At 52.9% G+C, this 141,190-nt stretch overlaps 3 protein-coding genes and 2 non-coding genes across 10 annotated transcripts; 1 reads left to right on the top strand and 4 right to left on the bottom strand.

Moving 5' to 3' along the window:
- The first annotated feature begins 1,401 nt into the window (after nt 1-1,401).
- TRNAM-CAU (transfer RNA methionine (anticodon CAU)) lies at nt 1,402-1,473 on the top strand. Its single transcript has one exon. It is a non-coding gene; the product is annotated as a tRNA-Met (tRNA).
- A 4,969-nt stretch (nt 1,474-6,442) lies between these two features.
- NOP53 (NOP53 ribosome biogenesis factor) lies at nt 6,443-14,827 on the bottom strand. 2 transcript variants are annotated; one of them, XM_027978544.3, is made up of 13 exons: nt 14,590-14,827; nt 14,096-14,160; nt 12,385-12,493; nt 11,594-11,793; nt 11,158-11,228; nt 10,022-10,117; nt 8,774-8,878; nt 8,497-8,697; nt 7,980-8,155; nt 7,687-7,753; nt 6,917-6,993; nt 6,768-6,824; nt 6,443-6,503 (listed from the first exon to the last, which is right to left on the bottom strand). In XM_027978544.3, exons 1-13 carry the CDS (start codon nt 14,811-14,813, stop codon nt 6,497-6,499), a joined length of 1,455 nt encoding a protein of 484 aa, XP_027834345.1. In that variant the 5' UTR covers nt 14,814-14,827; the 3' UTR covers nt 6,443-6,496. The 2 variants fall into 2 exon arrangements, with proteins under 2 accessions (XP_027834345.1, XP_027834346.1); XM_027978545.3 differs by lacking the exon at nt 6,443-6,503 and having other exon boundaries at nt 6,764-6,824.
- Nucleotides 7,539-7,649, bottom strand: LOC114118123 (small nucleolar RNA SNORD23). Its single transcript, XR_003591670.1, has one exon. It is a non-coding gene; the product is annotated as a small nucleolar RNA SNORD23 (small nucleolar RNA).
- Nucleotides 14,828-16,483: 1,656 nt separating the features above from the next.
- EHD2 (EH domain containing 2) lies at nt 16,484-35,171 on the bottom strand. Its single transcript, XM_027978543.2, has 6 exons — nt 35,060-35,171; nt 32,389-32,847; nt 31,771-31,868; nt 26,907-27,319; nt 21,190-21,354; nt 16,484-18,304 (listed from the first exon to the last, which is right to left on the bottom strand). The coding sequence occupies exons 2-6, from the start codon at nt 32,790-32,792 to the stop codon at nt 17,753-17,755; spliced, it is 1,632 nt and encodes a 543-aa protein (XP_027834344.1). The 5' UTR covers nt 32,793-32,847; nt 35,060-35,171; the 3' UTR covers nt 16,484-17,752.
- Nucleotides 35,172-40,479: 5,308 nt separating this feature from the next.
- BICRA (BRD4 interacting chromatin remodeling complex associated protein) lies at nt 40,480-115,227 on the bottom strand. Of its 5 annotated transcripts, none has more exons than XM_060398150.1 (16): nt 115,128-115,227; nt 63,945-64,045; nt 62,000-62,045; nt 61,860-61,902; nt 61,690-61,765; nt 59,727-59,792; nt 55,894-57,858; nt 55,198-55,374; nt 46,662-47,303; nt 46,312-46,492; nt 45,902-46,011; nt 44,768-44,829; nt 43,533-43,681; nt 43,328-43,422; nt 43,008-43,110; nt 40,480-42,517 (listed from the first exon to the last, which is right to left on the bottom strand). In XM_060398150.1, exons 4-16 carry the CDS (start codon nt 61,883-61,885, stop codon nt 41,397-41,399), a joined length of 4,773 nt encoding a protein of 1,590 aa, XP_060254133.1. In that variant the 5' UTR covers nt 61,886-61,902; nt 62,000-62,045; nt 63,945-64,045; nt 115,128-115,227; the 3' UTR covers nt 40,480-41,396. The 5 variants fall into 5 exon arrangements, with proteins under 5 accessions (XP_060254133.1, XP_042088175.1, XP_060254134.1 ...); XM_042232241.1 differs by lacking the exon at nt 115,128-115,227 and adding an exon at nt 114,265-114,299; XM_060398151.1 differs by lacking the exon at nt 115,128-115,227 and adding an exon at nt 88,079-104,314.
- Between the last annotated feature and the right edge of the window lie 25,963 nt (nt 115,228-141,190).

Here is a 141,190-nt window from a genome sequence, read left to right as displayed (position 1 = left end):
TGGAAATATTTTCCCGGTCTGTGGCTTGCCTATTCACTTTTGCAGCAGTGTCTTTTGAAGAGCAAAAGATTTTCATTTTGATGAAGTCCCAGGTACGTTTTTCTTTCATTATACTTCATGATTTGTGGTTATATAAGGTGTTTATCGGAGAAGGCAATGGCATCCCACTTCAGTACTCTTGCCTGGAAAATCCCATGGACGGAGGAGTCTGGTAGGCTACAGTCCATGGGGTCGCTAAGAGTCAGGCACGAGTGAGCGAGTTCACTTTCACTTTTCACTTTCATGCATTGGAGAAGGAAATGGCACCCCACTCCAGTGTTCTTGCCTGGAGAATCCCAGGGACAGGGGAGCCCGGTGGGCTTCCGTCTATGGGGTCGCATAGAGTCGGACACGACTGAAGCGACTTAGCAGCAGCAAGGTCTTTATATCAAACCCATGTGTGTGCGCTCAGTCCTGTTTGACTCTCTTTGGAGTGGATTGCCATTGTCCTCCTCCAGGGGATCTTCCCCGACTGAGGGATCAAACCGGCGTCTTCTGAGTCTCCTGCTTTGGCAGGCGGATTCTTAACCCATGAGCCTATATTTTCTTAAAGATTAATGGTTTTAGCTCTGCTTTGGGGACTTAGGCTTTCTTTTTCTTATCTGGTTTCTTATCTCGTTATCACTGCTAGTTGGAGAGATAACAGATTCAGCCTGACAGCAAGGGTGGGAGGTGGGGGCAGCTGGATCGCCAGAAACAATTACTAGCATTAGAAAGGACTGCAGGCAAGATCCGCCCTCCCCTTGGATCAGGGAAACGGACTGATTTTCCTCCCCTAACCCAAAACTTTCCTGAAGCTAAGAACTACTCTCTCTGCCTAGACTTACAAAGCAGTATGGTTTATGCTTCCGGTGTCTGCTTCCTTTCTGGAAGTCTGGAATTTAGGTACATGCTGGGTAGACTGTGCCTACATGAACAGCCTCCCCCAAATTTTCGGGTGGGTCCTGAGTCTCTAACGCGCTTCTGTGCGCGGAAACTTTGGATACAAGTGGCCGCATTTTCGTTGCTAGGGAAACGTGCCGGGGCAGCCCTGCTGGGAGGAGCCAGAGGCAGGAAACTCGTCAGTGGATGCCCCGGGATTCTCCCCTTTGATCCGCTGCGTGTCCTACTACATCTCTACGGTATCGACTGTACTGTATCAACTCTATATTGACCCCTGTAGGACCTCCTAGCAAGTCGCTGAGCACGGGAGTGGTTTGGAGACCCTGACTCAACTGATAAGCCTGGGTCAGACCCAGATGGAGAGGGGGCGGTGCCTGAAAAAGTCTAAAATGCAAACTACACCATGCTGTTCGCTGTTCCATTGTGTGTGGGCTGCCAGGAATTGCTTTATTAAATTTAAATTCTACTGCACGAAATGTTAGCAGAGTGGCGCAGCGGGAGCGTGCTGGGCCCATAACCCAGAGGTCGATGGATCGAAACCATTCTCTGCTAGCTGCAATGTTTTTGGGCTTCCCCGGTAGCTCAGCTAGCTGGTAAAGAATCTGCCTGCAGTGCAGGAAACCCCACTTGGATTCCTGGGTCGGGAAGATCCTCTGGACGAGGGATAGGCTAACCACTCCAATATTCTTGGGCTTCTCTGGTGCCTCCGTTGGTAAAGGACTCTGCCTGCAATGCGGGAGACCTGGGTTCGAACCCTAGGTTGGGAAGATCCCCTGGAGGAGGGCAGGGCAACCCACTCCAGTGTTCTTGCCTGGAGAATCCCCATGGACAGAGGAGCCTGGCTGGCTGCAGTCCATGGGGTTCGCAAAGCAGTAAGTAGGGAGAGATTGGGCATTTATGGGTATGGGATATAATTAATGCAGATTCCAAATGCATATTTCTAGCCCTTGAATGCTAGATTTTTATATCCAACTGCCTACTCGACACAGCCAATTGAGCGTCTAACGGGCACCAGCAATCTGAGTTCCTGATTCGCCCACACCACCTCTGGGCCCCTCTCTCTCCCGTCTTTCCCCATCTTGAAATGACAACTCCAGACCAGGCAAAAGTCCATTGGCTTTTTTCTTTGTAGGTCAGCCATTGATGGTGGATTCACTCAAAATGTATCCTGGGTGCACCCACCCCTCTGCACCCCGACCTGCCGGCGCTGATGGAGCCACCTTCGGGCGGGGCTCAGGGAGGCCTTGCTTTCCCTGTCTGTTCCCCACACGGCCACCAGAGGGCGCCAGTCCGCACCATCGGCCGCTCACGCCTGGCTTCCTCACCCACAGTCACCGGCGTGGACCATAGTAACTGATGCTCTGACTCCCGCTTACCTTCTGATCTTACACCCTCCTCACGACGCTCCAACTACACTGCGCTCCTTGCTTTTCCCGGAACACGACCGACACACTGCCTCTTCAGAGGTTTTCTTTTGGGGAGGGGGGGGTTGTGGGGTTTTTCCCTTTTTCAAAAAATTGAGGTTAAATTCACATCTCATAATCTTAGGCTGTAGGATTCAGTGACATTTGGTACATTCCAGATATTCTTTGTGAAACAATGATCTTGTCATCATCTGTTACGCCAAAGAATGGCGATGGGACTTATGTTTGAACTGTGGTAAAACACACCCTAATCTAACCTTCACCCTTAGAATTAGGAAGACTTCCCTAGTGGTCGAGTGGCCAAGATTCTGCTCTCCAATGCAGGGGGCCACGGCTCCAACCCGAGTCAGGGAACTAGATCCCACATGCCCCAACTAAGACCCTGTGCAGCCAAAGACAAATACTGTAAAAATAAATAAACTGGTCAAAGTCATACTGTGTTCTTCCCTATTTTAACAGTTCTCTTAGACCTTAAGTATATTCCCCTGATCATTAAAAATTCTTCCCCTTCCCCCAAAATTCTCCCCAAAGACGGTATTCTCTTAAATGGTGATGAAATATCCTATTGTGTAGACATCCCACTTGTAAAGACCCTTTCTATTGCCTACATTTGGACAGTCTAATTTCAACTGTTCCCAGTCTTCCAAACAGCACAATGACTGACATCTCTGCATTCATCAAGGCATCTTTGTCCACAATCTGAATTCCTTTGGAAAAAAAAAATGTGGAAAAGCTGGAAAAAGTCTTAAGAAGGAAAAAGAATCCCCTGGAATCCCCCACCCAAGAGACTCTGCGGTTAGTTCAGTGAACCGCAGCGTGGATGTGGGCAGATCCTGTTTGCTTTATTCCACAAAAGAACAGAACACAAACACATCCCGGTTATTACACACGCTTCCGATGCTGGTAACGGCTGCAGAGGCTGGCCTCCCTCCCCCGAGTGGCCCGCCCACCCCACAGCCATTACCACGCTTCCTTCCATTCAGCACAGCCCTCTGACCAACCTGTCTCTACATTATGTTTTTCCCCCAAATTTCCGGCTGTTTCCTTCGGGCATGTTCCCAAGAGTGCAATCAGTGGGTCAAAAGGTAAGAACACGTATGAGCAGTCTTTGGCACGGATTGCAAGTTTCCATCCTTTTTTTTCCCTAACCATTTTTGTTTCTTCCCTAACATTATAATAGCCAACACTCCTCTAGGGCTTACTCTGTCCCAGGCCCTTTTCTAAGCACTTTTATGTACAGATTCCACCCTTGGAATAACCCACACTTGGAGACAGGGACTCTGGGGCACAGAGAGGTGAAGTAACCTTCACAAGGTCACACAGCTAGTAGGTAAGGAGCTGGGATATAAAATCAGAAACTGGCTCCCAAGTCCACACTCCTAACCACAATTTAAGGCTCATGCCTACAGGTGGGTTTTTTTTTGGCCGCATTGTGTCTTAGTTGCAGCATGCAAACTGTGGCATGTGGGATCTAGTTCCTGGACCCGGAACCGAAACCACGCCCCCTGCGTTGGCAGCGCAGAATCTAACCTAGGGAACCACCGCCAGCAGGTAGTGGTAAAGGATGGAGGGAAGCCCCTAGTAGCTGAAGCTTTAGAAGGCCACCTCATGGTCACTCGGCAGCATCAGTGTACTATCACTGATTCAGTCATCACCCAGCTGGTGGGTTAACTCCACTTGTGGGTTATACCACAATCAGGCAGATACAGGTTCTGTGGTGCTGGAAGCTTTTTCAACTGGGGGGAGGGCTCACTGTAGGAAAAATACCAAGTTACAAGTTCAAAAGGAGGTGTAGGGTCTTGAAGGGACTAGTGCAATTGGCCTCGAACCTAAGCTTCACCGGCATCATGCTAAATCCTAATGTACTTTTCCCCAATAACTATTAGGAAGATTTTCAGACAGTAAAGCCAAGAGTTTTCCTGGGACTGCCACTTAGATTCTACCATCACAGTTCCGAGCTTGTTTGAAGTCGAGTCTAGTTATCTATCCCTCTCTGATCTGTCCCCCGTTCCCCTATTTTATTCATTTCAAAAGAAGCTGCAGAACACGGGGTATCACTGCAGCTTGCAAATCATTTAACTCGAGTTCAGCATTTTCTTTTAATGCAAAAACCGGAAGTGAAAATGTAATTCACGTGCAGAAGACCCACGAATGTCTTCATGACGGACCCCCGGCTTTTGTTATTCCACACAGGTACACACACACACACACACCCCCCCCCCGGGGGCCATTAAACAGCCACTTCCTGAGGACTCAGCATTTGCCCTCCGGTAGCTGGACCACCCCATCCCCCAGGTGTCCTCATGTCTAGCAGATGCTCTGCTGGCCATCTATGGACATTAACCATCTCCTCCCTTCTTCCAGAAGTTTAGCTTCCTTCAGACTACCTCCCCAGGATGGATTACTGGGTCAAAAGGCTGAGGCTTAAGGCTTTACCAGACGTGGCTTTTTCACTTCAACTCACCCTCTTCTGACCCCTCCTGTATACACACGCAGAGTTGCTTTCTTGTCTGTACAACACTCTTCTCTACTTTTAAGATGGCAGAAGGGGAGGAACAGCAGAAACCCTTAAATCATGATGTGGGGGGAAGGGGAGGCTCTGACGTTAGTCTCTCCCTTCAGCCATTTGTTTTATAAATTGCCTGCTCTATTTTTATAAACATCTTGTCCTGGAGCAATCCACCTAAAGGCTATGGTTTAAAAAAAAAAACAAAAACCAGAGGAAGACTCAACACTTCTGGCAAGATACCGTGCATGTATCTTGTAAAAACGAAGAGCCTGGGAGAAACGTCTGTAGCATGTATGGTATCTTCAGATCCGTAATAAACAAGCAGCTACTACAAATAAACAACAGTCCACGAGGAAAATAGTCCAAAGGTTTGAAAGCATGGAAGAAACTGCGAGTGAGCACCTGAAACGATGCTCAACCTCACTGGTAGTCACACAACAAACTTCAAAAATTCACGAGGCCATACAGTAGTTAGTAGCAGCAGTGTTCTTGCCTGGAGAATCTCAGGGATGGCGGAGCCTGGTGGGCTGTCGTCTATGGGGTCGCGCAGAGTCAGACACGACTGAAGCGACTTAGCAGCATATTTAGCAGCAGCAGCAGACAGTAGGAGAGCTATGAGCAAGCAAGGGGGCGCCTTGGCTGCTGGAGGGCAAACATCAGCACAGCCCACGCAGAGAGCAATTTGGCTGAATCCAAACGACCCTTTAGATACTTTCCCGGTAGCCCAGAGATCCCCTTCCAGGTACCTGTCCTACAAACTCATGTGAAATGGCACAGCCATCCCCTTCCAGCTTCACCAGGAGTAACATGGGCCTGGGTGAGTGGAATTCCATGCAGCTGTGGAAAACAATAAAGATGCAGCCTACACAGACGCAGAAAATTCCCCAACATGCGCGACAGGGTGAATTATAGAGCCACACTAATATGACCCTATCCAAAAAGCAGAAAAGTGAAAAGACTTCTATTTCCTGACACCCGTGTATATAATTTAATAGACCCACACAGGGTACGATGGAGCCACTCACAGGAAACTGCAGAGAGCCACCTGTGCAAAGAGGTTTGGAATGGAGGGCAAAGGTCAAGGGTGATATTCACCCTTTCTCTGGTACATTTATGAACCACAGTGACGACTTACAGTGAGACCACAGCACTTTACTACTTATAAAGATTTGGAAAAGTCCTTTATGGTGGGGGGAGTGAGAGGATTAATCCCTACTAATGAGCATCAGTTTCCTCACTTTTAAAAGGGGGACAGATCATTCCTGCCCCCTGAACCAATGGCTGGACAAGGCAGGACGGGCAGGTGGCGGACGTCAGGGGCTGCTCCGGCCCTGTGACGGGTGCTCTCAAGGGCTGCCTCCCCACCGCTGGATAGCCACCCCCGCATCAGAAACCCAAGCGCACACAGCCCACACCGCAGGTCTGTCTCCTCTGCCCGTGCCTCTGCCGGCCCGCCCTGGCTTCCCACCAGGCTTCGGTGGAGAGGAGGTCCCGGCACCCACATCCCTGTGTGCTCAGCAGGGCAGCAGGGGAGCAGCTGCCCCCGGGAGGGAGACGAGGCACGAGTCACGCTCAGCGAGGCCAGAGGTGTTGGTCAGGAGCTGCTTTATTGGGGGGTGGGGGCTCCGGCGTCTCTTGGCAGCTACAACCTGGGGACAGAGGGGAGGCTGAGGGAAGACCAGGGGAGGGGGCCCGACATCCTGTCCAGGTGACGCCCTTCTTCTGGCAGGGGGCCCCCCACATCCCCTGGGGCGCGCTCCCTGGCCCGACCCTGGGGACCGATGGCTCTGGTGGGCTGAGCCTCTCCTGGGCTCGGCCAAGGCAGCATCGCTCCGCCCCCGGCCACCGCGACTGGGTCTGGGAAGGGCCCCGGGACCTGCTGCACACCCCTGGGGAGAAGGGTAGCCACTCACTGGATCTCCCGGAACGCACGCTTCTCCACCAATTTCACCTTGTACTTGCGCTTGAACCTGGAGGAGGGAGGAGACAGCAGTCACCGACCACCAGCCCACCCCCGCGGGAAGGTCCCGGAGGCACGTCCCCGCCGCGGCCCCGCCCTTACTTGGCTCGCTCCCGAGGCTCGATCAGGTTCCTCCTCTGGAAGCTCTTGAACCGGTCACGGAGGATGTTGCCCTCGGGCTGTGAGACACGGAGAGGCCTCAGGGGGCGCCTGGCAGAAACCCTCGGGCCCTGACTTCTCCACGGGGGCCAGTGGGGGGCCAGCCTTGCAGTCCCCCCGTGAGCCAAGGCGCCCAGTCCGGCCTCGTGTACACCAGGGACTCGGCCTGGTCCTGAGCTCGTGGGGTGACAGGTACTGACCCGTGGACCAGCCCTGAGATGGCGGCTGGAGAAGTGGGAACGGGCGGGGCCAGCAGTGGGGCTTGGAGGGTCAGAGGGAGAAGAGTGCACGGTGGCCCACTGCCCGGACCCCCGAGGCAGGCAGGACTACACAGGGCCCATGGCCGTGCGGGGAGCTGGGTTTTCTCCTGGGGGCACCGGGGAACCACAGCAGCTTCTGAGCAAGGGAAGAACAGGCTTTGCTCTGAGCTTTAGGGAGAACCCTCTGGGACCAAAGACATGGAGGGTGGGGCTGGGGGACCAGGGACAGCACAGGAGAAAAGACCTTCTGGGGGTCCCAGGCTCCAGCCATCGCATCACCCGGCCCATCACCCTGGGGGACCCCGTGCCCTCAGCCCCCAGGCATTAGCCCCACTGGCCCCGCCTGGGGGTAGCCGTGGTGTCGCCCACAGTCCCTGGCGGACACGGGGAGCAAGGATGGGTGTCATCACTGGGCACAGGCGCCTCCCGTTCGGCGCCCAGTGGGACAAGTACCTTCAGAGTCCTGAGCGAGTCAGAGAGCTCTGAGCTGAGCTGCACGTCGATGTCGGGGTCCTGATACCTAGAGGACACGGGGCGGGGTGTCCCGGGGGTCAGCCCAGCCCGGCACACAGGACCTGGGGCTGCTCCCGGGAACTGCAGGCCCGGCAGCGAGGGTTTGAGAACCTGGGGTGTTGGGGAGAGAGGGTCTCCCGGGAGGAGCCCAGGCTGAGCAAAGGTAGGAGGGTGCCCGCTGTGGGGTGGGGACCCCTCCCGGCCTCCCAGGGAGCCCCCAGGCGGGGCCTCACTTGAGCCGCCCCAGCCGCCGGGGCTTGTCCGCCTCCGCCAGCCGCTTTGCCTTCCGCTGCTCCCGCCGCCGGGCCAGCTCCGCCAGGCGCCGCGCCACCTGTGCCTTGATCCCGCGCAGCCTGAAGAGCTCCTGGTGCCGGAGGCGGGCGGCCCGCACCGCGGCTTGCTGCGTCCTCTGCGGGGACAGCAGGGTCAGGGGCCCGGCCAGACGCCACCCCGCCCTGGCCACCTGCCGCCAGGTCACAGGCATGTCCCCACGGTGACTGTTTGCTGAGCCCACCTTCCTGACCCTGACTCTGACCCATTTGTCTCTACAGTTCACACACCCTTCCCCAGCCCTCACCCCGAACATCAGCCCCACGGTGGCAGGGGCTTGACCTAGAATGTTCCCCACTGTGTCCTCAGAGAGGAGGTCGGGAACTAGTCCTCCGCTGACCAAGTGGCTTCAGGGATCCCAAACAGCCCCGAAAGACAGGCTGAGCCTGGGAGAAGCAAGCCAGGGCCCACGGCGCTCACCAGCATCCTGGCGGCCTTCTCCCGCCGCCGCTGCTGCTCCGTCTTCTTCTCCAGGGCAGCCGGGCGGCCGGGCGCGGGCGAGGCCTCCCCTCTTACGGCCGGGTCTCCCGCCTCGGGCCCCTCGTCCTGGCCCTCGCCCGGCTCGCCCTCTCCGTCAGACTCCTCTAGCAGCCCCTGGCACATCTCCCGGAAGGCAGACTCCTGGGGAGAGGGGGCGGGTCAGGCGCGGGCAGGGGGCGGGTCAGGGGGCGAGGGTGGGTCTGCGCTCCCTGCTCACCTGGGTAGCGGCCTGCTCCGAGGCCGGCAGGGCCAGCTGCCGCTCCAGCTTCTCGGCCGCCTTCTCCCGCTGCAGCTCCACCTCATGGGCCACCCAGAGCAGGTTCTGGGAGGGGACAGGGACGCGGGTGAGGACCCAGACCCTGGGGGCCCTCTCCTCGAGTCACAGACCTGGCCCTCCCACCTCCGAAATGCGCCCCCACCCTGGCCTCCCTGCAGTAGCCAAGGGGCTTCGAATTCTTAACCTCACCCCTGTTCTGCCCTTTCTCTTCAAAGACGGTCTACTCTGCCCCAGTACACGGAAATTCCTCAGACAGGGCGGAGCGGGGGCTGTCCAAGACCAGGGAAGACGGTGCAGTGGGGGTGACCGCTGACCGGCTTTCTTTACGGGCGACGAGAATGGTATAAAGCTGACTGCGCGATGGCTGCCCAACTCTGGATATGCCTTGCGCCACTGAACCATGCCCTCCAAGTGGGCAAATCGCAGTGGCCTGGGAATCAGATCTCAATCTGATTTTTTAAAAAGAGAAAGACTATCTGACCTCTCCCTGAGTAACAGCCTTAGTGAGCAGCCACGTCCTCTCCGAGTTCAGCATGGGTTTGCCCCCAGAGATACCACTCCCCAGGTGAGGGTCACGGCCCCCGCCCAACTGGCTAGGAATCCATCCCCCAGTAAACGACCCTGGCTGGCATTCACGGAGCACCTGTGTCCACCAGTGATCTGGGTTTCTCTTAGGAAATCTGTGCCCCCAACGGCAGGGGTTCATCCTCTTTCCTCGTGACATCAGTGCCTAACAGACACCTATGAGACGAACAGCGACCCTCGCCACCAGTTTCTCCGGCTGCTAAACTACCTTTGCCAACCCGCAAGGCTCACGTGGTCACGTGGTTTGTTGCTCACAGTTGAAGGCCGCTTGCATTTATGTCTGAAACATGCCACGGTCTCCCCCACCTCTGGGCCTCTGCAGATGCTGCTTCCTCTCTCTGGAACACCCCATCCTCTCTTACCACAGCAAACCGCCCCCAGTCCCAGTGTTGATGCCCCCTCCTTCAGGAAGCCCTCTGATTCCCAAAGCTGGATCTGACGCTCCCTCCGTGCCCCTCCACCCCAGCCCTGCCCACTGTGGGACATCACGGTCCAGGAAGAGATCTGTCTGCCCGACAGGACTGTGATCCCTGGGAGAACATGCTGACGCACTGGCCAAGCACCAACCAAGGAGAGGCCTGGCGGGGCGGGCGGCCGGCGTACCTGGTGGTCCTCAAAGGTTGGGTTGTACGAGGCTCCCGCGGGTGTCACCTCCACAGCAGGTGCCTGGGAGGGCTTGGTGTGCAGATGCTGCGGCCGCTGGAGGAAGACAAGACCAAGGCCGGGTGAGGCCCGGGAGTCCCACGACTCAAGCTCCCGCCGGCACCAGTGCTAGGACCCTGGGCCTGGGAGGCGGCAGAGGCCTCAGCACGGTCCATGGCCTTCAAGCTGGGAGGGGCCTGTGCATCTGAAAGATGCAGAGAGGGACCGGCACCCCGGGTACAGCGTCCCCAGGACACGCAAGGGCTCTGCTCGCCTTTCCTGAGGAGAGTCCCTGTCGTCCAAGTGGGGGACCCTTGCAAAATTGTGTGGCACAGTCACCAGGCCACCACTGCAAGTGGCAGCCGGGTTGGGCAGAGGGCACAGCCGACAAAGGGCCGACAGACCCTCAGAGCAGGCCGCCGGGAGCTTGTGACGGCACGGCTCCCGGCTCAGCTGAAACCCGCCCATGGGTTTCTAACAGCCCCCCGGGGACCCAAGCACTGGCTCAGCTCTGAGCAGCAACCCCCAGCCAGACCCCCGTGTCCCTGCTCAGCTGGCTCCCATCCTAGCGAAAGCCTGGGGGTCACCAGGCTGCCCCTCCCCAGCCCCCACTGCCCGCCAGGCTGGGTGCTTCTGCCTGAGGACTTCTCCTGGGTCACCCCCCATTCCTCTCCACGCCGGGGTGCCTGCCCCTCCACAACCCCACCTCCGCAGAGCGCCCAATACCACCGCCCTCCTGTGCAGAAGCACTTGAGATAAAGCTCACAGCCTGAGCTGGGGTCCCCGCTGCCTTCTCCCCGCCAGCTAGCCCCACAGGCCTGCCCTCACCTGGAGGCTCCGGCCTTCCATCTCCAAAGGCTCACTCACTACCCCAGGGCTCCAACCCATTTGCAGCATCTTATTTCCCTGTGAAGGTTTCCCTTGTCTCCTTAAAAAATGTCCCACCACTCTGCTTCCTCCCTCAGAGGCAGCAGATTCGCGGCCTGGCTCCAGCCTGTGCGTTCGTAGTCCTAGGATGCTTAGGCTCTAACACAGCATCTCTATGGCCCCATCCTCTGACCCCTAGCTCCGAGGACACCCTGCTGATGAACTCTTACCTTCACACCTTTCTTCTTGGTCTGCTCCAGGAAAAACTCATCCTGGCCCTCCAAGGGCTGGTCCAGAGGGTCTGTGGAGGCAGCGAGGGGCGGCTGTGGGACACCATGGCCCCAAGGGGCTCCCTGCTGTCCCTCCTCCCTTCAGAAAGATGGCATCAAAGTACTTATGCAAAGACAGCCAAGGAAGGACTGATTCTCAGACCCCAAAGGGCCTCGAACGCCAGGGAAGAGAGCACATGAATAGAGTCCAGAAAGCAGAAAAGACCCAAGGCCAAGGGACAGGCATCAGTCCGTTCCGGAAAGCGGAGCAGGAACGAGGACAGGGAGCCACTTCAAGACACCTGACTGTGCCAAAGACCCTCAGTGACACCCGCAGGGTGCTCCCCGAGGTCACTGCACAACCCAAAGGCCTGGGCCTGGCAGCAGGGACACTCACTGCCTTTGGCCCAGAGGTCGTAGAAGGGCCGCTGGACGGTGTCCTGGGGCCCAGGCTTGGCTCTGGCCGCTGGGGGGTTGAGGAGCCGGGCCTGCGCTCTGCGCACCTCCCCGGGCAGCTTGCCCTGCTTCGCCAGCCTCTCCCATAGCTGCTCCTTCCGCTTGAGCCTCCTGGCGTTGGGAACCTGGTGGGCAAGGACGCTGGGTGGGGGAGAAGTGGCCGGGAGCGGTGGGTGAGTTGGTCCCAGCCTCTCAGACACTCCCAGCGTCTCCTCCCTCCTTGAGGCACCTCCTTAGGCTCCTGCTACTCCTCACTCAGCAGCTTCAGAGCCTGCCTCCCACACCTGTCTCCCTGCTGAGCTCCACACCCGACACCACCATGGCCTTGGGGGGCCTCGCCTGGGAGGCCTCCAGGGAACTCACCAACCTCGGCCTCCCTCCACCCCCCACCCAGCCCCCTCGCACTACTTCAGGATCAGTCACCAAGCCCTGCCGGACCCTGCTCCCGATTGGGGCGCCCGCCCAGCCCTGCCCTCCAGCCCCAAAGCAGGTCTAGGCTCTTCTCTGCCTGCCCGAGCCTGGCCACAGCCTCACTGCCTCCAATGTGTCCTCCAAAGCCCCTAATCCGACCCCGTCTCCCCACCAGCACCCTTCACCTGTCACTCTCTTTCCCTACAATTCCTTTGGGGCCAAGAAGCGAGTAGGGGCCCCACAGAAGGGCACGAGGCCAGACCTGGGGGGGGGGGGAGTGGGGGAGGAGAGGACGGTCTGGGGGGGTCAGGGGACACTCACTCTTTGGGAGCTGGGACCTTGGAGGTGTTCTCTAGGATGAGGTCGCTCCGGAGGGGCTTCTTGAGAAGCAGTGACCTCTTCTGGCCTTTGGTCCTCTTCTTGTTCAGTTCTGGGGGTGGCAGAGAGCAGAGAGTCCATACTTCAGGCCTCCTCACTACCCAAGAGGGACTTCCTGCCCTTCCCAACCCCCACCCCCACCACTGGAGCCATCAGACCTGCAGGCCCCAGGCTCCCACCTGAGCAAAGAGGCCCCCAAGGGCAGGGCCCAAGCTGTGACCACCCACCGCACCCATTTCCTGGGCCAGCCGGAGGCAGCCCTGCGCTGGGGACCGAGACCCACAGCCCTGCAGACAAGGGGCTTCCTGAGGCAGCAGAGTAGTGGCCACAGAACCTTCAACACTAAAAATAAAAAAGTGATGAGGTGACACGAGGCCCAGGGAGCTGGACTCAGGACGGACCCAAGACCATTGATTCTCAGCACCGGGCCATTTCCCGCCTTTACTTCTAAAGCATAGTAAGAACTCCAGGACAAAACAAGCCGAGACAGAATCTGTATCCTTCCATTGGCTACAAAACTTGACGGAAGTGACTTTGCTCCTATGCAGCTAAAACAAGAATGTTTAATGCCTACCCTAGAGATCAGATATGATTACAACTGACCACTGAACAACACGGGTTGGAACTCATACCCGACTTGCTTCAATACTAAATACTACGAGATTCCACAGGTATAACACCAAGCATAGAGAGCTGATCACAAATTATATGCGGATCTCCGACCACGTGGAAGGTCAGTGCCCTGAACCCCTGTACTGTTCGAGGGTCCGTTGCCTTCCAAGATCCCACAGCAAGAAAGCGTGCAACCGCTGCCGTTGTTTAAAAAAAAAACAAAAAACAAAACAAAACTAAGACAGAATCTATAACTACTTCTTCTATAACTACAGAACAAATCTCACTTCTGTAAAAGCTGATCTCTTTAATAACCCTGTCTTACCCACTCAAAGACTCCACCCACCCACCAAAGAGGATCCTTCATTTTCCTTAGACCAGATCCCCTGACTGATCTCATAAACGTTCATAAAGGGTACGCTCCTGTAACAGCAGCCTGGTGTTTTGCTTATTAAAGCTACTGGCTTTCCGATTAAAACGCATCTCTTGGCTTTTCTATCCTCTCCTTAAAGAAGGCCGCTTATTCTTTATCTTTCTACGTATTGAGAGTAAACCCTATTATTCACTGAAGGAAACCCTAACCTGCTTCTCCTCAGTTTGTTCTGGCAGGTCCCAACCCTGTACTTTGACAAGTTAAAGCAAGCAGGCCAAGACAAGTTTCTTACCAACTCATTCGAGTTGATCCTTTTGTTCTCATTAAAGCACATCTTAGTGACTAAAAAAGGGCTGTTTCCTGACAAATCCTTAGTTTGCTTTTCTGCAAATTAACGGAGACCTCCTAAGCTATGTCGTTATCTACCCATAAAAGGCAGACCCCTACTGGCTTCTTCTCTAGGCACTGAGATCTCTCTGAAACTTCAGAAAGAAAAGGACTTATTTAGGTTAGTCATTAGCTTGCTTTCTGCTCCTTTCAGGTCCTCTTGTTTATAGCAGAGACCCTTTTCTGATGGTGTCTGCCACCCAAGCCACGCCGTGTTTTGGAGGCCGAGGTGGCCCAGGTAAGGACTAATCGCCATACACCGCCACTGAAACCCTTCCTCACCTTTATCCTTGAAGCCAGTGTCCACGAAGAAAAGTTTCTCATCGGGGGCCTCTGATATCAAGCCACTGGGAGATGGAAATGCAGAATGTCAGCCATAGATGGGAGGGGGCTGCAGAAGGAGCGAGTTTAACCTCTCAGGGGCAGGTTTTCTTATGACGGTCATTCAACCACGCACTAACCGCCTGGAGTCCCCTCCAGGCCAGGGTCCCTCCGTCCAATTTGCCGAATTTAATACGTAAAACGCACTAAACTACAGTGGGTCACTGGACGCACTGACATCAGGAAAACTAGCCGCGGTTTACCTGGGAGTCTCGTATCTGGTAACCTGATCAAGTCTCCCAGCCTCTGGCCCAGAGTCCCCGGCCCACCTGCTGGGTTTCCTCGGCTGTGCCCCAACAGGCGCTCCCAGCCCGCCGGAACTAACCCCAGGCAGCACGGCCTCCCACCTCACTACACAGAACGTGGTCCTGCTGCCGAAGGCCGGACCTACGCACCCGCTCGTGCGCTCCTGCAGCCGCACGTCCTCCAAGAACTGATCGACCTCCAGTCCCAGAGGCTCTTGAGCGAGCCGCCGCCAGCCTCGCTTCTTATTTCTTGGGCCTCGCCGCCGCCTCCTCAGCGCTGGATCCACTGACGTGGGCCGCAGCCCCAAGAAGCCGGTATCGGTCTCGCTTTTCGAGCACTGCCCGCCACCACCACCATTACTTCCTGCCGCCATCTTGTTAAAGAAAGAACCAGGCCGCCGGCACCCGGAAATCCGGTTTGGGGCATGCGCGCGCCGAAGTCCTTCCCCTTCTCGTGACGTACTTCCTCTGGCCGCCATCTTGGTAGGGTGGCCGGAGCCGCAAAGAGGCGTGAAGGCCGCCGTCTTGGTAAAGGATAAATGGCTGCTTCCTTTTCTACAGATTCGGGCCGGGCCTGGCTCGTAGGTTCCGAGTTCTAGCCCTAGGCGAAATACTTTTCCCGACAGTCTAGAAGTACTTTTTTAATCTGAATATTTTTAATTTGCTCAATTTTTTTTTAAAGTCTAGTTTTCTTAAAAAAGTAAAGTTAGATGGGACGTCCCTGGCTGTCCAGTGGTTAAGACTGTGCGCTTCCACTGCGGGACGTAGTGGGGAACTTAAGATACCCCACATGCCCTACTGTGCAGCCAAAAAAAAAAAGAACTGTCAGGGCAGATTCGGCACAAGGCACATTCCAATCTCAGAACGTTTGACCTGTCAATGTTCCAATCCTAGAATCTTGGAAATTAAAGAGCTTTCAGAAGTCGAGGTTGGGAGCACAGAAAGTTATGTAAGCATGCCGTACGCCAAATGTTAGCAACATAAAATATTAGAACCCTAGAAGCGCAGGCTTAGAATACTGAGCCTCATAGGTTATTCTGGAGATTAAACAAAGTAATATATACAAAGTCCTTAAGATGGAGCTAAACGTTAGCTATTGTTACTGCCTTGCCCCTTGAGATTACATCTTATAACAAATCTAGTCTGTTTACAAATAAGGAAGGAAGCTCAGAGGCCCTGGGGCCCTGGCAAGCGTCCATAGGGATCCAGAGCCTCATAAACGCACAGAGAGGGAAAACGCCACTCGGGGATTCACAACGCAGAATTCGGCATGGGAATGGTGATGGGGCCCCGGGTTGTGGCCCTGGAGACCCGCTTACCCATCATCTGGGACTGGGCTGGGGCGGGCAGTGTGAGAAGTAGGGGGTGTGGTCACCGACTCTCCAGCCTAGCTCTCGAGCGTCCACCAGGGGGCGCCAGGAGCCGAACCACTGGGCTCGCGTGGGCGGGGAAGGCGCGAGGACAGCGTGTCCCCCGGCGCCGTGGGTGTGGCCTGGGTGTGAGTTCGCGGAACCAGGAGCTGGGTCCGCTGCGTTGCGGAGGCCAGAGGCCCCCGAGTGTGAGCCAGCGCGTGCGCACACTTGGTGTTCCTGATGGGCAGCATCACCGCCTCTCCTCCGGGAGCCCGCTGGTGTTACATGTCAAGCTGTGTGCCCAGGTTGTGTGGGTGGACGTTGGAGGAGAGGGAGGAGGGCAGCGGTGTATACACACACACACACACACACACACACACACACACACCCCTACGCCCCAGGGCTTGGTTCCCAGGCTCCCGCGGCAGGAGGTAGGAGGGAGGGATGTCCCAGAGGGAGGGCCCCAGAGTAACTTTTCTACGGAAAATATGTCGGTCTGGCCCCCAGCCCAGGCCTGAGTCATCAGGCTCCCGATGCATTGAGTCATGGCCTCCGCCTCCGCCCCTGAGAGCTTGGAGGGACCCCCCTCCACTCCCCGCCGTGAAGTCCTGCCCAGGGTCATCCTTCCCCAGCGGGTTTGGGCGGAGAGCAATCCCTGCCCTCATCCCATCCCAAGACAGCCAGACTCGCACTGGGAAAGAAGCCTTGGCTTTATTTGCACTCTGGGAACGTTATTCCGTTCACAGTCCCCTCCGGGGCACGGGGTGAGGGGTGATGGGCGTGGAAATCCCAGCGAGCTCCCTGGAGGGGGCGTCATCCCCATCTATTTCGCTCTTCCCCCCATCTTTTCCGTGGGCTCCTCCACCAGGGTCAAGCACTAATGTGTGGTGGAGGCAGGGAAAGGTGTGTAGTGGGGGGTGAGAGTTCCTTTTAGGGGAGGGGAGGGAGGGCTGTAGCACCAAGAACCCTTCCCCCCACGACGTCCCTGAAAAGGGGACTAAAATGACGTCCTGGGGCTTTCCTATCTGGCAGGGGCTCCACTTAAATATGGACTGTGGGCGGAGAGGCCGTGCCCCCCGCCGTCTAAAATGCAGATCATCACTTGTGGGGAGCCTGGGGTGCGGGAGGGTGGGGCGGGTAGCAGGCCAGGCTTTCAGTCCAGAGCAGGTGAGCCGTGGAGGACAGGCCTCAGAGTGTGCGCCGGTCTAGGAGGAGCAGGCGTGGAGGGGGCTTTTCGTCCACCGAGGATCCTTAGTCAAGAAAGGGGTGTGGCCGGAACTGGGGGGCGGGGCTAAGAGGGACCCCGCGGAGGGAGTAGGAGGTTGCATCTCCCAGCTCTGAGCCCCTGGTGGTCCCTAGGCCTGAGGACCCGATGGGGTGGAGGGGCCTTGCCCTCATGGCAAGAGGAAGTGGGGCGGTGGGGCCCCTGTGTTAGTCATTTCAACCAAGCGGCGGCTCACTTACGGGGATAGGCGAGGGGTCTCGCTCAGAACCAGGGATCAGACTGGTTGGGGCTGGGTGTATGTCTGAGTGTGAGTGACCCTTGGGCGTGCTCTCTCCTGAGAATGTCAGCTCCATGAGAGCCGCAGACAAATGTGTCTGTTTTACTCCCCAGTGTCTAGAAGGAGCCCTGAACATAGAAGGTGCTCAATAAATACGTGAATGAATGAGGCACGCATGGGTGCTTCTGTGTGTTAGTGTCGGAATGATGTGCTAAGTGTAACGTGAGCGTAGAGGTGTGGAGGGTGGGCAGAGCAGCCTTGCCCCTCCCCTGGTCCCCACTGTTTGACGGTGGGGAGTGGGGGCAGAGGGACCCCCATCCTTACAGCTGGGAGAGTGGGCAGGGAGCGCGGTTGTGGGCCGGGGGTGGAGATGTGTGTGCAGCCATCCGGAGCTGGGGAGCCACAGCAGGGCAAGAGGGAGGGAGAACGGGCAGGCGAGGGAGGGGCAGGGGGGCTGGCTCACTCGGCCGAGCCCTTGTGGCGCCGCTTGGAGGGTGGCACCAGGCGGCGGGGCAGGTTGGTGGGCAGCCCGTGGCCCTCGAGCTTGGCCTCGATGAGGTGGCTGGCCAGGGCGAACTCCTCGTCGTCCAGCATGCCGTCGCGGTCGACATCGCTCAGCTTCCAGATGCGACCCAGCACGGAGTTGGGGAGCTTGGTGCCCACCATCCAGGTCTTGACCTTGGTGCCGCTCAGCTTGCCGTCGGCCGGCGCCAGGTTGTAGAAGATCTCGTCGTACTTGGACTTGTCCTTGGTCACCACCCACTCGGCGTCGTCATCCGAGCCCTCCTCGCCGTCCTCCAGGGCCTCGTCGGGCCCCCGCTCCACAAAGGGACCCATGTGGGTGCCCTCGAAAGCGCCCCCCTGCACACCCACATCCGTGCTCTCCAGCTCCTCCTGCCGGAGCAGGGGCATGAGCTTGGCAATGTCGTGGGTCAGCATCTCATCCAGGGCCTCCAGCAGCTTCGGCTTCAACGAGTGGAACTTGGTGAAGTCGTGAGCCATCAGCAGCTCCTGGTTACAGGGAGGTTGGGTGGGGGGGGGACACAGAGAAGTCAGGAGGCACCATCCCCAGGCCCCCCAGGCCCATGCTGGCTCCAGGACACTTGGCCAGCTCTTGATGGAGATGGGCAGAAGTATCTGATTATGGGGGAACACCCCAATTCACCTGGGTACCCACCACTCAGTACAGACTTGGCAGCAAGCTCCCACTGCCCCGTGACTCACTGGACAGAAGGGAGAACAGGGACCTCTGAGTCAGAGCAGCAGCCGTCCGTCAGCCAGGGGAGGAGGATTTCAACATGGTGACGTGAACTTTACCAGAGCGCAGCCCTCAGCCTTGCCCGCCCGCTACAGCACCCCCGACCATCATGCAAGTTAAGAAAATGCAATTCCTGCCACCCTGCTGGCTCTGTTACCCCACCACACAGAAAGGGCTAAGCGGCTTGCTCCCTATTTGGTGGTTAGGTTTGGGATGGACAAGTCATCAGGAGATCCTGGGACGGGCCCCACCACCCCACCCCACCCCCAATCCTGGCCCCAGGCAAGAAGTCATCTGGTGCAAGAGCTGAGCCGCTGCTGGGCGGAGTCTGTGATCACCCTGCTTCTCACATGCGCCATTGCTAAGCCAGCTGCACCAGGACAGTCGCTGCAAAGACTAATCCACGTTCTGGCGCCACGTTAAATTCCCACAGCCAAGGCATCAAGATCGTGAGACCATAAAGAGGCAAGGGTGTGGGGGCTTCGCCGGTGGGCTCAGTGGTAAAGAATCTGTCTGCCAATGCCGGAGTCACGGGTTTGATCCCTGATCTGAGATGATCCCACGTGCCTTGGAGCACCTAAGCCCGAGTGCCACGCTGCTGGGCCTGTGCTCTAGAGACTGAGAACCGCAACTACTGAGCCCAGGTGCCGCAACTGCTGACGCCAACACGCCCCAGAGCCTGTGCTCCGAGACGAGAGAAGCCACCGCAGGGAGAAGCCCGCTCGCCACAACCAGAGAAAAGCCTGAGCGGCAACGAAGGCCCAGCCCAGCCCGAAAAAAAATCATAACAGAAAGGTGACAGGGGTGTGATGGTTGTGAGGGAGGAGGACTCCAAGGCCAGACTGCCCAGGTTCCAACCCAGCTGTCACCTGGGAGCTGTGCACCCTCAGGAAAGTGACTTCACCTCTCTGGTTTCCCTGTCAGTTTTCAGATTTGTAAAACAGGTTGAGAACTAGCACTCCCCTCATTGGGAGGTGGCAAAGTCTAAATGAGTTTATCTGGATCAAGTGCTCAGTAAACGTCAGCGTAATCTTCACAGCTCCTCTTTATCAAGTCCAGTGGCTCTCGGCCAGGGATGCTGGTATCCCCCAGGGGACAGTGGGCAATATCTGGAGATGTTTTTGATTGCCGTAATTTGGGAGTGCTACTAACATCTAGTGAGTAGAGCCCAGGGATGCTGCTAAGCACAGGGGGCTGCAATGCACAAGACAGCCTAAGGAAGCCTGTCCTTAGCCTTAGCCTGTCCTAAGGAAGTCACTGAAAGTGAAAGTGAAGTCGCTCAGTCGTGTCGGACTCTCTGCGACCCCATGGACTGTAGCCTACCAGGCTCTTCCGTCCATGGGATTAGTACTGGCAATAGTACTGGAATGGGTTGCCATTCCTTCTCCAGGGATCTTCCCAACCCAGGGACTGAACCCGGGTCTCCCATATTGTAGACACGCTTTACCATCTGAGCCACCACTAACACCAGTCAATTCAGCATTCAGGGTAGATACAATCAGGATGATGCCCATTTTCAAGGTGAAGAAAGTGAGGCTCAAGAAAGGTGAGTGCCTTGCACAGGTTCACGGAGCTAGTCAGTGGCCAAGAGGAATTTCACTGTACTATAATTCCTCAGTCTTGGAGTAGAAACATCGGAGACCCAAAGGTCACAGGCTTGAGTATCACCCCAACACAGCCTCAAAGCAGAGCCTGGGGAAGGGGCTAGTCCTCACCTCCATGCCTGAGCTCGGACCTCTGTCCCCATGCCCACTGGTTGCTCCTACCCCAGCCCACCTCCAGTGGCTCTTCATGTACCCCAGGCTGCCACCCTCAGACCCAGTGCTTTCCATGTCACTGGTTAAGCCTAGGCCTGAAAATGGGAGGAGCCTTCAGTGATCCCCCAATATCCATCTTCCCTTCCTCCTCAGTATAGAATCCCCAAATGTTACCTAGGCACCTAGAGGAAAAACTACACTTCTAGCTTCCCTTGCAGCACTGTGGCCATGTGACTACGTTCTGGCCAACTGGAAGTCAGCACAAGTGGCGCTTGCAACTATAGAATTACCCTGTTCAATACAGTAGCCACGTATGGTTATTTAAATTAGTTAAAACCTAAAATTTCAGGTTTAATGTGGCAGGTGCCTACTACATTGGACAGCACAGCATAGAACATTTCCATCATCATAGCAGTATTGGACGGCACGCCTCTAAAAAGTGTTCTTAGAGAGCCTGTACCATTAACTCCCCCCTCCCCCACTTCTTGCTGGCTGGAATGCAGACACAATGGCTGGAGTTTCCATAGCCATTTTGTACCATGAGGAGTTCTTGGGCCTGGAGGCTAGGCATGGAGGAGAATAGGCCAGGCATGGACAGAAAAGAACTAGTTCTGTAAAGCACAAAACCAGCCCTGGACCATCTTCCAGGATACTTATGAAGGAGAGAAATAAACTTCTATCCTAATTAGGCCACCATTACTTTGGGATTTCTCTTCACTCCCTTATCCTAACTCACACAACCATACTCTCACGGAACCATTTGTGGGAGGTGCTTTCAGGAACCTGCCATCCATCCCTCTAGTTTTCGAGGCCCCATCCTCAGCCTACAGAAGTTGGCCTTCCCATCACCCCTTGCCCATCCCTCCTGGGCGTCCACCCACCTGCATCTTCTGGCAGTCTGGGAAGTCGCCGGGAGATATGTGATGCTCCAACTGAATCTTGGCGAAGATGACAGGCAGCTTGAGGATCAGCTGCTTCTTCTTGTTCTCCTTCCCAAACACGGAGGGCATCTCCTTCTTCAGGTAGCTGATGATGTAGGCGTGAACCTGTAGGGAGGTGAGTTCTTGCCTGAGCCTGCCTCTGTCACCTGGGAGGCTCCTTAAAACATGGGTTGGCTGGAGTTTCCGAGTCACCAGGTCCGGCGTGGGGCCTGAGAGTGTGAATTTCTAACAGTTACAGGTGAGCTGCTGCTGCTGTGGGTACAGGGGCTCTCCCCTCTCCTCTAGGTCATCTCGGCCCCTCCCGTGGCTTCAACATCCCTCCACGTCCACTGCCAAGTCGACATACCAGCCTCGGCCTCTCCCTGGAGCTCGACTCAGAGCCGATTGCCTTGTCAACATTCCTGGACAGCTCCATCTCGGGGACACCCGCGGTGGAATTCAGGCCCCGCCCGGCCGGGTCACCCTCAGCTGTGCCCATCTCTGGAGGCAAATGGCACCCGCCCCCCACCTCTGCCTGCCCAGTGGAGCCCAGAGATCTGGAAATTACTCCTGATTTGATCCTCCCTTCTCACTGGTCACATCCACTTCATCAGCCGTTCCTTTGAACTCTCTCCCACTTTTCCATTTCTCTCCACCTCACCATCTCTTGCCTGGTGGGGAACACACCTGTCACCCCACTGGACTCCTGGCTCACCCTCTGGCCCCTTCCATCCTTTCCCCATGAAGCAGCAGCTGGAGACTTTTGTTTTTTGTTTTTTTTTTTTAGGAACAAGTGCCAGACCATGAGACACTGCTCCCAAGTTTCAATTTGCTTCTTATCCAAATGCAAAATTCCTCCCACAGCCGCCAAGGCCTTATGGCAGCCATTCTCCAAGTGTGGTCCAGGGAATCCCCAGGGGGTCCCCAAGACTCTTTAAGGGGGTTGCACACTCAAAACTGCTTTCACAAGAATGCTGAGGGGCTATTTGTCTTTTTTACCTTCATTCCCTCCTGAGTGATTTGTGGAATTTTTAAAGGCTAAAAGATACTGCAACTACCTGAATGTAGAAACAGATGTTCGAATCCAGATGTCACCTTTGAAGCCAGACATTAAAGAGATTTGCAAACATGCAAAACAGGGCCACTGTCCTCTCTACATTGTTTTTTGGAGGGTTTTGGAAAACAGTTAATTTTCATAAAACATCTGTTGTGTGTTTCTGTGCTTAGTCGCTCAGTCGTGTCCGACTCTGTGGACTCCTATGGGCTGTAGCCCACCAGGCTCCTCTGTCCATGGGATTCTCCAGGCAAGAATACTGGAGTGGGTTGCCATTTCCTTCTACAGGGGTTCTTCCCAACCCAGAGATCAAACCCAGGTCTCCTGCATTGCAGGCAGATTCTTTATCATCTCAGCCACCAGGGAAGCCCAAAACATCTGTTACTTAGGTTAACAGGCAATAGGTTTTTCTTGCTATTTTAAATGATTTGATAAGACTATCAATATCTGTTAATATATATTGGCATGATCAACAATGTATTGATAACATTTATAATCAATTGTTATCTACTATTAAGTATGTAAGTATTGTTTGGGAATCCCCAGTGATCCAGTGGTTAGGACTCTACACTTTCACTGCCAAGGGCTCAGGTTCAATCCCTGGTCGGGGAAGTAAGATCCTACAAGCCTCATGGTGAGGCTGATATAAGTATTGCTGGTTAATTAATATTATGAGAGAAAGTGCAACGTTTCTTAGTTTTAACTTTTTCCTTTTGGGGCTGCGCCACGAGGCTTGTGGGATCTTAACCAGGGACTGAACTCAGGTCATGGCAGTGAAAGCCTCAAGTGTTAACCTCTGGACCACCAGGGAATTCCCTCAGTTTCCTAATACGGTTAATATAGAAAGATCTAATCTGTGTACATACAAACTCTTTGGGGTCTTCAATAATGTTTAAGAGTGTAATGAGGTCCTGAGATGGAAAGGTTTGAGAAGCACGGCTCGACATGCCTTGCCCCCTGCCCGACATGCCTTGCCCCCTGCCCCTATCTGCTCAAGCTTCCTCAACAGCCTTCCTTTCTTTTTTTTTTTTTTAATTAAATCAGCCTGCAAAACTCTCCTACATCAAGGCCTTTGCACATGCTACCCTCTGCCTGGAATTCCGCCCTGGTCTTCCAACAACTGAGTCCTTCAGCTTCCCTCTTCTTTTTTGGCTGTACCAGGCTACATGTGGATCTTAGTTCTTAGTTCCCCAACCAGGGGTTGAGCTCATGCCCCCTGCACTGGAAGGCAGAGGCTTAACAGCCGGGCCACCAGGGAAATCCCACCCTTCAGCTTCCTTCTGATGTCACCTCCTCACAGAGACCATCCTGTGGGAAGCAGATGCCCCAAGCACCACCATCCAATTTCTCTCTATCTTTACTTTCATTGTTTCATTCACAGCACTTATCGCAATCTGTCATTCTTAGTCTGTGTTCTTTCATCCTAATGTGCGCTCCAGGAGGGCTGGGACCTTTTCTGTCTCCTCTGTCCCCAGCGCTGGCACAGTGTGCAGAGAAAAGACTCAAGAAATATTTGGGAAGTAAACCAGTGAACTTGAGAACCTCTGAGCCACAATCTCATATGTTATCAAAAAGTAAACGAGGAGAGAAAACCAGCATTCATACGTCCTGTTTTTAAATGTGCTGTGCTTAGTTGCTCAGTTGTGTCCGACTCTGTGACCCCATGAACTGTAGCCCGCTGGGCTCCTCTGTCCATGGGATTCTCCAGGCAAGAATACTGGAGTGGGTTGCCATGCCCTCCTCCAGGGGATCTTCCTGACCCAGGGATGGAACCCAGGTCTCCCGCATTGCAGGCAGATTCTTTGGCATCTGAGCCACCAGGGAAGCCCTATTTTTAAACAGGAAGCTCAATAATTAAATGGATATGCTTAAGTAAAAATAGAATGTATCTGGAAAAAGATAGAAGAAACTATTCCTGCGGGTTGTCTGCGGGAAAGAGAACCTGAGGGCTGTCGGAGTCAGGGGTGGGAGGGGGCACCTTTGACAGTACATGAGTGCCTTCCCATGAGATGGTCTTAAATGTTCAGTTAAAAACATTCATTAAAAATTCCTTTTAGTGAGTCATAGGTTTAGAATGCTAAACATTCTGGTGACATCTTGACTGGCTTTGAATCCTCATATCCTTTCACCATCCTGTCTCCTCCTGGGCTCCATATTCAAGCATGTCCTGGTTTCAGGGCCTTTGCACTTGCTGTCCCCTCTGCCTGGGTACAGTTTCCCTCATCTCTCCACTCTGCTCACCCCTTCCCCTCCTTTAGTTCTCTGCTCGAGAATCACCTCCTCCAGGAGACCCTCCTTGATGACCCTAGTCCCTTAAATAGCCACCAGTCTCTCCTCTGCTTCATGTTTCTTCACATTCAGTGTATCGGGGCTGAATTTGTTTAATACTCACTTCCCCATTAAAAAGCAGTTCTACAAGAAAAGAAACTATCTGCTTCTGTTTCCTGTGGCATCCCCAGGGTTTAGAACAGTACAGGAGCCCAGTGTCGGCCCTCAGTCACTGTGGAATGAAAGCTACTGAGCTGCCTCAGAGAGCTCTGTAGGAAGGCTCAGGGCACCCTGGCCTCTTTAGAATTAGAACCTCCCAAGACCCTGCCCATCAAGGGTCTTGACCTGTGCTCAAGCATCACACAGTCTATGGAAATCGCCCCTTCTAACAGCAGCTGTCGCTTCAAGCAAAGGGCAGAGCCAGAGGGCTCACCCACATCCTAAGTCGTTACAGACAGGGAAACTGAGGCATAGAGGGGTAGTTACCAAGAGTGAGGAGAGGCTTTGTACTGTCGGGGGAAAGCATGTGGGGAGGTGAATCGTGTGGGCTGTTGTTTGATGGCTGGGCCAGGTGTGGCAGAATCCCAAGTTGGGGATGAGCGGGTAACACAGGGCAGGGGAAGGGCACCGAGGCTTGGTCACAGTAGACCCCGTATCTTGAGGGGCACTGGGGGGCCATAGAGGAGCTGCAAGAGCAAGGGGGGAGGCGTGGGTGCCAAGGGGGTAGGTCTGAGGGGACCAATTGGGGCAGGGGTGTGGCCAGGCGGGTGGGTGGGGCCTGCGAGAGCGGGCCAATGGGGAGAGGGGGCGGGGCCTAAGGGCCGCTCTTCTGGAGCCCAGAAGACACGAGGAGGGGGGGCGCTAATGGCTTTTCCAGAGAGGAAGCGGGGGAAGGTGCCAGGAAGAGATAAGGTGGGTGGGCGGGCTGAGCCTGGGCGCGGGTCCGGGACTCCGGGGTTTGTCTGGGTTTCCGGAGCCGCCTCCTGCGTGGTGGGGGCACCAGGTGTCCGGCTCCACCCTGCCCCTCGGTCCCACGGACCCTGGGGTTCCAGCTCCTGCTGCTGCGGGAGCAGCTTCCCCGAGGGGCCTGTGGGACCGGGTCCGTGCGGGAAGCGGGTGAACCAGGCAGAGACCGAGGGAGGGAGAGGATGGAGAGAGGAGAAAAAGAGAAAAGAGAATGATGAGGGAAAAAAGAATAAGAGAAAAAAACAGAAAGAGGTAGAAATGAGGAGATCTAGAGAGAGAACTTGCCTGGAGAATCCCAGGGACGGGGGAGCCTGGTAGGCTGCCGTCTATGGGGTCGCACGGAGTCGGACACGACTGAAGCGACTTAGCAGCAGACAGAGACAGAGACAGTCCAGGGCATGGGCAGAGGAGCGAAAGGTGTTTTCTGGAGGCTTCAGGAGCTGACCGCACTGGGCCGCTCCCTCCTAAGGAGGATTCCTGGGGTGGGGGGTGGGGGCTCTGACTCACCCCCTCTGCTGCTCCGTAAATCAACACCTCAGGCTCCTCCACCCCCCATAACCTTCCAGGCCTCCTTGCCTGCTCAGCTTCCTGCCCCACCTCCAGCCTGGCTGGCAGCCTCCCCGCTGTGAGACCATTCGGCCTCCAGAAACGCTCTTAAATCAGTGCTCCCCTCCCCTTCCCCAAGGCTATGTCCTGATGATCCAGGCTCCTCCTTGTTCCTCGGTCCCCCAGCCTCCTCCCTAGTCTGGGAACCCAGTCTTACTGCCCTTGAATCCACCCTCCAGAAGGCAGGGAGGGTCTGACTCTGTCCCTCCCCTACCCTGAGTCCTTCCATGGCTCCCCAGTGCCCTTGGGACAAAGCACAGGTTCCAGACCACAGTCCCGGGTGATCTGACTCTTACCCAGCCCACCCCAGTCCACCCCCACCCCTCAGATGCAGTTACTCCCACCACCTACACTGGCTTCAACACTGGCATTTCCCCTCTTCCTTGAACTGGCCATGTTCTCATCGCCAGTCCATGCACTTGCTGGCCCCATTTTCTAGAATCCTTTCCCCTCCTCATCCTCATAATCCTCCAGTTTGCAGCTCAGATGCCCTTTCCTCCAAGAAGTTCTCCAGGATTTCTCCTGGGCCCCCAAGTTCTCAGCCTTGACCATGCTGGATGGTAACTCTGGGGATGAAATGGTCTTCTCCCCTGGACTGCTGTGGTCAGAGCTCCCTTCCCAGTACCACCTGGCAGAGGGCCAGGCACAACAGTAGAACTTTCTCAGATTAGTGAACTAATTCATCAGATAGCTGATGCCAGATCAGGGACCAGCAGCCAAGTAGAGGAGGCTCAGAGGAAAGGCAAGAGCGGCTGCTGCCTCCCCATCCCCCATCACTGCTCACCCGCACCAGCCGGGCTCTCTTCACCAGATCATTGAGCTTGCGCAGCGCCGCGTGGCGCGGCAGGCCCTGGATGTCGCGGAAAAGGTCTTGTTCCTCCAGCTCGAAGAGGCGCCGGTTGTCAGGTACCAGCAGGGGCTGGGACCAGAAGGAGCCGATATAGACGCGCAGCACCTCAGGCGTGCCCACCACCTTGCCCAGCGCCCACATGAGCGCCCCGTAGACACGCATCAGCTGCTGCGTCTCCACCATGTCGGCCTTGTTGAGCACCACGCGGATCTTGTCTTCATGGCCTCGCAGGGCTTCGATGGCCTCCGAGAACTCGTCAGAGATCTCCAGCTTGTGAGCATCAAAGAGCAGTATGATGAGGTCCACGCGCTCCGCGAACCAGCGCAGCACAGCTGGGAAGTCGTAGCCTGCAGGGGAAGGGTGGTACAGGGGCGTGTGCCTGCGTGCTCACTTCAGTCATGTCCGACTCTGCGACCCAGACTCTGTAGCCCCCTAGGCTCCTCTGTCTATGGGATTCTCCAGGCAAGAATACTAGAGTGGGTTGCCATGCCCTCCTCCTCCAGGGGATCTTCCCCACCCAGGGATCCAACCGTCCCTTGCATCTCCTGCACTGCTGGCGGATTCTTTACCGCTGAGTCACAGGAGCTCCAGTCCCCCAAAGAAGAGGTCAGCCCCCAGCCTTCAGCCACTGGGACACATTCATTGCTTTGGGCTCAAACTGGACTGTACAGATGTTCAGGTTGTTAACCACTGAAAATTTTATCTGTGGGAAATAGGTCCAGGCCCCCAGCCTCCAGAGTTTCCCCATCACTCTGGCCCTCTAGCCATCCGACTACGGAGGACAATCACTCCCCTCACCTTTCCATTCATTCTTTGGGCAAATATTAGCAGCTTGCATCGGTCCCCTTATTAAAACACTGAAATGTTTACTAATAGACTCCTTATGCTTCTATGGACCTCCGAGTCCCCCAGATGCCACCATCAACCCCAACTCCTCCCCAGAAGTGTTTGATCACCCTACCATCCAGCAACTGAAAATTTTACTTGGGCCTTTGTTAGAGTCTTGCCATAGCAGATGTTAAATATTCTAAATTTATTAACAATAAATTACCGAGAGTCTCCTGTGTGCTGGGCCCTGTCCTGGACACTGGGGATCCCACAGAGAACATACAAAGTCCTTGCCTTCATAGGGCACCTATCCTACCAACAGCTGGCTTCTGGGCCCCATTCATTCATTCCTTTCACTGTGCATTTCTTCGCTCACTCATTCATTCAGCAGCAAGCAATGCCTGGGGGAGCAGAGAGGAGCCGTTGAGACCCCCTGACTCGGCAGTCGGGACGGCCTGGGTTTGAATGCCGACTCTGCTTCCATCAGCTAGGTGACCTTAAGGAAGCAAGTAATCTCTCTGAACCTGTTTCCTCTTTGGTAAAGTCATAGAACCTACCTCCTGGGACTGTGTGAAGATGGAAAGAATACACATGAGCTAAGCTGTATGAAGAGCTTAAACAGTGCCTGGCTCTGAACTACACACTTAAAAGGCGTGCGCTTTAGGCATGTAAATTATACAATAAAACTTTAAAAAACAAACAAACAAACAAACAAGGACTTCCCTGGTGGTCCAGTGGTTAAGAATTTACCATGCAAAGCAGGGGACCCAGGTTCGATCCCTAGTGGGGGAACTAAGATCCCACACGTTGTGGAACTAAATGCCCACGCACTGCAGCCACTGAGCTGCACACTCTGGAGCCCACCTGCTGCAGCGAAGACCCGATGCCACCAAACGAACAAAGAAACATTAAACCAAAAAAACCCACGAAGCTAGGCACACGGTGAGCAATCCACAAGAGTTCCTCATGACGCCCGCGAGACACTGCGGTGGAGCCGTCCAGGAGCCGCCCTCAGAACAGCCTGCTCTGTGCTGGGCACACAGGGTGGCTCAGACAGCCCCAGTTCTGTCTTTACTGGGCTTACCATTCAGAGTGGTCAGGCTGGGATGGGAAAACGTGGGGAGCCGCAGGAGCTCGGGGGCGGGGGGCGCCTGACCACCCAGGCTGGGTGGTCAGGGAGGGCTTCCCGGAGGAGGAAACTCTGAGTGGTGATCTGGGGGGTGAGGAGTTAACTGGAGGGACAGAGAGCCATCGCTGATTCACCAGAAGTCACCTCATGCCCTCCCCGATTCAACTCATCGAATCTTCAGAATGACTCCAGCAGACAGGCACTCTTAGGACCCCTATTTTCCAAAAGGGGAAACTGAGGAACAGAGTGGTTAAGGAATCCACTGGTTCATTTGCTCCAGACACAGAAGCACAGAGCCGCAACCCTGGGGGTCTCCACGCTCTGCTGGGGAGCTGGTGCTGGGCCCATCCTGCCTGAAGCAGAAGTAGGTTCCTGTAGCCACAGGGAACTGGACGGGATGGGATGGGGTGGCGGACGCTGTTTTGGGGGGAGGGAGGGCCAGGTCAACAGAGGGACCAAAGCTAGGGCCCCTCCTGTCCCCAATGTTTACACACACATGCACACACACACACACACACACACACGCACGTCCAGATTTGGAAAGTGTGTCTCACGCAGGGAGAGAGGGAGGGAGGTTGAGTCAGCATGGGAATGGGAGACGTGGCAGGCAGACACCCCAGGTGCAGAATGACAGCCTCACAGAGGAAAAGCAGTCATCACGGGACCTTTGCTAGCTCCTCCTGGGGGCCGCACACTGCCCTAAGTGCCTCATACACTTTGACTCCTTTTTTTTTGGCCTCGCCACGTGGCATGCAGGCTACAGGATCTTGACCCCCCGTTGGGGTTGAACCCGCACCCCTGCGATGGAAGCATGGAGTCCTAACCACTGGACCACTGGGGAAATCAGCAAGGTATGGCGTGAGACTATCATGTTCCCATTTTACAGGTGAGAAAACTAAGGCACGGAGAAGTTAAGTGGTTCGGGCAATGTCTCAGTGTAGAAGGAGCAGAGGCCAGATTGGAACCCCGCCAGAAGGCTCCACTCTGCCACAATCACACGCGTGCACATTCAGATATTCTACACAGAGGCCACATGCTTCATCAATGCACACACACGTGCTCATACAAGCTTGTGCAGCCTAGAGCACGCAGACACCTGGACACCAACTGAGTCACACTACAAGGTGCAGACCCTCGCACACACCCTTGCCAGCAATCTGGAACCTACACAGACAACCAGGGTCACACAATGGCAAAGATGTTTGAGAGCCACACAAAGTAACAAACAGCAGGCACACAAGGAGCCTGTGCGCACCAGCACACCCACCACACAAGAGATGCAATCATATAGTTACACAAAAGATACACCCATGCGCACACACACACCCCCTCACTTGTACAGCCCAAGAGCACAATTGTATACAGACATGCGGTTATACCCTATCTAACAAAATCACCTCAGTCCTACAGGGCCACACACAGGTACAACCACGAGCACGGCGCTGACACCTCAGAGTCACACCCACAGTTACACGGATGCAATCCGCCAGGCTCCTCTGTCCACGGGATCCTCCAGGCAAGGATACTGGGGTGGGCTGCCGGTTCCTCCTCCAGGGGACCTTCCCGACCCAGGGTCGAACCCGCATCTCCTGCATTGGCAGGCAGGCTCTGTACCACTGAGCCGCCTGGGAATCCCACACACCTTCCGAGACACACACTAAATGATCCACACAGTCACATAAAAGTTCCCCTGCACAACACACCAACCACACGTTTCACAATACAACTACCTACAGAGACACGGTGAGTCACAGTCACACACAATCACACAAGCGCCCCGCCCCCAGGCTCTTGGAGCTGCCCAAAGTCACACCTAGCCACCCACATGGGCATAGACGCTCATACACACACTCACCCTCAAGACAGACAGACAGACACAACTCTCCTCTTCCTCCACTCCCGAGGCCACAGAAAGAGACCCCCGTTCTCTCCCCCATGGCACCCCCGCCATGGCTTGGAGTCGCCCCCCTCCCTCTCTCCCGAGGGACCCCCCCCAACCCCCTGCCTCCCCCATGGGGCTGGCAGCTCACCTCCCCCCTCCCCGATCTCCTCTGCAGCTGTCTCCTGCCTCTCTCCCAGGGGACGGGTTCCAGCTGGGCAGCGGCCAGGGACACCGGTAACCCTCCGCGCCCTCGCCCGAACGAGGCCCAGCCTCCCTGCCTCCTCGCCATCGCCTCCGGGTCCCCTCTGACCCACACTGCAACCCCCTTTGCCCCAGTTTCTGGCCTCCGAGGCCTCACGGGGCAGGGGTGGAAGGGACAGAAATGCGGGGAGGTGGGGATGGGGGGGGCGGCGCGGAGACAGCCAGGCAGGGTAGGGGTGGGGGCCGGGCTCACCCAGAGGCCCCGCTGGAATTCACCCCCTCCCCCCGCCGCTCTCCCTGCACAGCTGTTTATAAATTCCTGGCCGCCCTTGGCCCCTGCCCAGACTCCCCGTCCCGGGCCCTCCTCAGCCGCATCCGTGGCCCAGAGCTGCAGCCAGGCGCTGACAGCGGCGCAGGGCCTCCCCGCCCGGCTCTGCCTTCTCGCTGGGTCTCCGCCTCTCCGGATCCTCTCTCTGGATCCCGGCCTCGCCCTCTGAATCTCTGTCCACCTTGGAGTCTCCCTCTCTCCTGGTCTCTCACCCTCCATCCTTTGGACCCGCCCAGACATGCAGCCGCAGCGGGTTCACACGTGTTCGTCCACACGCCTCCCCCACCCTTCAGCGCGCGCCAGCTCGGAGGAGTCACAGCCTTCCACCAGCTCCCCTCAGCTTCGCAGCCAGCTCAGGGCCGGCCTCACACAGCCCCAGCAGCGACCCTGGGCCTTCCTCCCTCAGGCCCAGGAGCCCAGCCTCACTCACCACGGCTCACTCTCTGCTTGGCCCCCGACAGGATGCCCGGGGTGTCGATGATGCTAATGCTCTCCAGGACCTGATTGGGGAGCTGGGCGCACATGAACCTGGGGCAGAGGGAAGGTCAGGGGTCAATGCAGGGACAAGTAGGCGAGGGGACACATGAGAAGGGAACCCAGGACTTGCATGGAGGAGAATCAGGTTCGGAGAGGGAAAGAATCTTGGAAGAGAAAAGGAAGATTAGGAGAAAGCATAAGAACTATTAAAAAAAATCAGAGCTGATGTTAACTGAGCACTTACTTTGTGCGGGGTGCTGTTCTAAGCACTTTGTATGTTTTCATTCATTTAGTCCCCACAACAGCCCTATGGAGGAAGGACTGTGGTTATCCCCATTTTCCAGATGAGGATAAGAAACAGAGAGGTTACGTTGCTTGCCCAAAGTCACCCAGCTAGACAGGAGTAGAACTCAGGTGTCACTGGCTTAACTGCTCCCCGAGAGAAGGCAAGAAGAGGAAGGCTCTAGTAGAGAGAAGGGGATTAGGACTGAAAAGGAGAGAGACACAGGAGGGGATGGGACAAAGACGGGGGCCAGGGACAGGAGGACCCTCCGGGCTGCTGGCTGCGCACCTGTTGAGGAAGGTATTCCCGAAGGGGTTGAGTTTACGGAAGGGCTTGTCCGGGTCAACGACGAGGGCATTGCCAGGCACGGTGCCCTCGGTGTCACCGTGCATGACAGCCACGAAGCAGTCGGTGGTGGGCTCAGGCCCCACCCGGGAGCCGGGCACCTCCTGCTCCAGCAGGTACTGAATGAAGCTGGTCTTGCCCGTGCTGTACTGGCCGGCCACCAGCACCATGGGCTTGCCGTCGAAGTCAGCATCCTCCAGGGCCGGAGAATGGAAGGTCCCGAAGCGGTAGTGCTCCTCCAAAGGCAGCAGCTTTTCGCGGTACAGCTCCTTGAGGGCCGAGGTCACCGTGCGGATGGCCTCCGGCTGCTGGCCCCGAGCCCCGCCCCGCTTCAGCCAGCTGAACATGGTGGCTCCACACTGCCCACTGAGCTCTGACGGAGATGCACAGCGCGAGGGCTACCTGTGGGAGGAGAGGATGTTGATGGGGGACTGCCTGGAGGAGGAGGTGGAGAAGAAAGGGAGCCAGAAGGTAGAATCGATGGAGAAGGCTGGTGGGATGGGTTGGGGGGGAGAGCTTCTGAGAGCACTGAGGGTGGATGGCAGGAGCTGACAGCTGAAGGAGGAAGAAGGTGATTATTCCAGCTGGAGGAAGAGAGAGAGAGAGAGACAATGGCATGCTGGAAGAAGCGAGATTGGTGGTGGAAGCCCAAGAGATAAACAAGGGGAAAGAGGCAGAAACTGATCCGAAGAAAAGGATTCCTCCGTCTTTTTCTTTCTCTGTGCCCACCCCTTCCATTATTCGGCAATTTTCACTGTGTCAAGAGGTATGGATCCAAAAATAGACCAGAGATCAGTCCCCACACTCCCAGAGCCTCCAGTGTGGAGAGAACCGGGGCACGGAGCAGTCAGCAAGGCCTGGGCAAAGTTGGGTGGTGGACTTGTAGGCACCAGAGGGGGACAGGGTGAACCAATCACAGGATTAGGAAAGCTCTGGCTGGGCTGACTTTTCTTTTCACGTTTATTATTTATTTGGCTGTACCAGATCTTAGTTGTGTCCTGTAGAATCTTTTCCCACTCATACTCTCCAGGCCAGAATACTGGAGTGGGTAGCTGTTCCCTTCTCCAGGAGATCTTCCCATCCCAGGGATCGAACTCAGGTCTCCTGCATTGTAGGCAGATTCTTTACTAGCTGAGCCACAGGGGAAGCCCCCTGGGCTGACTTCTGAGCTGCTCCCTGAAGAGTGACAAGGGCATTTAGGCAGAGAGGATGGTGGGTTTCATGACCTCGAACTGTAAAATGGATGGACAGATTGGCTGAACATGTGGGCACAAAGATGAGAAATGAGTCTCAATACTGCCTGGGTTCCGCACCCCCCTCCCCCCCCCAGATCATGATGTTATCATTCACAAGAATAATAACATTTGTGATCACTGCATGCCAGAAACTGCTCTAACTCATTTACTCTTCACAACAACCTTGTAAGGTAGGGCTATTATTACCCCCACTTTTCTGATAAGGAAATTGAGATTCAAGAAGATAGTGTAACTTCCCTGAGATCACTTTGCTAGTAAGTGCTCAAGCTGGGACTCCAGATAACCTGACCTCAGAGCCAACACTCCTATCCCAGATCTAAGGAGTTAGGGAGAGAATGAATTGCCAGCCCAGCAGCAACCAGCACCCCCAGCACCTAGACTGTGTTCACTACATCCCCTTACTAGCCTTTCATTCACTGTAGGATCCGTAGTGATGTCCCCCCTCCCCCTTTCATTCTCAATTATCACTCATTTGTGTCTTTGCTTGCTTTCTCCCCCTGCCCCGCCTTGATCAGTCTAAGTGGATGCTTATAATTTTACTGATCTCTGCACAGAACCGACTTTTGGTCAGATTGGGGTCTCTAAATGCCATTTTCCACTAAAAAAGAAACTGAGGCTTCTGGGAGAAATGGCTAATTCCGGGGCTGAGGCAGGGAAAGAACAAGTGAGTCTGGGTCAGATAGTGGGTAAGTGCTCAAACTGGGATGGGGCATGTCACAGGCACAGAGTCCTGGCTCGACAGGACTCCCACTGGCCAAAGATGGGACACTTTGAGCACCCAAACTAACTGCACATCCAATACGTTAAAATCCATAAAATCATTGCCACGCTTAAAAAAAAAAAAAGTGTGCGTGTGTGGGAGGGGGAGAATTCAGGGAGGGTGTGCCAGAAAGGTGAAGGAGAGGCTGGAGCCAGACCTGGGAAGTTGGCAGAGGGAGGGGGCCCTGGGCGGTGTCCTACCCGGGAAGGGACCTGGGGGACATCTTAGCGAGGACGCTTTGGGTGGTTGGACAGGCAGCGGGGTTGGTGAGGCAGGAGAGGAGCTTTGAGGGTGGGAGGAGGAATGGAGCAGAGGTGGATGAATGCGATGGAGGGAGACTCCAAGGAAGGCCGCGGGAAGGGAGGAGGAGAGGGGGGAACACTGCTGCAGAGTGAAGGGGCCGCTGGGGGGTCGGGGCAGTGAGGGAGATAGAGAGGTTTCCGGAGGGGCTGCGGAGAACTGAGAGACCCCCTACACACTGCCTGGGGTGGGAACTGAGGGTCTTTGGCGAGCAGGGGAATGATCCAGAGCCAGGACAGGCTCGAGGGCTCCGCGGGCGGAGGCTGGGAGGCCACAGCCTCAGTTGGGGGTCACTCACCAAGGGGGCGCGCAGACTGCAGGACCGGGCAGGGAGAACTGGGCGGGGGTCCCGCGGGGATTGGAGGCGCCCGCGGAGCGGCCTGTGCTCGCGGTCCCGTCCGGAGCCGTCTGAGCCGGGTGGGGCCCAGAACGGGGAGGAGGGACCGGAGGGGCAGAGAAGGGGGGGCGGGACGAGGCGCCCCCCCATCCCCAAACCGGGCGCCCGGCCTCTGGCGCCCTCTGGTGGGGACAGGCACAGTGCCTTGGCGAAATGGGTGCGTGCGCGGGTTCCCAGTCCTGCCTTCAAACTCCACCCCTGTCTCCCTTCCTGACGTGGGAACAGCAATAATAAAACAGTAACACCACCAACAATATTAATTTTAATTATAAGTAATCATAATAATTTTTTCAACGGAAACGAGTGCATGAAAACTCTGTTCACAGTCCTCCATGGTTCTTCTTTCACTCAAAGCAGAAGCCAAAGCCCTCAGTGGACCGCAAGGCCCTGAAAGATCCGCAGGCTCCCTCTGCCGTCTCCTCCCTCTCTCCCCCTTGATCACTCAGCTCCAGCCGCACTGGCCTCTCCACTGTTCCTCAGACAACCCTCTTTTCAGGGCCCTTTGCACTTGCCCTTCCTCCCACCCGGCCACTTCTATCCTGGCTCCCACCCTTCCCTCCCTCCAGTCTCCACCCAAATGTCACCTCTTCCGAGAAGCCCGCCCTGATCTCCCTGCCCATTCTCGCGGCTTTATTCTTCTCCGCAGCCTTTATCACCATATTTTACATTTTTCTGTTTCAAGGAGGGTCTCCCTCACGAGAACATGAGTCCTGTGAGAGCAACGATTTCAGACCGTCATCAAGAGGAATCTTCGATGTCCTCACACTGTGTTTGGAATTTCCAGTGACTGCTTCCTCATCACTGATTAGACCCACTTCGAGCTAGCTTTCTAATCGTGCACTGGTACACCAGACCCTATTACCATGTCACAGCCTTGTCGATTTCAAAAAATACTGACAACTGCATTTCAGTATAATTGGTTCCCTTGTGATCCTGAGGGTTACATTTTGTGCATTAAAGATAATATTCTAGGAAGGAATCAGTGGAGTGAAAAAGCTCCACGTTGACGTATTCAGCTCCATTAAATACCCTTTGAGCCCTTAATAACCACGGTGGCTATCGCATCTTGCTACCTGCTGACCTCCCAATCAGGGAGTCTCTGACATCTGTCCCCAATGTCATCATATTTCCTTGATGCCTTTGCAGCCTCTGGAGTCCCCACTGCAAAGCACAAGCTCGGATGTTCTTTTCTCTGCCCCCACCCCATCTGTCAAGAAACTGACATATTCTACGACACGAATGAAGATGTTCGGTTGAATGAAACAAGCCACTCACAAAAGAACAAATATTGTGATTCCACTCCCACAAGAGTAGTCTGATTCAGAGACAGAAAGCGGAATGGTGGTCGTGGGGGAGCTGGGTGGAGGGGGAGGGGGGACAGGATCATGGTTTCATGAGCACAGAGCTTCAATTCTGCAAGATGAAATGTTCCTGACTTCCAGGCTGACTGCCAGCTCGTTGGTCCAACAGCTAAGACTCTGAGATCCCATTGCAGGCAGCCCAGGTTGGATCCCTGGTCAGGAAACTATGAAGCCACATGCTGCAATTAAACAAACAGACAAACAAAAAAATCCTTCACGTTGCAACTAAGAGCCAGCCAAGTTAAAAAAGAAATGATGAGATGAGTTCTGAAGATTGATGGTTGCACAATGTAAATATCTTAATGCTGATGTGATTACCAAGGTAAATTTTACGTTAAGGGTATTTTTTCACAATTTTAAAAAAAAATGGAGAAAGCGGCCAGTGAGCTTGTTCACTTGGGACACTGGTCAGTCTTGGATTCCAGTCGTGCTCCGTGTCCAGGTGATTTGGGTCCAGAGGTAGTCGTTTCTGGCTTCTTTTTCCGGATGGCTCAGCTGTAGAAAGGGGCTTCCCAGGTGGCACAGTGGTAAAGAATCCACCTGCCAATACAGGAGATGCAAGGGACTCGGTTTCGATCCCTGGGTCAAGAAGATCCCCTGGAGGAGGAAAAGGCAACCCACTCCAGTGTTCTTGCCTGGGAAATCCCAAGGACAAAGGAGCTTGGCAGGTTACAGTCCATGGGGTCGCAAAGGGCTAGACACGACTGAGCGACTGAACACTCTCCAGATGCCCACTCTGCTGTGCCTAGCATCTAAGAGCGAGTATGCCAAAGGCTAACTGTAGAAGCTGAGGTCAGTTTTGGTCTCATACCCTGGGGCTTGGGGAGGAGGCTGTCTCTGCCTTTGCACAGCAGATTTACCAAGGCCTTGTATACAGGACTTCCCTGGTGGCTCAGACGGTAAAGCGTCTGTCTACAATGAAGGAGACCCGGGTTCGATCCCTGGGTTGGGAAGATCCACTGGAGAAGGAAATGGCAATCCACTCCAGTACTATTGCCTGGAAAATCCCATGGACAGAGGAGCCTGGTAGGCTACAGTCCATGGGGTCGCAAAGAGTCCGACACGACTAAATGACTTCACTTCACTTGTTGCTGTATCCACCCCTCCCCCCAGGCTGGGTGTGCACAGGGGAAGATTGCAAGCTCCTAGCCAGACCGCCTGGCTTGCAGCCCAGTCTGCTACTTACTACATCCCTTGGGGCCTCAGTTTCCTCATCTGCAGGATGGGGTTATTAATTCCCACACGGCAGCTTCTGTGAGCATCAAATTAGATATTCCGGGTGAAGAGCTGGGAGCAATGCCCAAGATAAGTGTTCTGGAAACGTTAGTCATCATGTCCCTCTGTCGGGCTGCGTTCAGCTAGCCTTCCAACGTTCAGTTCAGTTCAGCCGCTCAGTCGTGTCCGACTCTTTGCGACCCCATGAATCGCAGCACGCCAGGCCTCCCTGTCCATCACTATCTCCCGGAGCTCACTCAGACTCACGTCCACCGAGTCCATGATGCCATCCAGTCATCTCATCCTCAGTCGTCCCCTTCTCCTCCTGCCCCCAATCCCTCCCAGCATCAGAGTCTTTTCCAGTGAGTCAACTCTTCGCATGAGGTGGCCAAAGTACTGGAGCTTCAGCTTTAGCATCATTCCTTCCAAAGAAATCCCAGGGTTGATCTCCTTCAGAATGGACTTCCAATGTTAGCTGGTGGAAATGACCGGCAAATTTCTTTCCACAGCTACGTGAGGTCTTCCAGGAGCGTGCGGGGATTCAAGGATGTTGAGCACCGCTGTTCTCCTTTAGATATTTATTACATACGCGGGGGAAATAGGTCTAGAGCTAGGAAGGAGGGGGCGGTCTCTCTCTTGGAGATCCCATGTATCTGCTTCTCCCCTCCCATACACCCCCAGGAGCCTGCCGAGGAACGGGGTGGATCACCCTAGTCCAGCCGCCGTCACACCCACCTGACTGTGGCCGTTGCCTCCTTGCCCTGTAGCTTGCAGACATGGCCGCCAGAGGGCGCCTAGGAAAACGAAGTCAGCTCACAGCCCTCTGCGCAGAACCTGCCGGTGGCTCCTGCCTCATTCTTAGAGTAAAAGCGAAGTTTTCAGCGTGGAGCTATAGGATCCTACAGGCTCGGCCCCCTTTGTTCCCACTGATCTCACCTCTTGTCTGCACCCCGTTCTTCCCCAGGTTCCAGTCATAGACCCATTTGGCGGTTTTACATTCTGTCCACGCTCCTGCCTCAGGGCCTTTGCACGGGCTGTTCTCGCTGCCTTGGGTGCTCTCTTCCTGTGGTCCCCTCCCTTCTTTCATGCAGTTCTCTGTTCAGATGTCACCTCCTCAAAGAAGTCGTCCCTTCCCACTTGATCCTGAGGGCCTTCATGTGCGCTTGGGCAGGTTGTTCACTGCACAAAGCACTGGCTTGACTGAAAGGGGCTGGAATCCGGGTCATGTGCTGCTCTCCAAATCCCCAGAGGAAGGGGGGTGCTGTTTTCTAGTTCACACAAAAGGGTTCTAGGAACGAGCCCAGCTGCTGTGTCCTATTGAGCTGCGTCTCCCCAAGAGATTTGCCAGTATCCTAACCCCGAGTGAATTACCTGTGAATTTGTGAACTTCTTTGGAAACGGGGTCTTTGCAGATGTCATCTAGTTAAGACCAGCACATACTGGAGTAGGGTAGGCTCAAATCCAATATGGCTGGTGTCCTCATAAGAGAAGACACACCCATGCAGAGGGGAAATGGCTCAGAAGGAGAGAAGGGAGGGATGTGGCTACAAGCCAGAGGAGACCCGGGATGACGAGATTGGAAAATGGAAGGAAGGACCCTCCCCTTATCTCTAGGGGAACTGTGGTCCTGACCACACTTTTGATTTGGAACTTTGAGCCTCTGGAACTGAGAGAATAAATTTCTTTAAAGCCACCCACCCAATTGGGTTTTTTTTTTTCATATAAAGTGATTTTGTTTATTGGCTGCACCACATGGCATGTGGGATCTTAGTTCAGCCATCAGGGATGGAACCCATACCCCCTACATTGGCAGCGTGTTTTAACCACTGGACCATGAGGGAATTTCCCGGAGGTACCTTTTTTTCGTATCCACGGGAAGCTAACATATCCTGCTTGATTGCCCCCACATCTCTGACACTCTACACATTTAGTCAATCCTATCAGCAGGTACCCTGCTTGTGAAGTCATCTACTTGTTGGAACTTTTGCCTGTTGCCAAAACCCCGTGCTACTTCCACGGACATGCGCAGAGTGGCGAAAACGTTGAGTCACCCAGCAGGCATGTTTCCGACTGAGTGCTGAATAGGTGAGGACACTCTCCTACTTGAAATGAAGCATCCTTTTGCCAGTGTATTCACATTTTGGTGCTTTTGTAGATTTCACTGTTTTGAATGGCCCCCGGGGTTCTTGAGTTCTTAAGCCCAAGGAGGCTAGGATGTGCCTTACAGAGAAAACACCGTGTTACAGAAGCTTCATTCAGGCACGAGTTAATGCTGCTGACTGTGTGATCAGTGTTAATGAATCAACACTATATATTAAGTGAAGGGTCTTTAAATAGAAAACACACGTGAAGTGATGAGTTGAGGGTTTGACAAAAATGTGATCAGAGGCTGGCCGGAAGCTAGCCGTGTATTTTTCCCAGGAGGGATGGTTACATATTGACGAATTCCGAGCTCCGGGAGACCACAGAACCCCACCAGGAACGATACAAAAACACCTGGCTGATTGAGTTTTTCAGTCTGCCCCCTCCACTAAGAAGTCAGCCCTCCCAGAACAGGCACTTCCATCATACTCAGCTGCACCCTTGTGCCTAGAATAGGACCTGGCCCCCAGCAGGGGCTCACAAATGAATGTGTAGTAAGTCCCCACAATCCCCCTCTCCACCCACCTGTTGCCCCAACCCGCAGACTCCAAACAAGTTCCCGAAAAATCCCAAAGCAATGCGGGCCGGGGGAGGGGGCGTCAGTACAGTTTTAAAAAAAGGATCGCTTTTTAATTTACAAGAGTTCTAAATGTACAGAATTCTCCTTTTAAAAAAATCGTTATACACAATAAATACAGTACAAAAAAATTTATCTTACAGTACTAGTTTTGTCTCCAAGATTTCAAAATCTGGCGCGGGTGGCTGGCGGCAGGAAGAACAGAGGGGAAGACTGGCTGGGGAAGGGGGTGGAAGGAAGATCCCGGTTTTATTTGGGAGGTGCTCGGATTTCAGTCGAGGGACTGGAGGCTTTGAAATCTTTCTCACTCGAGCACATACAGAGGGACATACGACACACACACATACACACACACACACACGCGCGCGCGCGCACGGATGCGACACGGGTGCCCGCAGGCACGCACTGCCAGGTGGGGGTCCCGGGAGGCAGGCTCACGCCGCCCTTTCCCTGCGTTTCCTGTCTCGGCCGGTGGGGGTCATTGGAGAGACGCGGACCCTGCCAGCGATGGGCGCAGGGACAGATTGAAGCCACGCGGGCAAACCGGGTACCTGGATGCGTGTGAGCGGTGGGGAGTGCCAGGGAGCCCTCCTCCCTGGCCAGTGCGCACGTGTCCCCCCGGGCGGAGGGGCGGAGCGTGGCTGGAAATGGGAAGAAATAGGAAATGACACACCAGGATTACCCCCTCCTTTGGCAGGGGGGACCTTGTACATTAGAGCCTCCCCTCCCCGAAATCCACGACCCCCACCCAACCACCCGGCTGAAGCAGGAGGTGGGTGGGACGAGGCCTTTGTGACTCAAATAACTTAGGCAAGAAAAACTCAAGGGGTCCCCGGCTCGTGTCCCCCAGGAGGCTGAGGTCAGACGCCCAGCTGTCCCCCTCCCCGCTCCCTGCTGCGTCCCTGCGGAGCGAGGGGACAGGGAAGGGAAGTCCAGCCCGGTGTTATCTGTTCAACGTCCTGGTACCGAGGCCACCGTTGTGACTGGAGGGCGGGTAAGCCTCCGGCCTGTGCAGGGGCGTCGGGGAGGTGGGCGTGACGGCCGCCGGGGCAGCGTGGGGGTAAGGGGGTGCGGGCGTCCGGCCGGGGGCTTGTTGGAGGTTCAAGATGCTGTCGATGGCGCTCTGCAGGTGTTCCGTGAGCGTGTCGTCCTGTGGACTGTCGCTGGAAAAGCTGGCCTGGTCCACGTCGGGCGACTCGGACTTGCGCCGCTTGGTGGGGGGCAGCGAGGGTGCCTCCCAGCCGGGCTCCCGGCTGCCGCTGCCCTGCCCGGTGCCCGCCGCAGGCTCGGCCGGGCCGGCCTTCAGCATCCGCTGGTACAGCTCGTCCTCCACTGCCGCCAGCTCGCGGATGAGCCCGCTGGTGGCCTCGTCCACTTTGGTGGGCAGCGGGGCCGGGCTGCCGCCCCGGGCTCTGCCCACGGCCGCCGCCACCGCCCCCTCGGTCGCCCCGACACCCGGGGCCTCCACATTCTCGCGGTAGGTCTTGCGGAGGGGTAGGCGGGGGCAGTGCGGGGCCGGTGGTGGCGGCTTGCGGTCAGCGGCGGCCGGCGGCGGCGGCGGGTGGTCCACCGTACCGTTCATCTGGCCGGGGGCGGGGGGTGGCGGTGGGGGCCGGGGCGGGGGCTCGGCCGCCTTGAGGGAGGTGGGGGGCGGCGGCGGCGTTTGGTGCACCGGGTCCAAGGCCGTGTTGTGGACGACCTTGCTGAGCCCGGCTTCCTGTTTGATCTTGAGCTTGAGCCCGATGCGGCTCCGGGCCTCGTAGGTCTTGATGGGCGGCCGGTTTCGGGAGGGCATGGGACCGTCCTCGTCGGCGTCCAGGGAGGAGGCGGCGGAGGATGAGGAGGACGAAGACAGGGACGATGAGGAGGCCCGCGCCCAGGTCACGGAGGGGGAGCCACCCACGCCGCCATGTCGGATCACCAGCTTGGTGGGTAGGTGCAGAGGGGGCTGGGCTGGGGCCCCAGACGCCGAGGACGGGGACGGGCCGTGGCCGGGCAGCCGGTGTCCCTCGGAAGAAGCGGCGACGGGGAGGCCGAGAGTGCGGGAGGAAGACACGTACTCATCTGTAGGAGAAGGGGGCCAAGAAAACCCTGGGGGTTAGCCAAGGCAGGAGGCCCCTGCAGAGCTGAGGAGCCGGTGTCCACTGAGTACTGACCATCTGCCGGACCCGGGGCTAAACCCTTCACTTACGAGGACACTGCGAGGCAAGACCCCTTTTCCAAGTCCCAAGTCCCCATAATATGCCAGCAGCCCTCGGCACCGGACAGAGGATACCACCTAACTTCTGCAACCCACCAACTTCTGCTGGCTTCACCCCAGTCCTGGCTCTGCTCTCCCGCTTTTCTGTGCCGCCGGGGGTGGCAGAACATTCCCTCCCTCCAGGGCCAGGATTGAAGGGGGCGAAATGGACACAGGATGGTGGGACGAGCAGGACGCAGAGGTCCACTCTTAGGGCTTTCAGGCTGGGCTCGGGCGCCGCCTAGTGGCGGAGTGAGGGAAAGCGCCGCAGCCGGCGGAGGCGGCGGGGACCCGGCTCCCGCTGCTCTCATCTACCTGGCTTCTCCTTGGCCAGCTGCTTGTCCAAGGCCAGCGTGGTCTTCTCCTCTTGAATGAACATTCGGTCGATCATTACCATCTCCGCGGAGGGGCTCACCCTCTGGGGGCAGGGAGGGGGAGACGTGATTAGATGAGCCAGTGAAGAAGCGAGGTGGAGGAAGGGACGCGATTGCCAGGGATGGATGGGCACAGATTCCCAACTGTCCTTCTTGTGATCTGATCCATCCTCCCACCCTCCCTCCTTGCGGCGGCGGGGTGGGGGTGGGGATGGGGGAAGGGCAGGGTCCCCCAGGGAGAAAGGTGACAGGCCACCCTACCCGGGACTCCTCCAGCAGCAGGAGGCGGTATTTATTGAGCATGGCCTGGGTGCGTTTCAGCAGCTGCGTGGAGACCGTCTCGAACTCCTCGTCCACTGCGGAGGAAGAGGTCCAGAGACCCAGATGTTGGGGAGGACCCGCAGTCAAGGGCGCCTGCACCTTGCTGGTCTTCACCACCCGCCTCCACACCCAGGGGAGGCCTCACCTTTGTGGTAGTCGTTGGGGGAGGGGAGGGCACCCTGGTAGACATGATAGGGCAGGAGGCGGTGCAGGGCATCCTCGAAGGAGGGGAAGGCCGTCTTGCAGTCAGGGTGCAGGACAGAGCCCTGATGTTTGTGCAAATGCTCCAGGAAGCTGGGGGTCGGGGGAAGGACCACACACACAGATAACTCATGGTGAGGCCAGGAGACAGCAGAACCAGACCCTGAGCCCCCAAGCCACAAGGCAGACAACGGGGAGGGAAGGAACGCTGCAGAAGTATGTGTGAACGTGTGCCTGGCCTGCCTCTCTGTTCTCTGGGGACAACCAACAGCAGGAAGTGCTGTCCTTATGCCCATTTTACAGATGAGGAAACTGAGGCCTGCAAAGATGAAGTCACTGATCCAAAGCAGCTAGAGGCAGCACTGGGAGTTAGATGCCAGACCGAGCAACTCACCTTCCATGCAATACCATCTCCTGCCACTTGGGGTCAGCATGTCCCCGCTCTACCTGGAACCCAGCAGCAGGCTTGGGGAGGTGGGCAGGGAGGTTGGGCCCTTGGGTGGTTGGTTGATAAGATCTGCTTTCTCACTGGGCAGTAGACTATCGCCTACTATGTACGGCTGTCTCTCCTATCAGACATGCTTGCTTGTCTGTACCCAGTGCTGAAGGCCAGCAGCCCTCACACGCAGTGGATGCGGGACCTGGTCTGTCCAGTGTTTCCAGAGTCCAGCACAGGACTGGGCACCCGATGAGGATCTGACCAACACTCTCAGTGGACGGAGGGCAGGAGAGAGGGACAGAACGCGAGCATCCAACGCTTACCCGCCCACCCGCCCAAACAGCCATCCGTCCAGCCACGCACCTGCCTGAGTAGCATCCATCCATCCATCCATTCACCCTGGCCCCCAGGCATCCCTGCGTCCACCTGAACACGCACCCCCCACCCCCAGACAGGAGCCACTGCCTGCCAGCCTGGTCTGAGGCGCTCAGGGTACTGCGGTGACCAAGCCACACCAAATATCCACCCCTGCTCACTTGAAGCCACCAGCCTAGCTGCCCCATGAATGCTGCTAACACAGCCACACGGAATTCTCGTCATTCACCCTATAATCACTACTATTCACACCCCCCTCCCTAGAGGGGGAGGCAGAGAGATCCATGGCACTTCTCGAACCCACAGCGGGGGACGGCACCCACAGCGGGGACGGCGCTGGGAGGGGAGGCACCCACGGAGCTCACCAGGCTTCTTTGCTGGGCTGAAGCACAGGCGGTTTCTTCAGGCTGCCCAGCTTGCTCTCATACTGCAGGGGAAAGAGAAGCCAGTGAGGGGGATTTCATGACAGAGGAGGCTTCCCTTGGCACATGAGCCTCTCTACCCACAGCCTGGGATAAAGATGGGAGGGGCTGATGTCACCCGAGATGGGGTCCCGGTCCTAGCTGCAGGATTCCCCACCCAGCACACTCAACCTGCGGGGAGACTGGGGCTGGATCCGGCGGGGGACATGGCGAGGAGAGGGTGATATGCAGGCTCAAGCCCCAGGCATCCGCGTGGGCCGCCTCCTCTAGCCCCTTCTCAGGCCTGGGTCTCTCAGCTTCCGCCTGGTGCCTCCCTCCCTGCCCATCGAAAGGCCCATAAACCACCCCCTCGTTGTCTAGCACCTGATGGGCACGGCCTCTTTCCTCCGAGCCTGCCTAAATCTCTACCTTGACTTCCCTTGTCCTGCCTATTCTTCCCTTCCAGGCTCTCTCGAATCCTGTCTCTGCCTCAGTCTCCTCCACCCTCCCGGCCTATACCCCTCTGGCCTGGGTGCCACCATCCTAGCTCTCCTCCTGACCACCCCCCCCACCCCAATCGCCACTTTCTCTCTTTTTTCTCTGGCTGCACTGCAAGGCATGTGGGATCTCAGTTCCCCGACCAGGGATTGAACCCGTGACCCTGCACTGGAAGCACGGAGTCTTAACCGCCAAGGCAGTCCCTCTGCCATCTCTGACTCAGTGTCTCACTGGCCACCCTGCCCTGTCCTTCCTTTTAGGGTCTCCCCACCGCCTGTCCTGAGCCAACACAGTCCCTCCTCCCACAGCCTCCATCTCTCATCTGCTCACGCCTCCAGTGACTGCCTGGGATCTCTCTCAGGCCGTCTCTCCCATCCTCATTCTGTCGTTTTGGTGTTTGGGGGTGGATCTCTGTCCAACCGTGTTGGTTTCCCACCTGCCCCGGCCTGGACTGGCCTGGTGGCCTGCCTCCACCTGGCTGTGTCTCTGCCCATTTCTACCTTCCTGACTCCGTGCCAGCCTCCCCTACCCCTCCAGCCCCATCCCAGTTCCCCAACGACCTGGCCTGGGCCCTAGCCCACCATTCTGGGTGCCCCTTACCTGCAGCCCGGAGGACTTCGCTGGCCCGGAAGGGGCGGCCTTCGCCACAGTCAGAGTTGGGAGGTTGCTGGCAAAGGCTTTGCTCTCGGCAGGAAGCAGAGGAGGCAGGCCTGGGGTGGGGGTGTGGGCAGACAGGGATCAGGGGTCACGGGCACAAAGGCCCCCCAGAGACCCTGCACCCCATACTGCTCTGGTTCTTGGGCCTCGGTGGCTGTGGCAGCCCCGGAGTGAGTGCCCCTGGAGGGGACCTGGGCTGTACAGCCTGCCCCCCTCCACTGTCCCTGTCCCTGGAGATCTAGGCGACCCTTGGGCACTGGTGCCCACAGTTCTGGCCCACCCGTCCTCCTCGTCACTCCCACCCACCCGCTTCGGGCCCCCCATGGCTCCGTTGCGGGCTCCCTCTCCCTTACCTGCGGTGGCCATGGGCGCTGGGGCGGGGGGATGGCTGGGGGTGGTAGGGGTCCCGGATGGAGCCTGCCCGCTGACCAGCACGGAAGCAGTGGGGCTGGCGAGGGGTCCCAGGCTGGCAGAGGACTGTGGGGCGGTGGGGGCCCCCACGGCCTTGCTCTGGAGAATGATCCCGGACGGCACCTGAGGAGGGGGACAGGTGGTTTGGGGGGAGACACACGCTAGGAGCAGGGGCAGCCAGGAACCAGGACCGGGGGTGAAGAGAAAGCCAGAAAGCAGCGGGAGGGAATCGGATCGGCGGGGAGGGCGGGGCTGCGACGTGGGCGGTGGGCCGGCCCCTGCCTCCAATTACCTGGTGAAATCTCTCGAGAAGAGCCTTCGGCTGGGGCAGCGCCGGGAATGGGGTGGTCACCATCTGGAAGGTCCGAGGAGGCGGTGGGGGGGGCGCTGCGGGCTCAGGGACCAGGTGGAGGGTCGGGGGGGGCGTGGGGGACTTGTGGGGCCCCTGGCTGGGCGGGTACTGCAGCTGGAAGTCAGGCGGCGTGGGGGCTGACAGCCGGGAAGACGTCTCGGAGGAGGCGGAGGCGGCCCCGACAGTGGAGGTGGAGGCTGGAGGGAGGTGGGGGGCAGGGGCCAGTGGCCCCTCCAGGGGCTGGGATGGGGGTCGCAGCGGAGGCTGGGGCGGGCCTGGGGCGGTGGGGGCCGGGGTGCTTGCAGCGGGGGCGCCGCCCAGCTGGTTCTGGATGACAAAGATGCCAGGCAGGGTAGGGGGGGCCTGGGGAGGAGGGCAAGGGTGCAGGGCGGGCTCTGAGGGGGGGCGGGACAAGCTCTGCGGCTGGGAGGGAGGGCGGGAGTGGGGGCGGGACGGGGGGCGGGAGGGGGGCCGGGCCGGGTGAGGGGACGGCAGGTGGGGGCTGTCCCCCAGGGGGGCCTGGTGAGGTAGTGACGGGGAGGAGGAAGGGCCAGGGCCCTTCAGCGGAGCTGCCGCGGGGATCTGGGCAGGGGAGGGAGGGAGAGGGGAGGGGGCGGGGGTCAGAACCAACCTTGGCTCTCCTGGCCCCAAGACGCTGGGGACCCCTGCCGCTCCCACCCAGAAGCCCCGCCCCCTTGGCCACCCCTTGTCCTGATCCCCGCCGCCACCATCCTTCTCATCACCCCACCTCCGTCCCCAACCTTGCACCTGCCCCCCACCCCCTACCTGTCCACCTACCTCGTTCCCTCAACCTATCCCTTCTCGACCCACCCATCTGCCCCCCCCAACTCCGTACCTCTGCCTTCTGATCTCCCCTCTGCCCCCCAGACCCCCCTCCCCACCCCAGAGGAAGGCGAGCTCTGCAGGCTTTGGGGGCAGCAGCGGAGGAAGCAGCGGCGGCGGGAGCACCACACCAGCTGCCAGCGGCAGGTAGGCAGAGGGGGCCAGGGAGCAGAGCACAGCAGCAAGTGCGGGGGGGTGGGGAGGGCGCTGGGCCGACGGGCCAGCTGACCCAGGAGAACAGACATCAGCAGGGAGACCAGGCTGCTGCGAACTGGGGGTGGGGGTGGGGACCGACGGCTGAGGAGGGCACGCTGGGGATGGGGGAGCCGCTGGGGACGGGGGAGCCAGGGATGGGGATGGAAACCAAGGGTCAAGGTCAGGGTCTGGTCCCCCTGGATGCCAGCACATGAGTTACGAGTCCCCTTCTAAGTGTCCATGCCCTGTACCTGTGGGGTCATGGCTGCATGCCTACCTGGGGGTCGTGGGAACCTACAGGTACGGGTGTGTGTGCGTGCATGCGTGTGTGCGTGCGTGTGTGTATCAGGCTTGCATATGCAATCTAAGCACTAGTCTGTAACACGTACACAGTGACCTCACCTAAAACACACTTCAGTCAGGGCGTCCTTCTCCCCATGAAGGTCACCTAAAGGTGACCTCTCCAAGAACCTCAAACCTCAGCAGCTGCTATTGAACCATGGGCAACAGCTGGGCACCCAATACTGAACTGGCACCTCTCTGCTCTGGGTCACAGAATCTACCCCCCCACCGACAGCACCCACTGACCCAGTGCTTGCAGCTGGGAACGTGTACCCACTCATGGGCTCTCTCCATGGTCCTGAGAACTGTGATCATATCCGACCCACTTCACAGATGAGACATTGAGGCCAGGGAACCAAAATGACCAGTCCAAATGATACAAATGAACTTACAACACAGAAAGAGACCCATAGACTTAAAAACCGAATCTACTGGTTGGGGGGGGGGGGGGGGGCAGGGGGAAGGGGATTGGGAGGAGTTTGGGAAAGTCATGTACACACTGCTATATTCAAAATAGATAATCAACAAGCACCTACTGTAGAGCACAGGGAACTCTGCTCAGTGATATGTGGCAGCCTGGATGAGAGGGGAGTTTGGGGGAGAATAGATGCATGTACATGTATGGCTGCTCACCTGAAACTATCACTGAGTTGTTAATCGGCTATACTCCAATACAAAATAAAAAGTTTAAAGTTTGGAAATAAATAAATAAATATTAAGTGAAACAAACAAAACAGAAGAGCCTTGAGTGGACCTGGTAATCTCGCCTGCAGGAATTCGTGATCAGGAACATTCAGGCTCTTGCTCACAGGGCTGGCCACCGTGGGACTATTTACAACAGAGAAAACCAGAGAAGAAAGCTGGTGGGAGCCGCAGGCGAAGAGCTGACAGTGAGGACCAAGGGAACTGTCCCGCTTGGCACTCTCCCCTCCTAATCACAGACTTCAGAGGGCACGGTGAAGTGGCAACACAGACCAGATGCTGAGTGAGAGGACAGCGATCCACGACATGATTGCTAGACAGCTGGCTGCACCGCATTATGGACGGTGAATTTGATAACAGTATTGTCGCAACGCTAGATGCACTGGATCTGATGACTGCGGTGGTTGAGTGAGAGGATGCTCTTATTCTCAAAGACAGAAATAATCAGATCAAAATATGAAGGGGGTGCAGAAGCATGATGTCTGCAATTGACTCTCAAATGATTCAGGAAAAGAAAAAAGGATACATGTTGAGAGGACCATGGCTAAAGCTAATGTGGCCAAATATTTACAGTGGTTAAATCTGGGGTGGCCCCCAGCGATCCCCGCCTCCCTGTTTTCAGGCTCCAATCAGGGGTGGCCCCCAGCAATCCCCGCCTCCCTGTTCTCAGGCTCCAATCAGGGGTGGCCCTCAGCAATCCCCGCCTCCCTGTTTTCAGGCTCCTCCCACACTGTACCAGGGTTGGTCTCCGCAGCCATAGGAACTCAGCAGAAGTGATCACGTGCCACTTCCAAGATTAAGTTATAAAAAAGACTGGCTTCTCTCCTGGGCAGCTCCCTTGCTCTTTTCCTAGTCGATTATGCGCTCAGGGGAAGCCGACTGTGGATCATGTTGTGAGCTGCCCTTCGGGTAGGCCTCAATTTCTCTCTACGTAGGCCCTCTCTCCCACCAGCAGCCCTACCAGTGCACCATCTTTGTAGTTGTTATTCTGGCTGTGCAGTGCGGTATGCGGAATCCTAGTTCCTTGACCAGGGATCGAACCCTCACCCCCTGCAGCAGAAACACAGAGCCTTAACCACTGGGCAACCAGGGAAGTCCCACGAGTGCAGCATCTTGGAAGCAGACTGTCCAGCCTGGTCAAGCCTTCAGATGACAGACAGCCCTGGCCGATAACCTTGACTATAATCTCCTAAAAGATCACAAACCAGAACTCCCAGTTAATCTGCTTCCAGATTCCTGATACTTAGAAATCATGTGAGGTAAGTTAATGTTTGTTGTTTCAAGCCGCTCAGTTTAACAACAGGTAACTAAAACATCTGGTTATAGTAAAGAATTCACATGGGCATGATACCCACATTCTAGTCTTACAACTTTGCTATATATTTGAAACGACCTAAAAATGAAAAGCTTAAAAATAACCCAAAAATTGAAAACTATTTTTAAAAAGTCTCATCCTCAACAAAAATACAGGGACAAATACTCACACACTCCCCCCAAACCAAGTCAAGAAGCAAATGACATACTGGGGGAAATAGTGAGAGTCCCTTGGACAGCAAGGAGATCAAACTGGTCAATCCTAAAGGAAATCAACCCTGAATATTCATTGGAAGGACTGATCCTGTAGCTGAAACTCCAATACTTAGGACACCTGATGTGAAGAACCCATTCATTAGAAAAGACCCTGACGCTGGTAAAGATTAAAGGCAGGAGAAGGGGACGACAGAGGATGAGATGGTGGATGGGATCACTGACTCGACAGACATGTGTTTGAGCAAGCTCTAGGAGACGGGGAAGGACAGGGAAGTCTGGTGTGCTGCAGTCCATGGGGTCGCAAAGAGTCAGACACGAGTTAGTGACTGAACAACAACATAGCCTAGACAAAGCTCATCTCTCTCATATAAAAAGAGGATCTGGAAATCACTAAGAATAACAAGCAGTGAGAAAAATGGGGGCAGAGGATATGATCAGACACAGTGTAGAAAAAACAACACAAAAGGCTTAAATATGTCAAGAGATGCTCAACCTCCCTTGTAATAAGAGAGATGCAGATCGAAGGTGCCCCATGGAGCCAAGTTCAGGCACACATTACAAACAAGTCATATGTCTCATATGTCTCACTCACACGTTGCCCATGCGAGTCTAAACTGGCACCATTTACTACAGCCTCAGAGGAATGCAATTCAGCAGCTGCTGTGCAAATTCTAAGTGCTCCTGTGCTTTGATCCAGCAAACAGGCTTCTGGGAAGTGACCAGAGAGATACACGTACACGAGATGACGGATGTTTACTGCAGCTCTGTGTGAAGGACCAAAGCCTCGACGTGGTCTAAGGGCATCAGGACAGCATGTCCGAGGATGAAAGCCTGTCCAGCCCCATCTACACAAAGGAATACTTCTCCACTGTAACAAAGGACCAAGGAAATGCTACCCAAGTACATGGATAATGTGCTACCTGCTGGGTAGAGAGAAATACTAACCTATACTTGCACAAGGTTGTATATGCACAGAGCTGGAAGAAAATACAAAAAAGTAAGTGCTGAGGCTATGGGGAGGGGTTGGGAATAAAGGATGGGGTGGGGTACTTCCCCTCATACTTCAAAAATCCTTTTTGGAACTTCCCTGGCTGTCCAGTGGTTAAGACGCTGGGCTTCCACTGCAGCAGGTTCAATCCCTGGTCAGGGAACTAAGATCCCACACACCACAGATAAAAAAAGATTAAAAAAAAAAAAAAAGCTTTTTCATGATTGAACCATGTGAATATACTACCTAATGTCAAAAGGGACAAATGTTTGAAATGGATGAGAAGAAGAAAAGCAAGGCTAAAAGAAGACTTCATACCAAAAATGTTGCCAGCAGCTTCTGCACGCTGGTATTTCGGGTGATTTGTTTTTCTTCTTAGTTCTTTTCTGTATTTTTTAAATCCTCTAGAGAAGCATGAAATTATTTTTATAATTACATTTTTTTTAAGCTCCCACATGAGTGGACTGTTTACTGAGAGATTCCAACTGCCCGTGGGGAGATGGGAAGACATTCGAATCAAGCAGAATTTGAAAGCACAGGAATGGGGGGGCATGCATTTTCCCCTGTGGCCGGCAATGAGTGGGTCGCTGATCTAGGATTGAGGAGGCTGACAGAGGCCTTTACCAGCAGGAACCTCATGAAGGAGCAGCTGGATTGGTCCATAACATGCTTGGGCAGTGCGTACTGTCAACCCTCCATATCCACAGGGGCTCACCCCATCAGATACCAAAATCCAAGGATGCTCAAGTCTTTTATACCAATGGTGCAGTATTTGCATATAACCTACGCACAACCTTTCGTATATTTTAAATCACCTCTAGATTACCTACGATACCTAATAAATGGCGCTAGTGGTAAAGAACCGACCTGCCCATGCCAGAAACATAAGTGACGTGCATTCAATCCCTGGGTTGGGAAGATCCCCTGGAGGAGGGCATGGCTACCCACTCCAGTATTCTTGCCTGAAGAATACCATGGACAGAGGAGCCTGGCGAGCTACAGTCTATGGGGTCGCAATGAGTCGGACACGACTGACGTGACTTAGCACGCGTGCACAATGCCAATGCTATGGAAGTAGTTGTCTGCATATTCAAATGGTGCTTTTTGGAACTTTCTGGAATATTTTCCCCCGAATATTTTCTATCCACTGGTGGTTGAATCCAGCGGAGCAGAATCTGCAGATTCGGAGGGGCAACTGGATACCCTCCGATGCAGCAATTCTATTTTTAGACATTCACCCTATGAGCATTCTCACGCACGTGCAAAGCCCGGTATGAGAATATGGACGGGAATGTCCGTTAGCGATTCCGTGGGACTGGATACCTTAAGTGTTCACCAACAGGGGACTGAATAAGTGAAGTCTTGCACATCTACATAATAATAAAATAAAGATCTCAAAAGGTTTGGCAGACTAAGGCCCAGAAGCCAAATGTGGCCTGCTGCCCGCTTGGCCCGACCATTTTGGACGGCCCGCAAGCTAAGAATAGTTTTACGCTTTTAAATGGTTGAAAAGAAATCAGAGAAGAAGAATATTCTTTGACTCGGGACACTGATAGGAGATTCAAATTTCAGGCTTTATGGGAGCCCACCCACGCTCATTCATTCATCTAGAGCCATTTCTAGGCTATAGTGACAGTTCTGCAAAGCCTAAAACCTTTACTACTAGCCCTTCATGGAAAGTTCGCCGGGCTTCTCTCTCATGCTCCGGGACTTCCGACATGTTGGTCCTGTTGAAGCACTTTACATACACTGATTCATTTACTCCTCACAACAGCCACTGTCCTCAAACCCATTTGTCAGGTCAGGAAGTTGAGGCCCAGGGAGGTTAAGGGGCTTGGGGGAGGTACCATCTTGGTACTGTTGGTCACCCAAGGAGCAAGTCCAGACAAGCACCTGCAGGGTGTGTGTAGATCACATATGGGCCTTGCCCCGGCTCTCAACCACAGCACTCAGAAGAAGGGCTCCTACCAGCCCCGAGCTCCAGCTGAGGATGGAAGGCTGGGAGAGGGGACTGCCCTTGCCCCAGGGACCCAGGCCCACGTCTGACCACCCTAGAAACAGTACTTTCAACCTGAGTCTCTCACAGTCCAGGCGGCCCCTGGCCCCTGCCCTTCCTCCCTGTGTAGAGATGACCTGAGGAAATCTTGGCCCCCTGTCCCTCTGGACTGACCCGCTCCTGATGCCACAAATACAACAGCTAAAACAAGCATTTGTTGTTGAGTCGCTGAGCCATGTCCAACTCTTTTGTGATCCCCATGGACTGAAGCCCGCCAGGTTCCTCTCTGTCCACGGGATTTCCCAGACAAGAATACTGGAGTTGGTTGTCATTTCCTTCTTCAGAGGCTCTTCCTGACCTAGGGATCGAACTCACCTCTCCTGCACTGGCAGGCAGGTTCTTTACCACCGAGCCACCCAAGAAGTCCCCAGGTAATAATAACAATAGCAAATATTTTTGGACTGCTTATTCTGTGCAAAGCACATAGCAACTCGGTTACTTGTCCTAGTAGATGTATAAAGAAACTACTATCCCCATTTTCCAGATGAGGAAACTGAGGTTCAGCAGTTACAGGGACTTGCCCAGGGTTAGCACAAGGCCTGGCACATACTTAGCATTCTCTTTTCCCTAAACAACAGTTGACGTAATGAAGAAGCTGGCTGCTTCCAGTCACGTGGTGAGTAGCAGAGTCTGAGAGTGAAATCACGGCTATTGACGGCCAAAGCGCAGCGGATTTCGGCCTGCCTGGCCCTCGTTCATCTTATTTCCTCCTCTTCTGCCTGTTCTAATCTACCTACCCATGGATCCTTTCTGAACAAGTGCAACATCTATACCTCCAGAATAAAAGGGGCCCATCCTAACCTCTCATATGCTGATGTGCTGATGACTCATAGGAGACAAAGTCTATTTCTCTAATATGTAAAGAGTTTCTACAAACCAACAAGAAAATGACCAGCAACTCAAATTTGAAAATGGCCACGTGTATGAACAGATAACTCCACAGAAAACACAAATAACTCTAAAACTCTAAATCTATAAAAACCTGCCCAGCCTCATTTAAAGAAATACAAATTAGAACAAGATACTGTTTTTTACTTACCCAAGTGGCCAAGTTCAATATCACTTGAGGGTGGGGGCAAACAACCAGAGATCATATACTGATCAACCACAGATAATCCATTAAACCAACTTATACTCTACAGGGAGCAATTTGGCAATATTTGTCACAATTATAAATGCATATGCTCTCAGACCTAGTGATGTCCTTTTAGAATTTATCCTACAAAGAGACATATGCACAGAGTTGTACTTTGCAGCCTTGCTCATCTGAGAGCTAAAGACCAAAAGTGACCTAAATTCCCAACAACAATGTCTGGTTACGTAAGGAGCACCCACACACAATGGAATACTATGCAATCATGTAGAAGAGTGAAGTACAGTCCCCAAGATGAACTTCTAAATGATAAAAGGTGCAGAATGCATGTAGAGTATTGCTTTCATTTTCGTAAAAATGTAAGGAAAAGAACCCCATTGTCTTTTTATTTGTCTCTTTGTGGGAAAGGAGTGAAAAAAACCCTCTTGGGGAGGGAAAGCCAGGCTTGGATCTAGACCTCTTAATGTCTTCCTCGAAATGTGAGCTACTTATCCAGACAGAAAAATGATCATTCTAGGACCTAACTATGCGTCCCTGACTAGAGTGTGGTCTCAAGCATCCACGGCCCTTGGGAAACATCTGGGGAGCCAAGGGGAGCACCGCTTCCCAAGCCAGCGAAACAGAGAGGCAGGCAGGACAGCCAGAGAGCGCGTGGAGGGGGGGCGGGAGGCGGGGCGAGGGGCAGGGCTGGTCTGCGCTGGGACAGAGGCTGCTGGGGTTCGTCTACCTGGGGGGCCGGCACCGGGGAGGCCTGGCTGTCGGGGGCCTGAGGGCCAAGGCCAGTTCCTTTGGCGACAGGGGTGGTCGGGGCTGGGTCTTGGGCGGGAGGCGGGGCGCTGACTATGACCGAGGCGGGCACGGAGAGGTGGGGGCCCTCTGTGGAGAGGGGCTGCTGGCTCCTCTCCTGCAACGGGCAGCCCACAGTGGGTCAGAGGCCACCCCCACAGACCCGAGGCCTCCACACCCCGACTCCCAGCCCCCGCAGGTGCTCCGGAGAAGAGGGTGGTGGGAATCAGTTGGGGGGCACCCAGAGGCTAAACGCCGAAGTCAGGGGATTGGGAGCCCCAGGGTCCAGAGGGCGTGACCTGGGGTAGCTCAGTCCCCTCAGTTCTGTGAGTCATCTTCCGGCTCCACCCCAGCATCCATCTCTCCCACCCCGTCTGTCTGTCTGTCCATCCACTTTCTCTCTTGGACCCTTCTCCAACCCTCCAGCAAGAGGGCAGCCTTTCTCTCTGTCCTGGTCAGTCAGCTGGGCCCTGTCCCCCCGGGACCTTCTCTGAGCGACCTGGGGCAGGGGTGGTAGCTCTGGGCACCCTTCCTGACCCCCAGGCCCCTCCCCACTTGCTGCTTCAACCACATCCGGTTCCAGCTCCAGGCCCCCCTCCACGCGGGCCCCTTCCCCTGCCCCGGCGGCCCTGGTTACCTGGGGCAGAAACATCTGCAGGGAGTCCTGAGTGAGGACGGCCGTGGGGGCAGCAGAGGGAGGCTGCCCCAGGACAATCTTCTCCGGGCTGGACGCCAGGCCCGGGCTGGGCTGCGGGGTGGTGGCCTGAGCTGGGGCGGCAGCCTGTGGGGTCGGGGCCTGTGGTGGCGGCGGCTGCTGTTGTTGCTGCGGCTGCTGGAGGCCCAGAGGCAGTGGGGTGCTGACCGTGGGGGGCGCCTGGGGCGCTGTCTGCACCGTGAGGACAGGTGTGGCCTCCCCGGCGGCTGGGGTGGCGGGCTGCACCAGTCCATCGGAGGTGTTGAGCATGGCCACGGCGCTGGGGGGCAGGGTGACCCCCTGGAGGACGGTGGTGGCGGCCGGCCCGGCGGCGGCCGGCTGACTCTGCGTGGGCAGGCTGCCCGCGGCCAGAGACACGGGCATCTGGAAGAGCGCCGGCTGGCCCACCTGGATGGGGGCGGCCGAGAGAATGTGGGCGGCGCTGTGGGCCCCCGAGTGGGGGGCCAGCACGGGGCCCAGGCTCAGTGGGCCTGCCAGGTTCTGGTTGGTGAGGATGGGGTTGGCGATGAGCTGTCCGCCCGCATGGGGGGCCGCGGCTGCCAGGATCTGCCCGCCCACGTTGGCCGGCAGGGCTGAGAGCGGCTGGGGGAGCTGGACCGCCGACGTGCCGGGCAGCAGGAACTGGTTCTGGCCTGGAAGCATGTGCTGGGCGGGGATGACGATGCTGCTGCCTTGGTTCAGGAGGTGCACGCTCATGGGCTTGCTCAGCGTCCCGGGGGGCTGCGGGGGGGCCGCCCCCGTGGTGGTGGCCGGAGGCGGCTTGAAGACGTTGGCCTGCAGGGCAGGTGCCGGGAAGCCCGACAGCACCACGTTCTGGCCAGCCTTGCCCGCCGCCATGAAAGTCAGGTTCTGGGGAGCCTTGGGTGGCTGCGGGAGGGCCCCAGCCTCGCCCTGGATGGTAAGTGTGGCGCCCGCGGGGGCGAACGGCTTGGGGGTCAGCTGGTAGAGCTTGGGGGGCAGCACGCCAGCAGGCTTGGGCTGGATGGGCGTGGGCGTGCGGTGCAGAATGACATTGGGCGCTTGAACCAGTGGCGATGTGCCCAGGCCGGGGGCCACTGCCAGCGGCTGTCCTGAGGGCGCCCCACTGGCCGCCGCTGGGGCAGCTCCCGCCCCTCCGAACACCGAGTTCCCATTGAGCGTGGTGGCCACAGCGGCAGGGAGGTTCTTCTGGAGGACCAGGCCGGCCCCCTGGGGTGAGACACCGGCTGATGCCAGGGTCACTGGCTCCGAAGGGCCAGCCGCTGAGGCCAGGTAGCCGCTGACGGGTACCTGCTTGGCCAGGAGCTGGGAGGTGGGTGGGTTGAGAGCCATGACGGGTTGGCCGACCACCTGGATGGGGGCCAGGCCGAGCGTGGCTGCTGCGGCACCCCCAGGGCTGCCGTTGGGCAGGCCCTGGAGGCCCGGGATGGGCTGCAGGGTCACGTTGCCCAGGCCCACAGGCTGCAGGAAGGGCTGGACGCTCAAGGCTTTGCTGACCACGTCCTGCGGTGGCACCAGGGCCTGGTGGGTCAGCACGGTGGGCGGGGCCTGCAGCCCCAGCAGGTCGGCACCCCCCGAGAAGAGTGCCTGGGGTCCCGTGGCCACGGCAGCAGCCCCTCCGGCCCCTGCCGGGCCGGCCCCACCGTCCGCGGGCTGCAGGGTGGGCAGCTGGAAGGGGCCCAGGTCCAGCTCGGCCTCAGCCTCAAGTGTCTGCTCGGTGATGTTGGCCTCCTGGAGGCTCTGCTGGAGAATGTCGCAGGGCTGGTCGGCACCCCCCGCGCCCCCGCCGCCACCCCCGGCCGCGGGCGAGTCCAGGATGTCATCTTCCAGGAAGTCGAGGTCCACACTGGGGGCCGGCTGGCTGGGCTCTGAGTTCAAATGGTTGCCAGAGGCTTCTTGCACGTGGAGCTGGAGACGGGGAAGGTGAGGGAGAAGAGAGCCCAGGTTAGCAAGGGGCCGGGCCCAGGACACAGCTGAAGCCAAGGGTACCTGATGTCAGGGCAGCAGGGAAAGAAAGAACCTTCTACAAGAAGTGGCTGGACCCGGGTTCAAATCCCAGCTTCGCCAGGGCTGAGCTGGGCACCCCAGGGATGGCTTAATCCGGCCTGTTTTTTCCCCCATCTGTGCACATCAGCAGAAGGTAACAAAAACCATTTTCTAAACAGCCATACAGGCCCATGATGCTCTTCTGCAATTCCAAAACCTCAAAGGCTCTGAAAACCTTGAATGTTTTGAGAACTTCAGGCTGGAAAGCCCTGACCAGAATGCAACTGATGCTCAGAGGGAAACGCATCATTCAGTCACGCAACAGGACTCGCCCTCGGTGTGACCACAGAAAAATGAGCGTGTTACGTTACACGCAGCACACACGTAGTCAGCACTGCCTTTCCAGCATCTGAAAAACCCCGAATCCCACAACAAGCCTGCCCCAAAAGTTTTGGATCCAGGATCATGGTTCTGTTAAACGCAGGAGCAGCAGCAGCCTTGCCCGGTGCCAAGCACTGTGAGTCTGAGGTTTCTTAAGTGCTTTCCGGATGGTGACCCAGGTCACGAATGTACGATCAATACATGTATGTGTTTTTGAGCAAATATTCCATAAGTAATGAGTATGCTAGCAGCATGGAATACCCACTGATAATGGGTCAAAACTGTTGTTAAAAAGATTCCGAGTTCACTCCACGTGGATGGCTCAGAGCAGTACCTGGCACCCGAGAAACACTGTCCATCACTGCTGCTGGCATCACTACTACTGTCTAGGTCGCTGCTGTTAGTAACAGCCCAGGGAGGTGGGCACTGCTCCCTCCTTGCCCCCTAGACTGGGAGGGGGTCACCCCACTGCCAAGCAGGGGGCACTGCCTGGCGAGACAGGCTCCAGCTCAGCCCCCAACCAAAGACCAGGGGGTTCTGAGCTCCTAACTGCTAAATGGCTATAACCAAACCTGCCTCCTAGGACGGTTGTGACATTTACTGACATCATGCACGTGAGGTGCTAAGAACCTGACCAGGGTCCTTATGGGTTAAATTAAGACAGGGCGGTGTGGATAAGAATAACGCATACCCTAACCGACCTGTAAGTGTAATAACATGAGAGTACTATTATTTGCTGGGTTCTGGATTTAGGCATGTATGTTACGCCAGGTCAATTGTTTGGAATGTGTTATTACGGTGGTTGTGAGGATTAAATGAAAATTACCGTAAAGGGTCTAGCGTATGATAAGTGTTCTGTAAATGACAGTTATGATGACGAAGGAGGGGGCGGGGTAGGGAGAGAAGAGGGGAAGGGAGAGGCCACAGAAGGGGAAGAGGACGGAGCGGCCTGGCACGCAGGAGGTGCTCAATAATGTAGATGCCCACTGCGTGCCCCGCTTTGGGCTTTGCTCATCATCCCTGCTCTCATTTTCAGGCAGAGACGGAGGTCTGTATCAGTGGATCCTCTTCCCCGGCTGAGCCAGGACAAGACCCCCAAGATGCCCCTGTCCCCATCCTCAGGGGCCAGCCTCAGCCTCCATGCCAGCGCTATAGCAGCTGATCCCTAAGGCCAGGGACCCAGGAACCGCACCTCCTTCTCTGAGGCACAGCCTGGAGGTAGGGGAGGTATCTGGCAGCCTCGGCCTCACCTGCACCCCACTCTGCTCTCAGTGACTACGCCCCAGCCCCTCACTGGAGGGGCAAAAAGTGCCTCAGGGAATAAGTGAGACGCCCTCCAACCCTCTCCCACTGGCTGCTACCACGGGCGTCCTGCCCACCACCCTCCTCGAGCCCCCGTGGCCACTTACCCCAGGACCTTCATAGAAGGCACTTTGGGCCTCCCCGGGATTATCCAGGAGGTCATCACTGTCGAGCTGCAACAAGACCCGCCCCCACCCAAGGTCAAAGGTCAGCTGGGCAGTGGGCCGGCCCACACGCTAGAACAAAAACCAATTTCGTGTTACACGGACACAAAGACAAAGACGAGGTGGGGGTGGGGGGGATGCAGGGGGTGGGGGAGGTTCGAGGGGTACGGAAACTCCACCTCCAGAAAAGAGGCCCCAAAGGAAGGGGCTTGGCTGCAAGTTTAAATCCTAAGGAGCCCCCAGCACCACGTCCGAGGCTCCCCGACATGCCTGCCTGGAACTCTAGAATCCTGCCTCCGCACCTTCACCCAAGCAGCACCCCGGGCCTTCACCCTCTGCCTCTTTGGTAACACATCCTGCAGGGCCTGTCACACGTGCCTCCTCCTCCCGACATGTGCCCGTCTGTCCCTTCCAATGAAATCAGTCCTTCCTCTGCACAGCCGCGTTCCTTGGGCGCCGGATGTGTGAGCTGCTCCCATGTCTGGGAGGGCAGGGACCGGTCTCATTCCAGGAGTTATCCTCAATGCCGAGAACAGGCCTTAAGCGCCCACTGTCCACAGTCGAGCTCCCCAGTTTCTAGCTGATCCCCTTCTAGAACCCTAGACTGGTATGGGGTTGGCCAAAAACTTCATTTGGGTTTTCTCATTACATCTTACAGAAACATCCAAACCAACTTTTTTTTGGCCAATTCAACATATCTAACTGCTGCCCTCGGACTTCTGGGGTCTGCTCCAAACTCCCAGTCTCAGGGAATGGTACAACCCTTTTGGTTGCTCAGGTCAAGTCCAGGAGGCAGTCTGGACACTTCTTCACCATCTAATCCACTGTCAAGTTGAGTGACGCTGCCTTCCAGGCACCTCCTCCACCGCCTGCCTTGGGGCCCAGGCCGCCATCCTCCCATTGCACTTGCCTTTGCTCCACAAATTATTCGATACATCCCCTTGAGGAGTGGAGCTCTTTTCCCTCTCTGAGAGTGTGGGTGGGCATGGTGACTCGCTTCCAGTGAATGCAGTGTGACTTCGGAGACTAGGTCATAAGAGGCGCTCAGCTTCCTCCTGGCTCTCTCCCCTGGGTCACTTGCTTGGGCAAACCAGCTGCCACGTCATGAGGATGCTCAAGCAATCCTCTGGAGAGGCCCACGTGGCGAGAAGCTGAGGCCTCCAGCTAACAGGCACAGGAGTGGAAGCAGGCCCCCCAGCCCCAGGCAAGCCCCCAGATGACAATGACTCCAACCAACATCCTGAATGCTACTCAGGGGAGACTGCAAGATAGACACCCAGGCTGCTCCTCCATTCCCAATCCCCAGAAACTGAGAGCTCTAACAAATGTTATTAGAAGTCAGTAGAAGCCACAACGCATTGGGATAACTTGTTATGCAGCCCTAGGTAACGGATACAACCCCTTGTGGCTCAACAGATGTCCCCTCGTCCCCGCTGTGTTCCATTCTCCGGAGTGCAAATAGAATATGCCATGTGGCTGCTTAATAAACTGTCGGAGCTGCCTGTCACATTCAGAATAAAGTCCAAACTCCCCAGTCAAGCTCCTCTAGGCTCTGCATGACCTGGGGATTTTTGTCCACTCCAGTCTCCCCACCTACTAGTTTACCTTTCATCCTGGCCCCACTGGCCTTCTTTCTGTTCCTGGAACGGGTCGGACTTTCCCGCCTTCCCACCTGCTCTCCCCCTGGTCAGAGCACAGTGGGTGCCTCCCTTTGGTCCTTCAGCTTCACCCTCAATGTCGCCTCTCTGCCCACTGCAGCTAACGAAGCCCCTGCCCTTGCCCCCCACCTCCCATTCATTTTCTTCGGATCCTCCTTTGTGGTGCAAAAGTGATGTTGCTATTTCTTCTGCTGCCCGGCGTGGTGCTTTCCACCACTGCCTTTATTAGTCACTGGTTGCTTGTTTACCCAGGAAATGTGTATGGCGTGAGGGCAGGGATTTGCCGTCTCTTTCCCTCTTCGCCGTGAGCTTGGGGCCTGGCTCCTGGAAGGCAGATGTCTACTCAGTGTGGTGGTGGGGGGCTTGACTCACAGCACCCTGCTGCCCTGGGGGATGCCTCGCCCTGCCCAGCACTCACCTTCTCGGATCCATGTAAGAAGTCATTGAGGGCCTGAGGGTCACTGAAAGAGAGAAGGGGAGAAACACTTGAGGAGATGAGGGACAGGGGAGAGGAGGGAGAGTGAGGGGGGAAGGGGGGACGGGAATCCCACTACTCACCAAATCACGTCTAGTAAGCATCTCCCATCCTCATCATCCATCGCCACTGGATGGGGCAGGGCAGGAAGAGGGCGACAGGTTAGATGGTGGCAGCGGGCCAGGACCCTCCCCACAAGGACCATTTCTTGGGGGCCCAGACCCCTGGAGTCTGTGGGCATGGACGGTGGGGGGGCGAGGCAGGACCCTCCCCACCAGCAGCTCTGACCAGAGAGACACGGCTGCCTTTTCCTCCTCCCTCTGTCCCCCCAGCATCCGGTGATGACAACGATGACGTCAGTCCTGACTAAGTGAGCCCTGATCACGTGTGGGCCCCGTGCCAAGTGCTTCACACACGCTAACGCAGTTAATCCCCAGGGAACCCCTCGAAGTGGGTCTTGCCACCCCCCCAGCTTCGCAGAGGAGTTAATGCAAGAGCAGAGACTGTGGTTCTCCGTCTCCTGGCTCACAGAGATCTGGCCCCAGAGCTTGTGTCTGCCTCCTGAGGGCAGGGCTGGCCCAGTGCGGGCATTGGGGGGCTTGTCCTACACGCGACTGGGTTGGGGGGAAGGCATGAAGGGGCTCAGGTTCTGGGTCCCCGTGGAAGACACATGCAGTGCAGTTCTCACGGAGGGAAAGAGAGGGACAGGGACCCAGAGGGTGGGCGCTTGGCGTCAGAGCAGCCGCCGGAGCCCGGCTGAGCCTGTCAGAGCGATGAGGATGAGGACGGCTAACATTTGGCCCGGGCTTATCACGTGCCCGCCAGGCACTGTCCCAAGCATTCCACTAATGTTAGCTTGTTCAATCCCCATGGGGAAGGGTACTGTGTGTCCCATTTTATAGCGAGAAAACTGAAGTTCTCTGTGTTTGCCATCCCCCCAACCCTCACCTAACCTCCCATTGCTCCAAACATCCCACCAGGCTTCCAAGTACCCATCTTGCCAAACTTCCGCCTCACGGTCCATCTCTCCTGTCTTCCAAACACATCCAACTGATCCATCCATCTGCCCACACATCCTTCCCTCCCAACGATGCAGACAGGACCCGAGAAATCACACACAACCCCAGCCCAGAGCCGTGGACTTCTCACCCTCTCTTTTTTTTGTTTTGGTAGGGAGAGCAGGAGTGGTCCTGAACTCACTGAGGAGGATCTACCCCTCCCTACACCTCAAAACACACAAAATCTCACTTGTGCCCTCAGCTGGGTCATGATTCCTCACTCTGACAGATCCTCTGAACTTCGCAATCGCCACTCCAACCCCCAGTAACCTCAACGGCTCTGTGACAGCCTCGGGAGGAAGCCCGCGTCACTAGTTTAGGGTCTTCTCTGAACTGTGCCTTGGAGGGTCTGATGAAAGCAAAAAGACCCTCTGGCCAGAAACACGCATGTGGGCCAGATATGTTACGCGTACTTCTGCATGGGACATGCACACACATATGCACACACGTACACATTTCACGGGCCCCGGGTTACAAGGCCAGTCTAGAACAGAAACATCCATCTTCAGGGCCTCACACGCCAATCACCCTCCCCTCTAGAGCTGGCCCTGGGCACGGACCGCAGAGGGGCCTTTCCCTTCCAAGACTCTGGCTGCACCAGGCGTTGGTACAACATACTCTCTCTGGCTTCACATCCCCGCCCCCACCCACGCTTCCTTCTTCCCACGCCACCAGCTCTGCTGCCAACGAGCCCCTGCCCTTCCTAACCAGCCCACAGTGGGCAAGGCCTGGCCAGGGAGCAACCTGGCAAGATCTGCAGAGCACCTGGAGAAGAGGGGGATGTGGGAGGGAGATCCTGCTTCTCCTGTAGATGGCGAGGAGGCAGGGGGCTGGCCCGAATGACCCCGGGGCCCCAGGTTGGGAAGGGTGGAGCTGAAGGTTGCGGCTAAGTCAAGGAGGACCGTCCCTTCCGTGGAGGAGGTGGGGGACCACAGCCCCTCTGGGAATGAGCTCACGCTTGGCTGGTTACCTGCGCTACAAACGAATCATGAAGGGAAGGAGGGGGTGTCCACTCCAGGTCTACGCGGGGCCCCCAGCTGGGGACTTGGGGAGTGTCCTTTCGGGGGCCAGCTGTGGAGAGAGAGGGAGAGAGAGGCTGTGAGTGGGACCGTCAGTGAAAAGGAGAAAGATGCAGCCAGAGAGAGGAGAGGTCAAACCCAAGTGTACAAACCACAGGAAACACCGCCGCACATGATCACACGCGTGGTAAATGCAGACAAGACCGCCCTGTATCTACCCGCACTGCATATGTACATATACACACTCACGCAACAGCACGCAACACCGTACGGCTTAATCCACCGGCACTTCTGAGCCATCGGCCCTGAGGAAATACAGGGCTAGCTTCCTGCCAGCCTCTGGCCCCATTCTCATCAACCCAACAACACACCACCTTGGCTATGTGTGTTTCTGTTTAAAGACACCTTGTTGAATATAAATCGGTGAATTGCTCACACTGGGCTTGTGGCCAACAGCGCTGTAACTCGGGTATAACTGTTCATCTCCCACGTGCTTTCTCCATAGAGCTCACTGCAGCCTTCCTGCGCTTACGAGCACTGGGTGGCTTTTCACCTCTGTGCAGGAGGGGCCATGTGTAACAGCAAAACCGCTTACAAAAAGCACAGAAGCGCAAAACAGCAGGGCCCTAAGGAGGGTGCTTCTTGACAGCTGAACTGAGGAGGCAGAGGGTCGCCGTGTTCCACCTCCGCTGGGGGGATGTGCACCGAGAGACTCAAACACTTCACGACTCTGCACGTGACTGGGAAAGCCCCATACTGATTTGGGGCTTATTGACGTCAGCGGGTGGGTGGATTAGCAAAATATGGAATCCACGAACACCGAGGGTTGACCTGACATGATGATGGTGATGACAGCTGCTGATTTTAAGTACTCTGCGTGTTTCCTCCGTGTCACCATCTTGGACTCCCTACGAGGCGGGTGCTCTGCTTAGCCCCATTCTGCAGATGAGGACAGCGAGGCTCCGAATGGTGAGCCATACGCCACCCCCAGATGCCTGCAGTGGTCAGCGGCCAGGCTGGGATCTGAGCCAAGGCAGGCTGACTGCAGAGTCCCCGCCCTTAACCACAATCCCACAGACAGCCCTCTCTCATCATGCTGTTTCTCTTCAAAATGTGAAGCAGACACGGCCACAGAGTCAAGATAAGACAAAGCTGGGTGACAAGCCTTTGTTAGCATTTTGTGAATGCCTGGGATAGTTCAGATCCAAAGACGCGATAAGGGCGAGTGGATGGAACAGACAGGAGGGACGGGAACTGCTGCTCCTTTTGATGCAGAGTCCCAGACCCCCGGAAAGGTCTAGAAAGCCTCTGTCACAGGACCCTGGAACATGGAGTTCTGGCCCATCTAGGCTGCAGGGGCACTGCCCTGGCCCGGAAGTGATCCCAAGCGCCCGCAGCGGCTTCATGAGAGCCGCCTGCTCCACGTGGGTCCCCCCTCACCCCTCCTCCCTGCCCAAGGTGTGGCCCAAGTTCTGCAAACCTCGGACCAGAAGGAGAGCCAGGAGGCGGGTATTTCCTGAACGGAGCTCTCCAAGTGGGACCTGTGGGTGAATGTCCAGCAGGAGGCGCCAGGCTGTGAGAATCTGTCATCTCCGCGTTTTCATTTTGATGGTGACAGCTGCGCAATGGGTGAGGGGGGCTTTCCGGGGAGAGGACAGATCCTGCACTGCGATGGGGCATCAGTTATACGGGGGTTAAAAATCTATAGCTCAGGGCTTCCCTGGTGGCTCAGTGGTAAAGAACCCGCCGGCCAGTGCAGGAGACGCGGGTTCGATCCCCGATCCAGGAAAACCCAGCATACCCCTGCAACCACTGAGCCTGGGCTCTAGAGACCGCAAGCTGCAACTCAGCACTGCAGCCTTTGCTAGAGCCCGTGCTCTGCAATGAGAAACCCACACACCCCAACTGGAGTAGCCCCTTGGCAGCAACGAAGACCAGCGAAGGAAGGAAGGAAAAGAAAGAAGGGGTGGATTCTAGGTGTGTAACAATGGCGTCGTATTCTCTTTCTTTTCACTGAGAGTCTTTACCTTTCAGAAATACATCCTAAAATACGTAGAGGTGACATGAAAAAACGACTGTGACTTAAGTTCAGAATAACCCAGTTGTGTGAATTCAGAGGCATATTGTCCCTATTCGGTTCAAAACAGTACCCAATTAGCCACGCGTGACTACATACATTTAAGTTCAAGCTGCTGAAATGAAATTATGGCAAAGGACTGGGGTAGGTATTTGTCCCAAGACGACATACAAACGGTCATAAGCACACAAAAAGGTGATCACCACCACCAAACATTAGGGCAATGCTATCGAAATCACAGATGCTGCCTCACTCCTATTAAAAGGTGACGAGCAAAAATTCAAAAATTAACAAGTGTCGCTGAGGACCTGGAGAAACTGGAACCCTTGCGCCCTGTTGGTGGGAACGTAAAATGATGCAGCTGCTGTGGAAAACACTTTGGTGGTTCCTCAAAAGATTAAAAATAGAATTAGCATATGACCCAGCAAGCCCACTTCTGGATATATATAACACAAAAGAATTGAAAGTGGGGTCTGGAAGGACATATTTATGCAGCCCTGTTCATGATTCCCCAAGAGCCGAGAGGTACAACCACCCAGGTATCCGTCAACAGATGAATGGATAAGCCAATCGTGGCATCTGTTTAAAACAGAATTATCATTCAGGGAGGAAAGGCTGAAAGGACGGCATAGATGACTTTGTGCCAAGTGAAGTCAGCCAGTGACAAAAAGACAAGGATACCATCTTATTCCACTCATGATGGAGAGACAGGAAGGAGAGTGCAGTCTGCCAGGGACTGGGGGGTGGGGTGGAGAGAAGCGAGGACTGGTTGCTTAGTGGGTATCGTCTCAGTTCTGGAAGATGCAGCGAGTGTGAGAGAAGGACGGGGGTGATGGTGGCACCACCGTGCACACACACTTGATGCCGCTGACTTGTACACTTAGATGTGGCTGCCACGGTCACTTTTGTTACGTGTGTTTTAACCACAATAAAAGGATGGAAAAAAGAGAGGACAATCAGGAATATGCAATAAAACAGATTCACATTAAATGCGCAAAGGAAATGAAAACACCGAGTCCACGGTCACCCCCGCCACATTTCGTGGGCTCAACTGCCATACGTGGCTGGTGGCTACCACGTGAAACAGCACAGATCTAGAACATTCCCGTGGTGGCAGGAAGCCCCCTTGGACAGGGCTGGTCTGTCAGAGTGGTGGAAGATCGGTAAAGCGCTGGTTGATGCGGTTCAAGTTTTACTATTCTCTCTGCTTTGTGCACATTTGCAATTGTCCGCAACGAAAATTTTTTACTTTGAAAATACTTGAGCATCAAAAATCATATGACTCTCTGACTGTTTACTGTCTGTCTCCCCTACAAAAACGTCAACCCTCTGACTACAGGGATTTTGGTCTCTTTTGTTCCTTGTGGAATGCTCAGAGTCCACACAGGACACGGCACATGGAAGGAACTCTCTAAATATTTGTGGGATGAATGAATGAATTTGCAGGGACAGTTAAAACAAACCCATTCATTCGTTTAAAGAGCAGCCTGGTGAAAAGGGCATTTATTCGTTGTCCGTTCTGTGTCGGGGAGAACTGAGGATCCTGTAATGAGCAATGAGATCCTCCAGCCCTTGACCTTGGGGAAGATGATGCTTAGCGGTTCTTAACCAGGGATGACACTGGATGCCCAATGTCACACAGATACTCAAAAAGCTTTTTTAAAAAAAAGATTGGGAGACTGGGGCAGGGGACACATAATTAGCATGCAAAGCTGCAAACCCAAAATATCCACACAAGAGGACGTCTTCCACTCCTGCAGAGCAGAAGCTTGAAAAGCCACTGTAAGGTTCCACTTGAGTCCCAGCACGATGTGGACACATGGATAGGGCCACAGCCAACCCTCAAAGCTTGGACACATGAGCAAGAGAGGAGCATTCGCTGCTGTCAGCCACTGAGATCCGGGGCTCACTTGTTACTGCACATTACTCAGTCAAAGCTGACTGATACATCTTGGAAGAGCACCTCCCCAACCCCAGTGCTTCCTCGGTATCAGGCCTTGTGCGAACTCCATATAGACTCCTCCCAGTCTCCAGGGAGACAGGAGGAATGTTTCCCATTTCACAGCGCAGGAAACTGAGGCTCACAGAGGTCAGGACATTTGCCCCAAATCACACCGTGGGACCAGACTCTGAACCCAGGCCCTGTGATTCCGAAGAACCTCATTCTCCTCCAGCATCGGGCTATAAAAAGCATGAGAAGCCAGGCCTGCAAAACCACAACCAGCTCAAGAGAACAGCCATGACGCAACAATGACAAAGTGTCCTTCCAGAAAATCGTGTGAATTCCTCCGGCACTTGGAATGCCTTCGGAGTTTTGCGTTGTCATCAGGAGCTGTGCTGAAGCCAGGGTGCTGAGCAGGACACAGAATTCAAAGTCCCCGTGAAGCTCCATAAACAGGCTTATTTTAATTTCCCGATAGGAATGCTACTAACCCTCGGGTTATTTGCAAGTCATAAAAAAGAAAGTCAATGGAACCCTATCATTTGCTGATGGGAAGTGATAGGCAGAGAAGAGGATATGGCAAAGTCTAGCTGTTGGTTTTCCAAACACCATTTCCCTAGCCCTCCTTGTCCTGCTCACAGAAGCCCAATCTCGGGTTAACACTTGCCAGCTCCAAGATGTAAACAAAGGCTGTTCTGAGTCAGTCTTTTTCAAACTATGGGTCACGCCTTTGAGGGTTGTGAAATCCAATTAGCAGGTTGTGACCAGGGATCACTTTTAAGTTAGAGTATAGAATCAAATGGCTTGGGATAGAATAGAAAATATTAAGAGGCATCACACAGGGTTTCAGTGGACACTGGTTTCAATGGACACTGGTTTCAATTATGTGTGTGTGTGTGTGTGTGTGTACATATTTCCTACTGTAGGTTGTGGCCAGAACAGCTGCTATCCCTTTATGAGACATTCACTTTCCAAGGCTTCCTTGCAGCCAGAGTAGTCACAGTTTTGCAAATAAGTAAAAAGCAAAGTGTATAGAATTGGGTTCTGCTCAATGAGTCTTTCGGCGAAGACAGAATTTGAGAAAGTTCTTCTTCCAGAATATCAAGATAGAGCTTCTCTAGGGAGAAAGTCATTTCTCATTTTGAATATAGTTGAGAAGACTGGAGCTGTGGCAGCCATTTTGCTGCCATGAGGCAATAAACCTGAGGCTAATAAGCCTACCTGTAGAGAATAACGGATGAGAGGAGAGAAAAAGACTAGGTTTTTAAAAACTCCTCATGGCTTGCCTGCCTCTAGACTGCTTAATCCTAACAGTTTAAGCCACTATTAAGTTTCCATTGTTTGCAGTCAAACACAACCTAACACAAATGAGTTAGTACTTCTAGGTATCTTTGCAACCCATCACAAGGACTCTCGCAGCCTTCCATGAGTCAAGGACTGTACTCTGAATCCACTGAGAAGAGAGGCCCAGCAAAATGGGAGAGGGCTGATGGTAAGGGGATCTGAAAAAAATAAAGACTACTGTGGTTGACTGCAAAAGCAGCCAGAAACTTTTCTCCCCCTGGTCTTATCAGGGCCTCCTATCAAGAGATGGAGTCTATTAACCAACCCTTGACCTTGGGCTGGCCTTTTGGCTTGCCTTGGCCAACAGGATGTAGCGGAAGTGACGGTGTGTATTTCTGAGCCTATTCTTTGCCCAGCTGACATGTAAAGAAATCCAGGTTAGCCTTCTGGAGGACAAGAGACAAATGCCTTCACCACCATGATTCCAGTTCACAGGCAGCCAAGCTGTCGAAGCAGAACCACATAGCTGACCTACAGCTGACCACAGAGAAATAAGAGAGAAGTAACTAGAGGTGCCCAGGCCAAGTTCCAACCATTGGGATCACGGTTTTGTTTTGACCTACTGTGGCACATCGTGTTTTTCAAAGATGGCTGCAGTAATGTCTCCAATCCCTCATGATATTCCACCTTGTTAGTCCCCCTGAATTAAGCAAAGTTTGTGCCTACTTCAACCAGGACAGTGAAACAGAAGTGCCACTATGTGACTTCTTAAAGCCAATTCACAGTTTCTGCTGTGTCCATCAGGACATTTACCCTAGAAGCCCTAAGCTACTTTAATGGAATTCTGGCTGCTCTGGGGAGGCCACGCTATGGGGAGGCCTAAGCTAGGCGCACGGAGAGACCACAAGTAGGTGCTCTGGTTGACAGTCGTATTTTCCAGTCATCCCAGCCCAGGCGCCAAGCATGTGTGTGAAGGAGCCTTCAGCCCCTAGCCTTTAGGTCTTCTCAGCTAAGAACTTAGACGTCTTGGAGCAGAGACTCACTATTCCTGGCCCATAAAACTCATGAGCACAGTACAATTTTTCCCTTAAGCTTTGGGATAATTTGTTAAACAGCACTAACAACCTCTAAAGGTTGGGGGTTGTTTGTTACATGGCAGCAGCTAACTGATACAGCCCTCTCTAGGGACAAAGGAACAGCCATGACCTCACACCTCCGACTCACCCAAGTCTTATCCATTCCGCCTCCCGAATCTCTCCACTCTATCTCCTCCTTTCCAAGGCCACTATTCCTGCCCAGATCTAAGTCTCACTGTCTCTCTTTCCATCTGTCCATCCCACCAGCCTGCTTTGACATGCAGGGTAACAGCTGGCTGCTCTGTTTCTAAAATATTCAAGCACTTCCTTACTGGTTGGTAACTAAATGCTGCCCCGACCCCCAGAACCTCACCTGCCTGCTCAGAACCACCTGAGATACCCCCATGGCCCAGCACAGCAGGGAGCCTGCAGGTCCCTCCCCTGGCACCATCCTGGACACTGCCTGCCTGGCATCCATGCTGCTTGTCGTGAACTCTAAATATCACCACTGCCTGCCGCATCCAGCCATTCACCCACTGATGGGCAAGTGTCCTGTATTCCTGGTCCAGGCTGGGTGCTGAGATACAGCTGTGGACAGACAGAGATACACCTTCACAGAGGCAAGGCCACAGGTAAAGATGCCAATGAAACTACACACAGACGACCATATAGTGCCCGCCTCCTCCACTGGCTAGGGTCTCACTGGCCTCTGCTCACGCGTGCCAGCCCCCATCTCACCAGCCACCAGCCCCAACCTGCCCAACCACAAGACCAACCCCCTGCTAAGGAAACTTGCTCGGCTGGCTGGAGTCTGGAAGTTCAGGCGCTTGAGGTGGTGCAGGTCTGTGCCCTCTGCCCTCGGTCACCACCACTTCCTGCTTTGTCGTCCTCTTCGTCACCATGACCAAGGTTTGCCCAGGGTTCACCACGGGCCAGGTGCTGTTCTCAGTGCTTCATCTCACCTCACTGCAGCCTAAACAATCCTACACGGCAGGTGCCAGTGTCCTTGTACCCATTCCACAGCTGAGGAAACTGAGGCTGCACAAAGGACTAGGTGACTTGCCCAAGAACGCCCAGGTACCAGGATGGCAGAGCTGGGATTTGAATCCAGGCTGACAGGCTCCCGAGATCATGGGAACTACAGAGCGGTGGCTGCCTGGCTGGCTATCCCCTGTCCACCCTGCCATGGGTGTACTTCCTGCAATGTCTTCATAGGTCCCCCACCTTCCTCCAGGCACCCACTCGGGTGCTCTTCCCCGACACTTTCCTGAAACGCCACACAGAAGTCATAGCACTTTCCCCACACCTGGGTCACACACAGACTGGGTGATTCCCCGACGGGCATTCCACGCTGGACTCAACATACCACAATGCCAAGAGGTCATGCTCCTAGGATGCATTTTTTTTTTTTTTTTTGACCATGCCACACAGCTCGTAATATGTTTTAGCTCCCCAACCAGGGATGGAACCCAGGCCCTCAGCAGCAAGAGTGCAAGAGTCCTAACCACTGAACCACCAGAGAATTCCCTTAGGATGCATTTCTAAGGCATCTGTAGTGCACTGAATGGTAGCCCCCCTAAAAAGATATGTCCATGACCCCAAATCTGTGAAGCTGGCCTTCTTGATTTGGGAAGAAAAGGCTCTGTGACTAGGTGAAGGATCTCAAGACGAGATCATCCTAAATTATCTGTGAGCCCCGAATCCATCAACCGAAGACTGTTTTTGGCCGCGTCACGCGGCACTCGGGATCTTAGGTCCCCGACCAGGGGCTGAACCTGTGCCCCCGCTGTGGGAGCACAGAGTCCTAAGCACTGACGCATCAGGGACTTCCCGACCAGTGACCTTTTAACAGACGGAAGATACAGAAAGAGAATTTCCCATGAATGTGGACGTAGAGAACAGAGTGATGCCGCCTCAAGCCCCAGACCACCCAGAGCCACCAGAAACAGGAAAAGACAAAGGATTCTTCCCCAGGGCCTTCAGAGAGAGCATGCCAATACCTTGATTTTGAACATCTGCCCTCCAGAACTGTGAGAATAAATTTCTGTTATTCTAACTTGTTATAAGATAGATGCTTGTCATCTGTAGGCACAGGATATGTATGCACCAACCACCACGTACAGTTGCGCAGGCTGTTCACTGCACAAAGGAGTCCAGTAGGGTACAAGTTGGGCCTGAAATCCAGCAGAGGCTCTGCTCACAGCAGTGAGACTCAGAGAAGAGCTACATCCACACTTGGACTCACTTTTCCTAATTCACTCAAGGGAGACTCTTGGGACTGTGCCCTCCCAGAAGAGACCTTTTGCAATTCCCTGCAAAGACCTAGTAAGAGAAAACTGGGCCCCAGATATGTAGCCACCGGCATGCTGCGTCAATTTCAAAGCCAGAAAAGAAAAACAGGGAGGGGAAATGTTGATTCCTCACCTACTCCCACCCTTTTGGGGGGAGAGAAAGAAAGCTATTTGGAGAGCAATTAAAGTCGACACCAGCTTTATTTTCAGTGACCTTTAGAGTTCTCAAATCACTGAATGAGTTTAACAACATAAAAGCGCGCCCTATAAAACTTGGATTGCTCATAAAGCGACTGGTGTCTAGCTCCTAAAAGCCTCGTTTACACAGGTAGTTACACACTAGAAATGTTTTGTACGTTCTTCCTTTTTCATTTTGCTATTCACCGCTGTTCTAAATGCAGCTATACAGCTGCAGGCCTGCCAAGAAAATCAGGCATCCGAAAAGGTTTTTGCTTTTTTTTCTTCTTAATACTAGTGTATAAAAAAACAAGAGGAAACTCTGAGAAGGAATGGAACGGGCAATGGGGCAGGGTGGAGTGTGAAGGCAACACCAGCAGCGATTACCTTGACAGGACCAGGGTCACCCAGGGCATCAGGCAACGAGAGAAGGCTTCAAGCTCAGGCCAAAATGGAGCTAAGAGAAGTGAAGGGGAAACAAGAGCCCCTGCAGCATCCACACATGCTTTAGACCACTTGGTCCTAAACGTGTGGGCAGGCACCAGAACCACCTGGAAGGCTTTTAAAATAAAGAATGCATTTCAGAGGGGCTTCCCTGGTGGCTCAGTGGTAAAGAATCCGCCTGACAATGCAGGAGACACAGGTTCGATCCCTGATCCGGGAAGGCCCAGAAAGGCCCAGGAAGGCCCCAGGTGTCTTGGAGCAATTAAGCCTGAGCTCTGCAACAAGAGAAGCCACCACAGTGAGAAGCCTGTGCACAACTAGCGAGGAGCCCCTGCTCTCCGCAGCCAGAGGAAAACCCACGCAGCAGTGAGGACCCAGCATGGCCAAACAAATGAACAGAACTATTATTTTTTTAATGGATTTCAGAACCTGAAGGTTAGGGGCGGAGGACTGAAAATTTGCATTTCTAACAAGCTCCCTCGTGATGCTGATGCTGCTGGTCCCAGGGTAATCACTGCTCTAGAAGCTTGGGTGTCTTTAGTTCTCCTTCTGGGGCTCTTGCTCTCATACAGAACACAGGCCACCAGTTTTGGGCCAGTGTCCAGGCCCCTGACAAAGTGGCCTCACAGGGTCCTCTCCGAGGCTCAGGAGGATGCAACAGCCAGTCTCAGTCTGACAGCTTGGTGAACAGAACTTGAACTTGGTTCCATTCAGCAATGTACCTGCCCAAGAGAATGGCTCACAATGAGTGCAGGTCTTTTGTCCCTTTGCCAGAAACGTCCTTTCACAGCCTCGTTTGCAGCTAAGTATGGACATGGGAAAGAGTTTTACATTTGGATTTTTAAAAAGTCTTATATTGGGAAGATTATTTGCCCCTACTCCTTCCTGCTTGAAAGGCTGATGTGAAGCATGGTGATAATGGCCGGTGCTAGCGCAGCCATTTTGCACTCCTGAGGGGGAAAGGTCAAGCAAATCGGAGACAGATCCAGTGGCCAGGCAGTACTGAGCTGCCAAATATCCCTAGAAAGGCCTTCCACTACATGTCTTGCTCCAGAAGAGAATTAAAAGCATTGATTAACTAAGGTTAAACACTTATTCTATAACCCAGCAATTCCAGTCCAAGGCATTGACTAAGCGGATGTAAAAAGTATGTCTACAAAAACATTTGTACAAAAATTTTCCTAGCTGCCTTATTAACAAAAGCCCCAAATTGGAAACAGCACAGATGCCTGTTGACTGGTAGCTGGATAAACAAACTGTGTTATAACCCTGCAACGGAATATAGCTTATTAACGAAAGAGAATAAACTCCTGATACAGGCAAGGTCATAGATGAATCTCAAATCCACCATGCTAAGCAGAGGAAACCAAGCACAAAAGGCACTGTGTGATCCTCTTTAAGTCTAGTTCTAGTGAAACTGTCAGGAAAAAGATCGGGGTGCAGTTGCCTCAAGGGGGCGGGGTGAAGGGGAGCTGGCTAAGTACTGACCAGGAAGATCCGCAAGGAAATATTCTGGGATGACGCAAATGGTCTACAGCTAGATCTGGGTTATGGTTTCCTAGGTAATGTTTGCCAAAATTCATCAAGCAGTGCACGTAAGATTTGTACATTTTATTATATCTAATTCGTATCCCAGTAAAGCACAACTAGTGTGTTAAAATAATAAAGCCCACACAATCAATTCTTGTTATTTGTGGTAGTTACGTTCTACAGAGTTGCCACAAGTACTGAATTGGAGAACAAGGAACTATTGCTCCGGAGAGAAATACAGGTTTTTAAGAGCCTCTGGTCCCAACATTTTCATCGACCGATCAATACATAACCTTGTTTTTACGAGTGCTTCTGTTTAAAGACACCTGATTTAATATATACTGCTGATTCATTCACATTGAACTCATAACCAGCAGCACTGTAACTCGCACCGGAATGAAGCTCATCTGAGACACACCACAGACTTCTGGAGCTTAGGACCACGAGCCAACACTTCAGCACGATGCTTGGGGCATTTCAATGAAATGAATCACCAACGAAGAGCCCCCCAAATGTGAAAAATGTGGCCCTAAACAGATCAAGAAAAAGCCACTTGTCTGCGACGGAAGAGCTGAAACAAGAAGACAGTGTCGCCACGGTCTATCTCAGCTAGGAACAGGCATACGGGACAACTCAAGACTTTCATCTGCTCTGCACATGTCTGCAAGCGATCAGGAAAGCATTATGAGTGCTGATTTGGGGCTTACAGAGAAATGTCAGCAGGTAGATGAATTTGCAAAAACAGCACGAGGGAACAAGAATCGACCATATAGGGAAATAATTATCAAGGTTATAACACATTTACTCTTTACCCGGAGATGTCCCTCATGGGCCTGATCCTCTAGTAAAACCTGATCCTCTAGCAAAAAACTAGGATGGGGGACCTGCAGATGGGGACAAATGGGAGGAGACATTCCGCTGCAAGTTTTTCAGAAATAATATTTGGTTTTTCAGCCAATGTCCTAATCATTTCAAAAAGGCAAATATTAAAAACTGGGTTAGGGACTTCCCTGATGGTCCAGTGGTTAAAAATCTGCCTTGCATTGGGACGTGGAATCAATCCCTGGTCAGGGAACTAAGATCCCAAACGCTGCAGAGCAGCTAAGCCCGCATACAACTACAGAAGCTCGAGAGCCACTGCTAGAGAGCCCGGATGAAAAGTCCTGCATGATGCAACCAAGATCCCACGTGCCTCAACTGAGACCCGGCGACAGTAAATAAAAAGAATGTTACAAAAATAAATTAAAAATGGGTAAAAGAAAACGAGAGGAATATTCCCACCATCGCTCATCAGATCAACTGTTACTTGCAGCCAAACGCACACAAACTAAAAGCTATCCAGTGGTAACAGCAAGCGCTGGGGTTTGAACCCAGATTCTGGGGAAGCCTTGGACTGCCTTCCAGGACATGGCCCTGCCCCATTTCCGGTGCCCATGAAAATGCTGGGAATCTGGCCATCTGCTGGCATGACCTCCCTTCCTTTCCCCAGCAGAAACTCTTTTCTCCCCGAACTTGGAGGGAGCCTTCCAAATCATGGCCTGATTTCTCCCACATGATGACTGAGGCAGAAATTCAGGAGAGTCCTGAGAAGGGCGAGCCAGAGGCCCACGCCAGGAAGGGGTGGGGAGCCGGGTGGGCAGATCCTGAGCCAGCCACGAGTTTACAGTCCTGGCTTCAAGAAGCCACACTTCATCCTGTTTCTTAACAAATGTCTGCACCTTCCTCTGTTGTTGTTGTTTAGTTGCTAAGTTGTGTCCGACTCTCTTCCGACCCTATGGACTGTAGCCCAGCAGGCTCCTCTGCCCATGGGATTTCCTAGACAAGAATTCTGGAGTGGGTTGCCATTTCCTCCTCCGAGGGATCGTCCCAACCCAGGCATCAAACATGAGTCTCCTGTGTCTCCTTTACTGGCAGGCTGATTCCTTACAGCTGAGTCACCAGGGAAGATCCCACCCTCCTCCAGGGCTTACTCAAAAGTAGCGTCCCTCCAGGCAAGAACACTGGAGTGGGGCGCCACGCCCTCTTCCAGGAGATCTTCCCGACCCAGGGATCAAACTCCCATCTCTTCTGTCTCCTGCATTGGCAGGCGGGTTCCTTACCACCAGCGCCGCCTGGGAAGCCCACTCAGGCAGCATGGTCCCTCTGGCCCTGTCTGTGCTCACCGGCTGGAAGGCTGAACCAGCTGAACTCAGTCTCCTGCTGCTTCTAGAGTCCCTTCTCAACTCAGCTCCCCACTCCAGGGCCAACAAGATGCATGCCCTGAGAGGTCACGTGGTTTCCCCCTCTCAGGACGCTCTGCCACCCCTAACAAAGCGGTGCTGGGGAGACAGCAGCAGGGACAACAGACATCCCTGCTCTCCCGGCGTGGTCCAGGGCAGGAGCCAGACCACGAAACAGCGATACTGCGCTGAATGGAGAAAAGCAAGGGCGCAGGAGAAGGTGACTGGGGAGGGGGTGGGGGTGGGGGTGCATTTTTAGTGGTCAGGGGGTCCACACGAGGGAGCGAGTCTGAGCTGATGCGCAGAAGATAAGGATCGAGTGAGGCAAATGGGGAAGGGCGTTCTGGGCAGAAGGCAGAGCAGATGCAAAGGTCCTCTGGCAGAAATGTGCTGGGGACGCTCAAGCAACCGCAAGGAGCTGAAGCGAGGTCAAGGAGGTGGGGTCAGACAGGTGATGAGGACAAGCCATGGAGGCCCTTGGGTTTTTATTCTGAGTAGGTCCAGGGAGGGGACTGGACTTGGGCTTTCACAGGATCCTTCTGGCTGCTGAGTGGAGAGCAGATTCCAAGAGGGGAGGATGGGAGCAGGGAGCCCAGAGAGGAGAGAATGGTGACAGGTGGAAGTGTCAGTCGCTCAGACATGTCTGACTCTCTGCAACCCCATGGACTGTAGCCCGCCAGGCTCCTCTGTCCATGGAATTCTCCAGGCAAGAATACTGCGGTGCACTGCCATGCCCTTCTCCAGGGGATCTTCCCGACCCAGGGATTGAACCCGGGGCCTCCTGCATTGCAGCAGTTTCTTTACCACTGAGACACCAGGGAAGAGAATGGTGACAGGGGAGGAGGTAAAAAGTGGTTGAATTCTGGAATGAAGGCAAGGCAACAGGGTCTGCAGATGGACTGGCCAGGAGGTATAAGGGGCGAGCCGAGTCGAGGGCCCACTGTTATCTGAGATGGATGGGAGGGTAGAGCAGCTGAAAGTGGGCAGCCAGCCAGGACGAGAAGCCCTCATACACCCTCTTGTATCAGCTCTCTTGGTTGACCTAGCACCTTCCAGTTAAGGCCATTTCTCCTTAAGAGATTCTGATGGTCCCAAAGCTATTAATTATCTTATTAGCAGAGGGATTGACCTCCCACCTGGGGCAAGAGCAGGCGGGGCTGCTCAGTGTCTAGACAGAGAGGAATAGCTGAGACAAGCAAGACCTCCAAATCTTCCTCACCCAGCAGCTCTCTGTGTATCTTGTTTCAGAGTCTGGCCTTTCCCCAAAGTCTAAACTGAGATTCACAGTTTAGATCCAACTCTGAATCCTTAAACCATCTGGGGGTATATGGTGTGATTTAGGGTGCTCAGTTGCTCGTATCCAACTCTTTGCGACCCCTTGGACAGTAGCCCACCAGGCTCCTCTGTCCGTAGGATTCTCCAGGCAAGAATACCGGAGTGGGTTGCCATTTCTTTCTCCAAATGGACCCACCCCATTTCGTCTCTTTCCAAATGAGCTTTTGGTCCCCAGCTTGGCTTATTAAGTCTCTCCTTTCCCATCAATGAGACCAGTGGCTACTCTGGCCTCACACCAGAGGTCCATACGTGGTCTGGCTCTTGACCTGGGCTCCGTTCTATTTCATCAGTAGAATGTCAATTTCAATTTATTTCCTAATCTCCGAGATAAAACGTATTCAGCTGGACAGGTAATCAATACACGGATTGACACTGTGTAGGATGTAAGGGACAGTCCAGATAGCAAGACGCCTCGGAAGAGCACAAGGTGCCCAAAGCAGAGATTGTGATGTCCCTCTGCTGGACGACACATCCTTCAGTAAGCTGACGTATACCACACTGCCAACCTTTAACAAAACTATCCTCACAAAGAGACAGAAGGCATGAAAAAGTACTCACAAAGAAACCAGGAGATTGAAAATAATAATCTGTGGACACAGGTCACATATCGTATGATTCCACTGATATTAAATGTCCAGGTAAACCCATAAAGACAGAAAGCAAATTCCAACCAGTCCATCCTAAAGGAAATCAGTCCTGAATATTCACTGGAAGGACTGAGGCTGAAGCTGAAACTCCAATACTTTGGACACCTGATGTGAAGAATCGACTCACTGAAAAAGACCCTGATGCTGGGAAAGATTGAAGGCGGGAGGAGACGGGGACAACAGAGGATGAGATGGTTGCATGGTATCGCCGATGCAATGGACATGAGTTTGAGTAAACTCCAGGAGTTGGTGATGGACAGGGAAGCCCAGCGTGCTGCAGTCCATGGGGTCACAAAGAGTCAGACACGACTGAGCAACTGAACTGAACTGAGAAATGAGGATAAACTGCTTAATGGGCGTAGGGCTTCCTTTTGGGCAAGGGAAATTATCCTAGGTAGATGGGTAGGCAGAAACTAGACAGTGACAAAGACTGTTTAACATTACTAGTGTAACTAAAAGCCACTGACTTTACAGTTTAAAAAATTCTTTTGTAATTGACATATAGCTGATTTACAATCTTGTTAGTTTCAGGTATACAGCAAAGTGATTCAGGTTTTTATATTTTCATAGATTATTTTTCTTCCCTTATAGGTTATTTCAAAATATTGACTATCGTTCCCTGTGCTGTACAGGAGGTCCTTGTTACTTTTTTATATATAGTAGTGTGTATATGTTAATCCCAAACTCCTAATTTATCTCTTTGTCCCCAAATTGCTAACTTCATGACACATGAATATTAACTCAAAAAAGGCAAACAAAGTTAATGTAAGCAGTAAGTGGACAGTTCTGTTCCTACTATAAGCTCTTTCTGCCTGTTTGTGTGTGCATGTGTGTGTGTGTGTCTCAGTTGTATCTGACTCTGCGACCATATGAACTGTATGTAGCCCGCCAGGCTCCTCTGTCCATGGAATTCTCCAGGACGTTCTCCAGGTTGCCATTCCCTTCTCCAGAGAAATCTTCCCAACCCAGGGATTAAACCCAAATCTCCTGCATTGCAGGCAGATTCTTCAACGTCTGAGCCACCAGGGAAGCCCTGTAAGCTTTTTCTAAACCACATTAATAATAAAATCAGTGATGTCTTAAGCAGAACTAACAAAAAGTTGACCGAAACTTTAGTTATCAAGAACATTATTCAAAATACAGACTTTAGGTTATTTTGTTTTCAGACCTCAGTTTTTATCATTAGTTTTTATCATTAGTGATGACTACTGATAAATAATAACTGGAATCAAGATTGCCGGGAGAAATATCAATCACCTCAGATATGCAGATGACACCACCCTTATGGCAGAAAGTGAAGAGGAACTCAAAAGCCTCTTGATGAAAGTGAAAGAGGACAGTAAAAAGTTGGCTTAAAGCTCAACATTCAGAAAACAAAGATCATGGCATCCAGTCCCATCACTTCATGGGAAATAGATGGGGAAACACTGGAAACAGTGTCAGACTTTATTTTGGGGGGCTCCAAAATCACTGCAGATGGTGACTGCAGCCATGAAATTAAAAGATGCTTACTCCTTGGAAGGAAAGTTATGACCAACCTAGAGAGCATATTGAAAAGCAGAGACATTACTTTGCCAACAAAGGTCCGTCTAGTCAAGGCTGTGGTTTTTCCAGTGGTCATGTATGGATGTGAGAGTTGAACTGTGAAGAAGGCTGAGCGCCGAAGAATTGATGCTTTTGAACTGTGGTGTTGAAGACTCTTGCTAGTCCCTTGGACTGCGAGGAGATCCAACCAGTCCATTCTGAAGGAGATCAGCCCTGGGATTTCTTTGGAAGGACTGATGCTAAAGCTGAAACTCCACTACTTTGGCCACCTCATGCGAAGAAGAGTTGACTCACTGGAAAAGACTCTGATGCTGGGAGGGATTGGGGGCAGGAGGAGAAGGGGACGACAGAGGATGAGATGGCTGGATGGCATCACCGACTCGATGGACGTGAGTCTGAGTGAAATTTGGGAGCTGGTGATGGACAGGGAGGCCTGGCGTGCTTCGATTCATGGGGTCGCAAAGAGTCGGACACGACTGAGCGAATGAACTGAACTGAACTGATAAATATAACTATTTAACATGTTTGATTTTTTAAAAAATCTTCCTTACCTGTCTTATGATAAGCAGGCGACGCTTAAGAGCCTGGACTTTGGAACCAGACCCTCTGGGTTCAAATGCCACCTCTGCCACTTAACTGACCTGTGACCTCAGGCAAGTTACTTCAACCTCCCTGTTTTCTTTCCCTACAGTTTCTTTCCCTGTAAAATGAGATTAAAAGTAGTGCCCACATCAGAGAGTTGTGAGCCCTAAAACGAATGGACACATGTAAATAGATATGCATAAGGCACACGCTTACCATTTTCACTGCCAAGAGTGTAGACTCAAAAGTTGTTGTGGCCTGGCCAGGCAATCAAGGTCAGCATCAACCTAGTAAGTCAAGTTGATTGTGTGTACCTTTGATGAGATAAGATGGGAAGGGCAAGGGCACTTCCTCTCTGCAGGCTTCTTCCTAAACCCCTAGGCCCTTGTGTAATCACAAGAATGTTGCTCAGGTGTGTCTGACTCTTTGTGACCCCATGGACTGCAGCCAGTCAGGCTCCAGGCAAGAATACTGGAGTAGGCTGCTGTTCCCAACCGAGGGATCAAACCTGGGTCTTCCTGCATTGCAGGCAGATTCTTTACCAGCTGAGCCAACAGGGAAGCTCAATCTCGAGGAAAAAAACGTCAGACAAATCCCTAGAGAGGCACATTCTCCAAAACTCCTGACCAGCAGTCCCCCCAAATGTCAAGGTCACCAAAAGGAAGGAAAGTGTGAAACCGGCACAGCCAGGAGAGGGAGGCCTAAGGAGACATGAAGGGCACGTAATGTCATCAGTGTAACGGGGTGTCCTGGGTGGAGGCCTGGGACGGAAGAAGGGCATCAGGGGAAAACTGAGGAAACTGGAACCAGTTCTGAAGCTGGGTTGATAGGAATGCTGCTCTCTTGGCTGTGACAAACTCTGACCAGGTCCCGTGCCCTCTGACCCCCGACTATGCCCTGGTTCTCCTACAATCTCACCCCCACATGGCGGCCAAAGGGACCCTGTCCACTCACGCCGCCCTCTGCCTAGAGCCCTCCTGTGACGGCTGCCTCACTCAAAGTCTAAGTTCTTCCTGTGACCTTCTGCCTCCATCCTGCCTCTGGCCTCGCCGCGCACCCTCTCTCTCCCACCTTCACTCCCCTCCAGCCACATCAGTCTGCCCCACATCCCTCCAAGGCATCAGGCACACGCCTGCCTCTGGACCTCTGTACCAGATCAGAGATGCTCCGCAGTCTGTGGACAGCTGTGGGCCCCACCCCCTCACCCAGCACTTCCACCTCCCTCTGCCCCGCTGTGCTCGGTCTTCAAAGCTCTGATCACCATCTCATGTGTGACTGTAATTGACCTTATCTACGGCCTGACTTGGCTGGGAGGGATGAGCGCCAGCTGTTTTGTTCCTTCCGTGTAAACAGGGGCTGAATGACAGAGGGGGACGTTCTCGGGGGTCACAGCTGATGCTGAACAGAGGTGATGCGTGACCAGGTTTGGGGGAGGGCGTGGTGGCGGGGGCAGCATACAGCCACAGGCAGAGCAGGGACCCATAGGGCTGGGCTCAGAATGGGGGACTGGCCATGGGGATGAGAGCAGGGACCCAGGGGGAACCTGTCAGTGGCAGATGGGAGGGGTGAAAGGTCACAGGTCAGGGAGAGGGGAAATTGAGCCTCAGCACAGAAAGCTGATCTGAGAAGGGGGAATTGAGCAGAGGGTATGATGGGGCCAGAGCTACAGAGAGCAGCTCAGAGAGAAAGAAAATGAGAGGGAGAGAGAGGGGAGCTGGGCGCCTCTCTCCAGGACAGGATCGCGGGGGCGGGGGGGAATGCTCCACAGGACTTCTCCACCTGCCCCTGCCCAGCACAGCAACCCAGGAGGCAAAATAATCCAGTCAGTCTGCACCAGCGGCTTCTGCCCCAAACGCCAGGAGCCACCCCAACACAGAAGACAACAAAAAACTCCAGACAAGTGTGCAGAATGTGTGCAGACACCCTCCCTGACCCGTGACCTTTCACCCCTCCCATCTGCCACTGATAGGTTCCCTCTGGGTCCCTGCTCTCATCCCCGTGGCCAGTCCCTCACTCCGAGCCCAGCTCCACGGGTCCCTGGTCTGCCTGTGGCTGTATGCTGCCTCCACCACCACGCCCTCCCCCAAACCTGGTCACGCATCACCTCTGTTCAGGACGAACCCCGTCAAGCTGGTCAGGACGCCGTCCCCTAGGGCCAGACCATCAGGCATCTCCATGGACGTCGTGGACGGCTTGCTCACGGGCACTGTGGAAGAGGACATTCCTCCAGTCCGCAGAGCAAAGGCTGAAGAGCCACAGCAGCAGGGAGGTCTGCCATGATGGGTTTCAGTCCTCACCTAGGAAGGAGGATGCTGCTGCTGCTGCTAAGTCGCTTCAGTGTCCGACTCTGTGCGACCCCATAGACGGCAGCCCACCAGGCTCCCCAGTCCCTGGGATTCTCCAGGCAAGAATACTGGAGTGGATTGCCATTTCCTTCTCCAATGCATGAAAGCGAAAAGTGAAAGTGAAGTTGCTCAGTCGTGTCCGACTCTTAGCGACCCCATGGACTGCAGCCCACCAGGCTCCTCCATCCATGGGATTTTCCAGGCGAGAGTACTGGAGTGGGGTGCCATTGCCTTCTCCAAGGAGGATGCTAGAACATATGATGTGGAGTATACTCTGTCAAGGGAGGAGAGCCTACAGACAATTTTCTACCTATCATCATATGAAGCCAGGGGCTAGTCTTAATTCCACCCTTGTGAATAATGGGGCAGATATAGAACATTCTAGAATCTTCACACCAACCTCTAACTGGAAACAACGCAGATGCCCATCAATGGAAGAATGCATGAATATGCTGTGGTTCGTCCACACAATGGAATACTACACAGCAAGAAAAGAGGATCAAACTACTGGTACAGAGAACATAGAAGCATCTCACAAACATTATGTGGAAAGAAAACACCACTGTATGGCTTCGTATACAAAGTACACACCCATTCTAACTATGGAGTTGGAATCAGGATGGTGGTTCCCCAGGGGCTGGGGGCAGTGAATGGAGGGACCAGAAAGGGCTGGGGCATCTTTGGGGAGGCTTCCCAGGTGGCTCAGTGGTAAAGAATCTGCCTGCCAATGCGGGAGAAGGGGGTTCGATCCCTGAGTCAGGAAGATCCCCTGGAGAAAGAACTGGCAACCCACTCTAGGAAATCCATGGACAGAGGAGCCTGCGGGCTAGAGTCTGCGGGGCTGCAGAGTCGGACACGATTTAGTGACTACACCACCACCACACCACCACGTTCTGCTGTTTGTTTTTTATCTGGGAGCTGGTTATATGGGTGTGTCCAGTGTGCAAAAACTCACCCAAATGCGCATTTAAAATGTGTGCACTTTTCTACATGTTATAATGCAACAAAAAGTTCCCGGTAAAGGGGAAGAAAACGATACAAAAGAATAACTGTCCCCCTCATCTACTCCTGGTATGATGTAACAACGCTGTGGTGGTATGGGAAACAGTCTGGCAACTCCTCAAAGGGTTGAACAGTTACTTTACAAGCCAGCAATTCCACTCCTGGGTACATTACCCAGAAAACCTGAAAACAAGGCCACATACGAACAGGTGTACAGATGTTCACAGGAGCATTATTCGTAAGAGCCAAACAGTGAAAACAATCCAAATACCCGTCACCCGGTGGATCGAGAAGCACAATGTGGTCCAGCCGAGCGACGGAACATGACTCAGTCACGAAAAGGAACGAGGCACTGACACGTTATGACACGGACGAGCCAAGGAGCCATCATGCCAAGCGAAAGCAGCCAGGCACAAAAGGCCATATACCGCACGATTCTCCTCACATGAGATGTCCAGAGCAGACAAATCCATAGAGGCAGAAAGTAGAGCAGGGTGGGGGTGGATGGCAGTGGGGGGAAGGGTGATGGCCCAGGGGCACAGGGTTTATTTTGGGGGTGATGAAAATGCTCCAAGTGGATTATGGTGAGGGTTACGCATCTCTGCGAATGAGCTATAAACCAAAGAGTTGGACATTTTAAATGGGTAAACTGTATGGTGTGTGAATTGAAGCTCTGTAAAGTTATTTTTTAAAAATATATAACTTTATAGAGCTTGCTGTCGTCTCATTGCTGGATGGAACACGTTTTCCACTTTTATGTATGAACCCTCTATTTCGCAATTTAAAGAGAAAAGTAGGGACTTCCCTGGGAGTCCAGCGGTTAAGACTCGGCACTTCCACGGCAGCGGCCACGGGTTCAGTCCCAGGTCAGGAACCAAGTAAGATCCCACAGGTGACCACACCCAGTCACTTGATTTTCCCCATTTTACAGAATGAACACTGAGGCAACGCCTCCCCCAGAACATGCCCCAGGTCACAGAGCAGGTCTGCCTGGAAGCCGGGCTTTGGGTTGTTCGAGGGCTGGGTCCTCAGGAGTCCCTGCTTGTTCTGGGAGGCAGAAAAGAGGTGAGACCAGACTAGTGGGGGAGGGATGGCTGGGACAGACCTCCAGCCCTCTCCCCTGCGCCTCTGCGCCAGCAAAGACCGCCTGCTTCTTTGCCAAAAGCATTCCTTCATTCAATTCAAAGTCAGTGAATATTCCCCAAACCCACATTATGCCTGAATTTCTTCAGTATCCTCCTCATCAGTCTCCCTGCCCTCAACCCCAGTTCAGGGACCTGGTTTGAACCCAAATCACCTCCCGTACCCGCTCTCCTCAGAATCCAAGCAGAGTTCTGGTCTCATGCAAAGTAAAGTCCTCTCTGTGACCCACCAAGCCCCTCAGGACCTTCCCCTGCTCCCTCTGCCCACATCCCCTGCCCTCTCTCCTGTGTCCACTCAGCTCCGGCAACACGGGCCTCCTCAACCTCAGGTCTCTCCATTCAAATGTCGTCTCTGCGGTGACCTCACCGGCTCTGACCCCTGCCTTGGAAGTGCAGCCCCAGCCTTCTGCACCCTGATCCCTCCTTCTCCTGCTTTATCTTTGTTAGGAAACTTACTGACACCTGACATAGTAAATCTTTTACTGACTTACTTGTTTGTCGTCTGTCTCTGAAGTAAACACTTGGGAAATACTGGCTAAACCTTGGCTAACCATGTACAGCGGTGTAGGTCGTACACTGCACAACCCTGCCCAGGGAGGGTGGGGCATTCCTATTCTAGGACACTGTAGATTCATGTATATATACATAAGGACAATTTTCTGAGAGATGGCAGTAAAGAGTCATAAGTAAGGGTGTCTGTTTTTAGTTCCACATAGGCTGGCGGGCTACAGTCCTTGGGGTTGCAAAGAGTCAGACAGGGCTGAGTGACTAAGCACACACACAGGCTTGTGGCGGCCACAGTTAAAGAAACAGGTGAGCTGTTTCTTCAGACGCGCCCAGACTGCCCAGGTTCAGATCCCACTCTGATTCTAAGCACCGGTGTGACCCTGGCCAAGTCATTTCTTTCTGCGCCCGCGTTTCCACTTCTGAAGGGAACCGTAACACCTCCACGGTGTTGTATGAGGATTAAATGAATGAACAAGTGTAGAGTACAAGCCTGGGGCGCCGAGGCTGTCCTAGAGGAACATGCATTATCATCAGGAGTAACTACTATTCCCAAACCCCCAGGCTCAGGTTTCAAAAAATAAAACACAGGGGCTTCCCCGGCAGGCCAGTGGTTGAGAATCCCTGCTTCCACTGCAGAGGGCGCAGGTTCGATCCCTGGTCTAGGAACCAAGGTTCTTCATACTGAGCAGCAACTAAGCCTGTGAGCAGCGAATACTGAAGCCTGCGTGCTCCAGAGCCCATGCTCCACACCAAGAGAAGCCACTGCAATGATATCGCAACTAGAGATTAGCCCCCCCACACCCCCCACAACTAGAGAAAGCCTGCACACAGCAAGGAAGGCCCAGCACAGCCAAACACAAAATGCATTTTTTTAAAAAAATGGGAATGATAATGTCTTCCCAGGTTGTTCTTAGAGTCATAAGATTAAAAAAATGAAAAAACTTAAAAACTGTTAAGTGTGATGCTACCAGCCTCATACATGTTCCGCTTTGGGTTTAGAGCATTCTTGAGGAGCACTGGAGATCTAAGGGCAGTTCCAGCAGGCACACAACGCTGCCTGCTCACCTCAAGGACACAGCCTCTGGGCCTCTCCCCTGGGAACACCTCAGGGGGCACTAACTCCCAGTGCGCACGCCCCACTCGTGAGACACCCACTTGGCCAGCTCCCCGAACACCCCTGCACTGAGTCTGACCTCCTGAAATTTGCTCTTGGCCTCAGCTCTCAAAATATGTCACTCCTGTCAACTGGGCAAGAATGACTGTCCCAAGGGCAAGAGGAAAAGCAGACTGATGGAGAGGAAAGGTGCCAAAACGTTAATAAGGCTTTTCTGCCCCGGGAGACAGAACAAGTCCATTTCATGTTCTCAGCGTTTCTGGAACTCTGTATATTCCAATTTCTTCCCCCTCCCTGCCCTCCCTCTTTTAGTTCTTCTAATGATCTTTCATTACTTGCTGCATGTTAAGAGACTGTGTTTTCCTTTAACTTTTTATTGACATCACACATCTCCCCAGATGCTCATACTGGAACCGTAATGGATTGTCAAAAAATGAACACGCCAGCCGCTGGAAGCAGAACAAGACGACCAGTCCAGCAGAGAGCTCCTCTGAAGGAAGAAATCCAACTGGCCAAGAGAACAGGTTCAGACTTCCCCGGTGGTTAAGACTGCACTTCCAACGCAGGGAATATGGGTTTGATCCCTGGTCAGGGAACTAAGATCTCATATGCTGCATGGAATGCCCCTCCCCCCCCAAAGAAAAGTGTGGACAGATCTTGATCTATGGAACCTGGGAATAAGTAACAGAGGGTTAGTGTTATGCTGTTCTTTCTAATTCTGTGTACATTTGGAAATTTTCATTAATAACATTCTTTTTTCTTTTTACTGCACACATCCTTTGTCCAGCAATTCCACCTACGGGATTTTAACTTACACTCTACTCACATTCATGGCTCTGCTGGTGAAGAATCCGCCTGCAATGCTGGAGACCTGCTTCAATCCCTGGGTTGGGAAGATCCCCTGGAGGAGGCAGGGAAACCCATTCCGGTCTTTTGCTTGGAGAATCCACAGACACAGCAGTCCATGGGGTTGCAGAGTTGGACACAACTGAGTGACTAAGTGCACACACACACACATTCACACTGACGCAAACCAACAGTTGCACACACACTGCCTCTCCGGAGTCTTGTTTACCATAGCCTGGAACTAATCAAAGTGTCCAGCAGAGGGGGACTAGTTCCAGTAAGTTAGGGTCCTCCAGTGGAATAAATACTATGGAACTACGAGAAACACAGAATTTGACAAGTTAGGCTATATTATTATATATCCTATATATAGGATATATTATTAAAAATTAATAATATATTAACTCCAGGATATATTATTAAAAGTTAAAAGCAAAGGGCAGAACAGTGTTAGAATAACTTGCCATTAGTACCTTAAAAAATAGGGGGGTGTGAAGAGAAAGTCGGGGGTGTGGAGAGAGAGAGATGTTAACACAAGCAGAATGTCTGTTTAGAAAGAGGCTCCCAAACCATAACCATTTACGTAGGTACAGGTGGCTGGGAGACAGTGAGGGGTGGGGGGGGAGAAAGGCTTTTCACTAAAAATCTTTGATGTTATTTGAGTTTTACACTTGGACACGTTGTTTCCTATTTTTTATTTATTTTTTAAAATGTTTTTAAGCCCCAAAGAAAATCGGTTTCCCAAGCGTGGCCCTGTCCCCACACATCTGCTCTGAGGCTGGAATAGAAGGATCAGGTTGTCCCCTCTGGGGATGGGGCAGGCATGGCTGAGACTTAGCAAGGAGAGCAGAGCCGCCCTGTAGGGCTGCCCGGGGCTCCCTGGAAATGATTTCCTAAAGAGCCGCTTGATGAAAGTGAGAGAGGAGAGTGAAAAAGTTGGCTTAAAGCTCAACATTCGGAAAACTAAGATCATAACATCCGGTCCCATCACTTCATGGGAAATAGATGGGGAAACAGTGGAAACAGTGGCTGCCTTTATTTTTCTGGGCTCCAAAATCACTGCAGATGGTGATTCTAGCCATGAAACTAAAAGACGCTTACTCCTTGGAAGGAAAGTTATGACCAACCTAGACAGCATATTAAAAAGCAGAGACATTACTTTGCCAACAAAGGTCCGTCTAGTCAAGGCTGTGGTTTTTCCAGTGGTCATGTATGGATGTGAGAGTTGGACTGTGAAGAAGGCTGAGCACCGAAGAATTGATGCTTTTGAACTGTGGTGTTGGAGAAGACTCTTGTGAGTCCCTTGGACTGCAAGATCTAACCAGCCCATCCTAAAGGAGATCAGTCCTGGGTGTTCATTGGAAGGACTGATGTTGAAGCTGAAACTCCAATACTTTGGCCACCTGACGCGAAGAGCTGACTCATTTGAAAAGACCCCGATGCTGGGAAAGATTGAGGGCAGGAGAAGGGGAAGACAGCGGATGAGATGGTTGGATGGCATCACCGACTCGATGGACGTGGGTTTGGATGAACTCCAGGAGTTGGTGACGGACAGGGAGGCCTGGCATGCTGCAATTCATGGGGTCGCAAAGAGTCAGACACAACTGAGCGACTGAACTGAACTGAACTGGCTGAGGCTGGGGGAGGGGGAAGTACAACTCAGTAAGCACTGGAGGAGGAAGGGGAGGAGGGGGAGGCCTGTGTACCTATAAGAACACACAGGAAGAGCAGGCGCCTGGGCAGGGGGTGGCTGGAAACGCCATCTCCCACCTTGGCTGAAGAAAACAGCCCCCAAGTAGCTTCATTCACAGCTGACAAAAAGCAGAAACAACACAAATGTCCCTCAGTGGACGGATGGGTAAAGCAGATGCAGTACGCGCGCACAATGGAATACTACTCAGCCAGGAAAAGGGGGGGAGCACTGAGCCACGCCACGGTGTGGATGAGCCTTGAGAACAGCAGACAAAGAGGGAGCAGCCAGGCACAAACGACCACATCTTGCGGGCTTCTGTTTGTTCGAATGTTTAGAAAAGGCAAAGCCCCACAGGCAGAAAGTGGGGCTTCGTGCCAGGGGCCAGGGGACGATAGGTACAGGCTTTCTTTTTGGATGATGAAATTGTTCTAGAACTCGAGTGTGGTGACAGTTGCACAATTCTGTGAATGTGCTAAAACCCACTGAATGACATGCCCTAAAGGGGAGAAATGAATGGCATGCAAGCATCTCAGTGTTGAAAAAGAAGAAGGAGCGAAGCTCTGAGACATGCTTCAACAGAGGTGATCCTTGGAAACACACTCTGTGGAAGTCAGACCAAAAGGCCACATAGTGGCGGGTTCTGTTTATATAAAATGTCCAGAAGAGGCAAGCCCGTAAGAGGCAGAGAGCAGACTACGGGTTCCCAGGGGCTGGAGGGCAGGGGAAATGGGGAGCAACTAAGGGAACTGGGGTTTCTATCAGGGAGGATGAAAACGTCCTGGAACTAGATCGGGGATGGCTGTACAACTCTGGGAACGTACGAAACACCAATGAATTGTACTCCTTAAATGGAGTACATGAACTCTGTGGTGTGTGAACTCTATCTCGATTCAGCTGTTCACAATTTGAAGCAAGGTGGGGGAACTTCCCTGGCAGTCCAGTGGTTAAGACTCTGCCTTCCAATGCAGGGGGCGGGGAAACCAAGATCCCACATGCTGCGAGGTGCGGGAGAAATAATTCAGAAATAAATAAGCAAGGGAAAGAAGAAAGGCAAAAAGAAAAAAACAGAAATTTTAAGCAAGTTTAAAAAAAAAAGAAACTGGTCACGCAGCCCACCGCCACCCCCACTCGGACCCTGACTCCCAACCCACACTTCCCAGGCCACACATCCTCCCAGGGCATATCCCCTCAATGCGACACCCTCCACCCCATCAAATACACAGGGAGCACCTGGACCCCGGGCTTCCAGTCCTGGCTGTACTTCCTGGGTTCTCTATAGGATCCGGGTGGGAACCTCATCACCAAGGCGAATCCCTGGGTCGCCTCCCTCTGGTTGACCCCGGAGGGCCCCTACAAGGGCTGAATACGAAGCTTTAACCTCTCATTCTACCCACCCTGCCCCAACCCCACCAAAGCCAAAAATGGGCAAGAAAACACAGAAACCACAAAGGCCTGTGAAATGTGCTGGGTTTGTAGAATTTCTTAAGTGTGTAAAGCGTTGATCTCAGAGGCATAGATGCCTTTAGACTTCAAAAACACAAAACCCAGCACACAGAGGAACCTTCCTGCTTCAACAAAAACTAAAAACACATCCACACAGAGCAACTCGGGCCCAGGGGGCTGGAGGGAAAGGACCTGAGGGAATCCCCACCTCACTCCACCCCTCCCCAACCCCTGGCTCCCACCCCCCACCCCGGCTTTGCGGTGCCTCGGAAGGTGAAGCTGGTTAAGAGGTGAGACTTAGAACTGTTACTTCCGCAGAAGACAGGAAAACCTGCACGGTTCCTTCAATGATCCTTTGATGAAATAATCATCTACAGACTAAGTTCTTGCTTCAAGCTATTGATTCCACAGCATTCCTGGGAATCCCTTTCCATAGAGGACAATCTACCTTTCCAAAATGCTGATCAGAGAAGCTGCTTTCCCACCAGGCAGAGAAAAAAACAAAACCAAAAACATTACATTCACTCACTCAAGGAGTGAGCACCAACTACGCCCCAGGTGCTGGCAGACCCCTCAGGGAAGAAACAAATCCTAAGTTGGTAAACAAAGTCACCTACAAGGCGATACTGGCCAATAGTCATTGTTCAATTTGTCCAACTCTTAACAACTCCATGGACTGTAGCCCACCAGGCTCCTCTGTCCATGAGATTTCCCAGGCAAGAACACTGGAGTGGGTTGCCATTTCCTCCTCCAGGGGATCTTCCTGACCCAGGGATCAAACCCAGGTCACCTGCATTGCTGGTGGATTCTTGACCACTCACTGAGCCACCTGGGAAGCCTGAAGTGAGGCGGGATCCTGGCAAATAGGTTGAGGGGGAGCATCCCAGACAAAGGGAACAGAGAGTGCAAAGGCCCTGGGGAAGGAATGAGCCTGACTGGCACCAAGAACGATTAGATCATCGTGAAGCGGGTGGAGGTATTAGAAAGGATGGGGGAGGGGGGTGGACGGGGAAGCAGGGGAAGTGAGGGGATTTGGTTCTAAGTGTTCTAACCTTCCAGAAGCGCCTCAATGCCTCCAACATGCTTCTGGGTCTGAGCCTGGGCTATATAAGGGGACTGAGGCGTTACTCTCTCAGGAGTCTAGAGGTTGCCAACAGTCCAAATTTTCTCACATTTCTACTTTCATTTTTTTCACTGTTTTTTCAAATTGTGGGTTGCAAAATTTGAGCAGTGATGCAATCAGTGTAGTGGGTCTCAACCATCACTGAAACAACGAAGGAAAAATAACTGAATTAAACTCAGAAAAACGGATTGCTGAAGGACTCGAAAGTGGTTAGGCAAAGTGCTCCACAGAACTTTGTTTCAGAGGCACATGTGTGTACCTCTGTGGGTCACAGTGTGAAATACGTCTCATCAGAGACTACAGGTTCAAAAGTGCGTAGAACAGCTAATCCAGATATCCCCTCCCACAGATCTGAGGCCTTCCCACTCACTCGACTGGCCATGCGGGCAACTACAAACACACACCCAATGTGGCGAGGACTGTGTCGGTGCCCCCCTCCAGCCATTTTCTTTTCCTGGACTACATCTCCCAGCACCCCTTGTAGCTGGGTGTGGTCACGTGACTGGATTCTGGCCATCAGCATGTGGGCAGAAGTGACACTCGTGTTTTCCAGGCCTGGCACAAAAGACATCCCTCCACGCTTCTTCATCTACAGTGGACCCCACAGACTAAGGGGAGGGCAGAGCCACACGAGGAAAGGAGCCCGGTTCTCTGGATGGAGGCACGTGAGGCCGCCCCAACAGAAACACCCTCCTTGGTCTATAACATGTGGGAGAAAAATACTTTTAAGCTGCTTAATATACTTAAGCCACTGGAGAATAAAGGGCTTATTTGTTAACAGAGGCTAGCACGACTTGTGCTAACTTATAAACACCGCCCCCCCACCCCCAAATGAAGGCTGGTTGACTCAGCAGCCTGCCAGATGAAGAACATTTTTGCTGAAGTTCCAGAGAGGGAATGAAAGGAAACTGAGTCTCTGCACGTCCCAGAGTAAACCAGGTGTGTCCGGCTCAGAGGAGCCTATTGCGAAGCATCAGGGTCACGATCAGGGTCTCGTTCAAGGACAGAGATGTCACATCCACAAAATGCGTTCTAAGCCACAATAGGTTCTTAGTTTAAAAAGAAACACAAACTCCATGATGAAGACACAAGTTGCACCTCCAGCCCGAAACCACATCAAAACTGAGCACGCCCACTCAGAAGCCACCATCACCGGAAATGATCTAGAGCTGATGTACAACCTCCCGTCACCTCAGGTGTACAGCACCGTGACTCAGGCTTCCATGACAGCCCTGCATCCCTACTTTACCAGTGAGGAGAGCTGAAGCCAACAGCCCACCCCGTAACAGGAGCTGAGGTTTACCACAGGCCACTACAGTGCTCGACTTAACTCCACGTGACCCCGGAAGTGGGAGCCCAGGCTAGGGCAAACGAGGGGGAAGACGCTGCCTGTGAGGCTTTCCTCGTGGCTCAGTGGCACAGAACCCCCCTGTCAATGCCAGAGACACAAGAGACTCGGGTTCGACCCCGGGGTCAGGAAGATCCCCTGGAGAAGAAAATGGCAGCCCACTCCGGTACTCCTGCCTGGGAAATCCCATGGACAGAGGAGCCTGGTGGGCTACAGTTCGTGGGTTCTCAAGAGTCAGACGTGGCTTAGTGACCAAGCAGCAACAACAGACGCCGCCTACTTTATCTACTACAGTGCCTGGCACGTGGCAGCAGAGCAGGAAATATCTGTTGAATACGTGAACAAACAGCTACTCTTCCCCCTGTTTACAGATGAGGCCACAAGGCCCAGAGAGGCAAGTCACTGACTCAAGGTTACCCAGTAAATGAGGGAACCACAGTTCAGATAAAAGTTCAGATACCCCCTCCCCGGCATTCTCCCTGTCTCCTCTGCCAGCCTGTTCCCTAGCGTCCCTGACACCCACTCGGGGCCTTTTTTCTGCTCTTCCCAACTTCCTCTTCTCTCCCTGCTCAACACACTTTCTTATGGCTAATTCACATCCTCCCGAGTTCCTCATTCACTAAATATTCACCCATTCAGCAATTAAAGCTTGGGACATGTGCTGCGTGCCAGGCTCTGTTCTAGAAGCTGGAGGGACGGCTGTGAACAAGACAAAGATCCCTGTTCACTTGGGGCTTACGTTCTGGAGGAGGGTAGGATGGAGACAAAAAAAGAACAACATAACATATTCAACTAAGTATTTATAAATATTTAATTTATATATATTTAGTTCTTATTTATTGAATAAACATTAATAGATATTTTAATTTATGTTATACATAGAGTTACTTATCAATAGAGAATCTGCCTGCCAAAGCAGGAGATTTCAGAGACATGGGTTTGATCCCTGGAGAAGGAAATGGCAACCCACTGCAGTATTCTTGCCAGCTAAATCCCAGGGAAGAGGAGCCTGCCAGGCTACCTGCCCATGGGGTCACAAGAGTCAGGCATGACTTAGGGACTGAACCACCACCATGTGATATAAACAAATATGATCATTTCAACGTGTCATCAATATAAAAAATGGTGTTAATGGGAGATTGACTCTTTCCTCCTCTCAAGGCTTTGAAATCTAGCGTGTTTCTCTTCTGGAACACGCACGGCTCGTCCAGTGGGTAGTGCACCGGTGAGCAGAGTTCTTGGGTATTTACTGATTGGCAGGAGCCACGAGGGCTCTGAGCAGACTCAGGTTGTAACAGGGTTCCTTTGGGTGGCTGGATGGGGCTGGGGGCTGCGGAGGAGGTGGGGAGAGGGGCCAGATCGTGGAGGTCTCCTGCAAGCTGAGCTCCCAGGCTACGCTGGTAGACCAACAGGGGAGAGAAGACAGGCATCGACACAACGTGTGAATAACAGAGGCGTGAGGCGGCCAGTTTCACGTCGTGTGTTGCTTATACCACAATAAGAAAAATTCAAACTGGGAGTTCCCTGGCAGTCCAGTGGCTAGGACTCGGCGCCTTCACTGCCAGGGCCAAGTCCAAATTCCCGGTCAGGGAACTGAGACCCCCACAAGCTGCGCAGCATGGCCAAAAAAAAAAAAAGAAAGAAAAATTAGAGAGAAAGAGTCAAGGATGACGCCAAAGTACCTGACCCAGGCCAGTGGGAGGATGGATGGACCGAGACGGTGACAAACTAGAGAGAGGCAGGCTTTGCTTTCTTGGCCGCTGTTTATCTGTGCGTCGCTGGGGGGAGGCAGGGGAGCTAGGTGTCAGATGGGTTTGGGTTGAGGTGCCTGTGAAACAATCCAGGGCAGTGTTCAGCAGAGCAGGATGTGTACGTGTGCTAAATCGCTCAGTCACGCCCAACTCTTTGCGACCCCATAGACTGTAACCCGCCAGGCTCCTCTGTCCATGAGGATTCTCCAGGCGAGAGTACTGGAGCGGGCTGCCAGTCCTTTCTCCACGGGATCTTCCCGACCCAGGGATCCAACCCAGGTTTCTGGCATCTCCTGCATTGGCAAGCCGGTTCTTTACCACTAGTGCCGCCTGGGAAGCCCAAGAGGGGGAAGGGCTGGAGGCAAAAGTGAAAAACCTGCTCCCTTGCCCACTCGCCCTTAAGTCCTCTCACGCCCATTTCCACCGCGTGGCGTCCCTGGACACCACGTCTGTCGGCACAAGGAGCACTGCATCACAAGGGCTGGCCCTTCACGCTCCCCCTTCCTCCTCACCACCAGTCAAGGCCCAACACAGACTCCAGACTCCCAGGTGCAGGGTACAGGCTTCCAGAAGCCTCTCTACCCACTCCTGCTGCCCACCCAGCGTCCTTGCCCTTGGAACCCAAGGCTTGACGCGGCTGCTCATTCTGCACAGTCTACCAAGAAGCACAGAACCTGAATAGTAAGCACCACCCAGTATCACTGCATGGACAACTTGCACCCTGCAGGGTGGGCCAGCGGGCGACAGAATCCACGTGCTGAGAGGTCCCCGAGGCTTTGTTCAAAACCCTGGAGGGGAGATGCTTCTTGAGCAGCAGATTCTTCTACAGACTTGGCCAGGTGCTGCGATGAGCACGTGTCTATGATGGACCACCCACAACCGGCTGTGGGACACCACCGGGAATCAGACGCTAATATTTCTGCAGCCAAATATATGAATATTCACACAGAGCACAAAGACAGACTATAAATAGCCTCGCTTCAGGTCAGGTGCCTGACGAGGCACCGCAGGTGAGCTCCTGTTACCACCACTGATGGAGGTGCTGTTACCCTGAGTGTGTCTTGCTCTGCGTGCTGCTGTGAGAAGGGAAGGGTCTCTATGTTAAGCATGAGGCTTTCCCAAAGTCCGGAAGTGGGGAGCCCCTGAGCCCAGGTCCGACAAACCTGGCTTCAGATCCCTGCTCCACAGTTTTTCTGACCCCAAGCCACTGACCTTGTATCTCTGGGGTCTCAGTCCTGAGGGGTCTGGAAGGAGCTGGCTGTTGCCTATAAGCCTTAAATTAATAATGATGATAGCTAACCTTTACGGAAGGGCTTCCCTGGTGGCTCAGTGGTAAAGAATCCGCCTGCTAATGAAAGAGTTGCAGGTTCGATCCCTGGGTCGAGAAGATCCCCTGGAGGAGGAAATGACAACCCACTCCAGTATTCTTGCCTGGAGGATCCCCATGGACAGAAGAGCCTGGCGGACTACAGTCCGTGGGGTCGCAAAGAGTCAGACATGACCGAGTGCCTAGACAGCAACAACCTTTATGGAGCCTGACTGGTACAGGGGGCCCCGAGTGCCACGTAGCTATCACCTCATTGACTGGATCCTTATCACCCTCCAGGGAAGCAGCCTCTGTTTTTTTTATCCTCTTTGAACAGAGGCCTGGTGCAGTTGGCCCAAGGAAGGAGACAGCTTGGGGCTCCAAGTCCAAGTGTATCTGCAATAGGCCCTAAGCACGTCCAGAACACAGTCATACCAGACCCTAGGTCAGGCCGCCCGGTTCCTGATGCTGATCCCCTCCCAGTGGGGATTAATTAGTCAACCACCCACCCATGTGCTGTCTGCCTCCCACTGAACCCTCCCAAACAAGCCCCGAGAGTGAGGTACTATTATTTTACTTCTCAGCTGTACCCCGACATGGCCCACATGGAGGGGGAACCCCCACACACAGTCTCCAGACGAACAGAGTCGGCCTCCGGATCCAGCCAACACTCACACCACCCAGGCTGGGCCAAGCCTCCTTCCAGCACCTAGAACGGCCTCTGGCCTCTCCTTTTTTGGTTCCTCTGAAAGCTCTGCCTTCCTCTGAGCTCAGAGGCCGCTCCAGAGGCTGCCCCACATCTCCAGGACGAGAGTTATCTAAGCAGCGGGACCTGGCTTGATTCTCAGCAGCAACTCCAGGGTCTGGCACATGCCTGGCACTGAGCAGTCACTCAGTAAATTCTGGCTGCTATCTGCCAGGCTGAGAACGGTGAGGCCTTTCTGGAATGCCACTTGGCACTGCCTCCCTAATCCTCAGTGGACACTTCCCTTTGCCTTGGCAAGTCCCCTTCCAGGAATCTGGCCGGTAGAAACCCTCTTGCACAAGCCACTGCAGGTGCAGATACAAAAATGTCAGGTCGGGTCACTCCCCAGCTGAAAAGCCTGCTGTGGCTCCCATCTCCCTCCGAATGGCAGCCCAAGTCCTGGTCAAAGATGCAGAATGGAAACGCTAGCGTAGCAGAGAGACAGCGTGAATCAGCTCCTAGTGGAGATAAGATGGAATGCCAAACTGCTCAAACTAAAGGAGTCTGCAAACAAGGGAAAAAGGAACACGGGACACTGGAGATAAACTGAAAACTAACAGCAAGATGGGAGATCTCAACACAGCCGCATCAGTAACGAGGGCAAACACAAACGGTCTAAGCCTGCACCATCCACTCGCAGCAGTCTCACATGACTTCCTAGCCCCGGAAACAGAGCTGGTCCAACAAGATGTTCTGAGTGGAAAATACACACTGGACTTCAAACACTCAAGTGCGGGGCGGGGTGGGGGAAAGACCATACAACCCCTGTGGGCAAGGATGTGAAGAAGCTGGGACGCTTGTGTGCTGTCGGTGGGAATGTGAAAGGGCGCAGCCACCGTGGGCAACAGTGGTTCCTCTGAAAGCTAGAGAGAGAATTACCAGATGACCCAGCGATTCCGTGCCCAGGAATATATCCGAAAACACTGAAGGCGACACTCAGATACTGGTGAGGAGGCGCAACAAGGTTAGGAGACCGTGCCGCCTCACATCCTTTCTGTTCAGTCACTCAGTCGTGTCTGACTCTTTGCAACCCCATGGGCTGTAGCTGCCAGTCCGTGGGATTCCCCAGGCAAGATTACTGGAGTGGGTTGCTATTTCCTCCTCTAGGGGATCTTCCTGACCTAGGGATGGAACCCGTTGTCTCCTGCCTCGGCAGGCAGACTCTGTACCACTGAACCACCAGGAAGCTCAAAGATACATACAGGCTCACAGTAAAACCTGGTAGCCAAAAGAAAACAAAACCAAGAGTCCACTAAGTAGAGGTTACATAAATTATGGAATACTCTTTTAGTTTGCTAAAAGAAAGAGTTCTAGGGGGGCAGGGGAGAGGGAAGGATTGAGAGGTTGGGATTAGAGATACAAACTATTATATTCAGAGTGGACAAATGCCAAGGTCTTACCGTATAGAACAGGGAACTGTACTAAACAGTCTGTATAAACCATAATGGGAAAGAATATGAAAAAGAATGCGTGCACGAATAAATATATATATAAACTCAATCACTTTATTATACACCAGAAGCTAACACATTATAAATCAACTATACTTCAATTAAAAAGGAAAAAAAAAAAAAAAAAAAAGAGGGACTTTCCTGGTGGTCCAGTGACTAAGACTCTGAGTTCCCAGTGCAGGGGGCCCTCATTTGACCCCTAGTTAGGGAACTAGATCCCACATGGTGCGACTAAGACCAGGTGCAGCCAAGAACATAAATATTAAAATGAATAAATAAATAGAAAAAAAAAACAAACAAAAAAAGAACGGAGTCCGAGATTGCTGTCACGGAAATAATTCTAAGACGTTTATTCGAGTTAAAAGAGCCAGGTGTAAAATAATTCATATGAAACATGCGATCAAGAGGGGAGAAAAATGTACTCACAGAATAGAGGGGCAGAATGAATGCACCCCAAACTCCTCACAGAAGGCCCGCTGGAGGGGGCAGGATGAGGGGACGGTGAAAAGACTTTCACAGTGCTGTATATGACTTTCTTCCCCCCATATAATAATTCATACGGATCTGCCTTCAAGTTGGTAAGCCCCAGAGTGGCGGCTCAAATGGTAAAGAATCCGCATGTATGCCGGAGATCCAGGTTCAATCCCTGGGTCTGGAAGATGCCCTGGAGAAGAAAATGGCAACCCACTCCAGTATTCTTGCCTGGAAAAATCCCATGGGCGGGGGAGCCTGGCAGGCTATACAGTCCACAGGGTCGCAGAGAGTCGGACATGACTGGGTGACTGACATCTTCACTTTTAATTTCAAAGAGTTAAATCCTAAAGGAAATCAAACCAGTCAATCCTAAAGGAAATCAACCCTGACTACTCATTGGAAGGACTGATGCTGAAGCTGAAGCTCCAATACTTTGGCCACCTGATGCGAAGTCGACTTACTGGAAAAGATCATGATGCAGGGAAAGACTGAAGGCAGGAGGAGAAGGGGTCGATAAAGGATGAGATGGTTGGATGGCATCACCGACTCAATGGATATGAGTTTGAGTAAACTCCGGGAGGTGGTGAGGAACAGGGAGGCCTGGTGCGCTGCAGTCCCGGGGGTTGCAAAGGCTGAACCACCACCAAAGAGTTAAATCTGACTTTAGCTTCCCTGGTGGCTCAGGCGGTAAAGAATCTGCCTGCAGGGCAGGAGACCGGGTTGATAACTGGATGGGGAAGATCCCCTGGAGAAGGGAATGGCTACCCACTATAGTATTCCTGCCTGGAGAATCCCAAGGACACAGGAGCCTGGTGGGCTACAGTCCACGGGGTCGCAAAGAGTCGGACATGACTGAGCGACTTCACCTTACCTTAGCTTCTCTGGCGGCTCAGACAGTAAAGAATCTGCCTGCAGGGCAGGAGACCGGTTCCATCCCTGGATGGAGAAGATCCCCTGGAGAAGGGAATGGCTACCCACTCCAGTATTCCTGCCTGGAGAATCCCATGGACACAGGAGCCTGGTGGGCTACAGTCTGTGGGGTCACAAAGAGCTGAACACGACTGAGCGACTAATTCACACTTTCACTTTAGCATCCAGGGCAGAACCCTTGGAGCAACTCAGAAATCATCCAGAAACCACTCTATCCCTTGCTACTCAAATGTATGGCCCCAGACCAAGGGCAGCCTCCGTGTCCTCTGGGAGCCAGCCGGAAATGCAGAGTCTGAGGGCTGCCACAGACCCTGCACTTGAACAGGCTCCCCAAGGGATTCATGCTCAAGGTGGATGTTGATCTGCAACACAGCCCAACCTGTCCGCACCAGCAGGTACAGACTAAAGGCTGGTTAGTGATAATAACAGCAACCAACCTCTACAACGGGCTTACTGAGTGTCAGGCCCTGGATGGTACCTTATCTCAATGAAACTCCACAGACACCCCAAGAGGTAGATCGTTTCTGTCTACAACCCTATTTCCGCAATTCCGACCTCAAAAATCTCTAAAAACCAACTCCGTTCCCCCACCCCCCACTTTACTCGCATTGAGGGGTGGGGGGAAGGCAAAAGTTGACCTGCCGTGACCATCCTTCCATATCCCGCTTAGTATAAACGGTCACAGATACACTGGGTGAAGTTCCTTTAGGTTTTTCCGTAAGCTGTTCTGGAAAAACCCAAACGAACTCTTTTGGCCCACCCAATATTAGCAGCAGAAATAGTATTTGCTGCAAAAATCTTTAGCCTCTTGGGGAAGGAGAGCTGCCCTGCCCGGATGGGAGCTGTTCTACCTCATCTAGCCTGCTCTCGGCTCTGAAATATTCTGAATGTTGAAACACCAGTGAAGCCAGTTACTGCCATAAATTTACAACACTTCTGCTGACATGTGACGTCATCTATGAAACCTCTGCGAGGCAGGCATCAGGCCCTTCTTGCTGATGGGGAAACTGAGGCTGAGCGGGGTGGAGAAGGTCCTGCGCCCAGCCAAATCTGCCTTCTGGAGTCCTGACCCGTTCGGGCAGGCCTCACTGACTTACACTCAGTCACCCACCCGGCTCCATCACAAACTCACAAACACATCCCACAAACTCACAAACATATCTGTTGCCTAGAGGAAGCACAAGGTTATGTTAATAACGACACCAAGGAGTGGAGAGAAAGAGGAGGGAGGGAGGCCTCCTGCTGAGCCGAGACCACCCCACCCCCACCCCACCCCCCACCCCAACCCCGCAAACCAGGCCAGATCCCAGGGCAATAGTAGGAAGGGGGAAGGGCAGCTTCTGCACTATGGGCTTTGGTCCTGGCCCCTACAACAAGCAGGCAGTGAGGCTTTATGGCTAAAAGCCTGGGCTCTGAGGCTAAACTGGGCAGTCTGGGAGGCAGTTGAGGGGAGGGATGGGCGGGAATCCCCTCTAGCCTTCAGCAGCTGTGTGACTCCGGGTAAGTCACTTAACCTCCCTGGGCCTCAGTCTCCTCATCTGTACAACTTGTAACTGTTGTTCAGTTGCTCTTTGGGACCCCATGGACTGCAGCACACCAGGTTTCCCCATCCATCACTATCTCCCGAAGCTTGCTCAAACTCATGTCCATTGCCAGCGATGCCATCCAACCATTTCATCCAGTTGCCCCCATCTTCGCCCACCCTCAGCCTTTCTGTACAATGGGGGTTGCCCATTGCACCTACCTCCTAAGTTTCCACGTGTGTAACGGAGTCAGGTCTTGGGAAGGCGCTACAGCAGTGCGCAGCATCAAGTGAACTGTTATTATTAGTGTTGCTATGGTAACTGGATCCACCCTCCCCGCCCTGAAATCCTCCACCAAAGGTTGGGATGTAGAGTCAAGCATGCATTTCTCTGGGGGGAAGGTCAGTGGCCTCCAAACAGGTTCGCCAAAGAATCCTCAAACTAAGGACCACCGCCTGCTCTTAATCGGGCAGAAACAGCTTCACTTTAGGGCTTCCCAGGTGGCGCTATTGAAAAGAACCGCCTGCCAATGCAGGAGACTAATAGACACAGCTTCGATCCCTGGGTCGGGAAGATCCCCTGGAGGAGGGCATGGCAACCCACTCCAATCTTCTTGCCTGGAGAATCCCACAGACAGAGAAGCCTGTCGCGCTACAGTCCATGGGATCGCAGTAAGACACAACTGAAGTGACTTAGCTTCAGCACGTGCTCTTAAGACCTCTAAAGATAAGAGGCAGCTGCCTTCTCCCAGCCGCGGCAGGACTGCCAAAGCTCCCTCCCTCCTAGCAGCTGGCAATACCACCAGCTTCCCCTCAACCTTCTCCTCCCGTCTCCAAGCAGGTCTGCACTGGCCTCCTGAACTCCTTCCCAACTACACAAACACCCTTCTTCTGCCTTCACTCCCCTCTCCTCCTCATCTCCTGACCTATGAAACCTCACTCTTGAGCCCAACCAGCACCACCCCCTCCTGCCTCTTCTAGAATTTTCCTTCTCTCTTTTTCTCTAAGCCTGTGCCAATCCTAGGAATCTTTGTCTCTAAGCCTGTCCCCTCTTTCATGCAGTGAATACTGAGTCTGGACTTCTTCCCAGTCAGGTCCGAGGGACGAATCCTGACAAGGAAATAAACCAAGTGACGTAGATGAAGTTGGACAGGGTCATCAAGGAAGGTTTCCTGGAGGAGAGGGTATTTAAACTGAGGCCTGCAGGACGGGCCGAGGAGCCCAGAGACAGGAAGGAGTGGGTAAAGATGAGGGCAAGGAGGGCCAAGAGCAAAGGTGGGAGGGGGCAGGAACCAGCTGGGTGCCCGAAGAAAGCAAGGTGAAAAGGCAGGAGATGAGGTCAAGGAGATAAGCCCAGGCCAGACTACTGGGCTTCGTGAGAGGAGGGGAGGGCTAGATTTTCACCTGAGAACACTAGGGAGCCATAGAGGATAGCAGATAATAGATACAGATTTTCAATCTCAGGCTGCCAAGAGCTCCATCTGCCTGCCTTCCTTCCATTTATCCACTATCCATTCAGCCATCTTCCATTCATCCACCCCTCTATCCCTGAAGCAATCCATCTTTCTTGCCTCCTCACCACATTCCAGTCTGCCTCAGTCCCCTCCCTGACCATCAAACCCAGGCTCCTCCCTCTCTCTGTTTTGGCCAAAGAAGCTCCCACCTCTCCTGTCCCCATCCCTGGGGCTCGAGTAATCACTCTAGGTTGGCGTCTCTCACTCGCGACGCCTCCAGTTCATTCATTCCTCCCGTCTGCATCTTTCCACCAGTGAAGAGGGTGCTGGAGTTTTCTTCTCTGGGATTTGTGCTCCCCAAACCACAGACACCACTACAGCACCCCATGAAAGGGTACCTGCATCCACTCAGTCGCTCAAGCCAGTGACCTTGGATCATCCTGGAAACCCTCTTTCTCTTATGGCCCATCAACAAAATCTGGGCACCCGAGTGTCCTAGTCCCTCTTTCCCTGGAAGTTTTATGCAAAGCGTCCCAGGATCCTCTGCTAGAAATGGGCTGCAGCCCAAAGCCCCCTCCCAACCCTCCATCCCTGAAGCCCCCCTCCTCCAGGAAGCCTGCCCTGATGCATCAATATAGCCCAGCAGCCATGCCTCCTCCAGGCCAGCCCAGGAGACACTCCCGAGATACAGATCTCACCTAGCTGGGAGGATGGGTGTGTTTGGGGCTTACTCCCCTCCCAGTCCCTGAGGGTAGAGCTCTGAGACCAGGGACAGAAGAGGCCTGCTGTGCAGGTCTGAATTAACTAGCAGGAAGCACCTGGATTCAAATCCTTGCTCCACTAGCAGCTAGCAGTGTTGACCTTGGAAGAGACATTTCACCGCTGATAACCACAACCGAAGGAGTCCCACAGCAGGAAGAAGCAGCAGGCGAGATGGACTAGTGGCAACACAGGGCAACACGGGGCGGGGCCTGAGAGTGGGGGTGCTGGGCAAAAAAGACACAGAGGAAGAAATACAGCAGGAGCCTCTGGAGAAAGCAAAAATCCACCACACAGAGCGAACAGTTTGCCAGGGCACTGAACGATCTGCCAGGGCAGAGGGCCAGAGAAGGGGATCGGAATAAAAGGGGATTGTATACACTTATAAATCTATACTTGCAGATATTTGTATATGACATATACATTTATTACATGCTCATCATAGTGCTAAATTTACATTTACTATTAAACTATTATACAAACTACCATGATATGGAACATGTGGAAATGTACGTGTATACATTTTTTTTTCCTTTTTTTTTTTTACTGTCTGTTTGCTTAAAGCAGGCTTATGTTAGGAACTCCCTTAGATAAAACTCCCTCTTCTTCTACAGGGCCTTCCCAGGTGGCTCAGTGGTAAAGAACTCACCTGCTAATGCAGGAGACTCAGGTTTGATCCCTGGGTTGGGAAGATCCCCTGGAGAAGAAAATGGTAACCCACTCCATTATTCTTGCTGGGGAAATCCCATGGACAGAGCAGCCTGGTGGGCTACAGTCCATGGGGTTGCAAAGAGTCGGGCACGATTTCATAAACAACAACTCCTGCTACAGAGTTTGGCCCAGAAATGGGCTCGGTGTCCCCGTGACAAATGGAGGCGCGGTGCCCTGCCCCTTAATGATCTCAAAAAAAAGCAGGACTGTGGGAGGGGGACGGGGGGGGGGGGTGGGAGGGGGAGAAGAGCTGGGTGGGCGTCAGGAATTCTGCTTGTCCAGCTAGACAGAAATCTGACAAAGAGAAGCAACACTTCATGAAGCAGTTTTGAGAGGTAGGGGGCAAACCGTAGGCATTCAGAAAAGCGAAAGTGTGAGTCACTCAGACGTGTCTGACCCTCTGCCACCCCATGGACTGCAGCCCACCAGGCTCCTCTGTCTGCGGAATTCTCCAGGGAAGAACCCTGGAGTGAGGAGACACTCCCTTCTCCAAGGCATCCTGCTGACCCAGAGACGGCACCGGGGTCTCCTGCATTGCAGGCAGGAGACCATCTGAGCCACCAGGGCAGCCCGAAGGGTTGCACAAATCTGAAGGCCAGAATGGAGAGATTTTCCCAAAACTGTTACCAACCGAGACCTGAGTCTGTATCCGTCTATGAAAGGAGATGCAGCTTACAAGCGACAGCTAAGATTTGACAGAACACAGAATGGCTGGTTTCCAGTCTGTGACTAAACTCAGAGGGACAGCACTTGAGCACCCCCCCCACCGCCCCGCATCTCGGTCTTTCCATTGAGCAAGGGCCAGGCTCCCGTCCTGACCTGCCCCACGGGCCCTGATTCACTCCCTCTCTGTAGATGGTTAGGGAGCGCCTACTGGGCACCGGGAAGGCAGCCAGGGCAGGACGTAACAGCACCTATGGAGCAAGGGTCATGAGCAGCTGGGACACCAGTGGCTTCCTGTCCGGAGCCCTGCAGCTTTGAGGGCTGGGCATCCGGAGCCAAGGAAGGGGCACTCAGGGGTAGGGCGTGATAAAAGTGCTAAGGGGATAGGTCCAGCGCAGTGATGAAGGTGGCTGAGTTGGCCCGGGCCGCACCCACCAGGACTCTCAGGAGATACGTTCCAAGTGGGAGCCTGGGATTGGCACTGTTAGCAAACACCACTGGTGCTTTGGAAGCAAATGGGTCACACTTTTTAAGAAATAGAATGGTGACTCCAAACACAAGCTCTCTGCTCGGCTTTCTTCACCCCTGTGACATATTCCATCCTTCAGTCAGTCAGTTGGTCAGTCAACAAACATCTCCAAAATTCCTACTGCACGCCAGGAGCTGGGAACACGGGCACGCTGTTTCTTTCCTTCCATAGTTTAGAATCGAGTGAGAAAGCCAGGCCTGGAGGGACGCTCACAGGACATCTACATCCCTACAGAGCTACGAGGGGTGGTGTAGCGAGTAGAGACAGCATCCCCAGACTAGGGGCTGAGGAAGGCACCCAGGCGAGGGGCTCCTGAATGATGAGATTCCAGGGGGGTGGGGAGTGGGAAGATCTCTCTCTCTGGAGAGAAAGGAGGGAAAACCTTCCCAAGGACTCCTGCTCGGTGAAAACCAGGCAGGCCATCCTGAGACCACGACTACACGGCCAAGTCTCAAGACAGTGATGCTGAGATGTTCAACCCAAAGGACCAGGCAGGTCTGCGAGAGTCTAAGGGATTCGAGAAGAGGCAAGGCAGACCTGCAAGCCCTGACATGAGGGAGCAGCAGGCCAGGGGCTCTGATGCTCTACGAGGGGCTGTTGACTAGGAGGGGGCACAAGGGAACTTTCTGGCTGCGATGCAAACGCTCTGGGTCTTGACGGGGTGTGGATTACACAGGCGGCTACCATTTGGCAAGACTCAGGGAGAAGCATCGATCATCTCAGTGCGTTCTGTTGTGTATGTCAATTACATCCGGTGAAAGGATAAGAGGGAAATATACCTCTGTGAAAGAATACACACATCCACAGAACTCGGAGGTGACTGTGCAGGTTCTGGGGAGAGGAATGAAGCCAGTGTGGCAAGAGCTTGCCAGGACGAGGGGAACCCGGCCCGACTGGGTAAAGAGCTGAGAATTCTTCCAGGGGTCCCCCCACCTCGCCTGGGGGGTTGAGTGTCTGAGGATGGATGAGGTGCCTCCTTGAAGGACAGGAGGGAGGTTATACAGCCCAGCCAACTGTCACAAGTGTCCCAGGAGGTCAGTACTGTGGGCATCAGCCTGCCCAGCACCATGCGGTGAAGGAGAGGCAGGACAGCATGCCTCCTCTGGAAAAAGGGGACCCAGGGACCCTCAATCTGCAGGTGTCCTGGGGGAACAGGTTGCGGAGGCCACTGGGGCTCCCTCCAGGGCCCCAGGGGTCATTAACGAGGGTCCCACAGCCATAGCCAGACATTACTCCTTCACTCCGCTCCCAAGGCTGCCAGGCTGGGATCTACGGGACACAAGGGGTGGGGTGGGGGGGGTCATCGAGAAGTCAGCAACCCTTTCGCCCCGGCAAGGACAAGAAACACTTCGAAGGAGAATTACAGAGAGACGGAGTGAGCAAGAGGAGGGGAGAAAGGCAACTGGGCCTGGCAGGGGGACTCCAGAGACATGGACCCCTCCTCTGACCTCTGAACCCTGGAAGGAGCCTTTGGTTACAGTCCCCTTGGGGCACACCTGGAAGTAATCACGACAGTGACAACGGTGACCTGCCAAGCGCTTACTCAGAGCCAGGCACTTGCAAAACACTTTTCCACGCGGGACCTTATTTAACAAATGCAAAAGCTCTCAAAAGAAGCATCAGTTATTATCCTTGTACTTCTGCTTCTCTAATCTGGAATGAGAGGAGGATAGTAACTTGCCTCCAAGTCACAAAGTCAGGAGAGGCAGAGAGAGGACCCGAAGCCCTCACTGTCATCTATCCATCCCTCTGTCAACAGCCCACCTTCTCTGTGATTTCTGCACGGAATATCAGAACCCCCAACCCACACAATACACATCCAGGCATAAATCCCCAAGCATGCATGATGTGAAACAGCTACCAGCGTGCAAAGCCTGGGGTGGCCAACACAGGATGGAACAATCTGACCACAGCTTACCGCCTGCAGCCTTGATTGCCCCCACCTGTGAAATGGGCAGATCCCAGACATGATGGTAGATTATGGATGCCAAAAATAATAATACCATTAAAAACGTTAATGTTACAGTTGAACTGATACAGTGTTTGGAATTTGCTTAAACATACTTTAGCACAAAAGGGAAAGGAAGGGCAGAAATGAGGAAGGGGGATCAGGAAAAACTGGCAAAGCTGGAGATGGATACACAGGGGTTGATTATTCTATTCTCTCAACTCTTGGTGGGTGCTTTAAAATTTCCATGATAAAAAGTTAAAATAACAACAAGCAAAGCAAACCTTCCCTGTGCACTCCTGCAAGCCAGGGTCTGTCTTAAAAGCTCTCCTACATCTTCACTCATTTAAGCCTCACAGTGACCCCATGAGTTTTGTCAGAGATGAGGAAACTGAGGCCCAAAGGGGCACTTGATTCCCTTGGATTCTTCTTTTCAATTAAAATAACCAACATTGTCTGCCCAGGGTTTTAGGGGAAGGAGGCAAAGACTTGGTATCTAATTCCACGGGAGACTTTGGTACTTCTCTCCATCACTATCAACATCATCACCGCCATCACCACCATGATCAGCACTGTTACCATCATCATCACCATAACAACCAGGAACGTTTGCTGAGCACTGGCGATGTGCCAGGCACCATGTGAAGCGCTCAACAACCGTGAGCACAAAGGTGCGTCTCCCGTCACAGCCACTCCTCCAGGTAAGGAGACTGAGGCCCAGAGCGGGGCGGCCCCGTCCAACCCCAGGGCCGCACGGCCTTGCTGCATGCCAGAGCAGCCTGCCCTGTGCCCTCCGCAGCCAAGCAGTACAGAATGCCAACGTTCCCTAGGTGCCTTTTGGGAAGACAATGGAAAGCTTTCAGAGCAGGGAAATCAGCATGGGGCCCATGGGAGAAAAGTAATCATAGCGAAAACAACGGCAACATCAGATGCTGATTCCCAAACACCAACTGCCCGCCGGCCCACTGCCTCCTCCTGCCCTTACAGCCCTGCCAGGGAGACGCCACGGGCCCATTTCACAGACAAGGAAACCAAGACCTGAGGAAGGATCACTCGCCCAAGGTCACACTGCAAGTAAGTGCAAAAGTCACCTCCCCTGCCTGTCAGTAAGGGAGTTCACAGCCCAGGATTAAGGGGTTCCTGCCCCCAGGTGATAGGGCTGCCACTGAATGACAGATGACACTGCCACGAACAGCCTAGACTAGGCTACCTATGAGTTTGTTAGATACTATTTAATCCTCGTAACAAAGTTTCCAAAGATAAGTACTGAGACTGGCCCATTTAACAGAAGGGAAAACTGAGGCCCAGAGTCAGCAAGCCCTCAGCCTGCAGCCATTCAACCAGCAAGTGGCAGAACCTGGATTTGAACCAACAGCACCCACGCCCTTGATCTCCACCTGGGGTGGGTGCAAGTTACGGGCAGGAAGGAGGGGGCAAGGAGGTCATGAGAAGCAAAGACAATGGGGCGGACTGGCAGGATGACTTGAACAGGAGGGGGAATGACTTCCTTCAAGATTCAGCTGCACAGGTGCCTCCTTCGTGTGACCCAATGACAAATAGCAGGCTCTTGACCCATCAATCCCTGCCTCCAGTATATCCTGGCGGCATACCCGTTTCCTGAAACACCAAGCAGATGTCTGTCCTCCTGTTCGGCAGGTAGAAACATCAGGAAACACCTCCATGTCCATGCTGAGTCATGGAGGACGTGCCCACACCAAGGAATACAACACAGTCAAGAAAAATCCAGAGAAACCCTCTGGGTACTGTGTAGGTCTCCCAGGGAGACGAAGCAAAACAAGCAACATGCAGGACAATGGGCAGAGGGTTCTAGCGTGTGTAAAATACATATTTTTAAAGACATACACATGTACACAAATGTATGTGCACAGAACATCAGGATTGAGGAGTCGCCTCTGGGGAGCTGGGAGACCAGGGAGGTCCCAGAGGAGGAAAGGGGAGCTATATTTGGCATTTTGAATTTGTCCTGGGTATCACTCAGGAGGAAAAAAAGAGAGAGAGGGAGAAAGAAGGTGTTTCGTCCCTGGAGCCTTTGCAAACCACCCAGACAGAATGGATCAAGTCCTCCGGCAGCCTTGAAGACAACTCTTCTCTCTGCCCTCCTCCTGAACTGGGTCCCCATATCATAACTGGGCCCTGGAGCCCAGGCATACAGAAGACCTCAGGAAGTTTGATTAGGAACAATTACAGACACAAAGGCCTTCTCTCCAGCTTCTCCTGCCAGCAGATCCCCAGCATCAGCGAATATCCATAAACTCAGGACACAATACTCATTGTTGCCAAGCCAGAGATGTCTTAGAAAACCCTCTCTCTTTCCCGCTGGGGGGATCCTGCGTGCCGCTGAGACACAAAGGCTTCAGTGGATGGGGACAGAACTCTAATGGTGGGACCCCGGGCAGGGGAGATGTCTAGGGAAGGAAGGAGGAGGGAATCCTCGGGGACCAGTTAACCAAACATTTCCCACGTGTCTCGAGAGTGACACATCCTAACTGGAGAGCCAACTCAGGCCCTCCGCCCTCAGAGTGCCCGGGACAAACATGGGTATGAACCAGTGAGGGGGAGTGGGGGGGGCGCCGCCCAAGTGATTGTGCTTGGCGGGGAAAAGTGTTTCATACCACGGATGTAAAACAGGCAACTTGCTGTTTCCAGTAAAAGTCAGGGAGCCCGGTGAGGGAGAGACCCCAAAGAGATCAAGGCAAGATAACCATGCCCCCCACCCCTCTCCCCTGCAGGGCAGGAGAGGCAGAAAGGCAACCCTTCACTGCTTTCCAAGCCCAGGCCGTCTAGAAAGGAATGCCATGTTTTCCTGTTTCCAATTAACTTCCCCCCACCAGCAGCCCTCTGCATTCTTGAGACCAGGAGTCAAGACAGCCACGGGGAGAGCTGGGGAGGGTGACTCTGGTTGTGGCTGGGCCTGGGGTGGAAAGGTGACCCCCCACCCCAGGACCCTCACACACACCCCAGGACCTCTCCAGCCAGGCTCTCAGGGCTTGGCGCTGACCCCTGGGCCCTTTCAAAGGGGAGAGGAGGGAGACCCCCCCCCACATCCCCAGGGAAAGTTGGGGAAGGCCCCGGAGGCCTCTGGGAAGGAAGTTGGCAAATAAGGGGGCGGGGCATAGGCCTGTCACTCCTGGGCCTTACTCATGCTTCCCCCACTTCCCTCCCAACCCCCCCAAAATCAGGAAGCACTCACTCCAGAGAGGCCCACAGCCCCGCCCCTCCTGCCCCCACCCCACAGGGATTATTATGACTTCTTACGCCTGTCACCTCAGGAAAGTATCTGCAAGGGGTCCCTGAAAGTGTTCGCCCTTCTCCAACGGTACCCCCAGCCCCTTCATCCCTGCAGTCTGGGTTGGAATCCCCTCTCAGCCACAGACCGCAGTTTCCTTATCTGAAAATGGGGAGGTCACCCCTACAGCCTCCCTCCCGGGGTAGGCTGGGCCCTCCACAGCCCTTCTCCCTCATGCCAGACACCCACCCACCCACCCAAGGGTTTATCTGGCACCAGTAAGTGCTGAAGGGAAAGGGTCCCAGAAAGCTGGAGGAAGGGGGTCACCAAAGTGAAACTATTTTGTGGTGCTCATCCACCACAGGGAATTCCTCCAGGGTCTTTTGCTGGTCACCCTCAAAAACCCAGCCCCCCAATATTCCTCCCCACCCCTACAGGCCAGCCATATTCCCGCAGAGTGAGGGGAAAACAAAAATAACACGCATGGATAAAACTTTCAGCCACGGGGAGATCAGTTAAAGAGGCTCTAATGGTCCCCCCACCCCCTGCTGATGAGGAAACTGAGGACAAGTGAGTTGAATCTGGTGCCTGAGGTCGCAGGGTGGGACAAGGAGCCTGCCACCCGGGCCACGGGGAGGATAGGCAGGGACTTCTCTGCCAGCTGTGTCACGGCACCACACAGGGTCGCCAGGCAGAGCCACAGCGAAGTTCCCAAGTAGTTCAGCGTCCCTACCAGCAAAGCTGAGGAGCAGCAAGCTGGGCCAAGAGCCAGCTCAGGTGCAGGAAGAGGATGACAGAGGGGCCAACCACCAAGTGCCCACCCCCCTCAAGCCCCACGCAGCAAGGCCTGGGGCCCCCCTTCTCCCGATCCCCACGTCTTCAACCCTCTGCTCCTGCAGGTGAACGCTTTGCTTGGGCCGCAGGTGAAAGCACCCTGCCCTCAGCCCAGCTGACCCCTTACGCGTACTCTGTGGGGGGAAAGAAAAAATTTGGCAACTCCTTCCCCGTCTCCTCTACATTTGAGACCCAGCTGAAGTCAAAGGAATGAAAATGACAAAAGCAGGTACAGGCAGACCTAACAGTTTTGAGCTGAGCTGGGAAAACTTGAGATGGTTACAGACTGGGGCCGTGTGACCCTGGGCGAGTCACTCAACTGCGGTGAGCCTCCATTAGCCTGTCTGCAAAATGGGACTCACATAACTGGCCCCCCCCAACTTCCTCCTTGGGTTGTGGCCAGTGTGTAGCTCACCTAACAGCGGCTAATCCCTAGTGCTCTCTGGGTAGGGAGATGTTATTTCCGGCTTCTAGGAGTGGGGGAGCTCCGAGGGAGGGGCAGAGGGTGTAGGTAAGCATACCCCTTAAGGCCCGCTAGACACTGGCACGGGGGTCCTCATCTGCCCACCTCCCCGGTTCTCCCATCACCCCAGCAGGTCAGAGATGACAGAGCCCCCCCCGCCCAACTCCCATCCCAAGTGGGGGTTGAGGCTGAAAGCACAGAGCGCTTATCCGAAATCTCAGGCCGTGAAGTCTGGGGTGTTCCGAAAAACTGTTTCCTTGAGGAGCAGCCGGCGAAAGGAGGTGTGAGGGGAAAGCAGACACATCCCCCTAGACGGTTACACTATAGGCGGGCTGTGACAAAAGGGGCCGCCTGGCCGGCATCAGTCCGGGCACGGGCAGCAGCAGCCCCGGCCCGGGCACACCGGAGCGCTGGGACCTGTCACCCCGGCCTCCCGGGGAGCGCTGACACAGCGGCCTCTGACCCCACCTCCCGGGAAGTTCAGCTGCTCAGAACCACAAAGCAAAACAAAGGGGTGCGGAGAGGAAGGAGCCGCCGAGGCTCCAATCACCGCTGCCTCCCCAGCCCGCCCGCGGCTCCTCGCCCCGCTCGCCGCTGGCCGCGGACCAAGGCCTGGGCAGCTCCCCGGTCCCTTGTCTCCCCGCGGGCCGCCCGTGACAGGAGCCGGAGAAGCCGCCGAGGGGCAACCAGGGATGGGAAAACCAGATGGCTCCGGCCCTCCTCCCGCCTCCTCCATCCCTCCCTCCGGGTGCCCGCGGCCTGGCCGCCCTCCGCAGGGGCCCGGGGAGGCCTCGGGCCCGGCTCGGCCGGGCTCACCCCAGGGAAAAGGTTGCCTTTGTCTAAAGGTCACCATCCGAGCGCGGTGCCCGGGCTGGGCCTGGTGCCTCCCATTCCCCGGCCGAGGGGGTGGAGATGGGGGGCCGCCCCAAATCTCGGGAGGTGACAGGGGTAAGGCTCACTTCCCTCCTCCCCCCCCACCCCCCTCCCCGTAACGGCCCCCTCCGGGACCCGCCAGCTAGCGGGGGAGGGGGTCAACTCCTTTCACTGCTGGGGGGTGGGGGGACCAAGTCAACTCCTTTCATTGTTTAGGGGCGGTGGGGAGGGGGAGACCCAGTGGCCGCCTTCCGCATCCATCCCCCCCCCAGCTTGCCAGAGGCCCTGTTTCTCCCCGGACCCCCAGGAGTGATTTGAGGAGGGGGCGCAGGGCACGGGGCGAAGAGGGGGAAGATGAAGGCTCGCCGGCTCCGGCCGGGAAACCACCATCCGCTCCCCCATGGCCCTCTTCTTCTCCGAAAGGCGGGGAGCGGAGCGAGGGGAGGGGGCCCCCGGGCCGGGGGAGGGGGTCTCCCCGCCCCTCCCCCCGTGGAACGTTAGCTCTCGTTTTTCCGCCGCTCCATTGTATCCCCGGCAGCCGGCGGGAGGGCCGGGGAGGCACCGGGCGCGGGCAGGCGAGCCCGGGGTGGGTGGGCGGGGGGGTCCCCGCAGGATAAGGGCGGCGGCGATGGTGGGAGAGAAGCGGGGGGTGGGGGGAAGCTGCCGGGGGTGGTGGGCGCGGAGCAGAAAAAGAGGCAGCGGGCGCTGCGCCCCGGTTGGGGGGCTGAGTGTTGAGTGTCGGGGGGGTGGGCTCGGCCCCGGCTTCGGCTCCCCCAACACACACCCTCGCCGCCAACCCCCACTCCCCCCCTCGCTTTTGCGCCCTGTCACAGCCCCGACTCGCAGGTAGAGAGAGTTAAGAGATTTAAAGAGAAATTGCTACATTGTGAGAAACTCACCCTGATGTTTGAGCAGCCGTCGGCGCGGGGTCTCCGAGACGGCCCCGCACGGGCTGCAAAGGGAGGACCCAGAAGGGGCCGACCGGCCGGGCCGGTCAGCGCACTGCCTGATTGCATGGCGGCCGCCCGGCGGCCTCCGCCAGGCCCCTGCCGCCGCCGCGCGCCGCGGCCCGGGCGCCCTGGACTCGCGCCCGCTCCGGGCGGGACCCCTCGGGTTTACAAAAAAAAAAAAAAAAAATTTTTTTTTAATTAAATGCAAAAGGAAAAAAAAAAAACCTTGCAGGTTTTGTGTTCCGCCCCCCCCTTTCCTCCTCCTCCCTCCGCCCTCACCGGGGGACGGGCTTGGAGGAGGCCCCGCCCCGCGACTCGGCGAACCAGCTCCGGCTCTGGGCGCGGAGCGGCGGGCCCGCAAGCGAATGGGAAGCTGCGGACGCCCCGGGAGGGTGACCTCCGCGCCGGCACCGCCCCCTCCCCAGCCGGAGTCCCGGGGGTTCGGGGGCGCGCTTTCCCAGGCTCCGGTGGAGTCGACCGACAGCATCGAGCGATGCTCCGGATTAGAGAGAGAGGCTAAAGGGATTGGCGCTCCCGGACCTCGGGCTCGACTGGGCCGGCTGGGGAGGGGGCGCCGTTCACCCTGGGCGCCCCGACTCGGGGGACGGTCGCCAGGCGGGAGGACGCGAGCAGGGGCAACGCCGATGGTTCGAAAAGGTAGCGGGAGTTGAGGATGGAGGATACGGGAGGCCCCGTAGGTGGAATCGCGAAGGAGCCGGGAGTCGGAGTTAAAAGCGTGGAAGGCGCGGGGGGCGGGCGGAGGCTGTTCTGGGGCTCCTCGCCGGGACCCCGAACGCTGCTTGCTCACTCACCTCAGTCGGCCTTTTGAGCTGCTACGGCCCGGGGAGGGCGCCGGGGACGCGGGTCCGACCTGTCCTACCACCTCCTCGAGGCCTCGCAGATGGGATTCCCAGAAGCCCCGGGACGCCTCGGTGGTGTTGGGTCTGTTTCCGCCTCGCCGGGCTGTGTACGCCTTGCGGGCGTGACAGTTCGATTCGCGCATTCCTTCAGGGAACGCTTGCAGAGCGCCTGCAGTGTGGCCTGCGCCGTGCCCGGGGCCCATTGAGCACCCAGACAGCTCGGAGCTACCCTTCCGGGGCGCACAGGCCAACGGCACCTACACTCTGGTCTGTTGTCTTCCGCTTCCCCGGTGCCCTGGAAAAGCCACGTGCATACCGAAGCGACTCAATAATTGTGTTGAATAAACGAGTGATTGTTTTAAGCTTTGTGTTTTAAGCTTTAGAATTGATCCTGAGATCTTGGTGGTACTATGCATATTATTGAAGAGACCACGGAGGTCCAGGGCCCTGACGCCAACCAGTGAGCCCTTGGTTCACATCCTCCCACTTCCTTTGCTGTGTGACCTTGGGCAAACTACTTCACCTCTCCGTGCCTCCATTTCTAAGGGAAATCAATAACAGGCCTCATTTCATAGGGTCATTAGGAGAGAATGTTCTCATGGAGAGCAGCACCTGACAGGAAGTGCAGATAAGTGCTGTTATTATTATAGCAAAAATGAAATTTTATCCGTTCCAGATGTGAGCACATGTATTGCCCCAAACATAAGACAGTAGTCAATCTATGTTATACAGTGGTCATCCACAGTCCTTGGAGGTATGTGACCCTTCCAGGAACAGCAGTATACACAGACATTATTTTTGTGCAGTTTGCCTTTCATCTGCCAAGATTGAGCCTAGGGGGCTATGCCTTGAGTATTCATGTATGTGCTGTTTTTCCAGTCTTCACCAGAAGAGACCTCCAGGGACCCCCACCTGGAGGTCTTTAGTGATTCCCACCTTGGTGTTCAGTCTGGAAGCTGTGTCTGACTCTCTGTGACCCCATGAAGTGCAGCACACCAGGCCTCCCCCCTTGCAGTGTAGAAAACTAAATTGGCTCAGAGAGGGGAAGTGTTTTGCCCAGGGTCACACAGCCAGCAAGCAGGACCTGATCTGAGCTGGGTGGCACTGATGTCTCAGAGATGCCAATCCTGGGGGACTCGGAACTTGGGAATTGACTGGGGTTCAAAGTTAGCAGACAGGAGGCATTGCAGGGGTGACTATCCAAGTTTATTCATTCATACAGGAAGTATTGTTTATGAGTATCCAGTCTGCCAAGAATATAGTTGTGACCAATAGCACCCTGGTTCCTGCCCCAGTATGCAGTCTGTTGAACAAATAAGTTGCTTACCCTCAGTTTCCCCTGCCCTCAGGTTGCAGGCTGATTTGGTGCACTGTGGTAACCACTCCCCACCCCCAACACACACACCCCTGTACAGTACCTGGCACTTAGTAAGTGCTCCAGAAAGATCTACGAAACCATGAGATAATGCCCACCCTTTTACAGACATTCTCTTTGGACCAGGTCCCCAGGAATAGGCATGAGTATGAAAGAAGCCCCCAGTCTAGCCATGGCTGGCAAAGCCCTAGGAGGTCAAACATCCAAGGCCAGAGGAGGGGTCAACATGGGCCCAAATGGAAAGAGACCTGCTATCCTTTGGGGGGGAGTGACACATACCTTCACTTTGCAGCTCAGGTGCAAGTTGGGAGTTCCAGATTCAGAATGGAGTTGGCGATGAGACCCAGAGAGGTTCAGCAACTTAGCCCAGGGATGCCCATCCAGGGGAAGGACTTATTCAGTGCACCTGGGTGTTCTGTTTGTCTCCGAGTCACCAGATGGACCTGGGGCAGGCCACTTCTGCAGCTCCTCCATGTTCTCATCTGTACAATGGGACTGTAGAGTCAGACACCAGAATTCACCTCCCCCAACATTTTCTAATGAACATTTTCAAACATGGAAAAGCTGAGGAAATAGAACAGCGACACCAAAATACCCCCCATGAGCACATTCAACAATCAGCACGTTCCTCTCCTTGCTGTGTCTCACATCTGTGCCTCTATCCATTCCTCAAATCCATCTCATTTTTTTGATGCATCACACACATCTGTGTATCTCTCCCAAACACACGGTTAACACAACTGTAATGACAAGCCCCTGAGCCAGATAATTAAACCTCAGTTCTCATTTTTTGTGTGTGAATGAGAAACCAGAGAGGTAAGACACCGGACCAAGGTCACACAGCTGGGGATTCATACCTAGCTCCGTCTGTTCCCAGAGTCCAGACTATGAAGACCACCGGGAGGATGAAATGGATACAGGGCATGCAGAAGCTCTTATGGGACAGGGACAAAACAGCATTCAGATGTAAGAAATTCGTACTGGAGAAGATGCACCCAACTTTTCTCAGTGAGCAAATATGCTACATCCCTGTAGCCAACGTGAGCTTGGGTTTCCGGGCCCCTCATCTCGTTTTAGGGCTGTTTTAATTATACTCGGGTAGCAGAAAAGAACAGCTGGAAACCGCCTCGCCCATTCCACCCCACACACGCTCATTTGCACGGAAAAGTCCAGGACATTGGAGAACTAATTTGCCCTCTCCAAGTGGCCAGGATGCCTAGGTCCACTTTTAGTCCACCGGCTTCAAGTCCCGCAGGCTCTCCCAACACTCCAGCCCAGAAGGCTCCCCTCTCCCACCCCCTCACGTTTCAAGTTCTCCACCCCACCCTCTCAACCAGACCCTAATCCCCTTTATCTCTAACTTGCCTATACCTCCTACCCGTCCCACAGCCCAGCTCCTACTCAGCGGGAGCTTGACCAGTCTGGCCTGATTACCATCTCTCTACAGAGAGGCGTGGTTTTCCTTTTTCTTTCTTTACTTTTTTTTTTTTTTAAAAAAAACAAGCGGTTTGTGCCTCTGAAAACCAAAACAACGCCCATCGCGGCTCCTCCCTCGCACCCGCAGCTGCGAAGTTTAAAACTTGGTCAACTTAAGTAGCTTTTTTATCTGGGAGGATGTTTCCACTGGTGTTTTTCGTTCTCAGCTGAGCAGCACGCTTAAGATTTGTGCACTTTTCTGGAGGCGTATAAACGATTCCATAACAAGAAGAAACAAAACAAAAAACCTTGCCCCGAACACCCCTGCGGACCCTTCACGTCTCGGTCAATCCAACGTCAGGGATCCGAATACTAGCCGCCAGGTGGGGAAAAATAGGAGGGCTCGGAGGGCACTGACTCCGGAGCGACCTTCGCCCTCTGACCGCGCCCTTTAAGCGTGCCGCGTACAGCGGGATAGCGCTGCCCTAGCTCCCAGAGACGCTGCCTAGCCGGCAGCGCCAAGACCTCGCGGGGCCGCGAATCAGGCAGATACAAGCCCAGCCCGACTTCGGGTCCTCAGAGCGGCAAGTGCGAGGGGCGGGGCCCAGCCGCCCATTGGCTCGCGCTGGGGGTGGGGTCACGTATTCGTCCCGCCCCTATTCTCCGCCAAGCTAAATAGGTTTCGCGCCGGCCGGGGGAGTTATTCACCGTGGGGCGGGGTCGGGGTTTGTTTACACACTGCTATTGGCTGGATTTGAATCGGCCAGACTGCCGGCTGCGGGGCGGGGCTCCAGAGGGCCCCTGCGGGCGCCTGACAGCTTCAGCCAGGCAGAAGCTGCGCCGGACTCGCCGCTGAAGCTTCGGGACACTGGAGATGGGAGTGCCCTGGGCGGGTGCGGGCAGCGGGGGCCGGCAAGTTTGAGCCTTCCGCTGGCTTCTTGATAAATGCTAACCAAGGGCGTAGGGAGCATTGTTTTTGTTTCCATAAAAATGCATAAGGAAAAACAAACCCGGAAACAACCTAGCTGCCCATGGATAGGGGACTCAAATAAGCTAGGGGACTCAAATAAGCTGTGATCTGGCCCGTAGTGGGCTTCCCAGGTGGCGCTAGTGGTGAAGAACCCGCCCCCCAATGCCAGACGCCTAAGAGGCTCGGGTTCGATCCCTAGGTGGGGAAGATCCCCTGGAGAAGGAAATGGCAACCCACCCAAGTGTTGTCGGCTGGAGAATCCCATGGACAGAGGAGCCTGGTGGGCTACAGTCCATGGGGTTGCAAAGAGTCGGACACTACCGAAGCGACTTAGCACTCACGGAGTGGCCCATAGTGGGACATAAACATAAAATGAGGAAGTAATACATGAACTGACACGAACTGAGCTATGAATTCAGTTAAGGGAAAAAGGCAATAACGGAAGCCGAGTGTATAATTTAAGGTGCGTGAGAAAATATAACCTGTTTGTTAAACACGCAGAATATCTTCGGAAGCAAAAACAAACTCCTAACTGCAGATGTCTGTGGAGAGAAGGAGGTGCGTGGAAGGCAGATCACTTTGGACCTTTGTAAAATTAGCAACTTGTAGCACCTATTCAAAGACATATAGGGTAAACAAAAATATTAAATTCTGAGAACTCTCCCCACGTATCTCATATCTCGAAGCAACTGCCCCTAGGAAAACTCTTGACTAGACTACAGAGGCCATGGACCCCCAATCTGCGCTCCTTGCATCCCACAATGGTATTGGGGAGTGGGAACGCATTAGGAAAGAGCTGCTTCACCTACTCAATGACCAAGAGATACCCGGATCCAATGAAGGGGTTTTTTTAAATTTATTAGTAATCACTGCAGGATTTAACATCCCGACTGGGAGAGAGGGACACCTTCCTGAGAGACGCTAAGTGGAGGATGTGGGGGAGGCCCTCTTAGGAAAGAGAAGTCAAAACTAGGAGAGGCCCCTTTAAGAAAGAAAGCCAGCCTCCTCTGGTAAACGACGCGAGGCTGACGGAACTGACCGGCAGAAGGGAGAGTTGTCCGGATTTTGACGTTTGTTATTACTCTGTTCTCGGCGATCTGGAGGCGAGGATGAGAACGATTTCCTGCAGCTGAGTTTTGACCTGTTATGGATCTTACTTGTAAAGACTTCCTCTGTATAAGTTCGCTAAAGGATTTGTAAAACATTGTTTACATGTCTGGGAAAGTCACCCAGGCCCGTAGTGAAAACATGCCGAGCTTGTAGTTCTAAGGAACGCGCCTATCGGAGCTGGCACTGCCGGCCCAGATACACAGATAAACTCGGTGAATGCCCCAAAGATCCTCGCACCTTCTAACAGCAACCCGTTTTACGAGTGTGGAAACTGAGTCACAGAGAGGTTATATAACTGCCCACGTCTGGCCTCACAGCTATTTGGACCCTGGCAGCTCTGCTCCACAGTTCATACTTGTAACGAATATTTTACACTTGACCCTAAAAACTGCTTTGTCTTTTGATGCATTGTTTTAAAAGCCATAAAAAGCTTAATGCAGATTCTTAATGACGGTGAACCATTTTCTATGCTTTCTGTTGTAAAGGAGTTTTGTGATTTTTTTTTATTATTGAAGTATAGCTGATTTACAATGCATGTAAGTTTCCTGTGTACAGCAAAGTGACTTGATATATATTTTTCTTCTTTTTCAGATTCTGTCCCCTTAAAGATTGTTATAAAATACTGAGTATAGTTCCCTGTACAATGCAGTAGGTCCCTGTTGATTATCTATTTTATATATTGTATTGTGTATATGTTAATCCCAAACTCCTAGTTTATCCTCACCCTCCCCCCCTTTCCCTTTGGTAACCACAAGTTTGTTTTGTCTCTTTCTGTTTTGTCAATACGTTCATTTGTTTGTTTCCTTTTTTATTCCGAGTATAAGTGATATCATATGATGTTGTCTTTGGCTTACTTCACTTAGTATGATCCTCTCTAGGTCCATCCATATTGCTGCAAATAGCGTTATTTTATTATTTTTTATGGTTGAGTAATATTGCGGATTTTTTTGAAATAAAATAATTTCTGATGTTTTTTTTTCCCCCTAAAATTCTATATCAGGGCAAGCTTTTTAATTTAATCTAATGTTTTCTTCCTCAATCTTTTTTATTTTTTAAAGTACCTTTCACGAGGAAACATTTTGCCCTCGGCTGCCCTACTCCTCTCTCACCATTAAATGCTTCCCTAATGATTACCGTGTGCAAGGCACACTTCTAACTCACTGAGTTGTTACAACAACCCTGAGGTCAAAATGTTTAGCGGTCTCACTTCACAGACGAAGAAACCGAGGCACAGAGAAGTTACATAACTTGCCTGAGGTCACACCTCTATCTCCAGAAAAAGAAGAGGAAGACCAGGAATGGGTAGATCATGGCAGGAGACAGAAGAAGGTATGCAAAGTTGCTAAGAGACAGAAAAAATGGGAATTAAGCCTGTGGCTAAGCAGCAAGTTCCCACTGTATAGCACAGGAAATTATTTTCAGTGAAGTGAAGTGAAGTGAAAGTCTTTCAGTCGTGTCCGACTCTTTGTGACCCCATGGACTATACAGTCCAAGGAATTCTCCAGGCCAGAATACTGGAGTGGGTAGCCTTTCCCTTCTCCAGGGGATCTTCCCAATCCAGGGATCGAACCCAGATCTCCTGCATTGCAGGCGGATTCTTTACCAGCCCAGCCACAAGGGAAGCCTAGTTATGTTCAATATCATGTAATAAACCATAAAAAATTTTTTTAAAAAGTTAAAACCAAGGGACTTCCCTGGCAGTCCAGTGGTTAAAACTCTACATTCTCAATGCAGGAGGCACAGGTTCGATTCCCTGGTTGGGGAACTAAGATCCCATATGCCATGGGTGGTGCAGCCAAAAAATGAAGAAATAAAGGGGCGGGGGGAGGTGGGGCCCTTTAACAGAGAGAGAGAGAGAGATAAGCCAGTGAATAGCTTTAGAGAGGTGGTAGGAGCTAAGGTCCAGAGAAGGCAATGCCACTTCACTCCAGTACTCTTGCCTGGAAAATCCCGTGGATGGAGGAGCCTGGAAGGCTGCAGTCCATGGGGTCGCTGAGGGTCAGACGCGACTGAGCGACTTCACTTTCACTTTTCACTTTCATGCATTGGAGAAGGAAATGGCAACCCACTCCAGTGTTCTTGCCTGGAGAATCCCAGGGACGGGGGAGCCTGGTAGGCTGCCATCTATGGGATCGCACAGAGTCGGACACGACTGAAGTGACTTAGCAGTAGCAGCAGGAGCTAAGGTCAGTTTGCAAAAGATAATGACCAAGAAGTACACGAAAAGATACTCAAAAGTTATTAGTCATTGTGTGTATGCTCAGTCATGTCCGACTCTTTGTGGCCCCACGGGCTGTAGCCCGACAGGCTCCTCTGTCCGTGGAATTTTCTAGGCAAGAATACTGGAGTGGGTTGCCATTTCCTACTCCAGGGGATCTTTCCAACTTAGGGATGGAACCCATATCTCCTGCATTGGCAGGCGGGTTCTTTACCGCTGTGTCATCTGGGAAGGTATTAGTCATTAGAGAAATGTAAGTCAAAACCACAATGAGGTGCCCCTTCACCGTCATCAGAAGGGCTATAATCAAAAAAATGGATAATACCAAATGATAGGAAGGATGTAGGGGAATGAGAAGTGGCTAAAATGGGGCCACCAGTATGGATGACAGTTTGCTGTTTCCTCCATCAGCCGCACCTGGAATTACTACAGGGTCATGCCTATGCATATACCCAGAATAGTTGAAAACAGGCGTTCAAACCATAATTTGTACATGAATGTTCCCAGCAGCTGTAGTCACTGCTGTTTTCACAGAGGTGAAAACAACCCAAATGTCCATCAACGGATGAAGGAATCAACCCGATGGGAAATTATTCAGCCCCATGAAAGAGAATGGGTCCACGCTGCAACATGGAACCTTGGAAACAAGGGTGAGTGGAAGAAGCTAGATCTGAAAGATCACATATTGGATGAGCCCAGTTTTATGAACTGTCCAGAAGAGGCAAATCCACAGAGACAGAAAACAGATGAGCAGAGGTCAGGGGATGTGGGGAGAGGGGAATGGTGAGTGACGGCTACATGGGCACAGAGTTTCCTTTTGGGGTGAGGGGGGACTTCCCCGGTAGTCCAATTGTTAAGACTCCATGCTTCCAATGCAGGGGATCTGGGTTTGATCCAGGAACTAGATCCCATGTGTGGCAACTTAAGACCCAACAGAGTCAAAAAAAAAGATAGTGATGATGGTACAACATTGTGAATGTACGTAATGCCACAGAATTATACATTTTAAATGGTGACAGCAATCAATTTCATAATACACAAATTTAAAATTTTCTTTAGATGATGAGAAAGCAGAGGTGTTAAGCACACGTGATTTAAAAAATAATACACATGAGGGGTTCCCTAGTTGCTCAGTGGTTAGAAATCTACCTGACAACACAGGAGACATGGGTTCGATCCCTGATCCGGGAAGATCCTGCATGCCCTGGAGCAGCTAAGCCCCTGAGTCGAAACTATTGAGCCTGTGCTCTGGAACCCCGGAGCCACAACCACTGAGCTCTCGAGCCTAGAGCCCATGCTCAGCAGCAAGAGAAGCCACCCCAATGAGAAACCCGTGCACAACTAGAGAGTAACGTCTGCTCTCCTCAACTAGAGAGAACTCTCGCAGCAATGAAGACTCAGCACAGCCAAAGATAAATAATTTTTTAAAAAAACATAAAAATATTCTGTAATAACATATGCATGCTCAGTGGCTCCAGTCGTGTCCAGCTCTTTGTGACCCCGTGGACCCCACCAGGCTCCTCTGTCCATTGAATTTCCCAGGCAAGAGTACTGGGGTGGGATACCATTTCCTTCTCCAGGGCATCTTCCCAACCCAGGGATCTGGACCCCCATCTCTTATGTCTCCTGATGGGCAGGCAGCTTGTTTACCACTTGCACCACCTGGGAAACCCAACCTAAAGAATCTGAAAAATGGAGGGATATATGTATATGTATAACTGAACCACTTTGCTGTACACCTGAAGTGAACGAAACATTGTAAATCAGCTACATCCCAATATAAAGTAAAAACTAAATTAAAAAATACACATGGCAATGTCCAAAAACAGTTAGGGAGGGACTGGTGGAGAGAAAGGCTGGAGGGAGATCTGGGGAGATGGCAGTGGAGTGAGACCCAGTCAAGGTCCCTGCTCTAAGGTTCCTGAGAGCCTAGGGTGGACCTCGCGGAGATCTCACAGGTCTCTGGAGGATACAGACCCACCCCCAGGGTAGACAGGGCTGGTATGGGGGAAGCCCAGAGCAGGCACTCCACCACGCAGCCTACAGTTCAGGAAGGCTTCCTGGAGGAGGAGAAGGATAAAGAGGGGTCTGACAGAAGAGACTGGATGGGGAGGAGTGTGGGTCTAGAGTAGAAAAGGAGCCTAGAATTTCTTCTTCTTCTTTTTTTTTTAATATTTATTTATTTGGTTGCACCAGGTCTTAGTTGGGACACATGGGATCTAGTTCCCTAACCAGGGATCAAACCCAGGTCCCTGCATTGGGAGCTGGGAGTCTTAGCCACTGGACCACCAGGAAGTCCCAGGAGCCTGGAATTCCTAAAGCACAGATCAACCTTGACACTCCCCTGATGGAAACCCTCCCAGGGATCCTCAGGGCCCTTGGGTGAAAGTCCACACTCCAGAATTACCTGGCCTGCGTTCATTCAGCACACCCTCTCTGAGCAGCTACTGTGAGCCCCGCCCTGCAGCAGTAATGAGGGGATACAGTGGGGAAGAGACAGGCCCCGCCTGCCTTCATGGGACTCAAACCGCCGCGGGGGAGACAGGTGTGAAACAAACCATTTCCCAGCCTGACAGGTGTTAGTCTGATGGCTGCTGTGGGAGTGAACCCAGCCCCCAGGGGGTTCCCCACTTCTATTATTCCCGAGGGGCTATTTCACAGTTTTTACAGAGTATTGCCTCTGTTGTTTGTATCTTAAAGATCTGTTCTCTTATAAACGAGGTTCTCCTGTATAGCACGGGAAAGTATGTGCAATATCCTATGACAAAGCATAATGGAAATGAATGTGGAAAAGAACTTGAAAAAGAATGTCTAGGAGCGTCCCTGGGGGTGTGAAGAGTCCACCTGCCGATCCAGAAGACGCGGGTTTCATCCCTGATCTGGGAGGATCCTGCCTACCTCGGGCGGCTGGGCCCATGTGCCACGACTGTTGAGCCTGTGCTCCAGAGCCAGGGAACCACAATTACTGAAGCCCATAACCAGAGAGAAGCCCCGGCAGCAACCACGACCCAGCACAGCCAAAAATTAAGAAATAAAATTATTTTTTAAAACTCTTACAAAAAGAATGTCTATATACGTATCACTGAATCACTTTCCTGTACAGTAGAAATCAGTATTGCTAAACCAACTCTACTTCAGTAAAATAAATTGTTAAAAATTTGTCCTTTCATTCAAGTCTTTTTTCTTCCTTTGATGGGTTTCCCTGGGGCTACCTTAGGCTCACACCAAGCTACAAAATTCATGAAGTCCAGTTACTTTTTCCCCAACATGCATTACAATAAATCACCTGGAAATCATCCTTAATGCTACTCTGGGAACCTGGTGACCTGCACTCTGAAGATTAAGGGACACCTTCCTGAAGGGAGCCCATTGTAAGCTAAGACTTGCAAGATAAATGGAGTTAGACAAAGGTGGAGGGGAGCAACAGGTGCAAAGGCCCAGAGGTGGCAGAAACAGGGAAAGAAGGCTGGTCAGGCTGCTGGCGTCTTGAGAGCTCAGCTGCATGAGGCTGAGGGACTGAGTGACCTTACACCGGAGGTTTCGAGTTTGATCTCAAAGGTCATACACAGTCATTGATGGGTTTGTTGTCACTGTCATTATTACTTGTAATTGCCAGGCAATTCACATACCATAAAACTCACTTGTTTAAAGTGATCCATTCCAAGGTGTTTTTTTTTAATAAGAACTTTAAAAAATTATTTATTTGTGTTTGGCTGCACCAGGTCTTCGCTACTTCAAGGGTTGTTCTCTTGCAGCCAGCAGGGGTTACCCTCTGGTTGCAGTGCTCAGGCTTATCACTGCAGTAGCTTCTTTATTTCCCGAGCACCGACTCTAGGGCACCGGGCTTCAGTAGTCGAAGCACATGGGCTCCGGGGTGCAGGCTCAGTAACTGTGGCCCAAGGGTTTTGCTGCCCCGAGGTATGTGGGATCTTCCCCGACAAGGGATGGAACCGATGTCTCCTGCTTTGCAAGGCAGATTCTTAACCACTGGACCACCAGGGAAGCCGCTCCATGGCTTATTGTATATTCATTCACAGGCTTGCCCATCACCACTATCTAGTTCCAGAACATTTCCATCATTCCAACAAGAAACCCTGTATCATTAGCAGTTCCTTCCTATCCCCTACCCTCCCCACCAACCCTAAGCAACCACTAATCTGTTTTCTGTCTCTACCAATTTGTCCATTCTGGACCTCTCATATAAATGAAATCCTGCCACATGTGGCCTCTGTGTCTGGCTTCTTTCACTTTGCATAATGTCTCTTTTTATTTTTTAGCTCCGCCTCATGGTTTATGGGGACTTAGTTCCCTGACCAGGGATTGAACCTGGAACCCTGGCAGTCAGAGTGCAGACTCCTAACCACTGGACCACCAGGGGATTCCCAGCATAACGTTTTCAAAGTTCATGTGTGCTATAGCGTGAGTCAGAATTTCATTCCTTTCTATGGCTGAATAATATTCCACTGCAGGGTCTCCCAAGGTAATAGAAATAAAAGCAAAATAAACAAATGGGACCTAATCAAACTCACAAGCTTTTGCACAACAAGGGAAACCATAAGCAAAATAAAAAGACAACCTATGGACTGGGTGGAGAAGGAAACTGCAACCTACTTCAGTATTCTTGCCTGGAAAATCCCATGGACAGAGAAGCCTGGTGCGCTATTACGGTCCATGGGGTCGAAAAAGAGCTGGACATGACTTAGCAACTAAACAACAACAACATGGATTGGGAGAAAATATTTGTAAATGATGCAACTGACAAGGGCTTAATTTCCAAAATATACGAACAGCTCATACAACTTGAAAACAAAAAAAATCAAACCTATCAAAAAATAGACAGAAGACCTACATAGCATTTCTCCAAAGAAGATACGGATGGCCAATAAGCACATGAAAAGATGTTCAACATCGCTAAAAATTATCAGAGAAATGCAAATCAAACCTACATTGAGGTATCATCTCACGCCGGTTAGAATGGCCATCATTAAAAGTCTACAAATAATAAATGCTCGAAAGGGTGTGGAGAAAAAGAAACCCCCTCACATACACACTGTTGGTGGGAATATAAACTGGTGCAGCCACTATGGAGAACAGCATGGAGGTTCTTCAAAAAACTAAAAAAAATCCCACACACGCAGAGAAACTAAAAATAGAGTTCCCTTATGATCCAGCAATCCTACTCCTGGGCCTATATCTGGAAAAAACTCTACTTTGAAAAGATACGTGTACCTCCATGTTCATAGCATCACTACTGACAAGCAACCTAAGTGTCCATCCAGAGATGGATGGATAAAGAAGGTGTGGTACATATATACAGTGAAATAGTGTGTGCATGCTCGGTTGCTCAGTTGTGTCCGACTCTGCAACCCCATGGACTGTAGCCCGCCAGGCTCCTCTGTCCATGGGATTTCCCAGGCAAGAATACTGGAGTGGGTTGCCATTTCCTCCTCCAGAGGATCTTCCTGACCCAGGAATTGAACCCATGTCTTCTGCCTCTCCTGCATCAGCAGGCGGAATCTTTACTGCTGAGCCACCTGGGAAACCCACAGTGGAATAGTACTTAGCTATAAAAAGAATTAAATAATGACATTTGCAGCAAGATAGTTGGACTTACAGATTATTATACTAAGTGGAGTAAGTCAGAGACAAACGGCAAATGACATCACTTATATGTGGAGTGTAAAGTATATGATACAAAGGACCTTATTTACAAAACAGATTCACAGACATAGAAAACAAACTCATCCTTCCCAAAAGGGAAAAGACAGGGAGGGATAAATTAAGAGTTTGGGATTAGCAGATACAAACTACTATATATAAAATAGATAAACAACAAGGGCCTACTGTGTGGCCCAGAGAACTATATTAAATATCGTACAATAAACTATAATGGAAACAATACATATATATATATATATATATATATATACATATATATATATATACATATATATATATGTGCATGCGTGCTAAGTCGCTTCAGTCATAGGGTGACTCTTTGCCACCCTATGGACTGTAGCCCACCAGGCTCCTCTGTCCATGTGATTCTCCCTGAGAGAGTACTAGAGTGGGTTGCCATGCCCTCTTCCAGGGGATCTTCCTGACCCAGGGATCGAATCTGTGTCTCTTATGTCTCCTGCATTGGCAGGCAAGTTCTTTACCACTAGCATCACTTGGGAAGCCTATATATATATATATATATATATATATACACAAATATATAACTAAATCCCTGCTGTATATATGAAACTAACACAACATTGTAAATCAACTTTATTTCAATCAAAAAAAAATTCCACTATTGGCATATACCACCTTTGGTTTAGGACTTCCCTGGTAGCTCAGCCAGTAAAGAATCCACCTGTAATACAGGAGACCCCGGTTTGATTTCTGGGTCAGAAAAATCCGCTGGAGAAGGGATAGGCTACCCACTCCAGTATCCTTGGGCTTCCCTGGTGGCTCAGCCGGTAAAGAAGCCGCCTGCAATGTGGGAGGACTTGGGTTTGATCCCTGGGTCGGGAAGATCTGCTGGAGAAGGGAAAGACTATTTACTCCAGTATTCTGGCCTGGAGAATTCCATGGACTGTATAGTCCATGGAGTCAGAAAGAGTCGGACACGACTGAGCAACTTTCACTTCACCTTTGGTTTATCCATTCATCAATGGACAGATATTTAGGTTGTTTCTGCTTTTCGGCTGCTGTGAATAGTTCTGCTTTGAACCTCGGTGTATAAGGGTTCGTGTGGACATAGATTTTCCTGTCTCTTGGGTATCTACTGGGAGCGCGATGAATGGTTTGTTTTGCTGATAGTTTTTCACCAGATATAAGATCAAACAACGGAAGACAAGCAAGAAGAGTGAAAAGAACTCCTCTTTCCTAGGTCTGTCAATAATATTTTGCCACATGTGTTTAATCTCTTTTCTGAGTATTCGAGAGTCAGTGGCAAACATCCTGTCCCTTGGTCCCTATAAATACTTCAGCATGGAGCTACAGAACAAAGACATTCTCTTCAGAAGCCCCAGGACAGTCATCAACATCAGGAAATGTAACACTGATACAACAGTACGATTGTTTAATCCACAAATTCAGATCTCTCTCCTCACTTCAATAACGCCCTTTAGAGCCATGTTTTCCCCCAGTTCAGGGTCCCATCCTGGATTGTGCAATGGACTGAGTCATGTCACCGAAAAATCTTAGGAAGGAAGGCATCTGATCTGCTTTACCCCTTCTTTGCCTCCCGTTGGCTGACTGGGGAGCAGAGATGGAGGGGTCAGCAGGGAATCTTGAAGACCAGGGAGAAGCTGGCGCTCACAGTCAGAGACAGAAATTCAGGCAACAGATGGATCTCAGTTCAAATCTTTGTCAGTCATTCGGTAACTGTGACCTTGGGCAACTGTGACCCTGAGGCAGTCTGAGCCTCAGTTGTCTCGTGGGGAAAATGGAACTAAGCCCTAGGCTCCCTGGAAGGACCGGTGATGTACCACGCACAGACCCAGCACATCAGGCGGAGTCAGTCCCCCACCCCCCTCCTGTCGCGGCCATTCAGCCCTGTCATCTCCAGGACCAGGGCAACGCAAATGCTGCAGCTCTTCAGACGAGGTTGCTTTTCAGATCCTCACAACAAACACCCATCTAAGCAGATAGCTTTATCACTAATCTATAGAAGTGAGTCATTCTTGGTTTTTTTTGTGGTCACGCTGTATGCAAGATCTTATTTCCCAGACCAGGGATCAAACCTGCGCCCCCTGCAGTGGCAGCAAGGAGTTTTTTAACCACTGGACCACCAGGAAAGTCACAGAAGTGAGCAAGGTGTCATAGAAGACGTGTCTTAGGTCTGTCTAGGTTGATGTAACAGAAGACCATAGACCAGGTAGCTCATAAACAACAGATTTTGTTTTTTTTTCTTATAGTTTTGGAGGCTGGGAAATCCAAGATCAAGGTTCTGGCTGACTCAGTGGCTGGTGAAGTCCTGCTCCCTGGCTCACAAACAGCCACCTTCCTGCCTCATGCCCACGGGGCAAAAGGAGTAAGAGCAGCCTCTGGGGTCTCTTTTCTAAGGGAATTTATTTTATTCATGAGAACCCCCACTGTCATGACTTAATCACTTCCCAAAGGCCCTGTCTCCGTACATCATCACACTGGAGATTAGGTTTCAAGATATAGATCTGTGGGACGAAGGGGGAACATAAACATTCAGTCTACAGCAGAAGGAAACTGAGGCACAGAGAGGTAAAGTCAGTCCCCTCCAGTCACCCAGCTAGTTCACAGCAGAACCAAGATGAATACCCAGACACTGCTGCTCACCGTGCTGCCTGCTAAGTCTCTTTAGTCATGTCCGACCCTTTGTGACCCCGTGGACTACAGTCCACCAAGCTCCTCTGTCCATGGGATTCTCTAGGCAAGAAGACTACAGTGGTTTGCCATGCCCTCCTCCAGGGGATCTTCCCAACCCAGGGATCGAACCTGCATCTGCCGTGACCCTTACTTTGCAGGTGGATTCTTTACCACTGAGCCACGGGGGACACCCAACCACTCACCACCCCCATACATATGGTTGCTGTGAGTCTAAGACAAGAGATAATGGTGACACCTGGACCAGGGTGGAGGCTTCTAGAGACAGGAGGACTGACCCATAGGGAGGCAGAAGGGTGACCGCCTGGGGGGGGTGGGCTACAAAGTGGGAGGGGTGGACTGCTGGAGAAGAAACACTTCCTCACAGGAGATGGAAGAAATAAACAAGAAGCAGGGAAGCAGGAATCAGCTTGATCCTAAAATAAGAAGGGCGTCATCAGTGATAATGGGTGGAGGTGGGGTTGGGGACTTGAGATAAAGCAGCCCTGAAAGAAATCAAAGGGACCCACAGAAAGAAGTGAAGATTGAAATCAGCAAACAGGAGCGTGGGGCATATGAAGCAACTGGACAACGGGAATCAAACTTTCCCTGACCAATGGGAAAAGAAGCAAAAATAGGAAGGGACCACTCTTCTCTGATGCTGGGAAAGACTGAAGGCAAAAGAAGTGGATGGCAGAGGATGAGATGGCATCCTGAGATGAGATGATGAGGTGGCATCACTGACTCAATGAACATGAATTTGAGCAAATTCCAGGAGATAGTGAAAGACAGGGAAGCCTGGTGTGCTGCCATCCATGGGGTCACAAGGAGATGTGAGAGTTGAACCATAAAGAAGGCTGAGCACCGAAGAATTGGTGCTTTCGAACTGTGGTGCTGGAGAAGACTCTTGAGAGACCCTTGGACAGCAAGGGGATCAAACTAGTCAATCCTCAAGGAAATCAACCCTGAATATTCACTGGAAGGACTGATGCTGAAACTCCGATACTTTGGCCACTTGATGCATAGAACTGACTCACTGGAAAAGACCACAATGCTGGGAAAGATTGAGGGCAGGAGAAGAAGGTGACAGAGGATGAGATGATTGGATGGCCTCACTGACTGGACATGAGTTTGAGCAAAGTATAGTGAAGGATGGGAAAGCCTGGCATGCTGCAGTCCATGGGGTCACAAACAGTCAGATATGACTGAGTAATTGAACAAAAACAGCTAACTCTTCTCTACTTTGAGGCTACCCTTCTTCATCCCTCCTGTATCCAGGCCCTTTGTCGTGTGCTTTTGCAGCTCCTCCCATCAAGAGACAGAGTTTTTTTCCCTATCCCCTGAACTGAAACATACAACTTGTTTTCATCAGTAGATTGCAGATTAAGCCTTAAGAAGCTCTGAGTATTTCTCTTCTCTCTCCTTGCTGTGAGAACATGCCTAGGCTAGCTAGCTGGAGGGATGTGAGGGAAAGGTAAAGAAGAAGTGAGTCATCCTAGCTGAAGTCATTTGAAACCAGCCAGCCTCCGGTTAACCTGCCAGAGGATGATGGTGGATTCATGAATGAGCTCAGCCAAGGTCAGTGGAGCCTGGCCCAGATTAGCAGAACTGGGTCCAGATGACCCAGATAACATATAAGAAAACAAAAAAAGTTGTTCTTTTAAGCCACTGAATTTCAAGATGATTTCTTACACAGCTGTAGCTAGCTGATACAGAGGAGAGGCTGAACACTAGGACAAACACGTGGGCATTCTCAATGAATATTCTAGTATTCATCGAAAGACAAAGGAAATCCAAAATTCTCTCTTATCTTTCCTTCAACAATTCCCCTTGAAACTTATTCCAAATCCAGCTCACAGCTTGCTACTAATAATAACAAAACATGCCTTTTCCAGGGATACGATGTCAACATTTTAAGAAGGAAAGAATGACATGGCTAGAGAGTAACAGCTTTGGAACTGAGGCCGTGTATTAGCTGAGAACTACTTTTATCACTGAAGTTAAGAACAATGGCGTGGATTTCAGAGGGACTATGATCTGGTTGAATCTCGAGAAATGAGGTGAGAAGTTCTAGTGGAAATGAGAGAAGAAGCCACCCATATCACCTGTGCAAAGATGGCAAATTATTTTTTTTACATCGTTTCTTCCTTTCTGGACTCCACTCAGAGAAACTGCAAGGACTTAGGTAAGGAAGGGATGGTATTTGTGAGCCTGGATTTTCCTGTTAGGAAAAATGGGTGCCTGGGTGGCTTCAGACATAGAACACATTTGGATTTTAGTTCCTTCATGGAAAAAGCTACACTTTGGAATCCTGGAGCCTTGTGTCTCAAACGGATGTGGGGAGACAGAGCATGGACCCATCTGCCAGGCTGGGCTGGCGCTACTTGTGCTCAGAAAACCCATCTTGTGAAGGCTGGACACTTCTGTTTGAAAGAAAAAAAAAAAAGACAAAAATCCACCCCTAAAGAAGTTTAAGTAGAGGGATCCCCCACCCTCTTTCCTGCTCACCTCAACTCCCCACCCCACAGTCTTAACTCATTCAGTAGATTTTAACGGCAGCTTCTTTTTTTTAAGGAGAATGTCATTACAGTCTTAAAGGATTTCTTCTTTTTTACTGAAGAGTAAGTTGATTCACAATGTTAGTTTCTGCTATACAGCAAAATGGTTCCGTCATTCATACATTCTTTTTATACTGCTTTTTCATTATGAGTTATCTCAAGATACTGAATACCGTTCCCTATGCTATCCCGTAGGACCTGCTGTTTATCCAGTCTGTATACCATAGTTTGCATCTGCTAACCCCAAACTCCCAAGCCTTCCCTTTCCCACTTCCCTCCCCTTGGCAACCACAAGTCTTTCTCCATGTCCATGAGTCTTTTTCTGTTTCATGGACAGGTTCACAAGTTCATTGTGCCCTATTTTAGATTCCACATGAAAGTGATATCACGTGGTATTCGTCTTTGTTTGACTTACTTCGCTTTTTTATATGATGCTCTCTAGATCCATCCATGGTGCTGCAAATGGCATTATTTTGTTCTTTTTTTTATGGCCGAGCTCTTTGTGTGTATTTACCCCATCTCCTTTATCCATTCATTCGTCAGTGGATATTTAGATTGCTTACTCATCTCAGCTATTGTAAGTAGTGCTGCTATGAGCATTAGGGTGCCCTTTTTTAAATTGTGGCTTTCTCCAAATATATGCCCAGGAGAGGTCATAGGGCAATTCTAGCTTCAGTTTTTTGAGGACCCTCCATACTGTCTTCCACCATAGTGGCACTGCAGCTTCTTTCTGAAGTCAGAGAACATGACATTGAGGAGAGCAGGCTCTGGAATGAGGCCTCCAGGTTCATACCCCAGCTCTGCCACCTACTGGCTCTGCGTCTTGAGCAAGTTAGTTAGTCTCCTCTCTGTCCCTCAGGCTCCTCGTGGGTACCGTGGGCACAGCAGCAAACCCTCGCTCACCTGGGGAGTAAATGTGAAGGGTCCAGTACACTGGTGGAAAAAAAGGAAAACGAAAGTCTGTTTAAGTCGTATCCGACTGTTTGCTATCCCATGGACTGTAGCCCGCCAGGCTCCTCTGTCGATGGAATTTGCCAGGTCAGAATACTGGAGTGGGTTGCTATTTCCTTCTCCAGAATCTTCCCGACTCAGGGATAGAACTGGTGTCTCCTGCTTGGCAGGTGGATGCTTTACCACTGAGCCACCAGGGAAGCCCGGGTGCCTTTACATTATTACTAGAAGGTTCTGTTAGGTACTGAAGACCCAGTGACCAAAATCAGCATGGACCCCATCCTCACAGAATGAGCAGAGGAGACACATACTTAGTCATTAGTTACACAGTGAGGGATTTTACTACAATTAAAGTCAGAGTTGTCATTTTTCACCGTCTCCATACCGACCACTTGAGTCCAGGCTGCGGTCATCTGTGACATGGTCAGCTGCTGGGAAACATTTTTCCAGGAGAAGGGCAGAATCAGACACCAGCATCCCTGGGGGAAGGCTGGTAGGAAGCAGGATGCTCACAGGGTCTCAAAGCATCACCTCTCAGGCCGCTGGCGGCAAAGAAGTTGCCTTTACTACAGATTCTTCAGTTTACTAACAGTCACCAGCTAAACACCCTCAGGCAAGAGAGTAGTAGCTAAATCTGTCCGCACCCTTCTTCCCACGAAGAGTGGAGGGGTCCCATTTTCCTTTTAGAAAGGATTGCAGCAGCTGGTGTGGGATGAGATTGTGCAGGAAGAGGGAGAAGGAGGAGGAGAAGAATTTGAAGGAGGAGCAGTAGAAGTAACAGAAGTGGAATGATGAAGGAAGAAAAGAAGGTAAAAAAGAAAAAAGAACAGGATGGAACCCACGGGTTGGGGGACTGGTAATGAATGGGAAGTTGCAGGGGCTTGTGCTCTGGTACTGGGCAATGAAGAGGTTCCCAAATGATGGCTTCAGTCTGCACAGGGAAGTGAGGGACGCGGCCACCAGCTGGATGAGAGGGCTAGGTGGGTGGGAGGCCTGAAAGGGAACAGGTCGAATTGCAATGGGACAGAAAGCCAGCTTGCCAGAGACACAGAGAGAACATCCTGCGCCCCCTTGAGGTCTGTGATTTCTCTGGTTCAGGTTAACCCTGCTGGGCTGGCTGGGCATTTTCCTCCTGCTACGTTGTTCAGCTGGCTTGGAGAAGGCAGATGCCTGGAGTTTGGCCAGGTGCGTACTTCAGAGGATGAGAGGGGCAAGGGCTTCGAGAATGCTCAAAGGAAGTGAATTCAAGGGATGAATGTGAGGACAGGAAAGTGAGGAAGGCAGGAAGGAGAGATGTGAGGCCAGGGTGGACCTCTCACACCTTCTGCAGAGCATCTTGGTTTTGTTTTTTAATATTTATTTGTTTGGGTGTGCCAGGTCTTCGTTTCGGCATGTGGGATCTTCCATCTTCCTTGCAACACGTGGGATCTTTAGTTGCAGTATCCAGTTCCCTGACTAGGGATCAAGCCCGCCGCCGCCCCCCTCCACCCACCCCGTATTGGGAGCAAGGAATCTTAGTCACTGGACCACCAGGGCAGTCCTCGGAAAGCGTCTTTTCCCTTCACTTCACTGGGGCTTGATTTTTCATGGTTTTCCTCCCACTTCTCTGCTTCCTCTTTTTTTCAGCAACTTCACTGATCAACTTCTCCTCAAATGCCTGTACTTTTCTGAGTGCAAATCTAGGCACCCCTTCCCCACCTTGACCCTCCTTTTCTGCCCAGGCTTCCTAAGCATCTTCACACCTTCCAGAGGTTCAGTGACCAGCTAACATTTCTGATCCCAGTATCAGAAGCACTGTTGAGAACTGTTGAAAGGATCAGGTCGGTGGTCTTCATGTAAGTCAGGCAGTGGTGGGAGGTGGAGAGGACCATGGAGGCAGCTTTATCTATCAATGGCCAAGGAAGAACGTGATGAGGACTTGACTTTTTAAAAACATATTTATTTACTGAATATATTTGGCTGCCCTGGGTCTTAGTTGTAGCACGCAGAATCTGTAGTTATGGCATGTCAACTTTTAGCTTCTGCATGTGGGATCTAGTTCCCTGACCGGCGACCAAACCTGGGCCCCCTGCATTGGGAACACAGAGTCTCAGCCACTGGACCACCAGGGACGTCCCAGGATTTGACTTCTGAGATGGGCAGGTTTTCCTACAGTCACAGTAGTGATTCCCACACTTGGCTGCATACTGTGATCACCTAGGGAAGTTTTAAAACCGAACAACGACTGGATAATGGGCTTGTCAATTAATTCATAATCTCCAGGCATGAGATACTGCATTTACCATCATGTTTGGAACTGGCTGTGTAAAATTGGGTCACACCAAGGGGAGAAATTATTGGAAGACGCTGTTTGCCACCCCTAAAAGGTTTATTCTTTGCAATTATGTGTGATCAACCCTGTTAGTCACTCAGTTGTCTGACTGTTTGCAACTCATGGACTGGAGCCCACCAGGCTCCTCTGTCCATGGAATTTTCCAGGCAAGAATACTAGAGTGGGTAGCCATTCCCTCTCCAGGGAATCTTCCTGACCCAGGGATTGAACCTGGGTCTGCTGCATTTCAGGAAGATTCTTTATCATCTGAGCCACCAGGGAAGCCCTTAGGACAACCTTAGGACAGCTGTAATTGTTACTTGGAATATTATTCATAATAATATTGCTAAGGTGAGAATTTGAAGGATGATTGGGAAATCTGAATATGGACTATATATTAGATTAAAATTGCTAAACAAACCAATGTTTTGTGGATTTCTCTTCTAGCCAAGCCTAACCCAGAACCATATATGGAAGGGAATTCTGAGAAATGTGGCTCCAGGTTAGCTAAAGTGTCACAATATGGAGCCACTGCAGGTCCAGAGTGACATTTTTGTAAATGTCCATCCGACTGTGCCTCTCCCTGCAAATAACACTGCAGTGGATTCTAACGATTTCACAGAATACCCAAACTTCTTCCCAGAGTCCATCAGGCTCTGGGTGGACCTCATCTGCTTCTTTAACCTCATCAGTACCCCTGAGTTGCTTACTATGGCCACACTAGTCCTCTCTGACAGTTTCTTTTTTGACTGCATTTTTCAGCATATGGGATCTTGGTTCCCAGACTGGGGATGGAACCAGTGCCCTCTGCAGTGGAAGCACCAAGTCGTAACCACTGGACTGCCAGGGAAGTCCTCTAGGCCTTTTTGAGCTCCTCAGACCTCTACTTGGTATCATGACCTTTGTACCTGACACTCCCTTTGCCTGGAAGTTTTGCTCTAGACCTCTCCTTGACCGTCTGACTCTTAACTTTGAGGTCTCAATTCAAATGCCACCTCTTCCTAGAAGTCTTCCTGGATCATGCTAAGGCAGTGCTTCTCAAAATTCAAGGTGTACATGAATCCCATGGGAATTTTGCTATTAAATTCAAGACCTCCTGCCTTAGGAGGGCTGGGATAGGGCCTGGTCTTCTGCATTTCTAACAAACTGGTGGTGCTGCTGGTCTGGGGACCGTGCTTTGAAAATCCAGCTTCTCAAGCATCCAGATTCTCTCCATCAGATCATTGTGTTCATTTCTTTCACAGCTCTCATCTCCCTTTGTAATTCACTTGTTATTTATTTCTTAATCCATCTCTTCCCTTATTTTGGTACCTCTTTCAAAGCACAGCACCCAAAAGACTGTCAAGGATTGAGAGGAAATAAAAGGAATTACTTGAATTGTTCCAGAGCCCAAAATCTTGCTTCCACAGCTCACCCCCAAATCTAAAAAAAATGTTGAGCTACAAATGCTTAAACATTTTAATATAGTTTAAAAATCAAATACATCTATATTATAAAGAATAAAATGAGTGGGCCCACCATAAGGGAAAAAAATCCATTTCCTCTGCGCTTCCCTCACGGGCCCTTCTCCATCTCAATTCATTTCCCTCACCTCTCAGGAGTAACTACTTTGTTAAATTTGGTGTTTCTCTTTCCTTTGCTTTTAAAAAGCCCAATTCACTTTATTTGTGTCCCTAAACTGTATATTGTGTATTTTGGCCTCTGTTTTGAAACTTCATAAGTAAATGGAAGCACATCTGTATTGTAGTAATTGAAACTGTCACTGCTATAAAATATTCCATTGAATCACTATTCTATACCACAAGTTATTCAGAAGAACATTTTTTCTTTTTCCCAAACTTTTGATTTTGGAGTAATTTTAGATTGAAAAGATTTTTAGATTTACAAAATGTTGGAAAGACATACACCTCCATAGACCCCTCACCCAGATTTCTCTGTCAGCTCTGACGTTACCAGAGTACGTTTGTCAGAAACAGGAAATCAACCCTAATCCACTACTATTAACTGAATTTCAGTTTCTGAGATTTCACTAGCTTTTCTATTAATGTCCTTTTTCTGTTCCAGAAATCATCCAATCCAACTTGATTTTTTGTTTTTTGGTTATTACAGACATTATTGCGTATGACTATTCTTATGTCCATCTCGAATGCGTATGAACAAGAGTTTCTCTACCGTCAATCCCTGAGTTGCTGGGGCATGGGACACAGCACATCTTTAACATTTTTTTGGCTGTGTTGGGTCTTCGTTACTGCATGCGGGTTTTCTGTAGTTGGGGTGAGTGGGGGCTACTCTCTAGCTGCAGTGCGTGGATGTCTCATTGCGGAGCACCAGCTCCCGGTAGAAGGGCTTCAGTAGTTGCAATGCATAGGCTCAGTTGCCCTGCAGCACATGGGAGCTTCCTGGACCAAGAATCACACCTGTGTCCTCTGCATTGCAAGGAGAGATTCTTAACCACTGGAGCACAAGGGAAGCCCTATGTTTTAAATTTTATTCAGTATCTCCAACTTGTTATCCAATGTGACTACCAATTTTACCCATGACCAGTACTGTGCAAGTTCCCCTTGCTGTGCCTGACAGAAAAAAATGTTTAATTTTGCCGAACTGGTGGGTGTGACCTAATATCTGTGGCTTTAATTTGCATTAAAATCTTGCTATTGTTAGGTCATTTTTCCTTTTTTTTTCTCTTGTATGAAATGCCTCCACATACCTTTATTTATTAGGTTGTCACATTAATTTGCAGTCTTTTAATATAATTTCTGAATGCTCTTTTTGGTGTTATGTGTTGCAAGGATCTTCTCTGGCCATAAATTGCTTGGTATTTGTCAAAGGACAGAAAAAATATCACTTTCATTCAGGACCTTAAGGCTTGTTCTTAAAACTCTCATCTACTCATCGACCAGGGTACTCGTTTTCTTCCATCAGGAGGAGAGATCATACTGCTGAAACTCAGTATCTTTTAATGTTTGCTAAGTAAACAGAGAAACCCTCCTAAATTAAAGGCAGATGCTTAATGCCTGTCTTTGCATAACCTACACGGTTCTACATGACCTGCCCCGAGTTTACTCTTTGCGTACATGGTTCAAACCACAGTGGTCTCTGAAGATGGATCCCACATCTTCCTACCTCAGGGCCTTTGCACTTGCTCCTCCCCCGCAGCTAGTTTGTCTGCACCATGCAGCATCCTGGATTTTGGTTCCCGACCAGTGTTTGAACCTGGGCCCCCTGCCAGGGAAGCTCAGAATCTTAACCGCTGGACCTCCAGGGAAGGTGTGTACTCCAGCCCGCGCCACGCCCACTCCGCCCCCGCTCCCCCCGCCCTCCCCCCCCCCCCCACCCCCCCACCGTTCGCCCGCTCTTGTCCATATTTTTATAGCTCCCTTCCTTAGCGCCTTTCAGTTTCTGCTCAGTGTAACTTTGCCAGAGAGGCTTTTACTGACCTGTATAAAATAGCATCTTCTGACACACTGCAGTGTCCTTCCTTACATTAAAAAAAAAACAAAAAACAAAAAAAAAAACCTTTAACTACATTGTATTCTAAATGTCTCTGCCTGCCCCCACTAAAGATACGCCTGCTGTTCGGTACCTAAGCCACACGTTTGGCTATATGGAACCCTTGAAACGTGGCTAGTCTTAATTGAGATGTCCCGTCAATGTAAAATATACGCCAAGATTTTAAAGTCACCCCCAAGGTAAATTATCTTTTAAAACTTTTTGTACCGATTACATGTTGAAATAACATTTAGGGTTAAATTGTATTATTAATTTCCCACTTTTTTCTAACTTTGAAAACTATGGCCACTAGAAAACAGAAAGTTATGTGGCTGGCACTTAGTGCTTGTATTATATTTCTATCAGACGGTGCTTCTCAGGAGCATAAGCCAGAGCAGGGCTGTTTGACTCATACACTGCAGTATATCAGAACAGAAGCTCAATAAATATTTGCTGAATGAAGGAATCCAAAGGTGGAATGTTAGTCCTTTTCCTCTCCTCTCTGTTCTACCTACCCCAGGGATCACATTTTTTAAAACATCAAAACTTTACTATAATTTACATGAAAGTCACCCATGTAAAGTGTACAACACAAGGATTTTTAATAAAGTCATCACGTTGTGCAGTCACCCCCTACAACCTACTTTCAAAATACTTCCATCATCCCAAGCAGATCCTCTTAGAGTTTCGAAACTTAAGTCTCCATCCCCATCCCCACCCCACCGCCCCCCCCACCCCCGGCAACCACGAATCTGATGTCTCTCTAGGTTTTCAGAGCACAATTTCTAAGGAATTAAATCCCTGTCTAAGTCGTTCCAGGGTTCAAAATTCTTGACCGATCATCAACCACCCCAACTCCCAAGCCACTGCTGCTGCCGGTTTCCTCCTCTTTACCGGTCCGGAAACACAGCTCAGCTCAGAGCCCGATCTACAGACGGCTCAGGACTTGGCTTTAAAAAGGCAGAAGAGATCGTGTCCCGCTTCGTGCTTCTCCAGCCCCACGTCTTCCCAACCCCCTGGCAGGAAGAGCTCGGTGGCCCCAAGGGAGCACAGGGGCTGCCTCGAGGACTCCACGACGCTGCGAGGGGCCCTTACTCTCACACCGACGCCCCTCAAACACACACCCTCTGAGGCTGCAGCTTAGAGCGGCCCGCGGGGAGCCAGAGTTCCCCATACTGCGTTCTAACGCCGCTCTCCAGGAACAATGGCAGGCGACGCCCGACTCTCCGCCTCTGTGTGTGGGTCGAGGGGCGCCGGCCCCTCCCCCCGCGGTCTCCTTCCCTGAG

Source organism: Ovis aries, chromosome 14 (assembly GCF_016772045.2).
Source record: "Ovis aries strain OAR_USU_Benz2616 breed Rambouillet chromosome 14, ARS-UI_Ramb_v3.0, whole genome shotgun sequence".
Taxonomy (NCBI): domain Eukaryota; kingdom Metazoa; phylum Chordata; class Mammalia; order Artiodactyla; family Bovidae; genus Ovis; species Ovis aries.
Note: the sequence above shows the minus strand (reverse complement) of the source record. Positions and strands in the feature narration are given on the sequence as shown.

Coding starts and splice junctions, on each gene's coding strand:
- NOP53 (XM_027978544.3), bottom strand. CDS start 14,813: ATGGCGGCAGGAAGTAATGGTGGTGGTGGCGGGCAGTGCTCGAAAAGC. Junction 11,794..12,384: donor AAGGTCCCAGCTCCCAAAGA/GTGAGTGTCCCC, acceptor TCCCCCACCCAG/CGTCCTTGCCCACCAGGTTC. Junction 11,229..11,593: donor CGACCTCTGGGCCAAAGGCA/GTGAGTGTCCCT, acceptor CTGCCTCCACAG/ACCCTCTGGACCAGCCCTTG.
- BICRA (XM_060398150.1), bottom strand. CDS start 61,885: ATGACTTCTTACATGGATCCGAGAAG. Junction 46,493..46,661: donor TTCTCGAGAGATTTCACCAG/GTAATTGGAGGC, acceptor CCCCCTCCTCAG/GTGCCGTCCGGGATCATTCT. Junction 44,830..45,901: donor CGAAGTCCTCCGGGCTGCAG/GTAAGGGGCACC, acceptor TTTCCCCTGCAG/TATGAGAGCAAGCTGGGCAG.
- EHD2 (XM_027978543.2), bottom strand. CDS start 32,792: ATGTTCAGCTGGCTGAAGCGGGGCGGGGCTCGGGGCCAGCAGCCGGAG. Junction 31,869..32,388: donor GGGAATACCTTCCTCAACAG/GTGCGCAGCCAG, acceptor CCTCTGCCCCAG/GTTCATGTGCGCCCAGCTCC. Junction 21,355..26,906: donor AGAGAGCCCGGCTGGTGCGG/GTGAGCAGTGAT, acceptor ACCTCCCTACAG/GTTCACGCCTACATCATCAG.